At 41.8% G+C, this 144,179-nt stretch overlaps 2 long non-coding RNA genes across 2 annotated transcripts; one reads left to right on the top strand and one right to left on the bottom strand.

The window, feature by feature from the left end:
• Positions 1–34,424: 34,424 nt before the first annotated feature.
• LOC122461492 lies at positions 34,425–43,253 on the top strand. The gene is made up of 4 exons (XR_006283424.1): positions 34,425–34,565; positions 40,499–40,504; positions 42,789–42,797; positions 43,243–43,253. It is a non-coding gene; the product is annotated as an uncharacterized LOC122461492 (long non-coding RNA).
• Positions 35,004–120,124, bottom strand: LOC122461491. The gene is made up of 4 exons (XR_006283423.1): positions 119,641–120,124; positions 73,710–73,773; positions 72,583–72,791; positions 35,004–36,821 (listed from the first exon to the last, which is right to left on the bottom strand). It is a non-coding gene; the product is annotated as an uncharacterized LOC122461491 (long non-coding RNA).
• Between the last annotated feature and the right edge of the window lie 24,055 nt (positions 120,125–144,179).

Here is a 144,179-nt window from a genome sequence, read left to right as displayed (position 1 = left end):
GTGGCTGCGAAACTTTTGCATGCGTAAGGACACTTTCATGGAACTGTGTGACTTGCTTTCCCCTGCCCTGAAGCGCATGAATACCAAGATGAGAGCAGCCCTCACAGTTGAGAAGTGAGTGGCAATAGCCCTGTGGAAGCTTGCAACGCCAGACAGCTACCGGTCAGTCGGGAATCAATTTGGAGTGGGCAAATCTACTGTGGGGGCTGCTGTGATGCAAGTAGCCCACGCAATCAAAGATCTGCTGCTATCAAGGGTAGTGACCCTGGGAAATGTGCAGGTCATAGTGGATGGCTTTGCTGCAGTGGGATTCCCTAACTGTGGTGGGGCCATAGACGGAACCCATATCCCTATCTTGGCACCGGAGCACCAAGCCGGCGAGTACATAAACCGCAAGGGGTACTTTTCAATAGCGCTGCAAGCACTGGTGGATCACAAGGGACGTTTCATCAACATCAACGTGGGATGGCCGGGAAAGGTACATGACGCTCGCATCTTCAGGAACTCTGGTCTGTTTCAAAAGCTGCAGGAAGGGACTTTATTCCCAGACCAGAAAATAACCACTGGGGATGTTGAAATGCCTATAGTTATCCTTGGGGACCCAGCCTACCCCTTAATGCCATGGCTCATGAAGCCATACACAGGCAGCCTGGACAGTAGTCAGGAGCTGTTCAACTACAACCTGAGCAAGAGCAGAATGGTGGTAGAATGTGCATTTGGACGTTTAAAAGCGCACTGGTGCAGTTTACTGACTTGGTTAGACCTCAGCGAAACCAATATTCCCACTTTTATTACTACTTGCTGTGCGCTCCACAATATCTGTGAGAGTAAGTGGGAGACGTTTATGGCGGGGTGGGAGGTTGAGGCAAATCGCCTGGCTGCTGCTTACGCACAGCCAGACACCAGGGTGGTTAGAAGAGCACAGGAGGGTGCAGTGCGCATCAGAGAAGCTTTGAAAAACAGTTTCATGACTGGCCAGGCTATGGTGTGAAAGTTCTGTTTGTTTCTCCTTGATGAAACCCCCCGCCCCTTGGTTCACTCTACTTGCCTGTAAGCTAACCACCCTCCCCTCCTCCCTTCAATCACCGCTTGCAGAGGCAATAAAGTCATTGTTGCTTCACATTCATGCATGCTTTATTCATTCATCACACAAATAGGGGGATAACTGCCAAGGTAGCCCAGGAGGGGTGGTGGAGGAGGGAAGGACAAGGCCACACAGCACTTCAAAAGTTTAAAACTTTAAAACTTATTGAATGCCAGCCTTCTGTTGCTTGGGCAATCCTCTTGGGTGGAGTGGCTGGGTGGCCGGAGGCCCCCCCACCACGTTCTTGGGCGTCTGGGTGAGGAGGCTATGGAACTTGGGGAGGAGGGCGGTTGGTTACACAGGGGCTGTAGCAGCGGTCTGTGCTCCTGTTGCCTTTCCTGCAGCTCAACCATACGCTGGAGCATATTAGTTTGATCCTCCAGCAGCCTCAGCATTGAATCCTGCCTCCTCTCATCACGCTGCCACCACCTTTCAGCTTCAGCCCTCTCTTCAGCCCGCCACCTCTCCTCCTGATCATTTTGTGCTTTCCTGCACTCTGACATTGTCTGCCTCCACACATTTGTCTGTGCTCTGTCAGTGTGGGAGGACAGCATGAGCTCAGAGAACATTTCATCGCGAGTGCGTTTTTTTTCTTATTAATCTCTCCTCATATGGAAGTTGTTCCATCTCCTAATAATTTTTGTTGCCCTTTTGTGAACCTTTTCCAATTCCAATGTTTTCATGAGAACTATCCACAATGACTCCAAGATCTCTCTCTTGAGTGGTAACAGCTAATTTAGACCCCATCATTTTATATGTATAGTGGGGATTATGTTTTCCAATGTGCATTACTTTTCATTTATCAACACTGAATTTCATCTGCTGTTTTGTTGCCCAATCACTCAGTTTTGTGAGATCCCTTTGTAACTCTTCGCAGTCTGTTTGGGACTTAACTATCTTGAGTAGTTTTGTATCATCTGCAAATTTTGTCACCTCACTGTTCACCCTTTTCCCAGATCATTTATGAATATGCTGAACAGTACTGGCCCCAGTACAGACCCCACAGGACATCACTATTTAACTCTCTCCATTCTGAAAACTGACCATTTACTCCTACCCTTTGTTTTCCTATCTTTTAACCACTTACCGATCCCAGAGAGGACACTTATCCCATGACAGCTTGCTTTGCTTAAGAGCCTTTGGTGAGGGACCTTGTCAAAGGCTTTCTGAAAATCTAAGTACACTATATATCCACTGGATCACCCTTGTTCACATGCTTATTGACCCCTTCAAAGTATTCTAGTAGATTGGTGAGGCATGATTTCCCTTTACAAAAACCATGTTGACTCTATGTGTCTGATAATTCTGTTCTTTACTATAGTTTCAACCAGTTTGCCCAGTACTGAAGTTAGGTTTACCAGCCTGTAATTGCTGGTGTTGCCTCTGGAGCCTTTTTTAAAAATTGGTGTCACACTAGCTATCCTCCAGTCATCTGGCACAGAAGCTGATTTAAATGATAGGTTACATACCACAGTTAGTAGTTCTGCAATTTCACATTTGAGTTCCTTCAGAACTCTTGGGTGATCAAAACTCTTGTATTGTGAGTACGAGGGAGAAAGAGAACATTTAATGAGAGTTTGTCACAGCAATATGAAATGTCTTATTAGTTAATTAATTTTCTTCATAAATTTAGACTTACTTGCATTTTAATAGAAATTCAGTTAATAGCACAAACTGATGTATAATGTATTTCACTATATGAATGACTATCTGCTTTTGGAGATCATGCTAAATAATTGCTAACTGAGCTGGAGAATAGTGTTCAATGTTTTTTCTTCATGCAATGTTTGGATCTCATAATATCACTTTCACTCTTTCAGCTGAAGCCCTCTTCAGAATCTGCAGAGGAAACCTGCTAAAGGCATAAGCTACAATGTTAATAAAATATGCATTAATGTTTTATTCTTTAAAGAAGTATTTTTTCAGGATGTTTAAATTGCATCACCTTCCTAGGATTCTTATGTATGGTCCAAGTTAAAACGAGTACGGCAGTAAAAGTCACGCACAATGGTGGCAATTTTGTAGGGGGTTAAAACGGTATCAGAATTTTATCAATAATTCCATGCTTTTCTTTGTTGAAAACAGGACTTGCACAATAACCAAAAATATTACTGTTAGCCAAATTTTATTTTGACATATGTTAATTTACATAAGTAGATACTAATATTGAGACAAGGGGATAATGGTCTAAATTTTTCACTCAAGTTGGAGGAAGAAATTGCATTTCAAGTCCCAGTGCAAGATGGGATGGGACTGAGAGCTAATACTGTGCCATGTAGTCTCTAGAAGGCTGGTTCAAACCCAGCCCAATCACAAAGTAACACAAAGATGATGCCACTTGACGTATCGAACGATTTGGTGCCCCTAATATCGTTGCTAATAACGTCACGTAATAGTCACCACCAGAGCTGGCACTAACTCAACTAACTTTTCTCTCAAGAGCATAACCCAAAGGATTAGAAACTAAACTGTTATAATCCAGTTGGAAAACTACCCTTTAAGCCAATAGGATCAGCACTCAGGCATGTATTTGTGGCTTTAGATCTTCATGATCCAGTTCTGTCAGCTGAGCACCTTTCACAGCTTCTAACTTCACTTTAAAATATAAAACGCACACGGCACACATGTCATAGGAACGTTAGCTCAGAATGGTTTCCATTCAAGAGCCAACATTTGCCTGCAGTCACTATTGTGAGATACAATCATATTTCCTTTATCTTTGGAACAGAAAGGATACCACTGTGACAATTACCAATAGATGCTGACTTTAAAATGAAAAGGAGTACTTGTGGCACCTTAGAGACGAACAGATTTATTTGAGCATAAGCTTTCGTGAGCTACATTTGTTCGTCTCTAAGGTGCCACGAGTACTTCTTTTCTTTTTGCGGATACAGACTAACACGGCTGCTACTCTGAAACCTGACTTTAAAATGTTGATCATTGAACACTGTACACAACTGATGCTAATACGGATGAAAGCTAAGTGGCTAACAACTCATAGAATGGGCAAGATCCCGAAGTCCATACCCTATTTCTGCTCAGGCAAAACTCCCTAGGCTGCAATGGAACATAGCTGAGAGGGTATTGGACATAATGCTGGAAGTCGAGTCTCTTGTTTCTAACTGAAAAACTTCATCAAAAATATGGTGAAATTGTTTTATTAGCAAATTGCTTTCATCTCAGTATTTTCTCAAATGTCAGTTGCTTGATGAGGACAAACTTTACACATTACCAGTTATGCTACCAAATTAGAAAAAACATGAACACAATATACTATATTCCTATATAATGAAAAATTGATTGTAACAAATGAATTGCATACTGTGCTAGTGCAGTAAATTACTTTCTTTGTGACTTTTACAACACTGCCTATGCACATAATTGAATGTCATTCGTTTATGCTTGCAAATATGGTCCCTTTGACATTACACCTGGGAGCATGCACACACAGTAGTCTGTTTATGGCATAGGTGCTAAACATATGGCCTGTTGATTGGGTGTAGCCCCAGGGCTGTTGCAAAGTCCTGCTGTTTTTTTGCCAGTCTATACCATCACAATGATCCTTTCAAAAGCACAGATTCCCAACAATACTTGGGGGAGAGTGATTCCAGAACAGCCAGATCACTAAGAGACCATGACATGACACAAAGCTTACAACATTTAAGAAAGAGCAGAAGAGCAGGACACTTCTTAAAAAAGAAATGTTATGGGTCCAGATCTTGAGGTCCTTGGGTTTAATCTACATCTTACTCAGGCAAGCTGGTAAGATTTTGATATTGTTTTTTTCCTCCTTGAATTTGCCTCATCCAGCAAAGCCTTAAGCAGAAGCTGAACTTTAGAATATTTGAGTAATGTTTACATGCTTAACATTAAGCCTGTGCTTAAGTGTTTTGCTGGAGGAGGGTATTATTTTTGATGGCTCCAACAAGTTGTTAACAGACAAGTTATTTCTGGACATGCTTTTTGTGACTTAGAAATAAAATATACAATATCAATTACACAATCAAAACACTTATTTTCCTCTGATATGTGTCTTTCTAAAAGGTAGTTATAAAGAACATTTGAAAAACAGAAAATTTTATCAGTTTGCATTTGTGAAAATGTGCAAAATGATCAGGAGAATTTAAGTCGCTTGAGATATTAAAACTTTGGATAAATACATTTGAAAAGGACATTTCTCAGTGCTAAGTGTCAGAGTTTTATGTTTATGAAATTGGATACTGCATTTAACAATTGCTACTGCCTGGTACAGAGTTCCTAAGTTTAAAAGTTAAGGTTTAAATGTGCATTTTTGCAAGATATAGTAGTCAGCGTCCAAGCTGAACACCTGTTAGTGATCACAGAATCCATAAGTTAGAGCAATATCAATTGGTATTTCAGTTATTAGATTAGAATTTGAAACCGCAGTTCACAGAATTTACAGTGTTCTGGGTGCTCTCTGTGTGATGTCTTCATAGTGAAGACTGGAATAGGCCAAGTCTACATTACGAGCTGGGAATGTGATTCCCAGCTCATGTACACTTGCTCACATTAGCTCTCATTGAGCTAGTTCAAGTATAAATAGTAGTGTAGCCATGGTAGCATGGGCAGCAGCAGAATAGCAGAGCTGTGCCAAATACGTATCCCACCAGCTTCAGGTGAGTTTGTACTCAGCATGGCTAAGCTATGCCTACGTTGCCACTGCCTGTGTTACCATGGCTAAACAGCTACTTATATTTGCGCTAGCTTAACGAGAGCTAGTCGCCATGTGTGTGCGAGCTGGGAATCACACCCCTAGCTTGTAGTGTAGATGTAGCCTTCGTTAGATCCTGAAACTCTTTCAACTTGATAACTCTAAGTGAATGTGCACTGGCCATGCTGACGCAGTTTTACTTTGTTTAAAACAAAATAGTCAAAAAACTCAGTACTGTGCATGATAGTATGTTGCTAGAACATACTGAAAAGATAAAGCCATTCTTGCTAATGAACCCTTTAGGTGAAACATTCTGGAGGACAAAAATATTCTAGTTACTAGCTGACCTTTAGAATCATATAGGAGAGGATGTGCATAGTGCATTATTCTGCCAGGTATGCATTACTTATTACAAAATAATAGAGGCTTCAGTGCTTCATATGTGACCATTAGAAAGATCAGAACACAACCCAGCCTTCATAATGTAATTGAGTGCTGCAAAATATCTCTAGTGATTAATATACTAGACATTATGCAATGCTCCCGCAAAGTAATTTTGTCCTGACACAGAATAATGATTGTTACAGTACTTCTGTAGCTTACGAGACATTAGGCCTTCAGGCTTCCATATCCAAGCACAATGCTGTATGTGGGTGTAAAGAGCTTCCTCATGAATATCAGAGAGGCTCAAGCATCTGTTTACATTAAGCCATCAAAAATTAAAAAACCTTCATCATTCACTCCATAGGTTTTGCATCACACCTTTTATTCTCCATGGCCCCGCACAGGTGAAGAAAAAGAGTGTGCAAGGAGTCTGCTGCTTCTCTTCACTGTGCTTCAGTGCAGGTATTGGCACAATCCTGTTCTGGAGCATAGGTTTTGTATCCTGCTAGTGCCTTTTCTGGCTTCCCTGGACAATTCCGCCTGCCCCATGCTACCACGGGTAAAGGGCACGGTTGGAGGAAGGATGAGGTGTGGCTGGAGTGCAGTGCAATGGTGTTATTTCACATTTCAGGCTAATGCCCTGCAAAGCTTCATTTACTAAAACAAAATATTTTTACTTACAAACACCAAAGTGAAACAGTGTCTGAAACGGACACCCTTTTTTGCACTCATAGCTTAAAAACCAGGGGAAATATTTTTATTAAACATATTACAATTCACAAAGAATATATAAGAGCAAGCTACAAACCATGAAAATAGAGACTTAAAATCTATAACTCTGACAAAGCCAGGAGGATTGAAAAATTTAAATACCTAACAACAAGTATAAAAGGCATATCCATTCAAATATATGAAAAGGAATCAGATTACCTGGTACATCCTGAAGCATTCAATGTTGGTGGAAACAATGAGGTTCTATGCCTTCAGCCAGTGTAACTCTATGAAAATCAATTGTTAAAATGAAATTCATTAGAAACAACCTAACAGATTCGGTTCCCACCCCCACTGTGATCTTTGAAGGACATGAAAAAGTAATTGTGACATTTCAAGAAGGTGGTCTGGAACTAAAACTGTGGATGTAGTCCATGGGAGCATAGTCATTTGCTAATAGGAGACAGGTTTAATACATTTGTTTTCCTTTCTGTTGAACTATAGGATCACAAAGGTTGTCATGTCAGGAAAGGGTATTACTAAATGCTGATACAATGGAAAGATATTTTCATAATAGAAATTTTGCAGATAGCTTAATTTTGGAAAAGATTACAAGAAAATGAATGGTCAAAAATCAGAATGGCTGCATAGCCCCCACCCCAAGCAAATCTTCATAAGAGCATGAAGAGAGATTGAGTGCTCCCAATAACAGAGGGCTGTACACAAATGTGAATAGGGAAGCCAAAAACTTTGCACAATGACCTCATTACAGCTCTGCCACAACCCTCCATAGCACAAATCCAACGAAGCTGCCCTGCTATACTTGTCTTTAATGTGTGCAATGTCACAGGAATGAATGGCTAATGTCCTTTGGCTACAGGGAAAGAACACCCTCACAAAGCTATGTAGCTGCACAAGCACGTACAAATGTTCCATCATGCATTTCTAGCAGCTGGACAGGATGTTGTCCTCTGCCTTCCTGCTGTGCCAAGATGTGTCCATATATGGCATCCCTGATTTCACTTTCCACTGGGAACCAGAACCACTGTGCACGTGGGTGGGATCCAGCTGCCTGCACATTTTGTTAACTGAACTTGTTCTGAGCCCACTTGGGACAGAAGCAGTCCCCTCCCAAACATCATGGAGTGTCCAGCAGGCAAAGATTATACAAAAGGTGTTTGCCACATTGGCATCTAGATGAGCGCATAGGCAATGCTAACGAGCTTTGAGCCTACTAAATGCACACTCCTCAACCATTCTGCAGCTATTAAACTTCTAATTGAATTCCCTTTGTACAGGGTCATTGAGGTCACAATATGGTTTCATGAGGCAAGTTGGTGGGTATGTAGAGTCTCCCAAAATACCTGTTGGCACAGACACACCATAGAGAACCATATAATTTCTTCCCCCTTCAAGTACAATTCTGATCTCCATAGCATCCTAGCATCAGGAAGCTTTCTAGTGTTTCCCATGTTCGTATTCATGAATCTGCCTCTGTGGTCCACGAAGCTTTGCAGAATGTCTGCTACCAAGTTTGAAAAACCCATTCTGTGAAATCCATCTATTATTTCTGGAACTTTTCTTATGGAAACCCCCCCACCTTGGAAAATCACAATGTTAATTGCCTCACAAACCTGCACAATCATGACCCCGACAGTAGACTTTCCAACCCCCAAAGTGGTTTACAACAGATCTATAGCTGTCTGGTGGTGCCAGCTTCCACAGGGCAATAGCAACTCCCTTCTGAACTGGTATGGCTTTACAGAATCATGTGTTCTGCTGCTGGGGGTTTGATGCAAGCTCCTCACACAGGTCCATGAAGGTCTGTTTCCTCATTCAGAGGAATCACTACTACTCATCCCAAGTTTACAAAATGATGTGATCCCACCTCACCATACTGGTTCTCTTGCACCAGAAGCAGCCAGCCAGACAAAAGGCATTCTGTGGCAATACCGGCATTCACCATATCAGTACCATGTTAATTGAATGAATGATCACTGACCCTCAAAGTCAGCCACCTTCAACATGTCAGATGCCCAAATTCCATCCAGCACCTTGCCAATCACCTATTCCACTGCATCACCGTTTACGCTGAAATAAGGAGCAGGAGCAGAACCAGATCATCATCCCATTGTTCCATGTCTTCCACCCACTTTTGCAGGGAATAACAATGAGGGGAGACATGATCAGAAACTGCCATCGGCAAATGTGTGAAGGCATGGGACAGTACCAATAACACACAGCAAAACAGTTCTTAGAGTGTCTCTCTATGACATACACAACCCTGGGATACTACCCCCAAAATGGTGGTACTAATATCACGTAACAACAATTGTGATCAGGCAGTCAGGATATAGGTACACGTATTCACAGAGTCATACCTGCGTTCAGCACAGCGTAAGTAGATACTCGGAATGGGTAGGGGAAGCACATGCAAGAATGATCCAGTACTTGAATATGCATGCCAATGTAGACATAGCTAATGAATAAGCAGGAAAAGATCACAAAATCCACTTTGAATCTGCTACTATTGCTTTATTTCTTTAGGCATTACACAAAGTGGTAAATCTTCCAACAACTTACCATCACATCAGAATAAACTTATAATGTTTTGCAGTTTGCTATAAGACTGCTGGGAGCATCAGAAAAATACGTTGCTAGCCATCCACATGAAGATAAATAATGATATCACTCAAGACTATGTTTTCTGCTCAGCATTACTAGGAGCCCCTTTAATCTCTTTTCACACTGCAGGCTGCTCAGATCTCCTAGCTCTTCACTGCATCCCATTCATCCCCTTGGATGCTCTATCTTCTTCAAACAACCTGGATCACTTTGATTTTTCTCAGCTGCATTGAACCTCACTCTGAACTTCTCAGATGCTCTGACCACTTAAAACAATTTCAGTATTTCATGAGCCCTGCTACCATATATCATGGAAGAAAACTACGTTGACCCACAGAATTTACAGTGATATACCAAATTATCACAAACATTGGTGATGGTAATAGCTGCCCCCATACATGCTGACAGTGGCTTGGAGAACTCAATAGAGTATTGCAGACATATGTCTGGAGGAGGATATATCTTCATCCTTTTGAGAGTTATAGAAAGTGGGTCAAAAGAGAATTTGTTTAAAACCTTCTGAGATCATAATGTACCACAGCATGGAAGAGGTCTTACCTTGTGTTCAGATTTTAAGAAAAATCCTAACATCAGCAACGAAGATGAGGTCATTTGTTCAGCCCTTTCTGAAGCATCATAGACAGCAATCTAGCAGACTCTATGAGCCAAACCTGGACTTTGTGTAATCTCTTGATATATGTGGGTCCAGCTCCATTGATGTTACCAGTGGAGTGGAGCCAGTGTCCATTCATTTTGAACTTGGCCCTATGCGCTCACCTAGTGAAGGAAGTCGCTTTTTATTTCTTAGAACTCAAAGATACTTTGAGTTTATATTGATTAATAATAAAAGTTACAGTATTTCAGAGGAACAGCATATAAATTAACTATAAACTGAAGCCTGGGCCTGTGGCAATAAGATATAAAGCTTTTCTTCAAGTCAGTTTGCAAAAAGCTTCCAAGCACATTCTAAAGGTACTTCTGTGTAAATATTTGTACTTTATGAATATAAATGATAGTTTATTCCAAGGTGTTTAAAATACCTATGATTTTGTAGGATGAGCCTTGCTAACCCCCAGCTGTCTCCCGGAAAAAACACTGCGTAAATTGCTGCCCGTGGAGTACAAACATAAGCAACTCAAATGACCATCATTTGTAGGAGTTGTATATAATTATAATTTAGGGTTTTTTAAAAAAATGCAATTTACAGTAGAATTCACTTAATTAGCACCCTTATAAATGGCTATTCTGGGTATTTACTAGAATTATTAGAGGGGAAAATTCATAGCAACACTTTCTGAAGAATGGATATATGGCTCACACACAATTAAAAGAGGCTGTCTGCAAGCCTAGTCAAGGAAATGTGCATTAGCTGAAATGTTCTGTGTTGCCACCCTTGATTCCCTTCAGATGGCTTTCCCACTCTGTTGAATATGCTGTTGGATACACATGCAACTAGTGAGAAATAGTTAAAGAACAGCTGAGGTGTTTCATAGCCCACTGAGTGGCTAAGCAGCTGTAGGGAGGATATAGTAACAGGTGTGAACAGAGCATTTTGTATGTTCCTTAGATGGCTTCTAAGCATCTTTCTCTGCAGAAATGTTCAGGCTTTATCAATGTTTGGAAACTACATTACATGCAGAGTGCCTGGGAATGCAATTTGGGGTTGGTGCCTGTACCTGAGCTTTAGGATGAAGTGAGGAGCAGCAAAAGGGCAGCCTCACATAGAAGAGAGAGAAGGAAACAGCAACTCCAATTTTCTCAATAAGCAAACTTGCTTCAAACAGTTGTCATTCCTTTCTCTCCTGACATTTTCTAATTTCCTCACCCTTTATAACCTACCTCTTCAGCAGAGCCAGCCTTGGGCAAGTACTGGCACATATCATACCTTCTCCTTCTATCAAAGGTATTGATAGAATTCCAATGACAGAATGCTTAGCACTGAATGCCAGCTGAAGGATCAGGAAAGAAGTAGCTTTTCCATACATTGCAGGAAGCCCAAGTATTTTGTATTTTCCCTGACTGCTTCTATTTACTTTCAACAGCCCATCTCAATGTGTTCTTTGGGATGCTATGCACACGGCACAGAGGTAAAAATTACAGAACTGCTCTTTGAATGGACAAAAGGTCATTGGATGCAGGCTCTTGGATTCTTAGGACATTCTTTAAGGTTATTCTTCACATTATCGTCTTAAGGGTAGCTTTTCCCACCCCCTCTACATTGTTGTCATCCGGGGCTGAATGGCCAGCCTTCATGCTCATTTTTCAGCCGGTGAATGAAGTCCAGACCTCAGAGAAGAAAGAGTCACATAAAGAAATGAGAAAGAACTGGTAAGGGTAAAAGTGAGGCTGACAGAATCCCTCAGGATCTCAGTCAGCAGTGAAGAGAGTTACCTTGCGGAAAAGACACAGATGGCAGGAAAGATGTCAGCTGCAGGAGGTAAAGCAAAATGCAGGCAGAAGTAGAAACTAGTGAGCCACTCTGTGGACAGGAGTGCCTTGGGAGTAACACACATGGGTAAGATGGCCAAGGACCTATAAATTGTACAGAAATTATCATAACATTCCTGCCAATCGTGACTGGCATTGCTGGACACTAGCTCAACAGAACTTTCAAGTCACTTCTTCACCCAATATCGGGCTCTGTTCAAAAGCAAATGCCTTGTGGTTGCCATCATATACCCAAGTGTGTTAACCAGAAATGTGATCATTACCTCACAGCTTTTCTCTAAGGCTGCCATTTCCCCTAATATGTCCCATTTCGCGTCCCTGTATATTGAGAGCTGCTTCGTAGCAAATCCCCACAGCCAAGCCGGGAGACAAGCTGTAACACTGCACTTAACTAGACAGCAGGGGTGCTCAATAATGAGGCCATCTGTACCTTTTCCCCAATCCTGCCCTGAAAGCACTAGCTCTCTGATACTCCAAGCCCCAGGAAGCTTGAGGAGTGGTATTTTCAGGGTCCCTCTGCCAAACCTAAGTCCCTAAGCAGCATATCAGCAGTCTAAGCATTCAGTTAGTCCATGTAAGCTGCAATAAGATTTTCAGTGTTCATCAAACAAAAAGACACCACTGGATTGTGGAGTGGGAGGCAGGTAATAGTTGAGATCTAGTCTCATTTTTTCAGCCTTCATTTTGTAATGGGTACCATAGTGAACTCTCACCCCCTCTGTCCCCTGTTATAGTGGATGCTCAATAGGCTGCAAAGTACTTTCCATTACAACCCCCACTTTTTAAACATTGATAACTTAAGAAAAAAAGAAAAGAAATCACCTTTGGGGCTGAAATTTTGTATGCTTGGTCTCTGCCTAAAGGTGAATCCTTTCAGTTCTCTGCAAAGGCAGAAAAGGAAAAAGAAGAACAAAAATTCCTCTTTCACTTCCCCTGCATACAGAGGGAATAGTGGGGGCTTAATACAAATGAAATACTTGAGAGTACCTTCTTGTCAACTGTCTGTAATGGGCCACTCTCTTATCACTTCAAAAGTTATTTCTCCTCTCTCGATATCCTGCTGTTAATTGATGTATCAGGTTAAACTGACCTAACACTTGGTAAAGCAACCCACATCCTTTCATGTATTTATACCTGCTCCTGTATCTTTTACTTCATACCTCTGATGAAGTGGGTTCTAACCCACAAAAGTTTATGCCCAAATAAATTTGTTAGTCTCTAAGGTGCCACAAGGACTTCTCGTTTCTTTATACTTGGGAGTGAAATCCATCCCCCAGTTTGGAACCTGGACACAAGACAACCAGTGCTCAAAGTCTCTGGGCTGGACTAACTACACGTCCATTTTTACTTCTGTCTATTTCTGTTGGGGCCAATGGCTGCTGTCAGTCTTCTGGCAGTTATTTTAATTCCAGGTATTTAAAACTTTTTGCAAGTTCCTGTTCTGTGACTTTGTCAGGCAGGAGAAACAGAGATCTCTCAACCTGTCCTACTGTACTACCATGTGGTGGCATTTTTCACATCAAATCCTAGAACATGATGTCTAATTTTGTGACTGAAATTCAGTCGTAGATGGCTGGTAAAAGGTTCAGCCTGAATTGTGCCAGGAATGAATTGTTATTGATTGGTATGAGACCGTGGTATAGAAGGGGGATTTTCATGCCTTACATTTGGATGGGTCAGATGGATGGGTTGTTTCACAGGCGATTGTTAGAAAACCTGGGGTCATTTGGGGCTCTGATTATTACACACCCAAGAATTTTTGCCATTATTGCAAACTCAGCTTTTTACACTATGAAAGATAATCTTAAGTCATTTGCTTTCTAGGACCCATACAGATTCTCATTCATGAATCAATTATAACAATGCTTTTCTGGCACAATTATTTTTCTTCCAATCTTCAGGCCACTTTTATATATCCCCTTCAGGGGGTTAAAACTGAAGCAGCTACGGTTGGTTTCTATATTGTTTTATCTGTTGGCCATATTACCCTTTCAGAGACAGCTCCAGCTCCCATTAAAGCCAATGGAAATACTCCTATTTACTTCAATAGGAGTTTGAGTCCCCTCGGCCATGTCGTGCCTCAGTAGAAGCTCCCATATCTCTGAGGTGATCTCAGATTTCTGACCTTCACATATAACAGCCTTTCATGTACAAACAAACAACAGTTTATTACATCTTTTAGATTCTTAATACTCCTGCCTGTTGGATCAAAAGGTCGTTGTTGATTTTTGAGATATACATCTGTTGCTAATCAGATTAATACCAGAAACCCATATCAAAGGATCAGCGCTTTCAAGAAAGCTCCCTCTCTTGTGGTTGTCATGGTTCAAGAAGTCATCTTGTTTTCAAGACTGAGGCTAATGTGTTTTCCTTTTAATTAAGACTGCTCCTGATTAGTGTTAGCTTTGTTGTTGTTGTCGTTGCTGCAATAGATGGCAGTGAACTGTTACAACAGCAAGTGATCAAGCAGATTCCTAGGGCAAATAGGAGTTCTAATTCAATTCATCACAAAAAGAGTAAGAGTAGGGGGAATGGGTTGGAGGCAGTGGATGCTTAGGGCTTCTCAACACTTACAGTGCTGCAGCTTCTCCCATAGGCATAAGTACTTCACCTCCCCAAGAAATGGTAGATATATCAACGGGAGAAGCCATCCCGTCAACAGAGCACTATCTACACCGGGAGTTTGGTAGGTACCACTATGTCGCTTAGGGGTGTGGATTTTCCACACCCCTGAGAAACATAGTTACACCAACATACATTTGTAGTGTACACCAGAGTTTAGTATCAGATTCCCAGTTTGGATTAACACAGCATGACATCTTGGATGAAGCCAGCTTTATAAACACCCAGAAGGTGCATCAATTCTTATTATGGTAAACTAATTCACAGCATGTCATGTTATGCTATTTTACATATGCAGGGTTTGCATACCTTATAGAAGTATATATTTGAAACAGAGACTAGCCCATACTTTCACTTTGTATTCTGGAGCTCTCAGCAAGCTTATTAAATGAAGCTTTACAAAAGGTTTTTGAAAAATGCAGGATGGGTGGTTATTGTGACCTTGAGACATGAGAAACTGGAGGCCACTGATTCCAGGTTTTTGAGAAAATCTTGAGAAACTATAATACATTGAGAAACTCCCGAGAGAGAAGGAGCATATCAAGGGACTGGGACTGTGTTTTCCTACATGTCAGAGTAGAAACTAGCACATTTTGCATGCTATTGTGATGTAAGCAAATAATAGTAATCATCTGTCAGGGATAAGACCTGAGCCAGGGCATAAGACATCATTACAGGATTTTGCAAACTCAGACACATATGGATAAGAATAAAAAGAGCAACCACATTGGAAGAAGTACAGGGCACAGTAGTATTTACCTGTGATGTTATTGACACAAACTGTGACCGTATAGATCATTGTTGCAACCAAAGTCCTATAGTTGTACCAATTCTTCTACAAAGGAGGTCAAGAAATGTGTCTATGGAAAGGTTGTAATTTGCTGGTTATAATTATGCTGTCTGTATCATTTTTGTATTTGAAGTTATGAATATTGGCTATGTACTTGTATCTCAGTGTGTTTGATTCTAAATAGCATCAGTGAAACATTTGGTCAGCTTCTTGAGAAAGGACTATTCTGAGTAAGTGCCAAATCAAGAAACACTTAACTGACAATGGACTTTGGGAGACACCAATCCACATCTGAGCTTTCCTGGGAATGTTCAAACTAACATGTAAACAATGGCATCGGCCTGCAACAAGCTGAATCATTCATGGACATGAGACTTGCCAAGGTGGCTACAAACTCCATCTTGTTGCTGTGATTTTGCACAGAAGAACAAAGGGGTTTCCACCCACAAGAGAGAGAATATAAAAGGCATTGGAAGCCTCTCCATTTTGTCTTCAGCTGGCTCAAGAGATGGCCTCTCAACCCCAAAGAGATGCCTGAAAGAAACTGAAAAAGAAGTCTGTAACTATGGGGGCGTGAGTGACTGTTGGACCCAGGCCATAAGCCACAACATTGGTCTGAAAAGGACTGGGCCCAGACTAGGAAGGAGTCTAGTCTGTGAAAGAAGCTTACTGGGACATCTCTGAGGGTGAGATTTACCTGTATTCAGTTTCCTACAGTATTAGGCTTAGATTTGCATGTTTTGTTTTATTTTGCTCGGTAACTTACTTTATTCTGTCTGTTATTACTTGGAACCACTTAAATCCTATGTTTTTTACTTAATCAAATCACTTGTGCTTATTAATTAACCCAGAGTAAGTAAGTAATATCTGGGGGAGCAAACAGCTGTGCATATCTTTCTATCAGTGTTACAGAGGGCAGACAATTTATGAGTTTACCCTATATAAGCTTTATACAGAGTAAAATGGATTCATTTGGGGTTTGGATCCCATTGGGAGCTGGGTGTCTGGGTGCTAGAGACAGGAGCACTTGCTAAGCCATTTTCAGTTAAGTCTGCAGCTTTGAGGGCATGGGTCAGACCCTGGGTCTGTGTTGCAGCAGATTAGCTTATCTGGCTCAACAAGGCAGGGTTCTGAAGGCCCAAACTGGCAGAGAAAACGGGCTCAGAGGTAGTCTCAGCACATCAGGTGACAGTCCCAAGGGAGTCTCTGTGACTGAACCCGTCACACTACCTATGCAACAATTTTATCTCTGAGTCTTCAAAGGCAATGCTCATCAATTACCATCTTGATTATAACTGAATATAATGGACCAATAGCTAAACATTAAAAATATTATAGGATAATATGTAAGTAAAAAGATTATTTTAAAGGTGAGTTAAAATGCTCTACTTAGGAAAAATGTTGACAGATCTCAATTTTTTAAGGGTTTGATCATGGCAGGTGCTCAGCACTCTAGCCCAATCCAAAAAACACTTAATTTGCATGCTTAACTTTAAGTGCATTGATGGGCTTAAGTACTTAGCCAGATTATCAGCAGAGTTCTCTCCATTTAGCCGGACTGAGTTCTAGCAGATTATGCTTCATATAGGAACACTAGGTCTGAATTTGGCCTGCAGTAAACAGGACCAATTGCGTTGACTTCCACGGATTTGTATAACAATAGGTTTGCAAGGACATAACTTTGCCTTTTAATATTTGCAAATCATTTCCTCCTTTACATTAATCAGACAAGACTGTGGGTTTAGGGTTCTATGCTTGTTTCGTTACAGCTAGCAGTCACTGAAACATGTAGGGCCAGGAGGGCAGATAGCTCAAGAAACTGAGAATGGAATACAGAGCATTTCACCTTTAGGTCTCTAGCTTAAAACCACCTTCAGACAGTACTGAGGGAAAATCACTAACCTCTATCTAAAATAAATTGGTGCTGTTCCTTCTTGATAAATACTTTAAAAACATATACTTTAAAAACATCACAGCTGGCATCTTTTCTGGCATCTTAGCCAAGAGACCAAGGGTTGAATAAACATTAAGTTGAACTATTTTACTAGTAAGCTTTTCAGAGTGGGGAACTGTCTGGTTCTGCTCTTGTGTGGCAATGCTGAGCACCACTTGAGTTTAGTAGGAGGTGAAGGCCCACAGCACCTGATGAATCAGACCCTTTCATTTTATTTTCATTTATTTATTAGTAAAAATCATCCTCCGACCCTTCACTACTTCGGGTCAGGACAGAGACACTGTGGCAGGGCCATGAACAAAATAAAAAAACAGGGAAGTGCAGATGCTATTCCTGTAAGGTCATTCAGGTCCTGCAGAGTCTGCAGATACCTGCTGGGAACCCCCATTCTAATGCATTGTCCTGCCCAGCAGGAACCTGCAGACTCTGCAGGACTCAAAGGAATGGGCTCTGCACTTTTAAGCAATAATCAGTGTAGTTAAAGCAGCGACTCTGTCAAGATGGTATGAGGCACTGTGTTATATCCTGAAATACTCAGCTGTTTGATGCATGCATTATACCTGTATTCAGTGTGTATATCATCGTTGCTATGAATATACTCTATGATGGGCAGAGCAGTGAAATTACTGTCCAACAGGCCTATTCAGAACTTCTGAACATCAAAAAGAAGTTATCTTTTACTCTAAGTTAAGGATAGTTTACTTTTTTCCCCTACTAATGCAACTTTTTATGTTATATGTAATTAAATTTGAGCCCAATGTGCCCAACTTCCACAACAAATGATATATATTTCTCTTTCTTATCTTTGTGTTGAAAATATATCCTGGCTGCCTGGAATCACTATGGCAAACTGTAAATGATGTATGAAATGAAAAATCCCTGCTCACAGTGCAGAGAGAATATAAACAGGGCTCTACAATTGCTGCTGTGCTATGCTATTTGGTGAAATATGCAGTTCAAATACAATCACAGAAGCTTACCAGTGCTGACATTGGGCAACAAGTTATATACATTAATTTTTCAATATTGTTCCACACCCAAAGACTAGGTGATGAGGATAAATAGGGAAAAAACACTTTTTTTAAAAAAAGCTCCATGTTAAAGCTTTTTCTGTTGTTCTGTTATTCCCTCCTCTCCCCCCAGCCCCCGCGTTCTCTCCTACAACCACCATTAAAACATCCAACTGCCTTAATCTCACTAACACTGAATTCTTGAAAGGCAGAATGCCTGAGAACACCTGGAATGTCTGGCAAAACCATCAGACAAAGAAACAGCTCAGTTCTTATGGAATTATATAACTAATTATTTCCTGTGTCAAACCTATAACACCTTTATTCGTGGAGATCTTGTGTGGCTGCGCCCAGTAATAAAATAAAAAATAAAATAAATATTTTGTGCTTTTCTTCTGTTGGGCTAAAAGTGCTTTACAAAATAAAAATATAATTATCCACATTTTACAGATGGGGAAGCAAGTCATAGAGTGGTGAAGGGTAACATTTTCAAAAGTGCCAATGCAACTGTGACCCTTTGGGGAATCTGTCTGTACAATTTATGAATTCTGGTTGATACTGTGAATTGTTCTTAGGAAAATTCCTATATCATGGAATGCAACTATGTCTATCCACACCTAAGCACATCTCTCCCAGACTAGATACAATGGAGAGTAGTTAACCTTACTGATGATACTCTCACCATTCAATCTGTGCGCTAAGGAGGTTGGCTGGAGCTAGGATAAGCCAGTTCTTCCAGTTTACCTGTAGTGGGCTGAGTTTGGAGAGTGGGAAGATACCAGCAGCAGAACAAAGGAACCAGGTGGTGGGTGGAACATATAAACTTGAAAGACTCACAGAGCCACATAGGAACCTTTGGGCAAAAATGAGAGCAAGAGATGGACATGCTTTCATAGCAGGGAAGGCTCAGTTTAGCTGCAGGACCAATCAGTGTCAAAGCTGGACCAGGAGAGATGGAGAGAAGCGCCAAAACAGAGAAAACAAACCATCAGCTGGAGCAGAAGAAACCTGGATGCCGACAGAGGATTCTGAGTCCAGCACAAAAACTGCTCTGGAATGTGAAGAACTGAGGCAGGGAAATGTGTATGGGGCTTATTATTTTTGTACTGATCTGTGTATTTCTCGTGCACCTAAATAAAGAGCAGTGGTGGTTTAGGATCCTTTGCAAAGTCTGTCTCTGTGTTACGTGTTACACCTATCATATGCCCATGACCAATTTACCTGTTGACTCAGAACACCTACATGGCTGGAGTTGTGGGACAGGCTATGTCGAAGAATCTGAGGAGTCAGCACTTGTGACCGGGCTGAGCACTTGGACTGTGAAGTCTCAGCTCTCAAGAGGGGGTGCTAAACAGAAGATCTGCACCCTCAGAGTACGCTTAGAGACTCCAAAGCAGGGGCATTACCTGGACTCAGTTCAGACTCTGGAGGCCTAAAGCACATGAGGTTCAGTAAGATGATTCCCCTCACAGCAATTTGGTGAGTGGCCAAGAGGGGGTGCTCATCTGGAGCTGTGACAATAACTTTCAAGGATACTTCCACTTTTGAAAATGGGACTGAGACATGTTTGAAATTCGATTGGCCTGTGTTCATACAGCTGGTCAGCCACAGAGCCAGGAAAAGAACCTAGATTCCCAGTCCAGTGCCATAGCCTCTGGAGAATGCTTCTCGCTAAGCCCCGTCCTTACCTTAGGGCTCTGAATCCCATCTCTTACAGAGACCATGAGCCTGACTCACAAAGTGCAGAGCATGGGCATCAATGGGATTCTCTTTAAAGATCTGTATTCATGAGGCCTGTAAAAGATGGTACTGCTGCTGCTAGTCCTGCTGTCCCAGCATTGCCTCCTGTCAATTGGTGAGAAGGAATGTTTCTTCCAGAACTGCAGACAGCAGCATGCCATGGTGGGACAGGCAAAGAATCTGAGAATACAGTGAGAGAGCCTTTAAAAGATTCTAAATTCTAGTTACAAAAATGGAATGACTGATGGAATGCGGGCAGGAAAGGATCTTCTCCTTACACTTGCTATAAAATAGAGAATGATACTATACAAACCACCGCTGAAGTCTTCTTTGCAACCCTCCCTTTTGCTCCTGCACACCAAAAGCTCAAGAGCTCTTCAAACTGGCTTGCTTAGGCAGAGGCAATGATTCTCTATACACCATGGTATGCGCTCATGGAAACACAGTTACATCCTAGCAGAGGCGAAAAAAACTTTGCATCCACACTGGGTTAAAACTGTATATGAAAAGTGTGTGTTAGAACTGTTGAGAAACCATTCTATAGACTGCTATAGAGGGTAGTCTGCAGCATGGACTAGTCCTGTTATTAAGAGTCCATTTCGAGGGTGGACACTGAAACCAACAACCGTGTTGGAACAGGCTTGTCAATCATGGTTCACCAGACATAGCAATTGGTATAAAGGGAACAAAAAATACAATAGCTAAAACTAGGGAATCCCATCCTTACTATAGATCTATGCATTTTACCTGCTATGGTGATTGTGAGCCTGATTGACAAAATGCAGACCATGTAGTCTAGTGCATGGAGTTCTCTTTAAAGGTTTTTATTCAGGAAGCCCTTCAAAGATCACTCAACAAGTTGAAATTTGAGATCTCTTTCTGCCTCTGTGTTCTTCCTCCTGCTCTTTCATTGAGCCAACTGCAAAGGTTAGAAATCTGTCTCACCTCCCCTGCAGGCAACTCGCAAAGGGGAACCTCACAAAAGGCTTTGAAAATCCAAAATCTTTAAAATGTATTAGCTGTTAGACGTGGGTTTGATTCAGGTGTTTTAAACATACACATATTCATGCAATGGGGAACTTTGGAAGCATAACTTTACATATGTAACATTTAACCTTCCAGGCATAGTTTTGACTTATTGCCCTCTATAAGTTGGTGCTAAGTCAAGTGAATTGGGAGTGCTTGAATTTGAACAGCAGATCTCTCTTCCAATGTTATTTTCCCCAGACCTTTCAAAAAAGAGGTTAGATAGATGTATCTGACCCCAACCTGGTGCAAACAGCTCATGGCCCTCAGAGCCCAAGTACAGCATGTTGAGTCCAGAGTTGCTGGACTGGAAAATCAGACAGAAACAAGTATTTCTAGAGACAGCAAATGTGGATATTGTAGAGAAGTCTCAACTGGCTACCTCAATCCTGCAGTTGATCAAGATGATAATAGATGCAAGAGAAGGACACTGTACCTAAAATATACTATAGAGTCGGGGTCAGCAACCTTTCAGAAGTGGTGTGCCGAGTTTTCATTTATTCACTCTAATTTAAGGTTTCGCGTGCCAGTGATACATTTTAACATTTTTAGAAGGTCTCTTTCTATAAGTCTATAATACATAACTAACCTATTGTTGTGTGTAAAGTAAATAAGGTTTTAAAAATGTTTAAGAAGCTTCATTTAAAATTAAATTAAATTGAGTACCAGGACGGTGAAGTTACAGGAATCCACTTTACTAGATGAAATTCTATGGCCTGTGTTATACAGGAAGTCAGACTAAATTATCACAATGATGCCTTATGGCCTTAAAATCTATGGAGCAAATTGTCTAAGTAGCAGAAACTGTATCTGCTAAAAATGCAGCAAAAAATCCCCAAAGCTCAAACAGAATCATTAGAAGTAATTCTAGACTCGGCTATTCATGTCCAAAGCACAGCATAGAAGAAATAAGGTATGCAGGGAACGGAGATACCACAATTGGAAAGACAAATAAAAAGTAAAACCTTCTCTCCAAGAAGAGCAAATAGCAGTAACTGTAAACTGCATGAAGGAGATAAAAGACAGGGTTGTTTGCAATATAGATACCATTAACACAGCAAAAAAGAAAAGATACGTCTTAGACAGGCCTGGCTCTAGGCACGAGCAAAGCAAGCACGTGCTTGGGGCCGCACAAGTCCAGGGACGGCATTCCTGAGCTTGGGGCAGCAAAAAACCTAGAGCTGGCCCTGATCTTAGAACCTTTATTGCATGAAAGTATTCTATCAGCATGCCTGCAATATTCACACGAGCCAAATACCTATGTTGTGCTTACCAGCAATATTCTTTGCTATGCACCAGACATTTAAAGTACCATCTAGAGTATATTTTGCATCAGTCTATGGCATACCAAACATCTGTTTAAAGCACCGTCTCAAACTTAATAAACCAACCCTTAAGACAGAATGATAGCACATCCACATAACAGTAAATGTGGACAAATGGACAAACAGTTGACTACTTTAGTATCTGAGTACATTAGTATCTAGCTATCTCCCTCAGCAATTGACAGTGACTTCTGAAAACAAGCTAAGCTGCTGTTTGCATCTCAGGTTTTAACAAAGATCACATATCAAAGCTTCATGACCAAATTAATGTGTGGTGTATCCCCTTCCCCGAGGCCTTCCCCCTGGTTTTATTATTGCTGATAATATTGTACGAGTGGTGTGAAATGGCCAATTCACACATGTGCCATGTTTTGCACAGTGCCTGAACCTGCTGGAACATGATTTTCGTAAGAATGATGAGAGTAATAAACATCTTCTGGCAGAGGCTTGCAAAATCTGCACCCATTTTAGTCACTCAGTAATGGGCCATAAAACTCTTTGAGAACTGCAGGAGAAAAGCAATGTACATACGCATGCATAAATTAAAAGAAGAAATGCCAACACAATGGAACACCACTTTTTCCTATTGAAAATGCTTGTGGAGCACTAACCCCCCCCCCACACATATATAGACTAGGCATAAGAGAAAATGGCTTTATAGCTTGTGGGAAATGAGGTTTTACAAAATACTTATACAAGATTCTATAGCCTTTAGAGGAAGTCACTCATGTAGTTTGTGAAAACCAATGTAAGTATCAATTACATAATACCACGGATCAGTCTTCTCACTAACACTGAAAACCATCAGATGTGTTGAAGATCACGACATCTTTCTTTCTGTTGTAGAGTGCTGAATGCTTTAAATACCAGCTGTGACAATGACATCAGAATCCCCCCCACAGTACAGCACTCACCCTTATCACCCTCCTGCTGGTAAGTAGCTAAGGGACTGAGAGACTTTTTCCATTGAACCGTATGAACTGAAACCATAAACTCACTGAATGTTAAATCCCACCAAATGAGGGTAAATCCATGCTCATCATCGTATCCACTCATTATACTCCACACCTGAACATAGCCATTATATGAACAACATACCCCCATATCTCAATGTCTGTACTTTGACCCGCTAAACTTTTACCCCCAATCGAGGAGATTGCAGATTATGTATTCCTTACGCCACCCATTCCTAAACCGAAGTTTGCACCCCTTGATAATCTGTACCTTATTCCCTGATAACCAGAAACTTCTATGCTTAAACTCTGTACCATTTTCTTTTTACTTCAACATCATCTTAATAAAATTATTAAGTACTGTACAATTGCTCCTCTCTTAGCATATCTACACTGCAAGTGAAGGTGTGATAGTAGCACAGGAAGGCATACCTGAGTTAGATTTAATTTAGCTAGCGTAGGGAACAATAGTAGTGAAGGTATGATGACCTGGGCTTTGGAATGAGCTAGTAACCGGAGTAGAAGCCTGCTGGGAGTACCTGGGTATGTACTTCATTTGCTAGCAAATGCTGAAACCCATGCCGCATGTTTTCACGGATATTGTTAACTGCACTAGCTAAATGAAAGCTAGCATGAGTAGGTATACCCATGCTACAATTCCACCTTCACTTGAAAAGCAGCTATACCCTAAACCAGGGAGTGGCAACCTTTGGCATGCGGCCCACCAGGGAAATCCATGCCAGGCCAATGGGGGATGTGCTGGCCGCTACTTCCCACAGCCCCCATTGGCCTGGCATGGCGAACCGCGGCCAGGGGGAGCTGCGTTTGGCTGAACGTGAGGATGCTGCAGGTAAACAAACTGTCCCGGCCCACCAGCAGCTTTCCCTGGCGGGTCGCGGGCCAAAGGTTGCCGATCCCTGCCCTAAACCAATGTTCAGATCAGAGGAATAACAAATTGTTGCTGTTTCAAAAACTGATAGACTCGATCTACCTACTATCATAACATTGCCAGTTTGGCTGGGGGAAGCCTACTTAGCTGAGAGTAAAACATGATCAAGATGGGGGTGGGAGGGAGAAAAACACCTAACAAAACTGGTTTTAAAAACGAAAACTCTGGTCAGCTATGACAACAACTGCTATGAAATTAAACTGTGTTCCCTCCAGCACATACTTAGAACACATTTTCAGTGCAGCTGGGCACATTTTTGCTGACCAAACAGTGAGTCTGAAGCCTGAAAATGTAGACACTGACATTCTGAATGGTGAACACTAAGAACTTTCATCCAGAAGATGCTGTTGCTGCTTCAGAGGCCAGGACACTGTAGCTTCTGATGCTGCCGGTAGCAGATGGAATGTATTTTCAGTGTTAGACAAGAGGCTACAAATTCAAAAAGGATGCTCTGAACATGAAATCTCAAGTCATCATAATAATCCTTAAAAGCCCAGACTTACTGGACTGGGAGTGAGTAAAAAGACCTAAGTTTTGCCATTAATTTGTTGACAAAACTGATCCAAGAAATACAGCAACATAACACAGAGTTCTTAGTTTATTTTGCTTCCTCAGTGGGTGAAGTTCATTTGGATCAAAGGAATAATAGTATAGCTGAATGAAGGAGTGGAGCAGGGATCAAAAACAGCATTGGGCAAGGGGGGAGAAAGGGAGAAAGCAAAATTTTTAGCACTGAAATTAGCCATGTCAACAGGGTGCAACTAAACAGCAGCATACTCCACATTCATCTGTTTTGTGTTGATACGATACTGTCTCCTTTCACTTCCCCTATGATCAATTTCTCAGCCCATCTCTCTAGTGGAAGTTCCCATTGGAATTTTTTTATTTGGCTCCTCCTGGCAACAGGTCTCGTAAACTATGGGTTCCTGGTGTATAAACAAACTGTAGCTGAACTGTAGAAGCCAATACCAATCAGTTGAGAAGTGCAGTTTTTGTTTCAGTCCTCCAGAGATCCTAATATAAGTTCTCCAGGGCCACAGACCATCTGCAGCTGAGGAGATCCATGGCACTGGAGACAAGCTTCTGCAGAGCTTCATTGCTCCACAAGAATGCAGCCCAACTGCAGGGGAGCAAAACTGCACAACAGGAGCTTCACCAGAATGGAGATGCTGCAGCATCACAAACCTCAGGCATTTGTACAATCAGAGCTTACTGATCAGAAAAAATAATCACTCTTGAGATAGAAATAAAAGGACTGGTTTTGGGTCAAGCATAATAGTTCATCTAGACAATAAATACCAAATATAAAGAAAAAACAGACTTGCAATAAGAGTCTTTTTTTCAGGACATTTTCCATTAATTTTCTAAATATACTTTACATTTGGAAATACACATGCACAGGCACACAGACACACACAGACACGCACACATTATATATGGAAAGAGAGAGGCGATGCTAAACCTTCTGGAAATATGTCTTTATTGGTCCACATATTCCTTACTTTTTAACCTCATTGTCTTCCTATTCTGAAACAATCTGTGTGTCTCACATTCATACCCCATTTCTTTATCACCACAACAAAGTTGTATGTCGTGGAATTTCCAAAAGAAAGGCACATATTATTTACATCTGTGATTACCGCAAGAAAATGTTTTCTCGCAGTATCTCTTTCTTCAGTGTTTTCAGTGAGTAGTTCCATGAATACAGCACATGGTAGAAGAAAGACCCCTCTGGTGCAAATACCACAAAAAAAGAAGTTTCTTTTCATGTTAACTAACTGTTAAGCATGTTCAGTAAACAACAAATGCCACAGGAATGCTTTTTGTTGTGGTATTTCAGTAAGAACAAAGGCATAAGCCAGTCTCTGGAACACCCCAGTGCGACAGATTTGAAACCCATGCAAAAGTTACATTAACCCTGACTCTCCTGAATTTACACATGCCCAGAAACAAATAGTGTGGTTAAAAGACTTCCCACCACAGTGATGATATGTTTAAAAGAGGACGACAATTCCCTTAGATTACAAGGTTGCTTTATCTTGGAAAACATGCTAACGTCTAAAACAAAGTACTGTGGTGCATTTATTCTAAAGTGCTTTTAAATATACACTTTAATGGCCAGAGACTATTTTGCACTTCATCTAATCACTGTCTGAATTACTGAAGCTCAACTCATTTGGTAAAATAGGTGAACCTTGTGGTAATGAACTCAGATAATGTCTTATCTAGTGTCAGAAAACTTGTCAGAGGGGCAATGTAATTAACCATCAATATGAACTGTGCAGTTAAAATATTTTCATTTTTCAAAGGTAACTTGTCTAAAACTAACAAAATGCAGTAACAAATGTTTAAGAATTTGGGGGGTTGTGACTTTAACTGCCTAATAAAAGTACTCATTAAATATCATAAAGGTAATTGAAACATTAAAGCTTTGAATCTATTGCATACTGGTGTCTGTCTGAAACAGGTGGACTTATTATTATTATTATTTATTAAAAAGCTACTCAAAGTTAGAATACACCTGAGACTGCAAATTCCATACATAGACCGAAAGCACAAAAGATTCTCTCTGATTTCAGTTATTAATCATCTTGTTGCTTTTTTCTATAGTAGACATGCTGAACTGAGGACCTTCTGTGGGAGCTGAGAAGGATTTGGCCCTAAACACTGTAAAAAGAAGACTTCCTCTTACAAGAAAAAGAATATTATCTTCTCAGAATACCTGCAATAGTCAGAGATACAAGGGCTATTGCTCTGTATAGTGTATATACGACATCTACTGTATTGCATCACTCTCCCTTGGGTTATGCTCTGCATCTGCAAGTTGGAAACATTTTCTAAGCTTATTTGACACTAATGGATAACATGTATAAGAAAGTGCTTTCCACGTGTTTGGGGGTTTGTTTGTTTTTTATTATTTATTTATTTATTTTAATTTCTTGTCCAGAAGTAAGAATTGAAAGCTAGGGCATCTACTCATGATGGTTGGAGCTTGGGAAAGTATTGGCACAGATTTAGGAACAGGGCCCTCATAAAGAGATATATTAGATCTAAAATAAAAAATGACTTACTTCTATCACTGTGTGGCTCACACCTCTTTCCTACCATGTGAGATAAACAAAATTATAGTCAGGCACAAAAACATCTCATCAATATTCATGCATAAAATATTTAATTCTTTAACGTATGTTAAGTGTTTTCTTGACTTGCAAACCTTATAAATTTCAGAATACACTTGGGGAAGTTACCACACATCATTTCTAATTTTTCATAGTAAATTTGTACACCCAGAATTTTACAACATGAGATTTTTTTCAGGAGAAGACTTGGCTGAACTGTATGCTTGTATATTCAAAATCTGACACATTCAGGAGAGGTTAGGAAGAAAAGAAAGTATAGCTGGTGGAATTATTTACTGTGAATAATGATGACAAACTTGGCCGATTTTTTCTGTCTGCAAATCATTAGCAAACTGATCCTGATTCCTACAAGCATACAAGTTATTCACAAGTATTTCCTAACAGTTTATACAAGCAAATTTCAGTCTATGAGGCATTGATGAACTATTTGCTTCAACTATTCAATACTTGGCTTTTGTTTTTTGGTGTGTGATTGGTTACTTAAATCACATGGTATATATTCTAACTGGGTGGCCGAAACATGTTAAACAGGAGAACAACAAATGATGAGCAGAGAACAACAAACAGAGAATGTTTGGTTTTATGCATTAATGCCCTCGTTCACACGTGATTATTGAGATACTTGAGGTAAAATTTAGCCCATGCAGATACCACCAATGTGTCCCAATTTAGCCATTAAAAGTAGGAGTTTAGCAAGATTTAAGTGCTGCATGGGCTTGAGCAGCCCTCTGCACAGAGGTGAATTTCGCTAATGAAGATGTGGTTTTGTTCACACAAAAAACCAATTGCCACAAACATTTGCATATAGAGAATAACCAGGGGTGCAAATATGATTCAGCCTGACAGTCTTTCAGCAGTCTAACGAACGTACTAGTATTTGGCCAGATCCCACCAGCTGCCTTCTCACCAAAAAGTAGTATCAGCTGCCAGCTTTCCATCAGCAAACCACTTGGCCTGGGGCCACGGAAAGGAGCCTTCAACGGCTCTATATACTTGAGCCATCAAGCTAGCCAACCAGGAAAATAGTAGATTTGCTTATTATGAATAATACCTACAAATTTACAGCCTCAAATGCATTCTCTTTAAAAGAGAATAAAATCCCCTCAAATCCTTTCATTTTTTTAAAAAAAGGTCACAAGTCTGTGCTGTAGCTGTTGAAATTTCCATGATTGTGTTTGCTTTGCCTATCGTGTCTGCATGGCTTTTCCTAAATAAGTCGGCTTCATTTTATTTTAAAAAAAATTACTCTCTTGATACTATATATTTCAAAATGTAGGGCTGAGCTGCTTCGTGCATGACTAGTCATGGAGCATTAGCAGGTGATTGATTCTTACTATTGCAGGACTCACTATAAATACACGTAGTATTTAAACAGGAACTAGCCATTGACTTTGTAATCCCTTGTGTAACACTTGTCCTGTGAAAGGATAAGAAAAAAAGTCAAGTGCAGTATTTTTCAGGATGCCTCCACCATCTCCAATATCCCCATAGGCAGAGACTGTCAATGTCTGTGACTTCAGGCTAGTTCATGTTCTGATATTATTGTGCACATTCCCAGAAGGAGTTCTTTAGAAGGACTTTTGCATTCATGTGAAGACAGAGATTTTCAGCTGCTTTCCACAGGCACAGATTGCCCAAGACAAAGTGACTGACTGCTACATGGGCAGAAGCTGAAGGACATAAACACACTGTAATACGTTTTGTCACAAACAATTACAGATTAAGGCCCTTTTCACAGGCGATTGAACAAAATGAATAACAGAACTGGGATTTATATGCTGATGCTTTGTTGCTCATGTAAACTCAGCATTTTTGCATGTCAATGCATATGCCTTTCATTTTTCTATTAGCATGAAAACATCTTAACAAATAAATTCCTTTAGCTATGAAATTTCTCTATGTGTATTTATACACTACTAATTTTGATGCTGATGGAGCTTTCAGTAATAAACAAGTTGTTTTATATAGGAGGCAAGTTGTAACATACATAGATAGCTGCATACATACAATATGCATGCTGCACATAAATCTGATCTTTGTGTTGTTCCTTTCAGGTTCTAGTATTTTGACTTTAGGAACATTTAGAAATACAGATTTTTTGTGCCAAATAAATTACTGTTTAGTATCATGGTTTAATTTAACAAATAACATTTTAATTTAAAAATAAAATGTTAACGGAATAAGGCACGTGGTGTGTTTTGTTGCAGCCCTACTCATAGTTCAGAGCTACCATGCTGGGCTCTGATCCTGCAAACACATGGGTGCTTAACTTTTGAGTGTGCCAGCTTGCTGGGTCCAAGTTATTATAGATGCAGGCATATAGAGCTGGTAATGATTTTCTTGTTCAGATTATATTTGTATGTTATTAGGAAGTGTAGCGATGTCTGCCTTGAATTAAGGACTCTGTATATAGAAAGATTCCATTTTACTTTCCTACATGACAGTAATTCTGATGAGGAATTACTTAAAATGGGAACGTGTTAGTCTGTATCAGCAAAAAGAACAAGGAATACTTGTGGCACCTTAGAGACTAACAAATTTATTTGAGCATAAGCTTTCGTGGGCTAAAACCCACTTCATCGGATGTATGCAGTGGAAAATACAGTAGGAAGATATATATATATATATATGCACACAGAGAACATGAAAAAATGGGTGTTGCCTTACCCACTGAGTGATCAGTTAAGGTGAGCTATTAACGGCTCATTATCATCCTGATTATCACTACAAAAGGTTTTTTTTCTCCTGCTGATAATAGCTCACTTTAACTGATCACTCTTGTTATAGTGGGTATGGCAACACCCATTTTTTCATGTTCTCTGTGTGTGTATATATATATATATATCTTCCTACTGTATTTTCCACTGCATACTCCTTGTTCTTTAAAATGGGATGACCATCTCCTCCAGTAAGCAATTCCGGACATTTAATGAGATTTCGACTAGGAATGCAAGGGACAAACTATAAAAAAGAGAAAATTCACTTAGGCCCTGTCCTCAAAAACATAACTGATTCCCTCTTCATGGCACTGTTGGAGGTTTGGAATATGGAAAAGTTGTGGGATTAATGGGAATCAGACATTCCTGCCACAAAAATGAAAACAGCATAGAGTGTATTGAGTGAGGAGAAGGAAAAAAAAACATGGAACGTTTTGAAAAATACCAATCTGTCATTTAAATCTGCCTGGTATAGGTCTAACTTGAGTTATGGCCATTTTCAAGGAACATTATCATGGGTATTTACCATGAGCACATCTGAATAACATTATACAGAGAGAGAACATCTTTCTTAAAGAATGTTACTTGTGATCCTTTACACATATTTTTGTATCATATTATAGCAACAAGAAATGGAACAATACACTTGTGAAAGCCAGTAAGTACACACAATTCTGATCCAAAACAAAACCTTACATTTTATGAATACAGTAACAAAAGTCAATGGAAGAAAATATTGTTTTAACAACTTGTTTTATGAAGGATATTCAGCAAGTCATTAGCCTTAAACATATCAGCCAGAAACCATTATTAACACTATGTACAGCAAAATGCTGTGTGGCATAAATGACACTACAGAGAATGCAGAGTAGATACAGTGGCAAACATTTACCAATTAGTCACTCTACATAAAAGCATAGGCTGTGATATGGCAATTACAGAGATGTACAACAAGATATGTAAGGTAGATAAAACCAAAATGAAAAGGTAGAGATAGAAAGCATGTGTGAGAAGCATTTTACTATACATATGCAGACAGAAGGCAAAATATACAATCCCAAATGTGCAATCTCATATTGTACACTTGAATCAACAAACTGAAGAGACTAGAGAAAAAAGTAAACCAAGCCTGATACATTGTATTCTCTCTACTGCAGTGGTTCTCAAACTGTGGGTCGGGACCCCAAAGTGGGTCACGACCCATGGGTTCGCCAGGGCTGTCTTAGTCTTACTGGGCTGTAGGGCTGAAGACCAAGCTCCACTGCCCGGGGCCAAAGCTGAAGGCTTCAGCCCTTGGTGGTGGGGCTCAGATTATAGGCCCTCTGCCTGGGGCTGAAGACCTTTGCATTTGGTTTTGGCCTCCCAGGCTGGGGTAGTGGGGCTTGAGCTTTGGCCCCCCTCCTGGGATCATGCAGTAATTTTTGTTGTCAGAAGGGGGTCGCGGTGCACTCAAGTTTGTGAACTCCTGCTCTACTGTATTCTTATTACATAACAGGCATAATAATGTATTTGTTAGTTGCTGGTATTTGCTAGTGTATTTGTTAGTTGCTGTCATTCATCTCCATTTTGCTAATGGAGAAAGGTTGAGTATATCTTCTCCACAATGTTTGTGTGGTGCTACTTAGGAAATATTTTTCCCAACATCTCTGACTGACCAGCTCTTTTACATATTTCTTGCTCGTTCCTCTTAAAGGAAGGATTTTAATGAGCATTGCATAGATATGATGCCATTCCCCACAACTTTGGGCTGACCATGGGTTGGGGGACGGGTAGATTATTAAAGGGGATATCTGGGAGAGCTGTTTCAGAGTAGCAGTCGTGTTAGTCTGTATCCGCAAAACGAAAAGGAGTACTTGTGGCACCTTAGAAACTAACGAATTTATTTGAGCTGGTAGCTGGTAGCTCACGAAAGCTTATGCTCAAATAAATTTGTGTCTCTAAGGTGCCACAAGTACTCCTTTTCTTTTTGGGAGAGCTGTTTCTTCAGTCCAAGCTGTTTATCACCAAAAATATCTGGGTCACAGATATATTCCTCTGGAGAGCAAAAAAGGGTGTTTTAAAAAATTAGTCTTTAAAATGTTTAAAGTATATGCAGATAACTAACTGGAACCATGTTTTAGCGATGGCGTTCAGCAAGCTATGCCTTTTCGAATTCTGCAGGCTTGACATGTCATTGCAAAGACACATCACATTTGATTATGTTGTCGTGTTGCATCCTGTGGCCTTTCATTGACAGACTGCAGGCTCTTGATCCAGTGTTTGTGCTTCCTTGCAAGTTTCTCTTTGAAGGCTCCAGGCCCACAAAACCATTGCAGAAATGGATAGTATTTGAAAAAGCCCTTCATTATTTTTCTGAACTAACAGGCCTTTGGATCTTGGTTTATGGAAGACAATAGAACATGAATACCCAGCCTGTCAATACCACCACAAGACTCACATTGCTCAATGCAGCCAGCATCTGGTAAAATATCGAGTGAGGACACAGAAAGCCTGATGCTGAGCAGTGCTCAGTGGCCTCAGCTGTGATTGAAGTCAATGGGACAGGACAGAATTCTGCACTTTGTAGACTCAGGACTTTAAACTCATGTTCCAGTAAGCACCAGTTAAAAGTGAATGGTAAATCAAGTCTGTTGCTCTGTGTGTGTGAAGCTTCTTTAACATAGATTTGAAGTTGCAGTCCATTAGTCAGTCCACTTTCATTTTAATGCATACATTTTAAAGCCAGAAGGGACCATTGTGACCACCTAGGCGGACCTCCTGCATGGCACAGGCCACTTGTATTATGATGCCAGTACCCATTATGGGTCCTTCTTTTGCTCTTACTGTTTAAGTTACACAACAATGAAATTAACATTGTCAGTGTTCTAGAAGGAGGTGAACCATGGTTAGGTGACACAGTTAAAATGTATGCAGGGCTCATTCATATTACTAGGCAGAACAATATTTTAAACATGTCTGGAGACAAGCATGTTTTAATTTTAATTTTAAGCTGTGTTGCACATTGATCTATTGTCTCAGAGTGTTGCTAGACACAAGTGAAGGACTGATGCCTTCCACATGTTACTATGTTTCTTGGGGTACAGCATTAATCACACTTCTGATAAACCACATCCAGATTATTTCTTTCAACCTCATTTTCAAAGGAAAATGTTTTATATACCTCCAAATGCTCTTTCCCCCACAATATACACCAGCAAAGAGGTCAAAGTCCTGTGATTTTTCCTCTGATTCTGTAACCATTAAGTAAGTCTGAGATGCTCATTTTACCTTCCTCTATTGTTCAGCAACAGTTCATGTGAAGGTTTTGCTTGAAAGGGATATTCAGTTATTCCACTGTGCCTGAGTTTTAATCACAGTCTGAACTATGTTTTCAAGAGAGAGCTGTGTTAGGTTTTTGAATTGTACAGTACTTGAATTACACTACTAGTAAGTAACATTGTCACCACTAAAGAAAACTACTGAACAATTATAAAAGGATGGCGTTGTATGGTAGTTATTCAAACTGATCACATTTTTTTGAATTTAGCAATTTTGACAAAAAAATTTAAAAATGAAAAAAAAATCAGAAAACACACCTAATTTTATTTGTGAGAAAATTTCCCTATTTTTCTACTAGCAATTTATCAAGTCTTTTTTCTTTTAATTTTTTTGGGGGTATTCTGGAGATGGAATTACTTGCTCTCATTACATATTATGCCAATTTGAGGGTCTCTCTGAAACCCCAACATTTTCTGTTTAGAGCTTTCTAGGACCGGGATATGACTGGTATCTTCCTGGTTTAAAAAAAAAAAAAAAAGGGTTGATGACAAGCTAAGTTTAAACTTTGAAAATCTAGAGCCCCTATAAAATTATTTTAACTCCTTTCTTTCTTTTTGGTATTTTCAGAGTACCTAAACTTTTCCATCATGATCAATTCTCCCTCTCAAAGTTCTCATATTCTACAGATTTTAGTGATGGAGCTGGGTTTGGGTTATTCACTCTTTCCCTCAACTGGACTATGCAATACAAGTGACAAGGCACATTGCTCCTCAAACTAGTGGCAAAACTGGTGAGCATTGCCAAGCCTGCAAATAGATTCAGAGCTTTACCAAGGTTTATCTAGGTATTAGTTTCATCCTTACTAAACAATCATAGAAGGATCTCAACAGGTCATCTAGTCAGTTCCCTGCACTCAAGGCAGGCCTAAGTAACAACTAGACAATCCTTGACATGTGTTTGTCTACCTGTTCTTAGAAACCTCCAATGAGGGAGATTCCACAACCTCCCTAGGCAATTTGTTCCAGTGCTTAACTACCCTGACAGAAAGTTTTTCCTAATGTCCAACCTAAACTTCCCTTGCTGCAATTTAAGCCCATTGCTTTTTGTCCTATCCTCAGATGTTAAGGAAAACAACTTTTCACTCTCCTCCTTGAATTGTACTATGTCCAGCCTCCCAGTCTTCTCTTCTCCAGACTAAACAAACCTAATTTTTTTCAATCTTTCCTCATAGGTTGTATTCTAGAGCTTTAATCATTTTTGCTGCTTTCCTCTGGACTTCCTCCAATTTGTCCACATCTTTCCTGAAATGTGGCACCCAGAACTGAACGCAATACTCCAGTTGAGACCTTATCAGCAGGTAGTAGAGTGGAAGAATTACTTAACATGTCTTGTTCACAACACTCCTGCTGATACATCCCAGAATGATGTTTTCTTTTTTTGCAATATTATTACACTGTTGACTCATATAGGACCTTCCCATAAAAAAGGTTCAGAAGAGACTCCAACGGATAGTTTCCTGACATATTAGAGATTCTCTTTTAATTGTGCACTGGAGAATGAAAATAATGTAAAAAAGATTCTGCGCTACTACTGTATTTCAAACTGAACTAAGCTCGATCCTTTATTCTGCAGCACTCTCTACTTGATTTACAGTACTACAGATTTATATTTCCACAGAGAGTCCATGAGTTGTCATATAACTAGACAAAAATTCTATCCAATAAATCTGATTAAAACACAAACAAACTGAACATAGGCACTTGCAGCTAACAGAAATATATTTACCCCAAATTTACCAATAAGCTGCTCAACTTTAGAGCAAGTATGGCATATGCCTTTGGGCATGTTGGAGTTTGACCTATGTTGTGCCAAAGAACAATTTTACAGATTTGGGTTAGAAGTAGGTGAAGTCTGTAAGAAATCAGGTGAATTAGAACCAAATCATTCTTTGCAAGCTTATCTTATATTACCTCCAGCTGAGGGTGAATGAAAAAGCCTCTATATAAAACAAGCATTTTTAGGGACTGTTTTAAGTCCCCATCCATTTACACCCCCAGTGCTGCTCCATCCCCTGGGTGCTACATTCTGGCTTGATTATGTAATAGTGGTGGGATACAAATGTTATACCATGATCTGCCACCTGTCTGATTCTACTTTTGCAGTGCTGGCGGAGTCATTCCTTCTCCCTTCCTGACTTCTGTGTAGCTTTTTGGCTTCTTTATCAGCAGCCTCAATACAGTTGATTGATGGACTGATTAAACCCAATGGCAATAGTTGACAACATAACTCATGTGCTGTTTAGCAAACAGAAACAATAGGAGATTAGGAATGATATTACAAGGACATATCCTAAGATGCAGCCATTTTTATGAAAACGACTAGGACCAGTAGAATACTAAGGAAATGAAGGAAGTGAAGAGGAGAATTAGCAGAATGAATTATTACACAAAAAGGCAAAAGCTGCTCATGAAATATGAACAAATGTTGAAAGAGTCTCAGGTCTGTAAAAACCCCCAGTAGGAAACAACAGTCCAAATACAGCTCTGGTTCAAATAGGTTCAACTCTCACAGACCTTAATGACAACTGCAGTTGCTTACGCCAGAGCTGAATTTTGTCCGATGTGTACTGTCTCTGTTGTTGTAGCTGTGTTCTTGGATATGAGACAGACAAGGCGGGTGAGGTGATGTCTTTTACTAGCCCAACCTCAGCTGGTGCAAGAGACAAGCTTTCAAGCTACCCAGAGCAGAAGAGCTCAGTGTAGCTTGAAACCTTGTCTCTTTCACCAACAGAAGTTGGTCCAAGAAAAGATATTACCTCACCCACCTTGTCTCTCTCATGCCTTATCTCCACTTTTCAACAGTGAAGTCGCAGTGATGATGAGAGTTCATTTCAATAATATCATGATAGTGAACAGAATTAATAGATCTAAACTGCTTGAGCTATAGCCAGTATTTCCATGACTCACTGTGCTAGAGACTATTGCAAAATGTTATGTCTGGTGCTCAGTTTAATGAAGCCACAACTTCACTTGGGGCTTGTTTAACTGGGGTCTGTTGTCATTTCTGGTAAATCTGGGAAGTAAATCTGGTGCCCTTTATAAGGGGTGTATGTTGATTTTGAGAGATGATGTGGATTAGGTTGTTTTTTTTTGCTTTTTGCCACCTCTCTTCTCATTCTCCTACCCCTTCAAGTCTCTCCAAAGCAGAATGTGAATCCAGTAACATTCAGGTGGGACCTTTGAGCCCATGCTGTTTGAAATCAGACAAAGTATATTTGCACATCCTAACTGTGAGTTAGTCTGTGAGAGTCATTAATGACCTTGAGATGTGCTAGCCAGTTCTTCCGTCACTGAGTGTTTATCCTGCACCCAGCATAATGGACTTCTGATCCAGGTTGATGTTTCCAGGTGTTACTGCAATACAAATAAATAAATAATAATCTGGAGTTCTTATGGGTGATACCATGGCACCAAGCACAAGTCTTAAGGGTGAAAATCTGTGAAATCCAACACTGGGAATTAAATCAACCTGTGAAATCGCTGGATATATACTGCCAAGCCAGTTGGTCGTAAGCCTCCAATCCCCTGTACTTTATACAATGTTATAATAGTATCTAAAATTCTTAGCATTTTGTGAGTCTTGAGAAATAACAAGAAAGCATGTTTTCTTCCTGCTTCATTAGATACACCAGTAGTTAATGTTTATAAAATATCAATAATGCATTTGTAGTTCTGCATAATTAAAGACATCCCAATATTAATAAAGTAACTTGAAAGGAGAGTGCAGAACACATGGCATAAATACACTGATGAGTCTCTGGCCTTATTTCAGACTGGTTTAATTACAATGAGATGGCTGTACCCTATCCTACAAAAATATTTTTCTGTCACTTAGAGCTATCAAACCATACAACCATTTATGACATTTGTGAAGAAGAACAAATAATATCCTAATGGCCCACAAGTGAATACTTGCAGTTTATGGATTTCTAGACTACACATTTCCAAACAGAACTTCGTCTAAATGGAGTAAGCTTTCCAACACAAAGAGTTACAATTATTTTAAGGGCTTTCTGCAAAACGAACGAAGCCAGGAAATTCAGAGGTGTGAGTGAAATCCCATCGTTTTTCTGCCTTGGTTTCTGCTGCTCATATTGGAATATATCCTGTTATCAGTTTTTACACAGAATGTACCTTTGGTTTGAATAAGAAGATCTGAGTGCAGTAGATCAGTGATAGAACATGACCCACAGAACTGTATGTAAGACAACCCCAGTTTCTGAGGACCCAAATAAATGACTATTAGCAAAATACCTGGGCATGATGGGGTGTATTCAGAACTCAACTTCAGCCTCAGCACTGAATGCTCTGCCATTTCTCAGTTACATTTATATATATGACAGGCACTGTTTCAATATAGCTTTATATTGTCCATGAACTTCATTTTTTAATGTTAATTTATATATTTTCTTTTTCTGCCTTTCTTTGAAGGAAAAAACCCTCAAATAGCGTGACTTAGTAAGTACTAATGAGCTCTGTTTTTGTCTCTGCCTCAATTCACTTTGTTGTCTGGATAAGCCACTTTAAAATCATGAAGGGTTATTGAGAAAGTATCCCAGCTCAAACCACGGCATACAGGGCAATATATATATGAAAATACTATGAAAACATAATATCCTTCCCACACCGATAATACTCAAACAGATAAATGCTAGCAAAGGGTCAATGGAAAAGGAGAAGTGAGGTGGAGCCAAGTTAATAAACAGGGAGCCAAAATGGTACTGCTTAACCAAAAACTCATGCAGGAAGAATATGAATGACCTGTTCCATTTCAGTCATGAGTATCTGATGCAGACTTGGTAAAGAAGTCAAAAGCAAACTGCTAGCATACTTCTGTAACCATCAAATTGTGCAATGGGTACTCTGTAAAACCTCATGTTCCTATCATTGATACTCACATCTTTCCTTTCCCCATTCCCTCCTATTGTTTACTTTGTTATACACATTTTTGCATCTTGTCTTAAATTAGGTCCTAATCCTTCATCTGAATCCATATGGGCATAGAGGTCAGTGCCAGGTGCAGCATCCAGACACAACACTGTAAGATTTTTGTGTTAGGGCCATGGCTCAACACCGTGTCTCTCCTATATGTTTGTGTAATGTCTCGTGTAATGAGGCTTTGATCCTAATTGGGCTTTCTGGGCATTACCATAGTACAAATAATAAACAACAACAATTCCCAAGGGTAGCTTTCCTTTTGAGGGATTGGGCATCTTAAACCTAGTATTAGATCATCTACCTGGTGTTAAACAGCATCATGTCGACAAGCAGTAAGGAACATTGAGTGCACGCCAAAAGGCTCTTCACAGGCCAGTTAGTAAGAAACAAGTGGGTGCACTTCATCATTCACACCCATCTAGCACACACTGCTCTGTCATGTAGACAAACCCTACGACTTAATCACCCTCCATCAAACCTACATCATAGCAGTGTCCATTTGTGCAGCAAGAAAATACCAAAGATGACTCTAAGCATCTTGAACAGATTACTGGAGAAAACCGCATTGTGCAAACCTTCTGGGCTGCTTATAGGAAAATGAGACTTATGTAACGGAATTAAGTTCTCAAACAGATGATAATGAGCAACAGAAAGTCAAGGTTTTTTTGTTTGGGAAAAAGAGAATAATGTACCGAGTAAATCTCTCTCATTAACATGCCTTTATATTGCAAAACTTGGTTATTTTATATCCTTGTAGAAAGCACATATGTTTACAATACAGCATTCCAGAATTTATCAGTAAATATACTTTTAAAATAGGCTTTTTGTACTGTTCCTGTACTTACCTTTGCTGAAACTGAGATAACTAATAACTCTGAGCTAATGAGCCCAAAGAAAAAATATTTGCCCACAGACCTGCACTTATGATGATTAAAAAAAAAAAAAAGTATTCCACTGATACAGGGGTTTGAATGTATGTCACAGAATGAGCTCTCAGAGGAAAATGGTACTAACCTAGAGACTGACAACCCTTCAGGGCATGCTGCAAGACCCTTCTCTTTGACAAAGGTTTTCCACCATAACCAGCACAATGATTTCAACACATACATTTCTTTAGCAGAGTCTCCTTTAACCATAGAGGGCACAACAACAAAACTTTCATGAAGCCCTCCAGAGACCACATCATGAATGTTAACTATGTTCCCCTTCACTGGGAAACTCTTAGGTGCTATGATGATTGGCACTATAAAAACTTGATTGATATAAGGAAGAGAGAGGTCTAGTGCATAGGGCATCAAATTGGGACTCAGAAGAGATGGGCTCTATTCCTCACTCTGCCACTGACTTGTGTAACCTTGGGCAAGTCACTTAACCTTTGTCAGTCTCCCATGAATACAATGGAGATAATAATGCTTACTTAGCTTTATTGAGTACTTGGATATCTATAGGGTCCAATATATAGACTATATGATAAACAGTGCTCTATAATAATACAGCAAAATATAACATCTAAAATATATTTTATTAAATATAGAATATTAAATGTAACATAATATTGAACATCATGATATTTATATTTCTCTGGTGTGGCAGATTGTACTGTACATATTTTTCAGTCTATGAAATAAGAAATTCTGGGTATCTGAGATGGAGCCTTTACTGTACTGCAGAGAGAGATGAGAGGGACAGGTTGATAGCTGCAGGAGCTGATTCATTGGAGGAAGACATATCAGAGTATCAGAAGAAAACAGTGCACAGTGAAGTTTCGTCTAGCAGCCTGCACAGTATGGAGTTGTTATATGGGTCAAAGATAACCTAAAAAAAATGTAAGGTAACCATCTAATAAGGTATGTCAGCCAGTCAGACTTCAGTACTGTACTAAGTAATTCTGGTTCAGACATGGAACAGCTTATTTACCAATGGATGGACTAGCAATCTTACTACTTCTGCTCATTTCTCTTTTCTGTACTTCCCTTCTTTTTTGCTTCTCTTCTTTTCATCTCTCATTTTAGTCCTTCAAGCATGTTTCATGCCTAGGACTACGATTATGTCACAGAGGTCACGAAAGTCCATGGATTCCATGACTTCCAGAGACCTCCGTGACATTTACTGCCCCAGGGCTGGACTGCTGTCAGCAGGCAACCCTGCAGCTATCAGCTGCTGCAGGCAGAGGCCCCCAGTAGCTTCTAGCCAGTGGGCAGCCGGGGGACCCCAGAGCTCCTTGGTTGCAGCAGGGGGAGGGAAGGGGGCCCCATGGCAGCCCAGATATGGCGGGCAGTGCGGGAAGGGAAAGGGGCCCCGCAGCAGCCCAGCCATGGCAGGGGGGCACCCGTGGCAGTCCAGCTGTGGCAGGTGGCAGGAGCCCCACCCCAGCAGCCCAGCCCATGGGGGCAGCGGGAGCTCCCCGCATCTGCTCGGCTGCCAGGGCGGGGATTGGACCCTGCAACAGCCCAGCCACTGTGCTGGACCCTCCTCCCTCCCCATTTTGTCAGGGATATTTTTAGTGAAAATCACAGACAAGTCATGGGCTTCACTGAATTTTTGTTTATTGCCCATGACCTGTCCATGATTTTTACTAAAACTATCCGTGACAAAATCTGGGCCTTACTCATGCACCTTTCAAGTGTATGTTTCTTACATAAAATGTATGTGACATATACTAAGCATTACAGAATGCTTTAAAGCCATAGATTTCAAAGTGATTTACAAAGGTGAGCAAGCATAATTATTCAGACCATGCAGATGGGGAAACTGAAGCAGACAGAGGTTAATTCACTTGGCCAAGGTCACACAGGAAGTCAATTGCATTGTCAGAAATAGAGTTCCAGTCTTCTGTCTCCCAAGTTGGGGAAATCCATTGGACTGTGCTGAATTGCTTATATAGCCTCATTTCTGCATTGTATATAACTAAGATGGGTCCACACCAAAAAGACCCAAACACTCCTGACCTTTAGGAAAGTTCATACCCAATCTTGGTACATAAGCAGGATTGTTGCTGCTTGTCAAACTATTTCCATCTCTGCATATGTGATACGTAAAAACTAGGGGTGTCGATTAATCACAGTTAACTCACGCAATTAACTAAAAAAAATTAATCGCAATTAATTGCGGTTTTAATTCTACTGTTTAATAAATTTCAATTGGTATTCTATTGTCAATTGGTATTCTCGTTTAATATTTTGGATTTTTTTCTACATTTTCAAATATATTGATTTCAATTACAACACAGAATACAAAGTGTACAGTGCTGAATTTATATTACTTTTGATTACAAATATTTGCACTGTAAAAATGACAAAAGAACTAGTATTTTTCAATTCACCTCATACTAGTACAGTAGTGCAACTGCTTTATTGTGAAAGTGTAACTTACAAATGTAGATTTTTTTGTTACATAACTGCACTCCATAACAAAACAATGTAAAACTGTAGAGCCTACAAGTCCACTTAGTCCTACTTCTTGTTCAGCCAATTGCTAAGAGAAATCAATTTGTTTACATTTATGGGATATAATGCTGCCCACTTCGTATTTACAATGTCACCTGAAAGTGAGAACAGGCATTCACATGGCACTTTTGTAGCTGGCATTGCAAGGTATTTACGTTCCAAATATGCTAAATGTTTGTATGTCCTTTCATGCTTCAACCACCATTCCAGAGGACATGCTTCCATGCTGATAATGCTTGTTAAAAAAAAAAAAGCGTTAATTAAATTTGTGACTGAAATCCTTGTAGGAGAATTGTATGTCTCCTGCTACATGGTTTTACCCACATTCCGCCATATATTTTGTGTTATGGTAGTCTCGGATGATGACCCAGCACATTGTTTGATTTAAGAACACTTTCACTGCAGATCTGACAAAATACAAAGAAGGTTCCAATATCAGATTTCTAAAGATAGCTACAGCACTCAACCCAAGGTTTAAGAATCTGAAGTGCCTTCCAAAATCTGAAAGGGACGAGGTTTGGAGCATGCTTTCAGAAGTCTTAAAAAAGCAACACTCTGATGCAGAAATTACAGAACCCAAACAACCAAAAAAGAAAATCAACCTTCTGCTGGTGGCATCTGACCCAGGAAAATGACCATGCGTCAGTCCATACTGCTTTGGATTGTTACTGAGGAGAACCCATCATCAGCATGGATGCATGTCCTATGGAATGTTGTTTGAGGCACCAAGGGACATATGAATTTTTAGCGCATCTAGCACGTAAATATCTTGCGACGCCGGCTACAACAGTGCCATGCAAATGCCTGTTCTCACTTTTAGGTGACACTGTAAACAAGAAGTGGGCAGCATTATCTCCTCCAAATGTAAAAAGACTTGGGTTGTCTCAAGAATTGGCTGAACAAGAAGTAGGACTGAGTGGACTTGAAGACTCTAAAGTTTTACATTGTTTTATTTTTGAATGCAGGTTTTTTTGTACATAATTCTACATTTGTAAGTTCAACTTTCATGAGAAAGAGATTGCACTGCAGTACTTGTATTAGGTGAATTGAAAAATGCTATTTCTTTTTCTTTTTTACACTGCAAATATTTTTAATCAAAAATAAATATTAAGTGAGCACTGTACACTTTGTATTCTGTGTTGTAATTGAAATCAATATATTTTAAAATATATAAAAATCCAAAAATATTTAAATAAATGGTATTATATCATTGTTTAACAGCATGATTAATCACAATTAATTTTTGTAATCGCTTGACAGCCCTAGTAAAAGCCAACCAACCAAACTAAAATATTCCTAAAATCAGTCTGACTGAAAACAAGTCAGCTAAACAATAATTATTTTGTTTATTTAAAAATGAGTGCATTGGTGTCAGTTTGTGGAAATAAGAGCTTGAAAACTACATCTCCATCTGAAAATGTTGTATCTACCACTATTACAAGGAACTCCTGACATTACTACATCAGGTTGACTACAGGAAATAGATTTTTCTCTGTTTTTTCATTCTGTGCCTTGGACAGCTCTTTTTGTAGAGTCAGTGTCACCCTTTTGTAGTCAGTTGCTCCATTTGGCTCTGAGGAGCTCACCTGCACACTGTCCCTCAGGCTCTGGAAGAGAGCGTTTATCTCCAGCAGCAGCAGCAAAACTAAAACTGGCCAGTCCTTGCTTACAGACAGCCCCCGCAACCTGAAGCAAACTCACCAGCAACCACACACCACACAACAAAAACACTAACCCAGGAACCTATCCTTGCAACAAAGCCCATTGCCGACTCTGTCCACATATCTATTCAGGGGACACCATCATAGGACCTAATCACATCAGCCACACTATCAGAGGCTCGTTCACCTGCACAACTACCAATGTGATATACGCCATCATGTGCCAGCAATGCCCCTCTGCCATGTACATTGGCCAAACCGGACAGTCTCCATGTAAAAGAATAAATGGACACAAATCAGACATCAAGAATTATAACACTCAAAAACCAATCGGAGAACACTTCAATCTCCCTGGTCACTTGATTACAGACCTAAAAGTCGCAATACTACAACAAAAAAACTTCAAAAAACAGACTCTAATGAGAAACTGCTGAATTGGAATTAATTTTCAAACTGGACACCATTAAATTAGGCTTGAATAAAGAGTGGGGTGGATGGGTCATTACACAAAGTAAAACTATTTCCCCATGCTTATTTCTTCCCCTACTGTTACTCACACCTTCTTATCAACTGTTGGAAATGGGCCATCCTGATTATCACTACAAAAGGTTTTTTTTTCTCCTGCTAATAACAGCTCACCCTAACTGATCACTCTCATTATAGTGGGTATGGCAACACCCATTTTTTCATGTTCTCTGTGTGTGTGTGTATGTATTTTCCTACTGTATTCTCCACTGCATGCATCCGATGAAGTGGGTTTTAGCCCACGAAAGCTTATGCTCAAATAAATTTGTTAGTCTCTAAGGTGCCACAAGTACTCCTCATTCTTTTTGAAACTAAAGAGGCAGCAGATAGCAGTGTGCACAGAAAGGAAGAGAAGTAAGTCCTTGCATTCTTGGGTCATCTTGCTCTTATGCCCATTGAAAAGGCCCTTATAAATACAGCAGGGGAGAAAGAAAACCCTTATTGATTAAAATAAATTAAAACCAGAAAATACTATTTAAAAGCTTCTCTACTAGAAAATTGTTTTCTCTGCAGGGAAGGGAAATTTCTGCTTTTTCTACTGGGTCCCTGAATGTGTAGAGAGTTACCTCAGCTGAACTGGGTGCATTAAGATTTTTGCACTGAAGAGATTATTGTGCATAACTTAATGAGTCTTTAACACATAGAGCCTGATGAAAAGTCCACTGAAGTCAATGGAAGTCTTTCCATTTTCTTCAATGGTCTTTGAATCAGGCACCTAAAGTCTTATGCAACTGATACTCTAAATTGTGAGAATGAGAAATCAGACTTAAAATTTTGTTCTTGGGTACTGTTACCAATTTACCTAAAGACCACAGTGTCTGAAAGCTTCAGGTTTCCTGTTTAAAGCTCAGAGCGGTTGCATTGTATTACATTTGGTCACAGATTTGTAAGATTCTTTGCCAACTCTTGTTTTCTTCCATGCACGCCACGTCAGGCATATGAAGGAAGCGTTGTATACTAGGGAAAGGATTTTAATTAATTGCAAGATTAAAGTATTGTCATGGAACAGATGAACAGTCCTCATGAGTCCCTGCTGGGATTCCAAAGCAGTAATGTCAGACAGAAGCTTTCCTTTCTTCAGTGTTCCTATAAAACTTCTTAATAAAATAAATAAATAAATAAAACACACTGTGTTAATAGCACATTATGCTTGTACTGTTACAATTCAAAATTCAGGAAAAGCCTAGTGCAGACTGCAAGTGCAACCTTAACTCTGCTCCTCTGTGTGCATACATTATGATTCATTCTTTTATTCTATGACCATGTCATATTTCTCACATAGTGATATAGTAAGGTCATACTGTTTTCCTACAATTTTAAATACATATATAACATCTGGACATATTCTTTTATAGGAAATGTACTCTAATTTCATTATAATTCTGATCATATCTTTCTTGACTTTTATATGATACATACCTTAAAGGGGAGAAAATGTATCTTTACTAATTTTGTCCACATCTGTGAATTACACATTTTCTCTATTAGTGGCAGCCGAGTTCAGCTGGACCAGAGGATCAGGGACAAAAAAAAAATTCTTCAAAAAGGAAAGGAAAGAAAAGGTATCACTGTGTGATAGAAACTGCTGATGAGAAGTGAGCAGTCTGACAAGAGACAGTTGGGGCCTTCTATACCAGGGAAGGCATTAGAGTCATTTTGTTCTTTTTTCAACATGGAGACATTTGAGGGTATTGTGCAATGGGGAAGGGATGCTCCTTCTTTTTCCTTCCATGTTCTGCAATAGTAGAGGTTACTTTAAATTTGGCGGCGAGGGAATGAAATTCTTCATTTCCCACACTAGCAAACCATAACAGCATTTCCCACACTAACTACCCCTCTGTAACCTCTCTAATTGTCTCTCCTGACACCCAGGAGTGACAGAGAGTACATTAACTTTCTGCTAAAATTATCAGCAGTGAAGTAGTTAACAATATTAACTGTTACATTATCCTCATTAGGTTTCAGAATCAACAACTTATTGATGTAAATGAGTCAGTTCATAGTATATTTCTCTCTGAGCTACTGTTTCAAGCTGGCTGCAGATGAAGAAAGACATCATTGCATCTGGTTACATTAATTTGACATTCTAAAGGTTGTCTTTGTAACCATAAGGTCTAGAGGCTTAATTACTTTTGCAAAGAAAGCTTAGGCTCTGGAGCATTACATGGCAAATTCAAAAGAACTACAATTATATAGCAATTTACATGGCTATATAATCACATTATACACAGGGCTCTATACAAGATGCTACATGTATATCTATGGTTGAAGCAAAAAACCTGTATGATACATTTTTTATTAAGTAGCATGTGGCCACATAATTAAAGATTACATTGTTGTAATGCATACAGAAGGGAGTGGAGTTAAAGTTGCAGTTCAGGAATCTCCTGTGTGCTTTAATGTGAAATCTAAATATTCTATTATTGTTGCATATCCTAAGGAATTTAACAGAACTGCTTTTGTGTGATATTAATTCTTTGGAAACCCGGTAAGGACTCAAGAGGACTGTTCAGCTGTTTCATGACAATACTGTAATTGTGCAATTAATTAAAATCTTCTTCTCAATATAAAACTTCCCGGGACGTTTCCCAGCTGCTGAGTTTCTAAGGTGCATCAAAAGGCTTTGCCAGTGCTCTCTCTTAGGTACCCAGCAACGCTCTCAGGGAATGTGTCTTGAGCCCTTCTTATGTTAGAAGATCTAAAGCAATAGTTTAGTTCCAATCAGATATAAAGGAATGTAATCCATGCTTAAATTATCTGTGCATGCATTCCCTGTCAGCCTTCCCTAGTATAACTACTGCAGATCTTCTGAAGTGTTCAGGAGGAAGCCCCTCTCCGAGGCTCCTTAACTGCTCCACAGGTGATTGCAGGAGCCCTTTGTCCACCTCTGTTCACTGTACAGGTTCTGCAGTGGCTAAGGAAAAAGTCTCTGCTGTTCTGTATTTTTCACCCTCATGGGTGCCCTTATGAAGTCCAGCCAAAATTTCCCCAGCCACAGATGTCCCCATCAAGTCACATCACTATATTGAGAGATGATTTCAGTATGCAGCCAGCTAGCTTTGCATGCAAGTGCACTGCTGCCTTCCTTAGATGTGTACTCTACAACCTTAGTGAAAACAGTCTGCACTCCACATGTTGCATGTGTGATATTTCAAGGCTCATAAATGGAAGAGATCAAACCCAGTTTCCTGCAGAAGAAGGAAAAGCACTACTCTCCAACCAATGAGGGCCAGTTCCATTACAAATTTCAAAACTACCAACTTGTGGTCATTTGTGCTACAAGTCTGTTCAATAAAAGGTCATACAGTAATAATTGTTAGATTTATTTGTCATAGTTGGAAAAGTCTTTTTGGCCATTCTCCTCATGATCAAAAACATCTGAATCATCTTTACTCAAACTTTCAAATAAAGATTCACTTTTCATGATGATCTCTGCCCAAAGGTGAAAGCATCTACATCACACGTACAAGTGAAGACAGGCATAGAATGGAAATTTATGCAACCTTAGCCTTAATAGTCACTAACACTCCAAGTGGAAAGAAATTTCAGGCAAATAGAGACATAAACTTGCAAGTCTGCAGAGACACCACTTGGCACTATCTTAGCCTCAGCCTACATGTTCCATAAGGGACTAATGTTAGCACTGACCCACCCTATGGTAAGATGCATAAACTGCTATGTGAGTTTAAAAGATTAATAGGATCATTCATACTATTTTGATGAATATTTCATTATCTTTTACACTTCTTATATAATTATGTGCATAAGCTAAAACAGTTACAACAATAATTGCTAGTTATTTTACTTTATTACACCCCTTATTTTGTTATATACAAATCAGCACAAATAAGTTTCAGTTCCACTTTTTAATCAACAGGTAGTAATAAAATCACTACATTCATTTACAGTATTTTACTATCAAGTGAATTCCAGTCCATTTTTTAAATCAGCTTAATGAAAAATGTCATAAATCTACATGCTACTTTCATGGATTGGATAATTTGCTTTTTTACACTGACGGTATTTTTTATTTTACCTTCAACTTTTTAGTTAATCGTAAAAGTACTACATGTCAAACAAAGAATCATAGAATATATATGGAGTAGCACAGATAACAAACCAAGTTCTTATTACAGAACAAGTGTAATGCTCTGATCCTACCAAGACTTAACACATGCTTAACATGACACATGTGAGTAGTCCCAAAAAACTTAAATTTATATACATAAAATTAAGCACATAGATAAATCTTTGCAGGATCAGACCCTACACTTTTCTTCTCAGGCTGAATTTTCATTGGTACCCTCATTATGCTACTATATTAGCAAAACAATTTCAAGAGCACATAAAAACCATGTAAAAGGTTGAGGGGAAGAAGATCAAAGGGGGCTCATATGCAAGATAAGATAGAAAGCTGGGTTTTGGGATTCTAAGCTTTTGTGTGCTTTGATCATCCACTAGCTTTCATAAATCTTTAACACTTTTATCAACTCTTTTTGATTTTATGTACTCAATTAATTTTAACACAATATGTTTTAAATGCTTCAATAGCCATGTAAGGAGCACCAAGCCTGTAGCATTTTCAGGAAGAGAAGCATACTGGGGGAGGAAAGCATACTGTGTGGAAAACGTGGGTCATGTTGGTAAAGCCAGAGTAATATCATGGTCATTAGCTTTGTTACAGGTTTATTAGGATGAAAAAAAATAATTTAAAACACTTTTATAGTTTTTTCAATTTTCTGATGTGGTCAAAGGCAGTTTTTCCTACAGGTCAAAACAGACTGAAAATATTTTCATTCATGTCAAAACTCCTTATTTGGTCACTTCAGCTTTCTGTATTAAATTTCCAAGTGTGAAATGGCACTTTTCAAAGCTTTGCTCTGTGATTTAGTTTTCAGTGCACACACTCTGTTCTCTCCTCCAATCTTTAATTTTCTGGTGGCTCTGGGGCTCAAATTTCCATTAACTTTGTTCAGTCCTACTATAACAGATCTCCCCATCAAAGTTCCCAAGTATCAATTTCTTTGCCTGCACACTTCAACCCAGAGCAGAGTTTGCTTCAAATGCCTTGTCTGGGTCAGAAAAGATCACTCTATCAATTTCAGGCTAGTACTCCAGTAGGTTAAGGTGCATCTACAATATCTCTAATATTGATCTATGGAATTCCTATGTAATGATAACCAGGTCCTGCAAGAGACCCCTGTCAACTGCTAGAAATGAAAGGTATGATTTTGTGAGACATTGAGTGCTGCCTGCAAGGCCTAGTAACTGGAGTTACTGCAAGGCCCTAGGTGTCCACAACTTCTACTGAAGCAAGAAGGAGCTCTCAACCACTTATGGGATCTGGCCCCAATACTTTTTTGTGCATCTTTAATAAATCCTAAAGGCACTTGGCATTAACATCCCTCCCTCCTCCCCCCCCCCTTTTTTATGAAGACTTCCACAAAAGGGAGGTTCTTTGACATGACCTTGGTCACTTTGGGGAGAATACTGCCCTTCCATAGAAGAAACACCATGGGAGGGTGTCCCTTGTAGAGAAAAATTCCAGTAGGTTTCCCCAGATACTTATCCCAGATCATTCCACCAGTGGAGCTGGGTTTGCCTCCCCATGGAATGGAAACTGGTTTGGCTTCAATTCCCATGGATCTCAGAGGTTCCTCTACAGCTCTGTTTCTCTGCCTTGGTTCAAAGGCCTACCTCCCCCGACCCCCACTTTGGCAACACAGCTTCCATGGCACAGGAATCCGTCTTCAATGTGGTTCCTCAGTGTAGGAGGAGGCTGTGGAAAATATAGCTCAGTCTTAGATTGCATTAACTTCTTAGCTTGTCTACATAGGAAAATTTACCAGCAGAACTATATCAGTATAATTATACTGATAAAGTTATGATGGTATAACTCCTTGTGTGCACAGACTTATTGGGGTTAAAAAGTGCCTTTTCCCAGTTTAGCTTATCTTGCCTTTAAAGTGGTATAAGTTACACAGGAAAAAGGCACTCTTCTACCAGAAAAAGCTAGTCACCTTTACAGGAACTAGAGTTCTTCAAGAAGTCTTAGCCATATACATTCCATTCTGTGGACATGTGCCCCAGGCACTTGAGATTGGAGTGTTTTGGCCAGTAGTATATGTTAGAGCCACACATGTGCCCTGAGGACATTTATGTTCCCTTACACAGGGCATAAAGGGTAGAGTGGGCCTAAATGCCACTCAGTTCTTTCACTACCATAGAATCTTGAGTAACAAGATCCGCAGTAGCAGGCAAGGAAGGTGGGCTCTGGAATATATATGAACAATACACCTTGAGGAACTCCAGCTACTGTAAAGGTAAGTAACTGTTAAGAACATAAAAATGGCCCTACTGGGTCAGACCAAAGGTCCATCTAACCCAGTATCCTGTCTTCCGACAGTGGCCAGTGCCAGGTGCCCCAGAGGGAATGAACAGAACAGGTAATCATCAAGTGATCCACTCCCCTGTCGCTCATTCCCAGCTTCTGTTCTCTCTTCGCTAAGTGCTGGTCCATATATACACCACTCTTGATGACCCCCAAAGCAGTGATGTGATGAGGCAGGTACTCTGAGTCTAATTAAAGATTGTAGTTCAGCTGTGTCAAAAGCAGCATCAGCCCTTGATGCATCTATTATGAAATATTTCTTGGTAAAAGTATGGCCTGAACCTCAACTGGCTGCCTTACCGATGTCTGAAATGGGAATGCAGAGACTGCCTGGGCCCTAGCAGAGCGCTGTGCACTCGAATATTAGCTGCGGGGGGTGTGAGGGGGGTCTACACTAGCTATCTTATAAAAAACTTTAATACACCCCAACATCCACTTAGATAATATCTAGGCTGATATTCTTCATTCTCACAGAAAATGCCATAAACAGTTTCAGAGTAGCCCTGAAAGGTCTGGTTCTTTGCAAATAAAAAGGTTGAGGCCTTGTAAAAATCTAGCAGATACGTCTTAAACTCTCTCTGATTAGAATGTGATTAGGAAAAAAATGCTAGCACATGGACCATTTGATATAAATGGAAGTCTGAAATTATCTTCGGTAGGAACTTGGGGTGGAGCCAAAGAGATACCTTATTTGCATGGAAAGCCTGCTGTGAGTGCCTGTATCTCCTCAGTTCTTTTAACTAATATGATTTCTAACAAAAAGTCATTTTCATAGATAAAGTGTAATAGAAAAGATTGCTAAGGGTTCAAAAGGCGAACCCATTAGACCTGCAAGAACAAATTATGGTCCCAGGGGTGTGGGTGTTCTTTCACTTTCAGAAAAACCCTAGTAAGGCTTCTGGGGAATTTCGCCATTGTGTGGTGGGAAAAGACTATGCAGACTTTGACAGGATAGTGAGGTGCACTGATCATTGCCTGGTGTACCCATCCAGATCTATTTGAGAGTCCTGAGATTGTTAGAGAGCAAATAGTCCAGATTTGTAGGGATCTGTGCATTAACAGAATGCAATTGATGTTGTATGCACCATGTTGTAAATCTTTTCCACTTAGCAGTGTAGGTTTGTGTGATTGAATCCTTCCAAGTATGCATCAAAATGTTTTGGACATATGAAGAATATGGTGGTAAGGGAACACCAGACACTCCCCTGGGTAAAGGAAGGGGAATGTCTTTACATGCAGAAGGGCTGCTCCATATGTGAACCCTGGAGGAGCAAACCCTGCCATTGATGTTTAGTTTATTAGATTGACATTTACAAGTTTGGGCATGGACTACCTCCCCCCCAAGAGGCATCATTTTAAAATAGATAAGCCAGGAAAAAGCTGAAGTGTTAAAGAGATATGCCTATGTGTAAATAAAATGAAACCAAAACCCGATTTATTTAAGATGGCAGCAGTTACATTTCTCTTCTTTTCCCAGGATAGCAACAGGTTGCATCTATCTGTGACACACTGTACCTCAAAATAACACCCTGTGACCCTCATATTCATCACTTGTGTATGGTTATGATATGTTTTGTGCAAAGTATGCCTTGTGAGGTATAAGTGGAAAAGTCATAATCCGTTGAGCATCACTGTCCTTTTTAACTGTGTGTATCATCATTGTATTTGAAGTTATGAAATTTTGCTATGGTTGTTACTGAAACATGTTGGAAGTCTGGAGAATGCCCACAGACTCTCTCTTTAGAAATGACAAAAGAACTATAAACAAACGACTTGCATGTCATCCCCAGAGACAACTCAAGCCTCATGTACACAAAAGGTGTGAGCAAGAAATTTACAATTCACCTGAGAGACATTTCAAATCTCACATTCACCACACACTCATTGTCCGTGCTCCAGCCGGGGGGGAGAGGGTGATATTCCTGGATGTGAGGAGGAGAGTATAAAATAAGAAACAGTGACATCACTTGGCCCTCCTTCCCCCTCTTTTCACAAAAGAGACGATCTCTTGGAAGACAAAGACCAACAGTGAACTGTGCGGGAGGGGGATGGTCCTAAGTGAAAGGCTTTCCAGTTAGCATGAACAGCTGAAAGTTTTAGCTGAGAGAAATCCTTGTGCTTTCAAATCTTATTTAGCATGGAAAAGTTTAGGAATTAGCTTGTGATTTTATCTTTTATTTCTTTTGTCACCAATTCTGACTCTTATGCCTAAACCACTTACAGACACTTAGACGCTTTCTATAGTTAAACTTGTTTTAATGTTTTATCTAAAACAGTAATGTTAATTGAAGTGTTTGGGAAATCTCTACTCAGGTTAACAAAGGCTGGTGCATATCCATTACCCACTGATGGAATGGTGAATTAGTTAATGAGCTTGCATTGTTCAAGAGGGTCTGGAGCTGTGTAAGACCCACATTTCAGGCTGGGGCAGGAGGGATTTGCAGGTGTCTTCCTGTATACAATTCATGAGTGACTAGGAGAGCATTCATGTAAGTTTGTTGGGTGTGTCTTCACATGCTAATGGCTGTGTGGGAGCAAAGTCTGGAAAGACTGCTTTTCACTAGCAGAGCAGGGTGAGAGGGAGCCTGAGCTAGAGAGTTAAGGGGGCACAACAATTCCACAGTCCAGATGGTACTTTGGGGGATGTCACAATGGCATCTAGCAGAACACAGTAACTATAAGGAAAGGCATAGACCTACTACCTGAAGAATCCAGTCCTTGAAAAAACATTTGGTTTCTAGGACATCTGATTTCTGAAAGTGATAGATAGTCACCTGGTTCATTGCCAATGTTCTCTAAGAAAGTTGGTTTATAGCTTGGCTATGCATTATCAGCCCATGTCGTTAAAATGCACTTTTTCACTAATGCTAATAAGTAATAAAATTTATCATCATATCCTCTGTACAATCATTTTTGCAGAAGGGGAACAATGAATTTTTTCAAATGGTTTCTGAAAAGCCTTTTTTACTATATACTTCCATAGGTTGTATTGAGTACACTTGCTGTGGTTTTTTTTTTGTTTGTTTGCTTGTTTGGGTTTTGTTTTTGTTTTGTTTTTTTAAACCTAATTATATCAAACCATTTTGGGAAATAAAGCTTTTCTGTATCACCCAGAATAGTGTTTCTATCACATTCTAGTGTCTTGAAAAAGTTACATAATTTTCAGCATTACTCTTTGGCTTTCTTTTTGTGTTGATTAAAAGGTCAGCAAATCGACAGGGTACAGAGTTTCAGGGACACTGAGCTACAGAACACAAACATACCTATGCTTTCTCTATGATACAGAAGCAAGTTCTAAGGTGTCTCATTTATTGGTGTTCAGTGTACCAGAAACAATGGTTTGTTAACTGATTGATGCTGACTGTTTTGCAAATGCCCATGATGATGTGGTTTGGTAAGAGCCAACATTTACACTGCCTTCCTGACTTGCAGTGGCATGCTCCAAAGCAACCCTTTGTCTTTCCTTCTGATCCCCTCTGTGAACTGTAAATCATATCATTAAACAATTGCTTGCAAAACACAGCAATCTGTCATGATCCATTGGAGATACCAGTTATAATATGCACACTTAATCTGTCAAAACTTGTGGTGATGCATTTCATAGCTATGATCACCCCATTTTGCTGCCTGTACGTATTAAATGACAGAAGTTAAATAATAATGTGCATTAACTCCTTGGCTCATGTGGATGCCTACATGTGACCACTGTAGGGATTACAGTGCAGGAATAAAGACCCCACTTAAACTAGTTTTCCCTGACATTAAAGCAATTGTGGCTTCTACTTAAAATACTGAATTTCTGCTCCGACAGTTCCAACACTGTGTCACCCAATTTATTAGAATAATTGCATTAAATCACTGGAAATACAATAGATTTCCTATAAAAAAAAAGAATCAAAGAGTCCTGTGGCACCTTATAGACTAAGAGACATATTGCAGCATAAGCTTTCGTGGGTGAATGCATCCGACGAAGTGTGTATTCACCCACGAAAGCTTATGTTCCAATACGTCTGTTAGTCTATAAGGTGCCACAAAACTCTTTGCCGCTTTTACAGATTCAGAATAACACGGCTACCCTTCAGATATTAAAAAAAGATAATTTACTTATTCTGTAATGAGCATAGGAACAGTACACACTTGCAAATACTGTGGCCAGAACACTCAGCCATGCTACAGGAACTCTGATCCTGTAAACTCGGTGGATCAGGGCAGTGGAGGATTCCCCCAGAATAGGAGAATCCTATAGCGGTATAGGGACCCCATATCATTTCTTAAACCTCCCCTAGCTCCTGCTCTCACACTCTCCCAGATCATGGTGCAGGCAGAATGGCTAGGAGAAAGGGTGCTTGACCAAGGCCTCCCATCCTCCCAGCTATATCAAACAGCCGACAGAGTGCAGCAGCTCAGATGCAGCTCTAATTTACCTCCCATCCCACTAACCCAAGCTCTATCAGGGCCAGAATCTGGTCCTTTGCGTTTAAAGCTCATTGGAATAAGCACAAATGAACCAGTATTTTAAACATACCACAACTATTCCTCATTGTGTACTACTATTCTAGTGTATTAGAATAGTATAAAATGATATTCTGGTAGAAAGTATCAAACAATATCAATAATTTGTATTAACAACCCACTAGAATACTCTGCTCTAAACACACATGCAAAGCTGTTTAAACATGAATCTTGTTGAAAGATGAAATCATATATACCTTGCAATATTTGGGTCACACACACTTTGAAATGAAGAGACTAAAGAAAAATAGTTTCCATTTAAATTATACCTGCTTTAATGCTTAACTATGCCAAGGCACTATAGTGTAAAAAAGCAATATGTATAATAGGACATAAGAATAATGGGAGTTCCAAGCACTATTTAATTAGATGAAATGAATTTGTTTTTTGGAAACTTGAACCTATAAAATGTTTTGCACTGCAGCAATAAATTACAGATTTTATATAATGGCTATGAACTAAGGGAACTTGTAGGATTAATCAATGTACAATATTTCTTCCAAATCATATTGCTAAGAAAATATCTAGTCAAAATCATTGTAAAAATATTTAAATAATGGTAGGTCCAGAAAAACTAAAAGGAAAATAGTCTTTTCAGGTAGATGTTTTATTGTACATCCATTCCTATTGGGTGTTACTTCAGACTAGATCATGCAAAGTTATTTTGCTCTGTGTCACAAAGTTTTAAAAATACAATCATAGATGCTATTTAGAAATAGATTAAATGGATTTAGAAATGGATTAAAATAGTTCTGTGGAGCTACCTCTACACATGGGAGACAATCATTTCAGCCAGCTCGCCGGCGAAAGATAAAAAAATAATATACTTCTGAATTAAGTACGTTAGGGGGATGGATGTGACCAGCCTATAAGACTTGGACTTAGAAGACCTGGGCTCTATTCCTAGCTCCATCACTGTGAGACTTTCAACCTGTCACCTACACTTTTAAGTTCCTTCATTTTCCCCTTCTAAAAAGAACAGTAGTTGTCTACAACACAGTGATGTTGTGAAGCTTAATTATTATTTCTAAACTGTTTTGGGAGTCTCACATGGAAGTTTCTTGATGCAAGTTCTAAGGCCTAAGTGAGTCCAAAAGCAGGTGCAAATTATTGCACTTGCAATTTTGCAACTGCAACACAGGAAGTTATTTTTATACTTGCAAGCAATAAAGAGATGTTATAGCTGGGACAATTAGGGTGAAACCCTGACTCAATTGAAATTCATGTAAGTTTTGCCATTGACTTAGTGGCCACCAGGATTTCATCCATACTGTATAAAAATGGCAACTTCTTACTCAATAGACCTGCTCTGTGTGCATTCAGAGTTATATATGCCAACTTTATTGACAAAAGAAAGGATTTTTGTAATATGTTTTACTCCTGTTAGCACAGTCAGAACAAATATAGTGGTAAGTTATGCTCGCTCGGTGTGGTACTCTGTCTCCCTCTAGTGGTGGATAGGCCAACCAAACATTGATGACGCTGCTACAGCCAAGGCTTTTAGCTCAGGCAGTAAAGGCTCATGTATTATGATTCAGAGGTCCCATATTCAACCCCCACTGCTGATGACCCACCCAGGTGTGCTGGTGTTACAGGGGAGAATTAACTGATGTCTGTTTTGGCTTGTGTATTATCAACACAATTGTTAAATGCATTCCAATGTAGAATTTTTTCTTCAGTTGTGCACATCTAGACACCCCAGTTGCACCTTACTAGACCTTTGATAAATCTCTGTTGAGACAGGTTACGGTAATGATGCATGAGACACTAAGCACACAGCTCAATATTCAGAGCCACATTGAGATTGCTAGGGTGATAGTTTAGAAAAAAAACTTGCTAGAAGTCACTGAGAAGTAAAAAAAATGTGGAAATTCAGGATTTCATCTTTTCAGAGTAAAAACAATTTTAGTGAAACAAGATTTTTTTTAAAAAATAGCGAACAAAGATTGTGTATTGTTCTCACTGACTTTATTTAAATAGTTTTGAATCTGTCTAGATATGTTGACATTAGTCTGGTGGTTCAAGCATGCAACTGGCTGCAGGACTCCTATGGACAAATTCTATTCTCAGTTACACTAGTGCAACCACACTGAAGTCAATGAGGTTGCATTAGTGGAAAGGAGAGCAAAATTTCTTAAATTCTAATTCATATTTGCTCTGTGCCCTTGGGTAATCCAAGTAATCTTCCCCCCCACACCCCCACCTTCAGTCAAATCATTTGTATAGCATCTGGTTCAGATCTCATTTATATGAGAGTAGATCAGGAATAACTCCATTAGCGTAAGTGAAGTTATACCAGTGTAAAATTTGGGTGATAACAGATGCCCTCAGTGTGGGGAAAACAGTTGGGGGGAGGGGTCACGTCCACCCCACCCCCGATTTCTCTGGATGTCCAGAAGTGAGGCGGCACTACGCTCTTTGGAAGAGGCACTCTTAGCGTGTGTGAGCAGCACGGGGTGAGAGGAAGCAGCAGGGCAGCTGGCTGAGCTCCTCCTCCTCCCCCCGCTACATGGGGCTCCTTCACCTTCCCTGCTGCGGGAGTCCCATGCATGGCCTCTTCTTCCACCCCGACTCACCTTGGTGCATGGTTGTAAAACAGGCAGAAGTACTGGTACTCCAGAAGCAGGGAAGGTGAAGCAGCCACATGGGGGGTGGGGAAGGGTTTGAGGAGAGGAATCATAGAATCCTAGAATATCAGGGTTGGAAGGGACCTCAGGAGGTCATCTAGTCCAACCCCCTGCTCAAAGCAGGACCGATCCCCGACTAAATCATCTCAGCCAGGGCTTTGTCAAGCCTGACCTTAAAAACCTCAAAGGAAGGAGATTCCACCACCTCCCTAGGGAACCCATTCCAGTGCTTCACCACCGTCCTAGTGAAAAAGTTTTTCCTAACATCCAACCTAAACCTCCCCCACTGCAACCTGAGACCATTACTCCTTGTTCTGTCCTCTGCTACCACTGAGAACAGGAGCTCAGCCAGCCGCCCTGCTCCTTCCCCGCACTGCACGAACACTCGCAGAGAACCGCTGCCAGGCAGAGTGCTGCCTCCTCGTTTCTGGGCATACCCTCCAGAGGCGTCCGGAGAAATGGGGGGGCACGTGACCCTGCATGCCCTGCCCACACGTCACCTCTGCCCCTGCGGTCCACTGAAAAGTGTCTGGCAGTCCGGATTTGGACCTCAGTCCACCCATTGACTATCCATGCTCTATATACTACAAATACAAGTACTTAACCACTGAATGCATCCGATGAAGTGAGCTGTAGCTCACGAAAGCTTATGCTCAGATAAATTTGTTAGTCTCTAAGGTGCCACAAGTCCTCCTCTTCTTTTAATCATTACTATTACTGATTTCATGCTCATTGCATAAATGTCACAGATCTTGAAAAATAACACAAATCCATAAAGTTATAGCTTTCACTGCTCCCATTTGTTGCAAAATTCTGGTCTGTCTAGTGATATTGTGCATCAGTTTCATTCACTGCCCAACACTGAAGGCAAAACTCACTCATACATTACACAGTACATTCCACAAGAACGTGGTTTTGTAAACTGGGGAATCCTTCCAACGTTTTAGGTTTACAGAACTTTGCAAATATATTTTAAATTATTTGTAACCAATCGTTTCCTATAAATGTTATACACAAGCATTACACATCTTTCACATGACCTAGCCCAGATGTGTAAGCTATGTGCAAATTCTGAAATTTCCTGTATTTAGCAGTTTGAGAAACCATAAACATATTTCAAAATCTATTCTTCAGTGGAGTCAATTATGAAACAAAATGTGATACTGTACACCTATGGACTGAACCAAAGTCCACCGAAGAAGTCAATAGAAGTATTTCCTTTGGATTTCAAAGGGCTTTGAATCAGGGTGTTACAGCCAGTGCCTGCAACCCTTACTCACCTGGGCCATATACAGAGATACTCCGAGCACCTTCTGAGTACCTTCAACCTGTCACTGAAGCCCACGGAAGATGAAGGTGCTCAGTACCTCTCCGGATTTGGCCCACTGATTTCAATACTTACATATGGTTTGCAGGATCATGCCCTTATTTTCAGTCTACTGCCAGGGCTCTCACCCAATTACTATGTGGGAAGGAGACTGGGGAAGTCAAGTGAAACACACAGGAAAGTTTTCCCTAACTTAGTATCACATTTTTGCTACCATTTCTCACCCTGCCCATCCACACCTCAATATTTTGTATACACATTTTAAAGCAATCTTTATAAACATTTCCATGGCTGAATAGTTTTAATTATACAGACTTAAAGAGACACTAACATTAGAACAGTTTAGTTATGTTATAATTGCCATGGCCATAGATTTTTATTCAACCCAAAAGGCCTTTGCCTTATTTGAATCATTGGTACAGTGTGGCTGAAATCTTCCACAAGCACCCACACATGCTGCAGATTTAGATTAAAGAACATCCAGAAACCCACTGGCATAGTTTGGATGATTGCTGAGCAATATGCACCTAACATGAGGCCAATTAAGAGAAAAGAGAGCTATACACTATACACCCACCCACAGAGTATGTATCATAAAATTAGAGACAGACCTCCACTGGAACACTAGATCAGAACTACAATTCACACTCAATACCCAAAACTTGGGGAAACTCAGACTCTGGATCCAAACTTTAATACTCAGGTCTCATCTCTACATAAATCAGATCTAACCATCCATCCTCAGTCACCTGGGAACCGCAGCAGTAAATTCCAGGGCTTAGAGCCTGAGTAAGAACCACAGGTTGTGTGCCCTCAAGGGTGGTGAACAAGATAGCTAATGGAATACTCAGCAGATCAGGGTTTATGATTTTCCCAGTTGGCAATCTGACCAGCACTAGTATGGTTATTTTTGTGGTATTTCTGACTTAATCAGAACCAGGATATACAGGATTCCCATGAGACAGTTGATTTTTGTGAGGTTTCAATTTTGAACTGTACATATTCAGAAACCATGGAAGTGGTAGGTGTTTTGGATAAGTTCAGAAGAACAATGTGAATTTCTGGATGCTTATCCAAATCAAACTGCTGAACCTTTTGAGATCTGTCCCTCGCAGCTTCTCATGTTTTCTGTACAAATACTCCTTTACTGAATTCTGCTAAGAATGTTTGGTTCCATCCAGACAAATTAGAACCCTGCTGAATGATCTACAGACTGTCATTTTAGTTAGGCTAGAGATATTGACACTTGGCAGGCAGGATAGACAAACTAATGTCATAACACAGATAATACAAATAGATGATAAATTAAAAGTTGTGAGTATATTCTGTGTTCACAATAAACTACAAGACTTCTTTGTCATCAACTGAAAAAAAAAAAAAAAGGACATACTTGGCTTTTCTGTTCATTGCATTATGTTTCCATCTGTCCACAAAGGGTGAACAGACAAAATAACCACTATGAGGGATGCAGGAAAAACATTCATTAATGATCACTGTCAGGCCTGGGGGTGCTCATAAGTAAAGTAAGATCTCATGAAATCAAAGTGTCCATAAGGAAAACTTTTGCACATGATAAATCCATCTAATTAACAAAAGAAGGAAGTTCTTGTTTTGTTACTTAAAACAGTTTTAAAACATAAAAGTGAAATTAGGAAGGATACTGTTCGAGTTTTTGTTCTGTTTGAACATTATTTTCAAAGTGAAGTTGTAGGAGCGGGAAATATGTCTTTCATTTCTTCCAGATGCATCGGTTTGCTCCTCAGGCTGCTACTGTCAGTTTCTCCAGCCTCTTTCAGCTGCCCAGCATAGGTCTCCCAACTCCTTAATCCATGTCTCTTAGACAGTCTTACTCCAACTCTCAGCTTCTCCAGCTATACCTGTCAGCCATTCAGCCTATTGTATGATTCTCCACCTCCTTGGCAGTTGTCTTTCTGTTCCTAAAGATTGAGTCTTAAATCAGTTTCCCATTCCCTAGTACCTCAGGCCGCTGCCTCAGTTTCTCTTACTGCTGTTTCTAGGCTTCCCTAGGCACATTTTGCAATTACTTTGGCTACATCTCTGAGATTCTCTGACCATTTTCTTTGATTTCTTGCAGTCTCTCTTACCTCTCCTACTATGATATCTTTCAGCTCCCCCAGTGTATGTGTATATGTGTGCCTGCCTCACTATCTCCCTTCCCTTCTGACATTAAATTAGGTCCACTTCATCTGTGCTTCTTTTATTCTGCTCAACAGATTCATAGATACTAAGGTCAGAAGGGACCATTATGATCATCTAGACCGACCTCCTGCACAACGCAGGCCACAGAATCTCACCCACCCAGTCCTGCGAAAAACCTCTCACCTAGGTCTGAGCTATTGAAGTCCTCAAATCATGGTTTAAAGACTTCAAGGAGCAGAGAATCCTCCAGCAAGTGACCCGTGCTCATGCTACAGAGAAAGGTGAAAAACCTCCAGGGCCTCTTCCAATCTGCCCTGGAGGAAAATTCCTTTCCGACCCCAAATATGGCGATCAGCTAAACCCTTAGCATGTGGGCAAGATTCACCAGCCAGATACCCAGGAAAGAATTTTCTGTAGTAACTCAGATCCCACCCCATCTAACATCCCATCACAGGCCATTGGGCCTATTTAGCGTGAATATTTAAAGATCAATTAATTACCAAAATCATGTTATCCCATCATACCATCTCCTCCATAAACTTATCAAGTTTAATCTTAAAGCCAGATAGGTCTTTTGTCCCCACTGCTTCCCTTGGAAGGCTATTCCAAAACTTCACTCCTCTGATGGTTAGAAACCTTCATCTAATTTCAAGTCTAAACTTCCCAATGACCAGTTTATATCCATTTGTTCTTGTGTCCACATTGGTACTGAGCTTAAATAATTCCTCTCCCTCTCCAGTATTTATCCCTCTGATATATTTATATGGAGCAATCATATCTCCCCTCAACCTTCTTTTAGTTAGGCTAAACAAGCCAAGCTCCTTGAGTCTCCTTTCATAACATAGGTTTTCCATTCCTCGGATCATCCTAGTAGCCCTTCTCTGTACCTGTTCCAGTTTGAATTCATCCTTCTTAAACATGGAAGAACAGAACTGCACACAGTATTCCAGGTGAGGTCTCACCAGTGCCTTGTATAACGGTACTAAAACCTCCTTATCGCTACTGGAAATACCTCGCCTGATGCATCCAAGACCGCATTAGCTTTTTTCACGGCCATATCACATTGGCGGCTCATAGTCATCCTATGATCAACCAGTACTCCGAGGTCCTTCTCCTCCGTTACTTCTAATTGATGCATCCCCAGCTTATAACTAAAATTCTTGTTATTAATCCCTAAATGCATAACCTTACACTTTTCACTATTAAATTTCATCCTATTACTATTACTCCAGTTTACCAGGTCATCCAAATCTTCCTGTATGATTTCCCGGTCCTTCTCTAAATTGGCAATAACTCCCAGCTTTGTATCATCCGCAAACTTTATTAGCGCAATCCCACTTTTTATGCCGAGGTCAGTAATAAAAAGATTAAATAAGATTGGTCCCAAAACTGATCCCTGAGGAACTCCACTGGAAACCTCCCTCCAGCCTGACAGTTCACCTTTTAGTAGGACCCACTGTAGTCTCCCTGTTAACCAATTCCTTATCCACCTTTCAATTTTCATATTGATCCCCATCTTTTCCAATTTAACTAATAATTCCCCATGTGGCACGGTATCAAACGCCTTACTGAAATCTAGGTAAATCAGATCCACTGCGTTTCCTTTGTCTAAAAAAATCTGTTACTTTCTCAAAGAAGGCACGATCTATCTTTTGTAAAACCATGTTGTATTTTGTCCCATTTATCATTGACCTCAACGTCCTTAACTACTTTCTCCTTCAAAATTTTTTCCAAGACCTTGCATACTACAGATGTCAAACTCACAGGCCTGTAGTTACCTGGATCACTTTTTTTTCCTTTCTTAAAAATAGGAACTATGTTAGCAATTCTCTAATCATACAGTACAACCCCTGAGTTTACAGATTCATTAAAAAAATCTTGCTAATGAGCTTGCAATTTTGTGTGCCAATTCCTTTAATATTCTTGGATGAAGATTATCTGGGCCCCCCGATTTAGTCCCATTAAGCTGTTCAAGTTTCGCTTCTACCTCAGATATGGTAATATCTACCTCCATATCCCCATTCCCATTTGTCATGCTACCATTATCCCTAAGATCCTCTTTAGCCTTATTAAAGACTGAGGCAAAGTATTTGTTTAGATATTGGGCCATGCCTAGATTATCCTTGACCTCCACTCCATCCTCAGTATTTCGCGGTCCTACTTCTTCTTTCTTTGTTTTCTTCTTATTTATATGGCTATAGAACCTTTTACTATTGGTTTTAATTCCCTTTGCAAGGTCCAACTCTACTTGACTTTTAGCCTATCTCACTTTATCCCTACATGTTCTGACTTCAATAAGGTAGCTTTCCTTGCTGATCCCTTCCATCTTCCACTCCCTGTATGCTTTCTGCTTTTTCTTAATCACCTCTCTGAGATGTTTGCTCATCCAGCTTGGTCTACAACTCTTGCCTATGAATTTTTTCCCCTTTCTTGGGATGCAGGCTTCTGATAGCTTCTGCAGCTTTGATTTAAAGTAATCCCAGGCCTCCTCTGCCTTTAGATTCATAAGTTCTTCAGTCCAATCCACTTCCCTAATTAATTTCCTTAATTTTTGAAAGTTGGCCCTTTTGAAATCAAAAACCCTAGTTGCAGATTTATTTTTGTTAATCCTTCCATTCAGTTTGAACTGAATTAGCTCATGATCACTTGAACCAAGACTGTCGCCTACAATCATTTCTTTTATGAGGTCCTCACTACTCACCAAAACCAAATCTAAAATGGCATCCCCTCTAGTCGGTTCAGCAACTACTTGATGAAGGAATCCATCAGCTATCGCATCTAGGAAAATCTGAGCCGTATTATTATTACTAGCACTCATCTTCCAGTCTATATCTGGGAAGTTAAAGTCTCCCATGACCATGCAGTTTCCATTAGTATTTACTTCATTAAAAACATTAAAGAGGGCTCTATCCATATCCAAATTAGATCCCGGTGGTCTATAGCACATCCCAAGCACTATCCCAGGGGAGGCTCTAGTAGTTTTCTTCCCCAATGTAATTTTTGCCCAGACGGACTCTGTCTTATCCATTCCATCGCTTCTTATTTCTTTACATTCTACCTCATCATTGATATACAGTGCTACTCCACCACCTTTACCTTTATTTCTATCTTTCCTAAACAGCACATACCCTTCAATACCTGTAGTCCAGTCATAACTACTATTCCACCATGTTTCTGTTATCCCTAGAATATCTGGTTTCACTTCCTGCACCAGTAGCTCTCGTTCCTCCATTTTGTTACCTAGGCTCCTCGCATTGGTGTACAAACATCTTAATTTTTGCTGTTTGGCCTCGCTCACATTCTGTACCCTATTAGGCACGGTCATTCTACAGCCAGTATAACCTATTAGACTGGTATCCACACTGCGCTTCCTCCTTATATACACATTCTCCTACCCACAGCTGTATCCTTTCTTACTTCGTTTTCTTCCCTCTCAATGCTAAAATCCGGCATGGGGAGATTACCTGGACATCTCCCCAAAATTCCTAGTTTAAAGCTCTCTGAATCAATTGTGCCAGCCACCATCCTAGAAGTCTATTTCCTTCCCTACTCAGATGAAGTCCATCCTGAGAGAACTGTCCTCTGTCCATGAATGCCTCCCAGTGGCCATATATCCCAAAGCCCTCCTTATAGCACCACTGCCTAAGCCATCTGTTGATAGTCATAATCTTGTCACACCTTTGTTGCCCTTCCCTAGGAACAGGCAAAATCCCACTAAAGATCACCTGAGCCTCAATTTCCTTAAGCGTCTTCCCCAGCCTAGCATAGTCTCCCTAAATACTTTCCAGCAAGAATCTAGCCGTATCATTTGTTCCCACATGAAAGATAATTAGGGGATTCTTTCCTGCTCCCTTTAGGATCCTTTTCAACCTCAGGTCTACATCCCGTATCTTAGCACCTGGAAGACAGCACACCCTTCTATTCTCTGGAACAGCTCTGGTTACAGTCCTGTCTATTCTTCTCAGTAAAGAGTCCCCGATCACATAGACCTGCCTTTTCCTGGTGACGGTGCTATTCTCCAGTCTATCCCCTGTTCCCTCTGGCTGCATGTTCTTTCCATTCCTATTCGCCCTTGTAATCCTCTTCAACCCATCCTGTATCCTCCTGGGGTTCATATTTGGTGTAGTCTCCATTGACTCTTCCCCTTTTCCTATAGGACTAGCCGCTCTTCTCTTCTTCCTTGCCCTTCCACCTTCAGTGACTACCTGCTGAGCCCCTTCTTCATTTTCCAACTCTGCAAACCTGTTCTTGAGCTCTATTTCTCCTTCACTAGCCCGTCATTTCCTCTGCCTGGTTCTTTTAGTCACATGCTTCCACTGACCACTTTCCTCACCCAGTCTCCCCTCAGAATTCCTCAGTCCTGCTTCCATCTGCAAGTCTGAGCTTTTCCCTTCAGATACCTCATGTCTTTGCTCCATAATCTGCTCACACCCCTTTCTAAACTCAACCAGACTTTCCACCTGCATCTCCAAACCTCGGATCTTTTCCTCCATCAGCTCTATCAGACGGCATTTCATGCAGACAAAACTCTTACCAGGTGCCCCGTCCAGGATCATGGACCGCAGCTGCCACATCCAGTCATCTTCATTGTGTCTTCCGCTACATGGATCACTCCCACTGCTACCTCTGTATCTGTCATAGCCTTCCCACCTAAATCCTGTTAATCTGGGAAACACAAACCACACCAAAACACCACCCCCCACAGCAAAAACAAACCCCAAACAAGCACCACAATACAGAACTCCCACTGAAACTCCCCTGTTTACAGCTCTGTTTGCTGGCTCCTGTGCCACTGCAGCTGTCTGTGCCACTGCCTGACTGGCTGGCTACCTTTAAGGACCCCTAGTCAGAGAAGCCCCGCCCCCTAATCAGGGCTCAGCTTCTCTCCCAGCACAAAGCCCCTACAAGCCTCTACACATACAAATAATACAAATACAAAACCAAATACAAATACCTTCTCCTCCAACAGAACTCCCACTGAAACTCACCTGTTTACAGCTCTGTTTGCTAGCTCCTTGGGCCCTTTCTTTTCCTCTCTTCCACACTAACATTCTTAGAGTCTGACTAGGTCTCCGTCTGTCACTCCTGTTTGATTCTTTTACCCCACAAGGTCTCTTTTGTAACTTCCAGCTTTTTCCTCTAGCCTTGTTCTGTCACTTCTCTTTCAAGAGTATTTTAGCCTCATGGGACTTTTTCCATTTCCCTCTCTGCTCCTGTCTTTAGCTTTTCTGGGGCTCTTTCACCTCAACTCCCTATACCACTTCCTTCCTAATTAGTTTATACACTACAAAACACAAGCAACATCTGAAATTCCCAACTACACTGTTCTTAACCTTAATGCAACATGGCAGACTGACCATGGGGAAAAACCATGTACAGTTTTCCTAAAATCTATGCTCACATGGCTTCATTTTCCAACTTAAGGGTTGCACAATGTTGGCACCTAAGCTGAGTTTTGTGAAACAAAGTTTTCACTTAAGAAGTGTGAAATGGCATAAATGTTGGGAGAGAGGATAGTGTTCCTATTTGAAATACAGACTGTAAAAATATTTAGGTACAAACTAGGAAAAGGTTGTGATAATCATCCAATACACACCTGCGGGTAGTAATCTTTCTCCCAGCTCTGTGTGTTCATCAATTAGTATACTTTTTCCTTCACAAGTATATAAACAGATTTATGCTGTACTTTTCTGTGTGGTACAACATTTGATTTGTGGATTTGTATGGCACACAAAGAGCCGTTAGAAACTCATTCACATAAACATAACCCATGTGTAGTTTTTGTTTTGTACACCCTATTTTAGTCTTTTTAACTGCTTGTAGTTGAGCTGAAAAATTCCTGCTCATAATTTTTGTGAAGACAACAGTCAAAGCCAGGGTCAGGATTTATAGCTCTTTCTTTTCAGCAATACCACTGATGACAGCAAGACCTGTGTACTCAGTGTGCTTCTTGCCAAGATAAAACCCATTAATTACCACTTAGTGTTCATTTTCGTCAGATGTCAACCAGCCCAAAATTATTTGCTATAGTATATTTCTTTAAAACTGTATTCCTTCGAAAGTGTTGACATAGTCTCACTCTCTTTAAATTTAGAAGCGATTGTCAAAGGAGAAGGTAAATTCTAGTGCCATTTCAGTGACTCACAGACCAAGGCTTCGGAAGTTCATTTACCTCCAATTATAAGCTACACAACATGACCTTGGAAACATTTTTGTCAAGACAGTCATGAAGGTTAGTTTATGAATCCTCAAGATCTAAATGATTCTGATAAGCTTCTTTAACATTTATTGCTATTTCAGATCGCTGCTATATATAAGACATCCTAGTTTGTTATTCTGTCTTTTTATCTCTTACATGAATAAATTACAGAGTTCTGTTTCTTATCACAGAAAACATTCTACTGATCATCTGGGGAACACAAAATATTTTATAAGTCCATAAATTATTACGAAAACACCTCTTTGAACTGGTGAGACAATGGGTTTTATTTGTTTTGTTTTGCCTGTCTGATGGTATGTGTCTAAAATGATCATGTATGGTCTATCAAATTTTAGTTTGGTCATCACAGCTCTCAGGATTTTATAAAACACTAGTTGTAAAGACACTGGTACACACACCTTTTCAGCTTATTGACCAATGCGTGTGAATGACGAAATTATCTGGCTGTTCTCCTATGGTGTTTTCTTACTGTTTATTTGCAGAGAAGTGATTTCATGGTAGAAGGTTGGAAAATGACCTCTTGTAATGATGGAATTTGCATAAATAAATGCTGATAGCACAAAACGGATAATGTGCTGTGGGAATCATCACAATAAGTTGTCTCCTACTGACACAGAGTCTAACTTGGAAGTGCACAATTATGCAAATCAGACTAATGCCAGTTCCTCATTACTGTCATGGTGGTGGAGGCAAAAATATATCCTCCATAGACAGCTTGATGTTGGGCCACAAGCCAAAATGTTTGGTTTTGCTGACATAGTAACTGAGTCAACAAAAATAGGAAATAATAGTAATACATCAGAGGAATCCATATCAGGGCAGGCCTGAAACTTAATGGACCGTGAATCTTACGTCTGCACAGAGGCCTTTCACTGCTATTGACCCATAATATGTCTGCTTCCACTTCTGTTGAATCTTTCGAAACAGATTACGGAAGCAATTTTCTGGAGCTGAAATGGCTGCAAAAACAGTCTATTAGCTTTTCTTATAACAGATGAGATGACATTTATAAATACTTAAATAATGTCATATATCCCACGTTTAAAAACTTCCCAGAATAATTCACAGACTGCTTGTGGTTGTTTGATCTAATGTTTATGTGCAGACTCATTATGATACCATTGAGGTTTTCAAACAATGGCACTTCCCTTTTGCCATCTAAAAAAAAAAAAAAATCATTCAGATAAGATGGTTTGTTTTTTGTTTTTTTAAAAACAAAATTGCCATTAATAGGAAAGACAGAATATAGGAAAGCTGTTGATGGCTTTACTTGCAGCACTGCTAAGCTTTGGAACAAGACAGACATTGATGCATTGAAGAATACTTGTGTGTACTATCATATGAATTTCTCACTCTACTAATATTTACCGCCTCCTATTGTCTCAGTTGTGTCCTCCGATATGCTGAAGCCCATTTCCAGGTGTACTGTAAAAAACAGCTTCAGCATATGCTGAAGCTAGCTGATTTAAGTGAAATTTAGTAGTTTGGGGTTAGGATTGAACCCTTAGTTTGAAATTAATGAATGCCAACTTTCAAGGCTATAAGATGCATGTGTAGTGCCAGTGCCAGAATTTGGCCCTCAGACTTACATTTTCTGCACCAGAGCTCACTTCAGAATACTTGTTTTCAGAGGGACAGGCTATATGGGAGGGCCTTGAATTTGCAACAATGACTGGAAATGTTCAAACATAACAATATCAGTACCAAACAGTGCCTCGACCGCTGAAAATGCCCCATTTTACCAGCGCAGGTTGCAGGAGCTAAGAAAGTGTCCTGGAAAAGTCTCAGCAAATTGAGCTGAATGCAATAAAATGGGGGTAGTTTAATTAAAAACTAACCAGAAAACTTTTCAGGACAATTTTTTCTCTTGAATTTCAGGCCACAGAAAGATCTACCAGAGTAGAACTGCTTCGTAACAGTCTTCTTCTCTCTTTCTCCTTATTTCACCTTCTCCAACTTTCTTCACTCCCTACATCACTGGCATAGACCATCCTCTTGTAATTTATCTACTGGGTCATCTAATCCATTTTAGCGCAGGTCTAGAGGACACTGCCGTTAAAACATACTGCTTGAAACTTGTCTACACTAGCACTCCCACCACTGTTACCACTATTGGAGTTGAACGGGTGGTAGTAATACTGGGAAATTTTAGGGGAAAAGGCAAGTACAGGCAAGGCTTAAGTCTTCACACCCATGATTCCATGACCTCTCTGCTTCCAGTGCACTGATCAGAAAAGCAATAAATCACTAAAAACAAACACGTAGGTCTCTAAGACCCCGTACTGAAGGGAAGAATGGGGCAATTTCTCTGCCTATGATGGAATTTGGTATCTCTCTGGAAGCTGCTTCATCTTCCCTCCTAAATATGACAACTCACCCCTGTGACTTTTAAAAATACCTCATAAGAGCCAAATTGCTTTGCCTTGGGATTGCACTTGATAGTGGGTATATGTAAAACCATTTGTATGAAAGGAGGTCACTTTAGAACACCTAACAACATCTACATCTCCCCTGTAGGATAGGGTCCAGAGTGACCTAGACAAATTGAAGGATTGGGCCAAAATGAATCTGATGAGGTTCAACAAGGACAAGTGCAGAGTCCTGCACTCAGGACAGAAGAATCCCATGAACTGCTACAGGCTGGGGACCGACTAGCGAAGCGGCAGTTCTGCAGAAAAGGACCTGGAGATTACAGTGGATGAGAAGCTCGATATGAGTCAACACTGTGCCCTTGTTGCCAAGATGGCTAAAGGCATATTGGGCTGCATTAGTAGGAGCATTGCTAGCAGATTGAGGGATGTGATTATTCCCCTCTATTCAGCACTGGTGAGGCCACATCTGGAGTATTGCATCCAGTTTTGGGCCCCCCCACTACAGAAAGGATGTGGACAAATTGAAGAGAGTCCAGCGGTGGGCAACGGAAATGATTAGGGGTCAGGGGCACATGACTTAAGAGGAGAGGCTTAGGGAACTGGGCTTATTTAGTCTGTAGAAGAAAAGAGTGAGGGGGGATTTGATAGCAGCCTTCAACTACCTGAAGGGGAGTTCCCAAAGAGGCTGGAGCTAGGCTGTTCTCAGTGGTGGCAGATGACAGAACAAGGACCAATGGTCTCAAGTTGAAGTGGGAGAGGTCTAGGTTGGATATTCGGAAAAAAACTATTTCACTAGGAGGGTGGTGAAGCACTGGAATGGGTTACCTAGGGAGGTGGTGGAATCTCCTTCCTTAGAGGCTTTTAAGGTCAGGCTTGACAAAGCCCTGGCTGGGATAATTTAGTTGGGAATTAAGTCCCGCTTTGAGCAGGGGATTGGACTAGATGATCTCCTAAGGTCTAGTCAAATCCTAACCTACCCCATTCTTCAAATCAGATAAGTTCTATAGTATCTAGCAATAAACTCAGTATAGTTTTTCCACATTAAAGTATCAATACTTCCAGAAATTATTTCAGCATATGTATGTTTGTCCAGTGCTCTTGCCTCTTTTCTCATAACCATAAACAAAAACATTTTTATCTAAAAGAGAAAACAAATGAATAGATTCTCCAGACCCTCATCCCCTGCTCTGCTGCAGGTTCACATATGAAACATGGGATTCATCATAGACTAAGGAGGAACACTATGGGGAAATATTGGCAGAAAATCCATGCATAATTGGAGGCTATTTTTAAAGATCAGGATCAATATTCTGTTTATTAGTCCAACAGTTTCATTAACGTTTGTCCTCTTTTCTATTAAGACTAGGATATGTCTCTATGAGTGCATCTGCACTACAGCTGGGGAGGTACTTCCCAGTGAGAGTGGACAGACAAGCGCTAGTTCTGCTTGAGCTAGCATGCTAAAAATAGCCATGTAGCTGCAGCTAGAACAGGCAGCAGCTTCAGTTAACCTCCTAAGTACATACCCGGGGGTGCAGGTGGATTAGTTTTAAAGCAACATTGTACTATACCCAGCTACACTGCTATTTTTAGGGTTCTAGCTTTGTCACAGCTACATTGTCCATCTACTTGCCCTGGGAAGCATCCTCCCAGGTTCAGTGTACATGTAACCCCTATGTTATTTAATCTTTAAGCTTGGGAACCACTTTGTCTGGTTATAAGGTTGGATTTGGACCAGGCAACAGCTAAAGGCATTCATATTACAGAAATTTACTACCTATCTTCAAGCAGCTGGTGTTTACAAGCAGATTGGAGTTCTTGAGTTTTTCATTCAACCCAAGCCTAGCTCTTTATTTCAACACCACCTGCTTAAATGTTGCAAAAATGTCATGCTGACTTTGAACCTCCATTTATTTTATAGCATATTGCACTTGCTTCTGGTTAGGAAACATAGCATGTCAGCACACTTCTTTACTATTTCCATCTAATAGCCAATGTGTTCTCGTCTCTTCTTTCAGAATTGGAGACTATTTTCAAATCTCTTGTCCCCTGGGGAAAATATTCATTCCAAATTTGTGGAAAGACCAGGAGGATCTCAAAATTAAGAAAGATGTTCAGACACATCACTGGTTCAGAACAAAGCTAGAAGAAAACTCTCAGGACATATAACAGATCAGTAGTGTGTGCAGTTTCTGTCAGAAGGTACATCCTTTTTGTCTTGAGAAATGCTTTCTGAGGCTTCAGACTTATGGACATGTAGCGCTAACTGACTTTTATCTTACTTCTGTCATATTGATCTATCAGTGAATCTATAGAAGATGGAAGTCTGAAACAGTAAAAAGTAATAACCATTGAGATGGGCAGCCAGAGCAAAATGTAGTTTCATCGGAACACTTAGTGCAAAAACCTGTAGATTCATGTCAGGAGGGCATAAGTATCCCCTTCAAAGCTGACTTTACAAACACCTAGTGCACAGATGACCTGCCTTCAGAATATGATATGTTTCTATATTGATTTTTAGAGTTTCAAAACAACAGGAAATAGCCAAGTGAAAGTTTCTTTGCAGAGCACTAAAGTAATTTACCTTCTTTTTATTTCAGCTCTGTATTTTATGTTATGGTTCAAAGTACAAGTGCTTATTTAAAAAATTCATTTCTGACTTAGGAAGAAAGCAGAGAGCTGAAGATCTTAGGAGTGCAGAGCAAGAAATGAGCCACAAAATGAAACAAAACACAAAAACTGAATTAGGGTTTAGTGGTATGTCATTACACAGTGAAGTTTGTCTTTTAAACACAGGATCATTGATGCTCTGGAAGTTTAAATTATAAATCCAATGGCAACACAGTAAAGAAAATGAACGCATTGGGAAGTTCCAGTGCTTCTAAAGTTGATGATGTTTGTGTTCCCTTAGTTACCGTGAAACCTCTAAAACTTACCTAAAATAGCTCTTCTATTCATAACAATGTCATCATTTTAAGGTCAGCCATCTCAGGAATTTCCAGGGCTATGATGAAGTGCTGGACCAGATGGGAAGTTAGGATTATCCTCTTTCCAATGGAGTGCTATAAAATAGGCCCTCTTGGAAATGTAGAGATGCAGCATTTCCTGTATAATCTTCATGCAGTCTTTGGGTTTCTACCTGCTGCTGCAGAAACAAAGATGACAAGCACAGGCAGTTGCAAGCTACAGCTTCACACAGTAGTAGGAAGTTAGTTACCTCATTTATGTACATAGTTGCTGTTCATAATAAAGATACTACATGATACCAGGAGAGGAAGGCACAGCATGCTAGAAGAACCAGTGAGTGTAACATTGAAACAGCTACTACAGAGCCTGTGCAACTGCATGTAATTCTCCCACCAGCCCTTAGAATCAGAAGAAATGCTGAATATGCCTGGAAAAGGTTCAAACAGCAATTTGAGCTGTATATGAAAGCCACAGGGACAAATAAAATGGAGGATGAGCGGAAGATTGCTCCGCTCTTAACAGCGGCGGACAATGAAGTATACAATACATTTTATACAGACTGGGGTGGGGGAAGAGGAAAGCTTTGCAGACATAATGAAAAATGTTTGAGATATATATGGTCAAGATGAGAACACAAAATGAAGGGGAAACAATAGAGGAGCTTCTCACAGACTTAAAATTAAAAGTCAGTCCTGTGAACATACAATATGAAAAGATTTGCTCATCAAAGACCAGATTGACTGGAGTGTAACAATAAATAAATCCATGAATGGTTACTGAGGGAGATGGATCTGACACTGAGAAAGGGTGATATGCACATGCCAAACAGCAGAACAAACAGAAGCACAAACCAAAATCCAACAGAAAGGCTCAGATCACATGACTTTGCATACTACAGCTAAACCAACAAGGGAAAAGTTCACAGAACTTAAACTGGCCAAGGACAAAAACATGGAAAGCAGAAAACAATGCCAGAGATATGGCAAAGAGCATGAGTATAGGAAATGCCCAGAATTCAAACAAATACTAAATAAAAAGTAAAAATACACCCACCATTATGTTAAGATGCTCAGGCAAAGCAGGAAAATACATGTACCTGGTGCAGCAATGGATTCCTCAAGTGAAGTGGAAGAGCTGTTCTCAAGCACAGCTGGAGGATGCTGGAAATTTGAAAAATGGGCTAATTAAAAATGTGCACAAATGTGACCCACAAGATGAACACTAGGGTACAATGTAATTACAGAAACGGAAATGGAGATGTGAGAAGCATAGGAAAGTGGAAGAGTCAAAAGCATCTTCAAAAGATTATACTAGAGGAACAATTTCAGGGCTGGGAGAGTCAATGGATTAGCAGACTGTGGAGTACATAAAGTGAAGAACTTGCTCAGAAAAGCAATGCATATAAGGGAAGATTCACGGTTAGCACTACTGTACTATAGAGCTACATCACTGCAATGGAAAAAGTCACCCGCTGCATTCCGCTACAACAGATGTATAAATACTTGATCATCAGACATGAGTCAAAAAACAGTGGATGACCAAACAGCCTGTGAGAGTTAGGAAAAGATTGGGAAAGTACAATCAGATAAATCTTTACAATAAAGGAGCAAGACCTCTTCTGCAGTTAGAAAACAAAGACTTGGCAAGATGCATTGGCCAGTCAAAGCTACAGAGATCAAAGAGGAGTCACCTCATTCATACTCCATGATCACAGATGAAAGCAAAATCTTATGAGGGAATTGTAAGCATCTGCTCAAGATACCTGACAATTTCGCCAATTGAAATGAGAACAGACATACAGGTTGAAAACAATTCACAAAATAACCATCATTGGCCACGAGACTGAATAGTCTGTAATAGACAAGGATTTGACTAAAGAGGGTTTGCAACACAGATTGAGAAAATTGCTGAAATGCCCTAAGAGAGAGTGATCGAGTACCTTAGGGCTGTGTTTCGGCAACCTGAAGAGTTAAATTAGTTATTGTATGTGTAATAGTTTCATACTTTAACTTAATAGTGTTTTAGTTCAGTCAGTAATTTAGAAAGGGATCTAAAAAAGGGAAGATATGCTACAGAGTAAGTCCTCCAGGAAGTGTATCATAGAATCATAGAATATTAGGGTTGGAAGGGACCTCAGGAGATCTAGTCCAACCCCCTGCTCAAAGCGGGACCTAATTCCCGACTAAATTATCCCAGCCAGGGCTTTGTCAAGCCTGACCTTAAAAGCCTCTAAGGAAGGAGATTCCACCACCTCCCTAGGTAACTCATTCCAGTGTTTCACCACCCTCCCAGTGAAAAAGTTTTCCTAATATCCAACCTAAACCTCCCCCACTGCAACCTGAGACCATTATTCCTTGTTCTATCATCTGGTACCACTGAGAACAGTCTAGATCCATCCTCTTTGGAACCCCCTTTCAGGTAGTTGAAAGCAGTTATCAAATCCCCCCTCATTCTTCTCTTCTGCAGACTAAATAATCCCAGTTCCCTCAGCCTCTCCTCATACGTCATGTGCTCCAGCCCCCTAATAATTTTTGTTGCCCTCCACTGGATGCTTTCCAATTTTTCCACATCTTTCTTGTAGTGTGGGGCCCAAAACTGGACACAGTACTCCAGATGAGGCCTTACCAATGCCAAATAGAGAGGAATGATCACGTCCCTCGATCTGCTGGCAATGCTCCTACTTATACAGCCCGAAAAGGCCGTTAGCCTTCTTGGCAACAAGGGCACACTGTTGACTCATACCCAGCTTCTCATCCACCATAACGCCTTGGGCCTTTTCTGAAGAACTGCTGCCTAGCCACTCGGTCCCTAGTCTGAGGCAGTGCATGGAATTCTTCCATCCTAAGTGCAGGACTCTGCGCTTGTCCTTGTTGAACCTCATCAGATTTCTTTTGGTCCCTTTTCTTTTGACCCTTGGGGCTCTCCACTTGATACCGGCTGCCAACTAGACATGGAGCCATTGATCACTACCCGTTGAGCCAGACAATCTAGCCAGCTTTCTATCCACCTTATAGTCCATTCATCCAGCCCATACTTCTTTAACTTGCTGGCAAGAGTACTGTGGGAGACCATATCAAAACCTTTGCTGAAGTCAAGGAATAACACATCCACTGCTTTCCCCTCATCCACAGAGCCAGTTATCTCATCTTAGAAGGCAATTAGGTTAGTCAGGCATGACTTGCCCTTGGTGAATCCATGCTGACTGTTCCTGATCACTTTCCTCTCCTCTAAGTGCTTCAGAATTGATTCCTTGAGGACCTGCTCCATGATTTTTCTAGGGACTGAGGTGAGGCTGACTGGCCTGTAGTTCCCTGGATCCTCCTCCTTCCCTTTTTTAAAAGATGGGCACTACATTAGCCTTTTTCCAGTCATCCAGGACCTTGCCCGATTGCCATGAGTTTTCAAAGATAATAGCCAATGGCCCTGAAATCACATCCGCCAACTCCTTTAGCACCCTCGGATGCAACACATCCGGTCTCATGGACTTGTGCTCGTCCAGCTTTTCTAAATAGTCCCGAACCACTTCTTTCTCCACAGGGGGCTGGTCACCTCCTCCCCATTCTGTGCTGCCCAGTGCAGTAGTCTGGGAGCTGACCTTGTTCATGAAGTCAGAGGCGAAAAAAAGCATTGAGCACATTGGCTTTTTCCACATCCTCTGTCACTAGGTTGCCTCCCCCATTCAATACGGGGCCCACACTTTCCCTGACCTTCTTCTTGTTGCTAATGTACCTGTAGAAACTCTTCTTGTTATTCTTAACATCCCTTGCTAGCTGCAATTCCAGGTGTGATTTGGCCTTCCTGATTTCACTCCTGCATGCCTGAGCAATATTTTTATACTCCTCCCTGATCATTTGTCCAATCTTCCACTTCTTGTAAGCTTCTGTTTTGTGTTTAAAAATCAGCAAAGATTTCACTGTTAAGCCAAGCTGGTTACCTACCATATTTACTATTCTTTCTACACATCGGGATGGTTTGTTCCTGCAACCTCAATAAGGATTCTTTAAAATACAGCCAGCTCTCCTGGACTCCTTTCCGCCTCATGTTATTCTCCCATGAAGAGATGGCAGCACTTTGTGTACACCCTAGATGCAGTCTTTGCTTTCTTGGGACACATTTCTTAGAGAGGCAGAAACAAAGAAACCCAAGACAGGGTAGTCATAGGCTGCACAGAGTAGTAGAAAGAGAGTTACCTCGTTTCTGTTCATAATAAAAGGTTTATCTTGACACCACTCTGCTTGTCAGTAAGATACTACAAATGGTATGAAGCTCTGAGTCTCAGGGCCAGATTATGCCAACCAGAAGCCATAGGAACACAATGAAGACTGGGTCCCCCATGACTCTGTGCTCATGATCCCACCCCTAAACCATGGCCCTGTCCCCCATTTAGAGTCACAGAGTTTAAGGCCAGAAGGGATCACCAGATCATTTAGTCTGACCTCCTGCGATCACATGCCACAACACTATCTAGCCAGCCCCATACCAAGCACAACAACCAGAGTTCTTCTCTTCCTCTTCAACGCTTAGCCAGACAGTTGGCCGTAGTGATCATTCGCCATTTGGTCCACTCCTGCACAACCGTGAAGCCTTGACGGCCTGAGAGTCCAACATGGGAACAGACTTGATGAACCCATGTAATAAGGGGTCTGCCTCTGGGCTGCCTCCACCCTTCGGTTGGTGGAATTTTATGCCGGATGTTACAAGCCACCTGGAGAGAATGGCGCTTGCTGGATTGTCTTGTGGCATCCCTGTGACATGTCCAAAAAGCATAAGGAGTTGCCTCCAGATAATGACCCCAGTTGTCTGTAGAGCCGAATGACCACAGACATCTGCATTACAGATGAAGTCATTCCACTTTATGCCCAATAAAAGACTTTGACATTTTGTGTGGAAAGCCTTCAGCTTTGTCTAGTCTACGCGGCGTAGTGTCCCTGTTTCACAGCCATACAATAGTATGGGAAGGATACAGCCCGAATAAATCCTGAACTTGGTTGTCATACTAAGATTATGTTGATTCCATATCCATTGTAAACAGCCCCTGGCAAATGTTGCAATGCCAATTTGATGGAGAACCTCCATGTGAGAATTGGAGGAGCTGGTAAGTATAGAACCCAGATAGCAAATGCTGGAAACTGATTCAGCGGTTTCGTTGTTTAAAGAGATTGGAGTCATAGGTGAACCTGGTCCTAGATTTTGCAGTTTGTTTCATGGTGAAAGACATGGAGACCAAACCTAGCTGACACCAAGCACAGCAACGAGAATTAGCTCACAGAATTACAGCCCTCAGGAAACTCCACTAGCATGTGCCACAGGCAAAGAACAGGAGGGACAGAGCTATGTCAACGTCCAAGGCCCCTGCAATGGCAAGAAACTGATTTAGTGAAATATACCCAAGTGATCCTGGCAAGTGATCCATGCCCCACACGGCAGAAGAATGTGAAAATTACAAGGTCCCTGCCAATCTCATCTGGGAGAAAATTTCTTTCCAACCTCAAATATGGCAATCAATTAAACCCTGAGCATGTCAGTAACAGACACCAACCAATTATCAACCCCTGAGAAAGAATTCTCAGTACTGTCTCAGAGCACCAGCCCACCCTGTCCAATGTTCTGTCTCCAGCTGTGGCCCTCTCTAATGCTTCACAGGAAGCAGACAGAAATTTACTTTTGGGGGAAAATTCCTTCTGAACCCTACAGCTGAAGCCCTGAAGCATGAGATTTTAGGAACATAATACATGAATCAGAAGGGACCCCCAGCGCTGCCAATCCCACCAGCTTGCCTTCTCTGCCTCTTCCTCCCTGGGCAATCGCATTTTACAATCCCACTCAAGCTCTATTTTTAAGCTAATTAGATTGTTTGCCCCAACAACTCCAATTGGAAGACTGTTCCAGAACCTCACCCCCTTGATGGTTAGAGACCTTCTACTAAATTTCCAATGTAAATTAATTTGTGGACAGCTTATACCCATTTGCTCTTGTGCCAGCATTTTCCTTTAGCTTACATAGCTCTTCTCCCTCCTGGGTGGTAACCCCCAGACATATTTACAGAGCAATCATATTCTCCCTCAGACATCTTTTTGCTAGTCTAAACAAGCCAAGCTCTTTTAGTATCCTCTCATGGGGAAGGCTCTTTTCTCCCCAATCATCCTGTAGCCCTTTTATGCACCTGTTCCAATTTGAATTTATTTTTCTTGAACATGGGTAGGCTTGGCACAATTAGACTTATTTTTGATAACTGACAGATAATATTGATGTTTATTTTTAAGCACTTTTTCAATTTAAATTTTCACAGTTGCGGGAAACGATGAGGGATCAGACAAAAATTATTTAATGACAGTAGATGTTGAGATTCAAAAAGTTTAAGCTTTATGATCATTAAAACACAAATTGTCAAATCACACATCAAACCATACAAAGTAAGTAGCCTTAAACTCTATAAGATCTCAGGCATAATTTTTCTTATTTTGCCTATTTGCAAATTTGAATGATTATCAACATTTTTTGTCAGGGGGGCAGGGAGCTTAAAATCTTTACAACATTTGCCAACAAAAATCCTTCCAAACCTAAACATGGCTCACCACAATTGTACACAGTATTCCAAATGAGGTCTTACCAGTGCTTTGTACAATAGCATTAACATTTCTCTATCTCTATCTCATGTAACACATCCTAGCATCACATTTGCCTTTTTCACAGCCGCATCACAATGGTGGCTCAATCATTCGGTGATTGACCAGCACACCTAGGTCTCTTTCCTCCTCTGTCACTTTCCACTGATTTATAGCAGAAATTCTTGTTATTAGTCCCTACGTGCATGACCTTGCATTTCATATTATTAAACTTCATCCTATTTCTATTATTAGAGGCCTCGAGACCATTCAATCTTTCTGTTTATTATTCCAGTGGCAGGTGCATGCGGGCTCCTTCTCCCCAGAAGTGCCGGGGTCCCTCCTTCCCTTGGGAACAATAGAGCCCCCCCCCTTTGGAAACAGGTGGGGGGGAGGGTGCAGAAGGGGGTAGTATATTCCCTAGTTGCCAGGGTGTCCCTGCTTGGGTGAGTATGTATGCTGCACTTTTGCCTTGCACAGAGTATTCTGCTATGATGATAGCCCCACAGAGCAGGAGGTCATGGAATTAACATCCTGATGAAACTCAGTGTAATTTACACTACTCAGAACTATTGAGGCAGACTGAGACAACACTTTGCTGGTTACACTTGGTTCACGTTTTTAAGCTTTGCTTCACAATCATGAGGGTTTTTTTTTTTTTTAATTGAAAGCTAAAATTCAGATATCATACCCTCCAAGAGCTGGGGCTCTAGGAATGGCCTCTCTGGCCCTGCTCTGGCTACAGGATATTAGACCCCACTTGGGCAGGGCTGATCACCACCCATTCCATCTGACTAGTTTTAGAGTAGAAATGTCACACTTTGGGGGAAAGAAGGGAAAAAATCTGTCACGTTGATTTTTCTATTTAAATGGCAGCTGGTTGAAGGTGCTCAGAGGTTTGGAATGTTAGGATTAGTTCTGAAGGAGATTAATATGTGGGAGCATCGGTGAGATATTCAAAGATACACAATATATTTTGAAGGGTTGTATCCACTTGCATAGAAAAAACTACCACATATATACCATGCAGATAACAATTTATAAAGATCCATACCTATTTTGGAAACTGTTGCAAAAAAAAAAAAAATTACTGGAGACTTATGTCCGATCTTGAAAGATCTGAAAGTAGCGTTGATGGTAATTTTCAGTACTGCTTTTCCCAGCTCTAGAAAAAGATCTTTTAATTAAAAAGCAGAAATGTGCATAGGCCAGAGTATAGTGATTTCTCCAGGGTTGCATGGGTGTACCTGAGGGCAGACTTGCTCCCACTCACCCCTGATCCTGCAAATTCACACATGTGAATAGTCCCATTGATTTCCCATGTGCTTTGACTGAAAGATTTACATAGAGTAAAACTGTTGGAAATCCAGGATGCATTAATGTGAGTGACAAAATGTTGCTAACATCCCTACCTCTCCCCCAGCACTCTTCTCCTCTGCAGAGGAAGCAGAGGACATAGGGGGTTTTCTTAACAAGAAAAACATATTTTGCATGTGAAGATACCAAGGACAAAGCTTTCTATCCCCTCTCTGAAACCATGTCAGAGATCATATGCAAGCTCTACCTGAAGCGATTTCAAAGGAGAATTCAGAGCTGTCCCTTGAACCTGGGAGTATGACAAGTGCATTGCCTTGTGCCAATTAGAAGAGATTTGTAATATTTTACAATGTATTTTTATTATGCGTATTAGCGTTAACAGAGCTCCAGGGCTGGAATTGCTGCCCCTCCAATTAAATATTTCTTCACAGTTGAGGAATCCCTCAAGAAGCATCCAAGCTTATCTATCAACATTTACATCCACTTTCTATCAGCACATTGCTGCTGGGAGTGCTGGCTTCTAGACAGCAGTGCTGAGCAGAGCAACAGCAGAACTTTGTAAGATAATATATTACACCTCTCATCATCATCATCATCACTGCTGGGATTGCTCTGTGATGATGTATCAGGGTAATGAGGCTAGGTATCCAGGCAGAGTCATGTTTTTGAGCAACTTAGTTACATTATTTAAAAATGAAAAAAATTTAGTATGTTGGAGAATAAAACAGACTAAGAACTACAGCATCTGCTCAAAGCATTGAAGCCGCATATTTTTATGCGGTGTACTGCATCATTACCACAACAGTATCCTTGCGAGCCAACCCTTGGGAGCATTCGAATGAGGTGTTGTTGTAATGGAGGATAAAATGGACAGTTGGTGCTGAAAACAGTTCTCAGGTACAAAGCCCAAATTAGAAGCCTAAGAAAGTGGGCGAAAGAGTGATCAAAAAGGAAAGTGCAATACCTAATATACATCAATTCCTTAACTTCACTTCAAATTTCACAATTGATTTGGGACCATCTAAACGTAAATTTTCTCCCCATAACTGCTCAGCCTACCGTGTATGTTGCTGAGTAGTGGTGATATTGTAGATTAGCAGCGAGAAGTGCCTGAACCTCCACTGACCAATCCTTTTTGTGTCTTCCATTCTCAGCTCTGAGCTAGCTTCAATTCAGCCACCTGAATTCTCTTCCCTGAAACATCCTATCATGCTTCAGCAATTTTTTTCCAACAAACTCGCTTTTTCCTTCATCAACAAGGACAATTACCCCAAAGTGATGATGTGTGTGAGGGAGAGATAATAAAAAAACCAAACAAACAAATAGAAATACAGGCTACATTAGCATCACCACTGGCTCAGTCACTTACTCTTCTTGCATTCTAGTCCCTAATTGTTGCCTGGGTTATGATGCCTCAGGGTACTACTCCTCAGATATTATGCTGCTTGCCACTACAAGTTAGCACCTAGTAGTCCTTAGTCTCTCATTTCCACTACTGTAAATCACGTATAAGTGGAGTCACACAGGTGTAGATTAGCCCAGAACCAACCCCAAGTGTTTGGCCTTTGACTTTTCAGTGGTATGCCTATCATTAAATCCTATGTGAATTCCACTCATATTTAGAAAACGGTCTGTGCTTCTGGATTAGATTGTGTTAGACATATAGGGGGGGAAATCCTGTCCCTACTGAATTCAATGCTATTGACTTCACTGGGGCCAGGATTTCACCCAAGACATTTGAAAAGCTATGGATGGGAAAAGATTTTAAAAGGATAAGACAAGTTTTGGATACTGTGGGTCTAATTCTAACTTCACTCCCACTAGTTTCACTGCAGGGTAGTTCCATTGATTTCAGTATAGTTACTCCTGATTTACACCAGTATAACTGAGATCAGGATAACACACTGTAAATATCCAGACTTTTGGCGGGGGGGGGGATACTGACAGGGCCTGAAACTTTTTGAGGCCTGCTCATCATTAACTCTGATTCCATCACAAGGTCTTTGGACAATTGTTAAATTAACTCTACTTACCCATACATATTTCTTTGAAAATGAACTGTCAGGTGGCAAAGACAATCTTTATAATTAAACATCCCACCTGACAGTGAATACAGGTACTGCTGGTCAGCTGCACATGTGAAGAGTGGACACTAATGCCCGGTATAAGAAACAGGTGCTTCAAATTCATCAGCTGAAGACCAGAATATCATACCTTATTGTATTATCAGGTTGTAAATAATGGTCAGTATTACTAGCCAGCTCTGCCAGGCTTCTAGAAAATTTCATTAGCCACATTTTGGCAGGGTTCTTTGTCTAATTTCTACAACTAAGGTGGCAAGAAGGTTATTACAAGTAATAGCAAATTTAAAGTTTTATTAGCAGTAAACTGCAAACGCTAATGGTGATGCTAACACTAGATAAAATCATTGTCACAGTTAATTCTGAACTCCTTATTTCAAGCTTAATAATAGGAAACTCAATGGAAAGGATATTACACGGCCCATATCACTCATGAGTGCCGCAGGCCTGAGTAACTTGTTATTTTGCTCCTGAGTGAAATAAAATGCAGATTATATTGCCTGCTATCAGGGGCATTGTTTTAATTGAGGGTGTATATGTGTTGATGAGGGGGCTCCAAGCAGGTTTCATTTTCTCAAATGTTATGGGAATGATCTTTGTGGTTATAACTGTGACTTGTCAAATCACCTATTATTGTTGGGCTTTTAAAATTCTCGCTCTTCCTTCTTAGTTAGAATCATAGAATATCATGGTTGGAAGGGACCTCAGGAGGTCATCTAGTCCAACCCCCTGCTCAAAGCAGGACCAATCCCCAATCAAATCATCCCAGCCAGGGCTTTGTCAAGCATGACCTTAAAAACTTCTAAGGAAGGAGATTCTACCACCTCCCTAGGTAACGCATTCCAGTGTTTCACCACCCTCCTAGTGAAAAAGTTTTTCCTAATATCCAACCTAAACCTCCCCCACTGCAACTTGAGACCATTACTCCTTGTCATGTCCTCTTCTACCACTGAGAATAGTCTAGAACCATCCTCTCTGGAACCACCTCTCAGGTATTTGAAAGCAGCTATCAAATCCCCCCTCAGTCTTCTCTTCTGCAGACTAAACAATCCCAGTTCCCTCAGCCTCTCCTCCTAAGTCATGCGTTCCAGCCCCCTAATCATTTTTGTTGCCCTTCGCTGGACCCTCTCCAATTTATCCAAATCCTTCTTGTAGTGTGGGGCCCAAAACTGGACACAGTACTCCAGATGAGGCCTCACCAATGTTGAATAGAGGCGAACAATCACGTCCCTCGATCTGCTCACTATGCCCCTACTTATACATCCCAAAATGCCATTGGCCTTCTTGGCAACAAGGGCACACTGCTGACTCATATCCAGCTTCTCGTCCACTGTAACCCCTAGGTCCTTTTCTGCAGAACTGCTGCCTAGCCATTCAGTCCGTAGTCTGTAGCTGTGCATTGGGTTCTTCCATCCTAAGTGCAGGACGCTGCACTTATCCTTATTGAACCTCATCAGATTTCTTTTGGCCCAATCCTCCAATTTGTCTAGGTCCCTCTGTATCCTATCCCTGCCCTCCAGCGTATCTACCACTCCTCCCAGTTTAGTATCATCCGCAAATTTGCTGAGAGTGCAATCCACACAATCCTCCAGATCATTTATGAAGATATTGAACAAAACCGGCCCCAGGACCGACCCCTGGGGCACTCCACTTGACACCGGCTGCCAACTAGACATGGAGCCATTGATCACTACCCAGTTCCCAGGAAGACACTGGTTACTTTTGTCCCTCAAGCCAGGATGTCTATGAAACTGCTTCTCCAGCATTCTAATGCTTTTGTCCATTCAGTCACAGGAAGCAAACAATGGAATTATCCATACTCCTCTCTTTGTCTCACTCCAGTCACATATGCCAGTCAACACAAAATACTTCTCCAACCTGAGATATATTCATACTCCCGGCCAGGAATAAATAATAAAAGACACACTCCTCCAACCTTTACATGCATTGAGAAAGATGTTTTCAAGAAGTGAGAGCATATGGGACTTTCTGTTCTTGTTCTAAAGAAGATTGCTCTTTTTCTTCTCCTTTGATGCAGTGCATGCCGCAAATTATCTGGTCTCCTTGTAAACATTTATATGCCCCCATTTCAATGGTGCTCTCCACACTGACTTGGCAAAGCCCTCCCATTCTTTGTTTTTCACCCTGCAGTGGAGGCTAGAAATGGCTGTTCTCTAATCAGAGTATACAGTTTGATTTTAAATTGAGTGCTAAATCTTGAAATTATTTTTCTTCAGTCAAGACCATTTGTGATCTACTTGAGAATGGCCATGGTCCATCTAGCCCAGTATCCTGTCTTCTGACAGTAGCCACTGCCAGGTGTTTCAGAGGGAATTAATAGAACAGGCAAGCATCGAGTCATCCATCCCATCATCCACTCCCAGCTTCTGGCAGACAGAGGCTAGGGACACCCAGAGCATGAGATTTCATCCCTGACCATCTTGGCTATGGCCACTGAGGGACCATTAGAATAAATATATGTAGTGATAAAGTATGGTCAGCACCACTATTATTGAGTCTCTGTGCTATTATTTCTTTATATGTTAAAGCATTAACAACTAATTTAGGATGAACTAATTACTTATTACAAAGGTCTGCCTCCAGCATGGGATTCTACAGGAAATAAGCAGCATTGTCTGACCCAAAACTTTACACAACTGAAATTCATCACAACAGATAAGAATTTGTTCCATAGTCAGTGTGCTGAAAGTTAAAAGTAACTCTACTGGCCTCAATGGAGTTAGGGTCTGATCCCTGTAGACTCCCATCAATTTCAATGGGTTTTGGATCAGGATCTTTCTCCACTAGTACTGAGAGCCGAATTTAGCCATCAAATCTCATATGTCACAGAAAACTACACCAGGATTGAAATATGTGAAACACCAGGATTCTACATTCAGTTCCTACGCAAATAAGTACAATCAATTATTTCTGGCTAAATTAGCCACAAAATTACAATTCAGATTTGTCCAGCTAAAATAGTATCTGTGTTAAGGTGGCTTTCTAGAGCTACTATTTTAAAATAGACAGCTAGAGACCTTTTTCGTAACTCAGCACATGCACAATTTACCCAAATGAAGCATCTTCCTTATAAATAAAATCTTAACATAATTAATGAGTAAGTTTGTTATCTCTAGCTCTGGCATCATGAATTTGAGACGCACTGATAATATGGGAATATATTCATTTAGGATCTTGCATTCCCTACCAAGGAATATTCTTCTACTTTTCTTTTCTAATCATGTAGGTCCTATATTTGACAATGAAGACAGGACCTTGGCACTTGAAGTCTTCCCTGCCGCTTATTTAGAAATGCAAGGGGACATGGTTTGAGACAGCATTATAGTTTTACCTTTTATTCTGAGGCCACTGAAATTTCAGGGGATGACCTTTATTCACACACACAAAAATTGTTTAGTTAATTTCATGTTGCTCCCATGACATGCTGATACAGGGTCCTTCAGTACTTTGTTTCCTTTGAATCTGCTGAAGACTCGAGGATAAAATAAAACCCGTTGTTCAGCGAGCCATTAACAACCTATAATGATACTGTGCTGTGTTTCTATGACAGGTTGACCTCAAGAGAGGTTTCTATTAATTTCTTTCCATTTTCTTTGGTGCATTTACTGTGGCTCTGTTGAATTAGTCGAGGGCATTCATTTTGTGGCAATAGTTTAGATTAGAATCAAAAGATTACAAAGATGACTTTTTTGTTATACATTTCTTACTAATCAGTTACATCAGAGCATAAGCACTGCTACCTTAAGATTTACATTTGCTTCCAGCTTTGAGGTCTAAAACATCTTGGATCTTTAAACCTTTTCTCTTTTGTCCCCCCCCCCCCCCCCCCCCCAATCTCATCTAAACATCTCTTCAAGCAGGGACAGCAGATCATTCCCTTTCATTCCTGGCTCCATTCAAAGCACTTACCATATGCATTTATTCAGTGTGGAACACAAAGGCCTCCAGCTTACGTTTATTAGGGACCTTTGCTCAGAATTCTTCATTTTCACAGTTTCTCCCTGTACATTAAATAGGGCATCTACCAAATCCAAGATACTTAAGATGGTTTCTATGAAAAACGGGAAGAATTGGCCATTATCCAGTGAGGAGTTGTAACTGCACAGAAGTCTTTGTTAAATAATTTAGATTCAAGGGATACTAATATCTCCTTTAGGTTTAACATACTGATGGATAAACATCATGTCATTCAGAGGTTTGGATCATTCAAATATAGCCAAACCTCTTTGGCCTTCTAAAAGTCAAACAAACCCAGGATTTTCCATGAAATTCCTTGATAAAGAATGTTCAAAAATACAACCTGAGTAATTTCTGTAACAGTATTTTGGTATTCCTTCTTCTTGTCCCAGCAGGGAACAGAAAGTGAAGAGGCAGGGAGAAAAAAATATTTTTATAGTTTTTCTCAGACCCACTGACTTTGCAAATTTCAAACTTCAAAATCACGGATTTGGTTTAGTCAAGAAGTTTTCCTGAGACTCTAAATATTCCATAATTTTAGTATCAATTTTTTTCTCCCTTTTCATAACCACCACCACACTGGGTCAGAGCAATGGTGCACCTAGTCCAGTATCCTGTCTTCTGACAGCGGCCTATGCCAGGTGCTTCAGAGGGAATTAACAGACCAGGCAATCGTTGAGTGATCCATCCCGTTGTCCAGTCCCAGCTTCTGGCAATCAGAGACGAGGGATACCAAGAGCATGAGGTTGCATCCCTGACCATCTTGGCTAATAGCCACTGATGGTCCTATTCTCCAAGAACTTATCTAATCTTTTTTTGAACCCCGTTATAGTTTTGGCCTTCACAACATCCCCGGCAACAAGGTCCATAGGTTATGTGTGCATTGTGTGAAGAACTACTTCCTTTTGTTTTAATTTCATTGGGTGACCCTTGAGTCTTGTGTTATGTGAAGGAGTAAATAGCACTTCTTTATTCACTATCGCCACATCATTCACCATTTTATAGACTTCTATCATATCCCCTCTTAGTGGTCTTTTTCCAAGATGAAAAGTCCCAGTCTTTTTAATCTCTCCTCATACAGAAGCTGTTCCATACCCTCAATCATTTTTGTTGCCCTTCTCTATATCTTTTCCAATTCTGATTCTGGTCACCTCATCTTTTTTGAGATGAGGTGACCAGAACTGCATGCAGTATTCAAAGTGTGAGTGTACCATGGATTTATATTGTGGCACTATGATATTTGTCTTATTATCTATCACTTTCCTAATTATTCCTAACATTCTATAAGCTTTTTTGACTGCCACTGCACATTGAGTGGATGTTTTCAGAGAACTATCCACAATGACTCCAAGATCTCTTTCTTGAGTAGCAATATCTAATTTCGATCCCATCAATTGGTATGTATAATTGGGATGATGTTTTTCTATGTGCATTAGTTTGCATTTGTTAACATTTAATTTCATCTGCCATTTTGTTGCCCAATCACCCAGTTTAGTGAGATCCCTTTGTAATTCTTCACAGTCAGCTTTGGACTTAATGAATCTGGAGTAATTTTGTGTTGTCTGAAAACTTTGCCACCTCACTGTTTACCCCTTTTCCCAGATCATTTATGATTATTTTGAACAGCACTGATCCCAGTACCGATCCCTAGGAGACCCCACTGTTTACCTATCTCAGCTGTGAAAACTGACCAGTTGTTCCCTGTCTTTTAAGCAGTTACTGATCCATGAGAGGACCTTCCCTCTTATCCCATGACTGCTTATTTTGCTTAATAGCCTTTGGTGTGAGACCTTGTCAAAGGCTTTTTGAAAGTCCAAATACCCTATATGCGCTATATTATTTTTGTCCACATTTGATGACATCCTCAAAGAATTCTAACAGATTGGTGAGGCATGATATCCCTTTAGGAAAGCTGGGTTGACTCTTCCCCAACATATTGTGTTCATCTAGGTGTTTGATAATGCTGTTCTTTACTATTGTTTCAATCAATTTGCCTGGTACTGAAGTTAGGCTTACCAGCCTGTAACTGCCAGGATTGCCTCTGGAATCTTTTTAAAAAATTGGTGTCATATTAGCTATCCACCAGTCATCTGGTACAGAAGTGGATTTAAATGACAGGTTACATACCACAGTTAGTAGTTCTACAATTTCATATTTGGGTTCCTTCAGAATTCTTGGGTGAATACCATCTGGTCCTGGTGACTTACAGTTTAAATTTATCAATTTGTTCCAAAACTTCCTCTATCGACACCTCAATCTGGAATACTTCCTCAGATTTGTCACCTAAAAGACTGGCTCAGGTTGCCCTCACTTCCTCTGCACTGAAAAAAGGCAAAGAATTAATTTGGCTCCTCTGCAATGGCCTCATCGCCCTTGAATGCTCCTTTAGCACCTCAATTGTCCAGTGGCCCCACTGATTGTTTGGCACTCTTCCTATTTCTGATGTACTTAAACATATTTTGCTGTCAGTTTTTGAGTCTTTGGCAAGTTGCTCTTCAAATTCTTTTTTGGCCTGCTTAATTATACTTTTACACTTGACTTAACCAGAGTTTATGCTCTTTTCTATTTTCCTCAGTAGAATTTAAACTTCCAATTTTTGAAGGATGCCTCTTTTGCCTCTAACTACTCTTTTCCCCTTTGTTGTGTAGCTATGATGGCACTTTTGTGGTCCTCTTACTATGGTTTTTTATTTGGGGGTATACATTTAACCTGAGCCTCTATTATGGTGTTTTTAAACTTTCCATGTAGCTTGTAGGCTTTTCATTTTTGTGACTGTACCTTTTAATTTGCATTTAACTAGCTTCCTCATTTTTTTGTAGTTGCCCTTTCTGAAGCTAAATGCTACTGTGGTGGGCTTCTTTGGTGTGCTCCCTCCCCCCCACCAAGGCTGTTAAATTTATTATTGTCACTATTACCAAGCAGTTCATCCTTTGCTCTACTTTGGACTAAACCAAGAATCCCCTCTCTCTTTATGGGTTGCAGGACCAGCTGCTCCAAGCAGCAGTCATTTATGGTACCAAAAAACTCTCTCGCTGCATCCCATCCTTAGGTGACATGTACCTAGTCAATATGGGTATAGTTGAAATCCTGCGTTCTTACATCACAGGTTCTCTAATCTCCCAGAGCATTTTGCAATCACAGTCAGGTGGCTGGTAGTATATTCCTACTGCTTCTTATTATACAAGAATGGAATTTCTATCCATAGAGATTCTATGGTACAGTTTGATTCATTTAAGATTTTTACTCTATGCTTTTTTTCATACGTAGTGCCACTCCCCTCCACCTGCACGACCTACTCTGTCATTCCTATATTTTTTGTACTCTGGTATTACCATGTCCCATTGTTTATCATCATTCCACTAAGTTTCTGCGATGCCGATTATATCAATATCCTCACTTAAGTATCAGGCACTCAAGTTTACCCATCTCAGTGTTTAGACTTCTCGCATTTGTCACTTTTTAAGCTGTCTGCTATTATGTGATATAATTGAATGGGACTCCTTTTCATTTGACTGTTTCTCTTCAGTTCCTACCTGTACTTTATAACCTTCCATCCTTGCCTTCTTACTAGGATACAGAGAATCCCCATTAATAAAGCCTACCCAAGGGATGTCTCTCTCCGAACAGCATGCTCTTCTGTGCCTGTTGGCTTTCCCCAGCCCTTAGTTTAAAAACTTCTATGACATTTTTAATTTTACATGCCAATAATCTGGTTACATTTTGGGTCAGGTGAAACCCATGCTTCCTCTACAGATTCTCCTTTCCCAAAAGGTTCCCCAGTTCCTAATAACCTAAATTCCTCCCCACCGTAAGATCCTGCAGTTCTCCCTGTTTATCGGGCTCTGCACGTAGAACCGGAAGCATTTCAGAGAATGTTTTGTTTCACAGAAACAAATGTTAATTTTTACATGTTAACTGCATTCTTTGGAAAAAGAAAATTAAATGTTGGAATGATTCATGTGTGAGGATTTGTTGTTGGGTTGGAATTTTGATATTTTAACTCCAGGAAAAACTGTTCACGGATAGAAATGCTGAAGTTTGCTCTGGATCAAATCTGCATATTCCTCACAAAAACTAATAGAAATAGATGTCTCAGTTTGTGCATGTAAACTACCATCCTAAAATGACAACCATAAACAAACTAGCATCAAAAATTCCTGAATGTTGGCTGTGGGGGGGGAAAGGAAAAAAGACCAAAAAAAAAAAAATCCCATTTTTGCCAATGCTAATAGTTGCCTTCAAATTTAAAAAGAGAGACAGATTATTCTGAGTAAATAATGTCTAACCCAAGCAGTTAGAACTGATTTATTGAATAGACAAATGAAAAGACTGAAAAAAAATTGCCTTTTTTCCTGCGTACTCATGAATTTCATGTTCAGAAACGTCAAACCAGAAAGCTGCTTATGAATGTTACATAGGAGGATAATTTGTTGAAGCTATGTATTGACAGATTCCACACAAATGCTTTTCTAAAATGACATTTATGAAATACACACTTTCTAAAATAAACCTAGTAAAAATAATTAATAGCATATAATAGACAAAGCTTGATTGCTGTGCTTATGAAGAAATACAGTATTTTATGGCCTACTACTTCTGAACTCATTGCCCAGTTCTACCTACTAAGGTGAATATTTTCCTCCATTAAGAGACCGGGAATATACTTAATGGTTTAGATGTATATTTTAGTTCAGTTCACAGTGTATCAGTTTCTTATCTGAGGTACTTCCAATACACAGGAAAAGAAAGTTTATTTTTCACTGTAGCTCCACTCCAGTTTTTTTACATTAATATTTAACATATCCGCCCCAGTTTCTACTCAGAAATTCTATACTTGCCAAACTAATAAAAAAAATTAAAAAGATATCCAGGCTAATTCCCTAAATAACTCAGGATTCTGGAAACCACTAGAGGGCTGTGTGAGCATTCTAGTGAATTTTAAAATGTTAATCGTATGAATCAGGTGATGAAAATAGATAACCTCATATTAAACTCTTGTGATAGTGCGGAAACACAAAGAAAAGAGAAGTCTTAGAAAAATCTGCAGTTTCAAGTTCACGCAAGCTTTTCAGTTTTGGTTCAGTGTGTGTTTTATTTGAGTTAAATCAACAGATAAATAAAAAAAAAAAGCATGGAGGAAAGGAAGTGTTATCTCCATTCTAAAAATGGGGGGGGGAAAAATATGAGAGATTTTAGTCACACAGGAAGTCTGCATCCAAACCAGGAATTAAACCCCAAGTCCCAGAGCAATGACATGACCCCCAAAATCCATCTTTCCCCTCAAACTTGGCCCAGACTTGTATTAAACTCAGCACAAATTGGCCAAAACAACTGTAAACATTTGTGTATTGTGTATGTGTAAACATTTGTGAGCTCATAATGAAATCGCAGAGGATTGGGACAAGACTGAGTTGGTTTCATCTTTAATTGTAATCAATGAAACAGGTGGAAGTTAGTTAGGATCAAGATGTGTATGGATTCTGGAAGCTCCTGGGATTCACACACTACAGCCTCCTATTCCACTGGGTCTGTAATGCTTGGTGAAACAGCAGCATACAATGCTGAAGTTTGCCTGTGCTCTTCTCACTAATAGCCTTCTGCTTTGGATTCATTTGTTGCAGTAATCCCCAGTATTAGAGATTTAAGTTGTTTGTAGTCATTTATAATACCCTCTGCATTACAGAAGATCACCATGATTTTGTTTGCAGATGGCTGAGCAAACAGCAAGTTGGGTTTTGATGACTTTTTGCCTTCACAACACTAGCTGCTGCTTAATTCCAACATCTCTCAGTCATTAATGTATATTTTTATTTGTAAGTATCAGAGATGACATAACATTTTCTGGCCTGGAATCATAACAAGTCAGAAGCTGATGGTTGCTATCCAATCTGGTCATCATCATGTCCTTTATCAAGAACCAGAGAATTACTGAGAAGAGACATTTTTCAGGCTCTGATTTTCAGGCAGGATGGGTTCTACTCAGACACCACTGATGTCCAATTCTGTGGCAGTTCAGTCATGGGTGTTTATTTAATATCCAGCAAAAAAAACCCAAACATTCAGCTTCACTACTAACAGAGTCTTTAAGTGGTGCTCTCCACAAGTAGTAATCCTGGACTCATCTTCAAGTGACTCATTTGTACTCAGAGATACTTCACTGCCAAGAGGTCAGTGGCTATCAGAGAGAGAGAGAGAGTCAGCATAAATAATACTCAGACGCTCACTTAGTGAAAACTGAAATCATTTGTCATGATGGGCCAAGTTTCTGCATATGGCTCTGAGTACCCACAGATTCAGGGTGAAGCACCTTCTCATATCCTCCATTACCACAGTGCAGAATAACTCTCCTCTGGACTTTTAGCTAGCACTTTCAGTGGTTTAAATATTAGGCATCTCCTTTTCACAAAAGTTTGCTTCTTTAAAAGATCTATTGACAACACCCTAGCATGGTTTATTTCTTATAAATATTTCTATTTACAAATGGTGCCTATCCTCAGCTCCACAATATATGCACGTAAAATAATAATAAAAAACCCCACATTTAATAAGTCTATGTCAATTATGATTCTACCTCATGCTAGCCTATAAAGACTAACAATTTCCAGCATCACTCCTCAAGCCACAGTAGGTTGAGGGCATTCCAGAGTTAAGGGCTCTGTGATGGGGCAGAGTCGCCCCACACTGGTATCGTGGGGGTTAACCCTTCCTGCCTGGCAGAGGAAGCCCCGCCCCAGAAGCCCTGCTGGCCATGCTCCAACTGGGGAGTAAGTATAAAACTTTGCAAAGGTGCTCAGTCTGGGCTGACCACCGGAGAAGGAGGCACACCGCCAGCTCTGAAGGAGGGACAGCCAAAGCTCCTAGATCCAGGGGCCAGCCAAGCCGGGATGCACCCGACGTCCAAGACGGAGGTTTCAGCCGGAGGGGACGGACTGGAGGACCCCCCCGGCCCCAGGAGTGGAGAAGGCGACACTGAGGGTAGGAAGTGACCCAGGGGCACCTTAGAGACAGGTAGCGTCAAAGCTGCACTGACGCTCAGCGTGTTGCGGGCGGATCCCTGCTGAGCTAAGCGCAAGGGGAAACCCCGCCAATAGCAAAGCCCTGGGTTGGGACCCACTGGGATACACTTCGCCGCCTGAGAGGGAGTTATATAGACTCCAGCCACTAGGCCGCACTACCCCACTTGCAAGGGGGATTGTATGGACTCCGGCTGCTAAGCTGCACTACCCCAATGTGGGGAGCAATTTATGTGGACCCGGCCGTCGGGCCACACTGTCCGATACTCGGGGTGACACATGGACTCAAGCTGGTAGATCCCACTACCCTGATTAAGGGGAGAGCACAGGGAGACTGGCCATTGGGCCACATTGGAACGTCCTTACAGGACGGGCGTGGGAGCATAGGAGTGGTGAGACCCCGACAACCCATCCACCTCTGCCACAAAGGGGCGCTGCAGTGCTGGACCCGTCACAACTGGTGGAGAATGCGGGCAGTGATCAGGGCCTGACGTAAGGACCCAGACGCTCAAGATGGAACTAGAAAAGCTAATGAAGTGGCTGCTGCACAATCAGCAGCAACAGGCTGCGCATCAAAGCCCTGGCTGGGATGATTTAATTGGGGATCGGTCCTGCTTTGAGCAGGGGGTTGGACTAGATGACCTCCTGAGGTCCCTTCCATCCCTGATATTCTATGATTCTATGAGTAGCAACAAACACAGTTCCTCCAACAACTAGCAGCCCAACAGCAACTGCAGGGGGTGTGGCAGCAGGAGCAACAGCAGCAGCTGATTAGGGAGCTGACCACGCAAAAAACAAGCCAGCCAGGAGCAATTATTCCAACAGATGACTGAGCTGTTAGGACACGCACCAAGTCCTTCCTCTGGCATGGCCGGGGGTTGGGCCAGGGAGGGCCTCGGAGGGCTACCGGTGTGCTTGACCAAGATGGGGCCCGCGGATGACCCCGAGGCCTTTCTCGTGACGTTCAAGAGGGTTGCCACTGCCGTCCAGTGGCCCCACGCACATTGGGCCACTATACTAGCCCCCTACCTGACGGGCCCGCGCAGGCCTCTTACCGTAACCTCGACCCGCAGGAGGCGCTGGACTATTCCAAGGTCAAGGCGGCCATCTTAGACCAGATCGGCATCTGCCCCAAGACCTACCGCCAGCGACTCTGCCGAGAACGATACGCGCCGGGGGCTAGACCACGAGTTGTGGCCCAATGAATCTGTGACCTCTGCTGGGAGGTGGCTCAACCCAGAATGTTAGACAAGTCTTCAGATTGCCGAGATGGTGACTCTGGAGCAGTTCCTGCAGACTCTCCCTACTGGGGGGGGAAGGGAGGGGGCACAGCAGCACCGCCCGAAGACCCTCGCAGAGGCAACCTCGCTAATGGAGGATTACCTGGCCGCCGACGGAGAACAGAAGGCTGGCTCGAAAGGGGGTGGGGGTGGGGATGGGGAAGAGAATCTTAGGTGACCAGAACCCAGCCCCGGGAAGAGGGGCCTGCAGGGGAGGAGGGGAGCCCCCATTCATACGCCCAACCCTCAGGGACTCCACCAACCCACGCTGCAAGGGATATCCCAGGGGCGAACCCCTCATGGAGCCAAGACAATTCTCTGAGAAGACAGAATATCCCCCAGGACACCTCACCTGGAGAAGAAAAACGGGAGCGGTGTTATGAGTGCAGACAGACAGGGAATTTCGGAGAGAATGCCCGTATATGGATTGTAATTATGGACAGGTTTGGGCCGCTGGTCAATGAGCCCGGAGATGGGAACTGGATAATATCATCGTACCAGTGAGAGTGAATGGGAAGCAGACCATGGCCTTGGTGGATTCCGCATGTAGCGAGTCAGTCATCTGGGTGGGGCTTGTAGAACCCTCTGGCCCCATGGGGACCCCCGTATGCCTGCAGTGTATCCATGGGGATGTGAAGCCCTACCCCACCATCTGGGTGCAGCTCGAGATGGTGCAACAGGAAGGTTGATGCCTAGTGGGGGGGCTCCAAAGCTAGCTTACCCTGTGATTCTGGGCCGCGACTCGCCGGGCTTTGCTGAACTCCTGAAAGAATGGGGTAACCGATCGGTGCGGCCAAAGGGGGGGCGGGCCAAAAGGCCGGGGTTACTAGGCCAAGCCACACCAGACGCCCCCCTGGAGGGGCCCTTGGAGAATCCCGGGCTCGGCGAAGGAGGACGGGCTCTGCCTGAGAACCAGGTGAAGGAGAGCCAGGGATGGTTGGATATAGATGCTGATTTCCTGGAAGCACAAAGGGGGGACACCACCTTCAGCTGGGTCTGGGAGCAAGCGACAGATGCCCCGGGGGAGGAAGACCTGCCCAGACGCTGCCAGCAAGGCCCCCGCTTTGAGATCCATAACGACCTACATTATCGGGTGGTGCAGGAACCCCAGAAGAAGGAAGAACTGTGCCAATTGTTGGTCCCAACGCGGTTCCAGCGGAACTTGCTCCACTTGGCTCACTCCGTATCTTGGGCCAGACATCTGGGCAGGGAGAAAACGCTCCAACGGGTAGTCCAGAGGTTCTTCTGGCCGGACATCCATCAGGAAGTGCCGGAGTACTGCGCCTCTTGTCCTGAGCGCCAGAAGGCCAGCCTGAAGGGGGTACCGAAAGCCTCCTTTGTGATGGGAACATCTTTTGAGCTGATTGGCCTGGACTTGGTGGGACCCTTGGAAAAGAGCAGCTCAGGCCACAAGTACATCCTGGTCGTGGTTGACTATGCTACCTGGTACCCAAAGGCAGTACCATTACGGTCCACCATGGTCCCAATCATCTCCAATGAGCTCCTACAGATTTTTGCTTGGGTCAGCCTGCCACGGGAGATACTGACAGACCAAGGGACTAGTGTGACCTCTAGATTGATGGCAGAATTATGCCATCTGCTGAATATCCATGCACTGAAGACCTCCGTCTATCACCCTCAGACGGATGGGTTGGTAGAGAGGTTTAATAGCACTCTGAAAGCCATGCTGAGAAAGTCTGTGGACGATGGTCCCCGGCACTGGAATAAGCTCCTCTTTGCCATGAGAGAGGTACCACAGGCGTCCACAGGGTTCTACCCTTTTGAACTTCTCTACGGGAGGAGACCCCGGGGAATTCTAGATCTCCTGAAAGAAACATGGGCAAAGCAGGAGACCCGGGTCAGAGGATCCATTCAATATATCCTCCAGCTACGGGAACAGCTACACACGTTGGGAGCCTTGGCACGAGAGAACCTGGTGAAAGCTCAACTTAACCAGGAGGCTCATTATAATAAAGGTGCCAAGATGAGAAGTTTTGAGCCGGGGGACCACATTCTCTTGTTCCTGCCTTCCTCGGAATCCAAGCTGTTGGCAAAGTGGCAAGGCCCCTTCGAGGTGACCCGATGAATAGATCCTGTCGACTACGAAGTTCAGCTGTCGGGATGAAGGAGGGATATCGGCCCCAGTCGCGGTTTTAAGTGGGGGGAGGGGGAAAAATGTGTGACAGGGCAGAGGGGCCCCGCACTGGTATCGCAGGGGTTAATGCTTCCTGCCTGGCACAGGGAGCCCCGCCCCGGAAGCCCTGCTGGGCATGCTCCAACTGGGGAATAAGTATAAAACCTTGCAAAGGTGCTCAGTCTGGGCTGACCACCGGAGAAGGAGGCACACCGCCAGCTCTGGAGGAGGGACAGCGAAAGCTCCTGGATCAAGGGCCAGCCAAGCCGGGATGCACCTGACGTCCAAGACGGAGGTTTCGGCCGGAGGGAACAGACTGGAGGACACACACACCCCCCGGCCCCAGGAGTGGAGAAGGCGACATTGAGGGTAGGAAGTGACCCAGGGGCATCTTAGAGCAGGCAGCAGCAAAGCAGAACTGATGCTCGGCATGGTGCGGGCGGATCCCCGCCGAGCTAAGTGCGAGGGGAAACCCCACTGATAGGCGAGCCCTGGGTCGGGACCCGGTGGAGAGGGCGGGCCCGGGTCCCCCAACCCCCCCACCATTGGGATACACTTCCCCGCCTGAGAGGGAGTTATATGGACTCAGGTCATTGGGCTACACTACCCCGCTTGCGATGGGGACTGTATGGACTTGGGCTGCTAGGCTGCACTGCCCTAATGTGGGGAGCGATTTATGTGGACCCGGCCATCAGGCCACACTGCCCGATACTCGGGGTGACACATGGAGTCAAGCCGGTAGGTCCCACTACCCTGACTAAGGGGCGAGCACAGGGAGACTGGCCAAGGGGCCACATTGGAACGCCCTTACAGGATGGGCATGGGAGTGTAGGAGTGGTGAGGCCCAGACCATCCCATCCATCCCTGCCACAAAGGGGCGCTGTGGTGCCAGACCTGTCACAGGCTCCCACTAAAAATATCCTGCCTTTAGCTCCCTCTCGTTTAAACCAGAAGACAGTTAGCATGAGCACTTCAGTTTAACCACACGATGGTATCACATGAGAAGGATAGGTAGAACACAAACCATTTAGAATTTTATAGATCAAAACCAAACACCTGGTACTGCACTCCAAACAAACTAGAAGCCAGTAAAGATCATAGGGTACAGATGTCATGTCTGCCTCCAAGAAACACCACTAAACAAGCAAGCCATCACACTATGTGCTAGCTGAAGTTTCCAAGTGGTCTTTAGATGTAGCCTTATGTAAAGCACTTGCAGGGGTCCAACCCTAAGGTGACCAGGGCATGGATAATAACTAGTGAGGTCCATTCCAAATGAAAAATGTTGCAAACTTCTTGCTAAGTGGGGACTGGAAAAAGTACTATTGGCCACTGCTGCTACTTGGACACCCAGAAGCCACTGGGGAGCCATCAAAATCCGCTGATTACAAATATAAGGAATATTCAGCAACTGTATTTCCCCACTCAAGGGAGTCAACTCCCTTCCATTTCTTCCAGTTGCCTCACATGGCCTACTTACATTATCTCAGTCTTATTTGGCCTGAACCTCAATCTCAGGCAAACCTCAGTTTTGGACAGACATTGGGGAGTTGAACAACCGCACTATCACCACACTAGATATAGTCTTTTTAAGTGTGGGTTGCAGTACCTCCATGCCTCTCTCAACAGCCTCACATACACATTGAAGAGGAGGGGAAGGGTTAGAGTATAAAGCTTTGCAGAATCCCCCAAAAGTAAGGTCCTACCAAATTCATGGTCCATTTTGGTCAATTTCAGAGCCATAGGATTTTAAAAATTGTAAATTTCATTTGTTATTTAAATCTGGAATTTAACAGTGTTGTAATTTTAGAGGTCCTGACCCCCCCCCCCCCAAAAAGGAGTGGGAGGGGGGCACAAGATTATTGTAGGGAGGGGACTGCGGTACTGCTACCTTTACTACTGTGCTGCTGCTGGTGGTGGTGCTGCCTTCAGAGCTGTGCAGAGCAGCAGCAGCTGCTGGCTGGGATCCCAGCTCTGAAGGCAGTGTCGCCACCAGCAGCAGCACAGAAGTCAGGATGGCATGGTATGGTATTGCCACCCTTACGTCTGCACTGCTGCCTGCAGAGCTGGGGCCTCAGTCAGCAGCTGCCACTCTCTCTCCACCCAGCTCTGAAGGCAGCAGCGCAGACATAAGTGTGGCAATACCGCAATCCCCCTAAAATAACCTTGTGAACTCCCTGCAACTCCCTTTTGGGTCAGGACCCTCAATTTGAGAAACGCTGGTCTTTCCCTCGAAATCTGTATAGTGTAGGGTAAAAGCAAACAAGAGACCAGATTTCAGTCTGTGACACGTTTTTCATGGCTGTGAATTTGGTAGGGTCCTACCCAAAAGGGAATCCTTAAGGCAGATGAGCCATTGTAACGTCGTCAGACTCCGGTTGTCGGCAGGTGGGATCGAACCTGGGGCCTTTGGAGTTTAGTGCATGAGCCTCTACTGCATGAGCTAAAAGCCATATGGCTCTTTGCATAAACTGTAGAGCAAACTCATTAACCTTTCTCTAACTGGTCTTGGTGCCACTAGAGGGGACAGAACACCACACCTAGGAAGTGTGGGGGTTACACCATCACATGCAACTACCCTGTGGGATGCCCCAAAAAGGGAGGATAGAAGCTATTCATGAGTGCTGCTGTTCACTCCTGCTAGGGTACACAGCACATCAACAGGTTTCAGAGTAGCAGCCGTGTTAGTCTGTATTCGCAAAAAAGAAAAGGAGTGCTTGTGGCACCTTAGAGACTGAGCCCTGGTCTACACTAGGACTTTAGGTCGAATTTAGCAGCGTTAAATCGATGTAAACCTGCACCCGTCCACACGATGAAGCCCTTTATTTCGACTTAAAGGGCTCTTAAAATCGATTTCTGTACTCCACCCCTGACAAGGGGATTAGCGCTTAAATTGGCCTTGCCGGCTCGAATTTGGGGTACTGTGGACACAATTCGACAGTATTGGCCTCCAGAAGGTATCCCAGAGTGCTCCATTGTGACCGCTCTGGACAGCACTCTCAACTCAGATGCACTGGCCAGGTAGACAGGAAAAGAACTGCAAACTTTTGAATCTCATTTCCTGTTTGGACAGCGTGGCAAGCTACAGGTGACCATGCAGAGCTCATCAGCAGAGGTGACCATGATGGAGTCCCAGAATCGCAAAAGAGCTCCAGCATGGACCGAACGGGAGGTATGGGATCTGATCGCTGTATGGGGAGAGGAATCCGTGCTATCAGAACTCCGTTCCAGTTTTCAAAATGCCAAAACCTTTATCAAAATCTCCCAGGGCATGAAGGAGAGAGGCCATAACAGGGACCTGAAGCAGTGCCGCGTGAAACTTAAGGAGCTGAGGCAAGCCTACCAGAAAACCAGAGGGGCGAACGGCCGCTCCGGGTCAGAGCCCCAAATATGCCGCTTCTATGAAGAGCTGCATGCCATTTTAGAGGGGTTCAGCCACCACTACCATAGCTGTGTTGTTTGACTCCTTCAATGGTGATGGAGACAACACGGAAGCAGGTTTTGGGGATGAAGAAGAAGAAGATGATGATGAGGTTGTAGATAGCTCACAGCAAGCAAGCGGAGAAACTGGTTTTGCCGACAGCCAGGAACAGTTTCTCACCCTGGACCTGGAGCCAGTACCCCCCGAACCCACCCAAGGCTGCCTCCTGGACCCGGCAGGCGGAGAAGGGACCTCCGGTGAGTGTACCTTTTAAAATACTATACATGGTTTAAAAGCAAGCATGTGAAAGGATTACTTTGCCCTGGCATTCGCGGCTCTCCTGGATGTACTCCCAAAGCCTTTGCAAAAGGTTTCTGGGGAGGGCAGCCTTATTGCGTCCTTCATGGTAGGACACTTTACCACTCCAGGCCAGTAACACGTACTCGGGAATCATTGTACAACAAAGCATTGCAGTGTATGTTTGCTGGCATTCAAACAACATCCGTTCTTTATCTCTGTGTTATCCTCAGGAGAGTGAGATATCATTCATGGTCACCTGGTTGAAATAGAGTGCTTTTCTTCAGGGGACACTCAGAGGAGCCCATTCCTGCTGGGCTGTTTACCTCAAATGTGGTGGCAGCGTGATGAGAGGAGGCAGGATTCAATGCTGAGGCTGCTGGAGGACCAAACCAGTATGCTCCAGTGTATGGTTGAGCTGCAGCAAAGGCAGCTGGAGCACAGACTGCCACTACAACCCCTGTGTAACCAACCGCCCTCCTCCCCAAGTTCCATAGCCTCCACACCCAGACGCCCAAGAACGCGGTGGGGGGGGGCACCGGCCAGCCAGCCACTCCGCCACAAAGGATTGCCCCAAAAAAAGAAGGCTGGCATTCAATAAATTTTAAAGTTGTAAACTGTTAAAGTGCTGTGCTTAAAGGGCTGTGTGGCATTTTCCTTCCCTCCTCCACCACCCCTCCTGGGCTACCTTGGTAGTCATCCCCCTATTTGTGTGATGAATGAATAAAGAATGCATGAATGTGAAGCAACAATGATTTTATTGCCTCTGCAAGCGGTGATCAAAGGGAGGAGGGGAGGGTGGTTAGCTTACAAGGAAGTAGAGTGAACCAAGGGGCGGGGGGTTTCATCAAGGAGAAACAAAGAGAACTTTCACACCGTAGCCTGGCCAGTCATGAAACTGGTTTTCAAAGCTTCTCTGATGCGTACCGCGCCCTCCTGTGCTCTTCTAACCGCCCTGGTGTCTGGCTGCGCGTAACCAGCAGCCAGGCGATTTGCCTCAACCTCCCACCCCGCCATAAACGTCTCCCCCTTACTCTCACAGATATTGTGGAGTGCACAGCAAGCAGTAATAACAGTGGGAATATTGGTTTCGCTGAGCTCTAAGCGAGTCAGTCAACTGCACCAGCGCGCCTTTAAACGTCCAAATGCACATTCTACCACCATTCTGCACTTGCTCAGCCTGTAGTTGAACAGCTCCTGACTACTGTCCAGGCTGCCTGTGTATGGCTTCAGGAGCCATGGCATTAAGGGGTAGGCTGCGTCCCCAAGGATACATATAGGCATTTCAATGTCCCCAACAGTTATTTTCTGGTCTGGGAATAGAGTCCCTTCCTGCAGCTTTTGAAACAGACCAGTGTTCCTGAAGATGCGAGCGTCATGTACCTTTCCCGGCCATCCCACGTTGATGTTGGTGAAACGTCCCTTGTGATCCACCGGAGCTTGCAGCACTATTGAAAATTACCCCTTGTGGTTTATGTACTCGCCGGCTTGGTGCTTCGGTGCCAAGATAGGGATATGGGTTCCGTCTATGGCCCCACCACAGTTAGGGAATCCCATTGCAGCAAAGCCATCCACTATGACCTGCACATTTCCCAGGGTCACTACCCTTGATATCAGCAGATCTTTGATTGCGTGGGCTACTTGCATCACAGCAGCCCCCACAGTAGATTTGCCCACTCCAAATTGATTCCCAACTGACCGGTAGCTGTCTGGCGTTGCAAGCTTTCACAGGGCTATCGCCACTCGCTTCTCAACTGTGAGGGCTGCTCTCATCTTGGTATTCATGTGCTTCAGGGCAGGGGAAAGCAAGTCACAAAGTTCCATGAGAGTGCCCTTACGCATGCGAAAGTTTCGCAGCCACTGGGAATCGTCCCAGACCTGCAACACTATGCAGTCCCACCAGTCTGTGCTTGTTTCCCGAGCCCAGAATCAGTACTCCACAGCATGAACCTGCCCCATTAGCACCATGATGCATGCATTGGCAGGGTCCATGCTTTCAGAGAAATCTGTGTCCATGTCCTGATCACTCACACGACCGCGCTGACGTCGCCTACTCGCCCGGTATTGCTTTGCCAGGTTCTGGTGCTGCATATGCTGCTGGATAATGTGTGTGGTTTTTAATGTGCTCTTAATTGCCAAAGTGAGCTGAGCGGCCTCCATGCTTGCCTTGGTATGGCGTCCGCACAGAAAAAAGGAGCGGAACGATTGTCTGCCGTTGCTCTGACGGAGGGAGGGGTGACTTACGACACGGCTTACAGGGTTGGCTTCAGGGAGCTAAAATCAACAAAGGGGGTGGCTTTACATCAAGGAGTATTTCAGGCAGGACTTCACGGAGGGTTCCAATAAGAAATGGCGCACCTAAGTTACTGTTCTTATTGGAACAAGGAGGTTAGCCTGGCCTCTGATTGATACGTGGCTAGATTTACCTCGCTGCACCTTCCCTGTGAGTGACTGCAGTGTGACCTAGAGGAATGAGTCCCCTAGACAGGGGAGAGGGGGAAGCAAATGAGTACAAAACAAATCTGGTCTATTTCTTGTTTTGATCCACTCCCTCTATCTTTTACATCTTTGGTTGGCAGCAGACGGTGCAGAAGGACTGCATGCCATCCACATCTCATGGCTGCTCGGCAGAAGATGGTACAGTACGACTGCTAGCAATCCGTATCGCCTGCCTGCTCACCATAAGATGGTTCAATAGGACTGACTGCAGGACGAAAGAGAATGACCTGGTCAAGTCACTCCAAATTTAGTCCGTGCGCCCATGTCTGTCCAGGCGCTCCCAGCCAACGTGGCCAGGAGCACCTTGGACACGACGATGACGGCTACCAGTCGTATTGCACCGTCTGCTGCCACAAGGCAATGGGTTGCTGCTACTGTGTAGCAATGCCGTACCACGTCTCCCAGCACCCAGGAGACATACGGTGACGGTCACCTGAGTGGGCTCCATGCTTGCCGTGGTATGGCGTCTGCACAGGTAACTCAGGAAAAAAGGCGCAAAACGATTGTCTGCCCTTGCTTTCACGGAGGGAGGGAGGGAAGGGGGGCCTGATGATATGTACCCAGAACCACCTGCGACAATGTTTTAGCCCCATCAGGCATTGGGATCTCAACCCAGAATTCCAATGGGCAGCGGAGACTGCAGGAACTGTGGGATAGCTACCCACTGTGCAACACTCCGGAAGTCGACTCTAGCCTCGGTACTGTGGAAGCACTCCGCCGAGTTAATGCACTTAGCATTTTCTGTGGGGACACACACACGCGAATATATAAAACCGATTTCTAAAAAAACGATTTCTATAAATTCGACCTTATTCCGTAGTGTAGACATACCCTAACCAATTTGAGCATAAGCTTTCGTGAGCTACATCATCCGATGAAATGAGCTGTAGCTCATGAAAGCTTATGCTCAAATAAATTGGTTAGTCTAAGGTGCCACAAGTACTCCTTTTCTTTTTAGCACATCAATATATCATGGTCAATAGTGTCCAAGTTGCTGATTGATCCAAGGGATTCAGCAAGGACAGTTTGTCTTTGTCCATCACTAGAAGTATTTTTGATAACACTTCCAGAGATATCTAGATTGTGAACAATTTACCCTTGTAACAGTAGTCACTGTAATCAGTGCATACTAACCTCTGTCATCTTACCTTTGCAAATCTGACTAAGGCTGGTCACAGAGCCAGGAAATAAAGCCCAGTCTCTTGTCAGCACCCCTGTATAATGTAATTAACGACATGATTTTATATTGTGTGTAAATATACATTACAATAATCCCAAAGTGTTTTTACCAGCTATTTACACAAAAATAGCTTTAGCCACTACTGAAATGCAGCCAATTCTGGGTGCAACAAAGCCGCACCTTAACAGCACACAGCAATGCTACCTAACAATCTTACTCTTCATGCTCAGCCTATTACCACAGTGCTTATTGTGGTATGTGCTTTGTACTTCTGAAATGTACAAGCAAGAACTGGGCCAAAACCTTGAATCCAAACTTCACTGAATTTTGAGGGAGTTGGATTGGAATCCTTAAATCTGAACTGAGCCTAGCATGAGAACAGAGGTAGCAGGGATAGAACTCAGATCCTTCTGTTTCAAAAGCACAGCCCCTTGCAACTTAACAGCTGATTCTTTAAAAGTCTTTCATTCTTTTCCTTTTTAACTGACAGAGATACCAAAACTGCAACAAAGGCAGGCTAGAAGCAAATCCAAGCGTAGAAAAACAACAAGGTTTTATTTTCTAAAAATCATCCTTCATTTATTTTCCTTAGACTCATAAGACCCAACTTGTTTCCAAAAGCATAATTTTGCTGTCTGTCTCTCTCTTTAACTTGTTCTCTCTAATGCCTGTGTCATTCCAAATGGACTTTAATTACCTTAACAGACACTTCACGGATTTGCAGTAACTCTTCCACAGCCCCTTCTGTTAGGCACTAACTATAGTGAAGCCAGTGGAGTAACACCAGGGATATATCTGGCCTGTTGTGATGATTTTTTGCAAGATTCAGCTCAAAAATATATTATTTTAACATATAAAAGAAAGGCTCTCCCTTTGTACATGGCAGCAAAACAACAAGTCACACAACAAAGAAATGGAGTAAACTCCTGTGAACTATGAGAATAGACACTTTTGACGAGTTCTTTCCTAAACTCTCTGGATTGAGAGTTACTGTCATTTTTCCCCCCTCAAAATTATTTTCCATCTTATGGACACATCATAAGAGCTGCTGCATGTTGCTTGCTACATATTTCTTTTTCCAGATGCACAAGATATTTGTCCAATAAGGGCTTTGGGAGTTGAGAGATGGAGGACCCTTTGTCTTCCTTTCCCTAAATATTTCTTATTAACACCTAGGATTCCTGTAGATAAACTGTTCTCTTTTATGCTAAAAGCTCCTGTAGATTTGTCTTTATTTATAAATATTTAATCTTCCCTTAAAAAGTTTGTGCGCTACACACACTATTAGACGATTCATCTGGGGTACCAGGACTTTGTTATTTTATCTCCAGAAGTACAGTCCTCTGTTACTGGAGCTAAATGAGATTTTTCTATAGTTTTATCCACTGCACTAGAAATCTCCTGTAGTCAGTAACAGCAGTGAGTCCTTGTCCTCTCGGAGAGTCTGTCACTAAAGGATAATTACACCCTGCAGATGTCCAGGACTCAGTTTCTTATTATTATTGTTGAGTAATGACAGTGCACACAGATTTGCACAGACCTTAGAAGACACCACAGACCATCTCCATAGGAGCTTATATTGTATATTAGACAAAAACGGTTGAAGGACATACCCTGTGAGAAATCAGTTTTAGTTAGGTTTTTGTTTATTTTATTAATAATTATGAATAGGGCCAGTGGGATGTTGGGCTATTGTCTTAGAGTTTTACAGCAGAAATATGTTTTGAGGAGGATGGAAATGGTTATTGGAAGTGGAAAAAGCTGTTTGCAATTATGGATATTGCTTTGTGTTCCTCAAGAAACTGGGGATGAAACTGCCAAAAATTTACAATCCAAAGTGGAACTGTTGAAAAGCAGCAACTGGTGAACCTCAAAAGACACTTATTTGGACATCTGAGACCCCTAGGATGACAAAATTGGGCTGGAAATCTCATGGGAGCAGACTCTCGTGAGATTCCTGTTACTTTCTTGCTTCCAGTCAGACTTGGAATGGAAATGCATTCTTGTTGCTTTTCATTTTCTGGCAAATCCTTGATTACAATAAGATAAAACAGATATTTTACAAATAGTGAAGTCATGCAAATAAATTTTCTCCTCAAGGAATTCTAATATGTGGGTACTTGAACAAAAAAGTGAAAACATGCACCAAAGTACATTTAAAAAAAGTTTCCAAACATTTTCAGCCCTCAAATTACACAGATCTGATTTGGAATAAAAACTTCTGTTGATTCATGTTTACTCTAAACTATTTTGCTCATTCCTAAATGACACTGTTTTCAAACTCTATGCATCTAGTTTCCTCTCCTCATTAATCATTGCACCCATAAATCACAATAGCCATGATTCTGTGGAGTTATATATTTCAAAATTGAAATATGAACACAGATGACTGTAGTCAATACAATGAGCTAAAGCTATATTATATATGCTGATGTGCCCCAAAGATTAAACAGTAACCACAAAGCAATTGTCATTCCCACTACATTTGAAGTGTAAGTGAAAAATGTTTTCAACATCTTTCTTAAGGACTGCTCCCCTGTAATTTTACTATCAGCATAGATGAACATAATTCACATAAAAACCACCCAAGACTGATTGTAAATCAAATGTTTTCCCAGAGAACTATGATGAATACACATTCAAATAAAATAAAATAAAAAAAAAAAAAGGTAGAGCAATATAGTTCCTGGAATTTAACACCCTGTGGTCAGAAGGTCACATATGCTAAGTTGCTTATTTATATCCTTATTAAAGTTCTGATCTGTGGGAAGCAGAATTGAAGCAGTGTGACTTGCTTTACAAATAAAGAACGTATTGTTGTTAGACCATACATGTTGGGTTTCTGAATACTTAAAGTTAACAATGTCTGAGCAACAGGTGAGTATAACAATCAGGAAAAAAGAAAAGATCCTCACCATTAGAAATGCATTCTTGATATCCTTTTCCTGGTAAATACTTGATTAAAAAATAAGTGTTACAAATGAATGAAATATACAAATGAATATTCTTCATCAAAAATTCTAACATAATTCTATATCAAGAAATAGAATATATGTACTGGTTGACTAGGTGTTTGGCATGCAGGAAATACAGGATGAGGATTATCTGTACATTGAACACTTCATATCAAGATAGCTGGTTATTCTGAATTTACAGCTGAAACAAGATTTTTCAAGAGAAGTTTCAGCATCAGGATCTCATCCTTCAAAGGTTTACTCACTTTAGTAGCCCTTACACAAGTGCCATGGTATCAAAGGGCTACCAATGTACACGTATGGGCAGTTAAGTGACATGATGGCGGCTCAGCAATACATACATCTCTAGGTGTATGTGTGTTTCTTGATATATGTTCTTTTAGAAAAAATTGAGTAAGCATTCCTAATGAGACAGAGTTTAACAAGGGACAATAGGAGGCATAATTAGGTTGGTTACTGACAACTCACTGCATTTAAATATACATTACAGGATCTCAGTATGAGGACTGGAAGATTAGAAAAAGAATACAGCGCCCCAAATATAGGAGTTTAGTCTTAGTGCAAAGATACAAGAGCACTATTATATCCACCCTGGGCATCTGAATATCTCCAGGACCTGTGGTAACTAAAATTCCTTACATTGCAGTTTTCCCCACCATGGTATGGAAAGTTAATAGGTGCTGTAGGAGTGCATTCTCCTTTCCCAATCTTACATGCTAAAGTTTGAGAGTGTGCGTGGCATGAATTTGCAGGACAGTATTACTTTGATTATAGCTTATTTCTGGCATAAATATATTCCCTTTGTGCATATTCTTTTTAGCTTCAGTACATAAAAAAAAAAGCAGTTTCTGGTTGGTTTGTTTTTCTTTAGGAGAAGCATCTGTGAAGTCATAATTATGTTCATTTCCCACTGGCAAGGCTTGCATTTTGTGTATTTGGAATTCCTGGAGGGGTGACTGTTCCACCTAGGATTTTACAGTTTCCAGCCCCTAAAACATACATTGTTATAAGAAGTTGTTGGGCTTTTGGTTTTATATTCTTTTTGATTATATTGAATACAGTTGATCAATCATTTAATATTCTAATCTGATTTAAGTGAGCATAAATTGAAAGAAAAAGCATAGTATTTACTAGTTTAACTATTTTTGTATAGATACATATTTAAAAACAATCAGTAGCATCTATGTTCTTCCCTCAGATACTGGGGGTACTATAACTCAGGTGGTATCTGCCCCATCATGTGGCTTTGAGGAAAAACTATAGAGAGGAACCATCCAGAGAACTCCAGCCTCGTAGGTAGCAGCAGCTATAGAAGCTGCCAAAGAAGGGACTCCTGCACTGGGGAAGGGAAGGGAGTAAAATGGGGCCCGCATGGTACCAACCCTCCCTCCCAGCACTAGACTTGTACAAGGAAATTCCTCCTCTCACTTCAGGGGCATGAGGACCCACATGGTATCTCCTTCCCTCAGAAGGAGGCCGTGGGGAGAAAACTGCAAGGAGGAACAAGCCAGAGATTCCAGCCAGTAGGAGCTGGAGCTTTTCTTTCCAGTTAGCCCATCAACACTTAACTAAACCCACCCCAAATACTTGCTAACCTATCTTATGGCATCAACATGGCATTTATTGCCATCACATTGTACTCTCCTTGAGTACTACACAGAGGACCCCACTCACTACCAGTCTTGTCTAGTTATGTTGTAAGCTCTTCAGGGTAGGGACTGTCTACTACTCTATCTAAAGAGGTACTGCATTAACAAACATGATAATAATGCTCTCTCTCCTTTGACCTGAGCATTTAGCCAAAATTCTCTGTTCTAGCCCTTGGGCTGGAAATAATAGGAGACTCAACGCATATATATTTATATTTGGGTTCCCAGTCACTGGATCTATACAAATATCATCCAGTTGGCTCTCCCCTAGACCATCACCAATCCTACCCTCCATATTTGCATATAGAACATCTGGTACCATGCCTTCCTCTCAGTCAGGGTTACCAGAGTGATTTTGTGGCAAAGACGGCTTGCCTGGGCCTTCAGGCAAACTTCATCCATAATGGTTTCTGATACTCTAAATTTAGAAAATCAGAAACATGAAGCAATAGTTCACAGTAGGAGTCCATGGATTTTGCAACGAGAAATTGTCAGTCATCTTGTTTATAAATAAGGAAACTTCTTTTGGACCATGTGTGGCAGTTAGCCAAAAACATTATTAATGAACATTCTTTAGCTTCATGGGGCCGTTCAGAAAGGTTAAAAGAGGCCTACATTATTTATGTTTTATGAGAAGATGTATTTAATGTTTGTAATCCATTTGGATAGAAACATTGATTTTAATGAGTTGATAGATATATGTGTCTTTTAACGTGTATTACAATAACGATCGCCTAGAGCCTATGAAAAATTTAACAGTATTTACTTGTTGGTTAGTCTTATTCTTCAGTACAACAACTTCTACTTAACCAAAGTTTTCAAAAGGGCACTAAACGCTCCAGAAAATGAAACCATTTTCATTACATGTGTTAACTGTTCACCAGCGAGAGAAAGTGGCTATTTGCTCATTCATTGGGAATGACATGGGTATTGTGGTTAATGGTATTCTCTGATAGCTTAGAGAAGAGAATCCCTTCTCTAGCCTTTTGTAGTCTAAGGAGCAGCATTGTGCAGTAGAGTATTTCTGGAGAGTTCTATTACAAATAGGATTGTCTGTACTAATGAGGTGATGTGATGCGACGCAAGTATGAGACTGATGATGCTAATACCTGGGTTAAGCTTCTGAGCCTGTCCACTGTGAAGTTGAATCATATGTTTTCCAGAAACATAAGAATCCTCAATCTGAGCTGGCAGTTCATGCGGTTAAGAATATTTTTCTGTTGTGATGGCTGCCATCTTGGGTGACACAGCAAGATGGTCTCTTGAATCAGAGACCTCCAGAGCTAACATAGCAGCCTCTACAGCTTGATCTAAAGCCAGCCTCTGCTGCTGGGGATTGTAAAAGACTCACATCCTCTGCAGATCAGGCACAGAGTGGAACACATAATGCATACCTACCCTGGCCAGTGGGCTACACTGTCTCTCCAAACAACCTGCCCCCTGGGTGCTTACTAATCACCACAGTAGATATAGGGGAAAGAGAAACAATTGAAGTCAACATATCATCATTACAAGGGAAGCCAAGAACCCACTATTTAGACTGGAGGAATTCTGATGAGTTAAAAGGTCAACAGATAGCCTTTGGGACAGATATTTGGACTATGCGGATATGAAAGAAATAATAAAAATGAGGATAAAAAACCCTTATCTTTAAAATAAGAAAGTAACACAAGTTGATTTGAAATTCTTCACTGTTTAGACACATTCTACATACAGCCCTACCATGGAACAAACCGTAATACGTAAAACAAAACAAAAATTACAAACAGGAAAAAAAATAGCACAATGGATAACTACCAGAGCTGCATTTTTGTTTGAATGGTTTTTAAATGGAAAAAAAAGAAACCTAAATCCTACAAAATTAATGGTGAAGGGATTTACTATAAGACAAAGATACAATATCAAAACTGAAACCTAGACAGAGAACTTGGTCAGAGGATGTATAATCCCTGCTGTCATAACGCAAGAAACTAATGGTGACAAGCAATCTTCACTTGAAAAGAAGTGCACTGAAATATGCTGTAAATACATGTCAAGCAGGGTATAAACAAGTCACAATTCTAAAAGGCGGACTAGAGCTGTGCAAAACAGTCCAAACTGTTTGAGCTAGAAGTGACCCTTTCCAATTGTGCTTGTAGACCGGATAGCTCCAGTTGCTAGGATAACATATCTGGAATAAAGAGTTTTTGAAATTACAATAATCTCTTCACAATTATCAAACACCCACAGAATCCACTTTGACACCTATACAGACTTATCTACGGGAAACAGGATTTACTTAAAAACCAAAATGGTAGCATCCATAGACAGGAAAAATACAATAGTATATTAACACCATATCATAGTATGCTAGAGCATATTAGGGGTACATAATTAAATATGCAAAAGTAAGGAAATGTCAAAGTTGTTCTGTTATAAGATGAATCTTGGACGTGCATCCAAAATTTACTTTCTGGAAACATTCGTGTGAACATAATTTCCCTAAAAGCAAATCAAATGCGACTGAATCAAAATATGATTCAGAACTGCTCAGTGAATACTGTTTCTTGGTGTTCACCCACCTCTCATTAGGACAATCTTGAATGACACAATCATTTACTGTTTCTCAAATACTACAATATCAAACCATTATTTCTCCAACATATGTTGTGTTTTGTAATACTTTTTCACTCCCACATGCTTGCACTATTTCATTATCATATCTTCATTGTCATAAAATATCTTTGTGGACTAAAAGCCAACTCCTAAGAGCTGCTGTGCATTTGTTGTACATCTGCAGCTCCCAGGTGCTCAGTACTTCTCAGGATTTAGTCCAACCAGCTTTTTATATGTTAAGTTTTCTTCTCTCTAAGCTTTGCATTTTATCTCAGCTCATATGTATTATCCATTTAATCGGATTTCTCTTTTACAGATACACCTCTGAACAATAATATAGTGTTGCAGTCTATCACAAGCTGTTTTATGAAGAGATTCATGCACAGAGTCATTATACATATGAGTCAAATCCACCTAACCCTTCTCAGGCAAGCTGTTAACAGTACTCAGCAGGATTTATTTGGCCCTGTATTTTCTGAATAGCTCTCTTATGCAGAGGTGTAGCTGTTTTCAAGTGACCTATTCCTAAAATTAATTAATTTAAAATATTACTTTGAATAATGTATGTGATTTTTCTTCAAAATATTGTTACACTGTTTCTTTAACAATTAATACTTTATGTACAGAATTTAAGCAGTCACATTGTAAAGTCATCAATGTATTCCTACTTAGACTAATACAAGTGAATACTTTGACACAAAAATTGACAAAAATGCAAATGTGTTTCCAGGGGCAAAATATTTAATTGTACTAAGAATGATACTAACTACATATTTACAATAAGATGTAGCTTAACGAAGCACACTGATAGCACTGTAGTCACAGAAAGAATTAATGTTGTAATCAGTGGTCAATTGACATAGTAGGTGGTGCTCTTACTATACCAGCACAGGATGAGGAGAGATATGCTCCCCACCCCTTTCTTTTAGCCCCCTGGTTGAAGTGGGATTCCAACCCATGTAAACCATGATGTTGTAATACATGCTGGCACACTTTACATCATTGTTGTTTTATCTTTAGTATGCTGCCCAAACATGATTGTGACACTATGGGTTCAAAGCAGAACAGTAAGGGGTTCGTAAAAAGAAAAGGAGGACTTGTGGCACCTTAGAGACTAACCAGTTTATCTGAGCATGAGCTTTCGTGAGCTACAGCTCACTTCTATGAGTGAATATGCTATGCATCCGATGAAGTGAGCTGTAGCTCACGAAAGCTCATGCTCAAATAAACTGGTTAGTCTCTAAGGTGCCACAAGTACTCCTTTTCTTTTTACGAATACAGACTAACACGGCTGTTACTCTGAAACCAGTAAGGGGTTGTGTCACCACCTGGCCCGTAACCCGGAGTGCCTCTGTGCTGTGCAGTTTTGGCTCAGAGCCCTGATACCAGCAGCATGTTCACAGCACAGTAGCCTCACTCTGGCTTCCACCCACCTGGCTATCCCCTGCAGAGTGATACCAACAGCCTTTCAAGCCTCAAGTTTCCCCCAAAACCGACACACCCTGGCAGGTGGGATCGAACCTGGGACCTCTACAGCTAAATGCATGAGCCTCTACTTCATGAGCTAAAAGCCCTATAAAAGCCAAAACATCTCCCTTGTAGCGTTCAGTCCTTCTCACAGGGATACTCACAAGTCTGCTACTCCTTTATAGAAACAGTACACAGCACCAGCCTGTCAGTTTCAAACTCTGCATTGAGATGGTTGTGTAAACAGACAGATATTTAAGTGAAACCAAGGAGAAGGAATTGGAATAGAAACGTTTAGAAATAAGCAAAAGTAAAAATATATTAACCTAACCTAACAAACTGCAGTCCTTTGTTCAAAGTAATTTTCTCACCACAGTCAATCTTCCAGCCTGGCTGGAGAGTCCTTAGCCAGGATTCAAAACAGAGCCTAAAATGCTGGGTTTCTTTGTCTCATTAGGTGAAGGATGTTAAAATGGCTTATTTGCTAGCTCTCTGCTTCTGTCTTCTAAAGTTCAATGACCCTGCTTCTGGAGGTAGGAAGGTTTCCTGGAGCTGCAGCTGCAGCTCCCACCCCCCACTGAGAGCGTTAATGGCCATCCCCCACACTGGTTTGCCTGATGGTTTGGTCTGCCTTGCACATAATGTAATTTTATTGTCTCTCCTTACTCAATTTGACTGTATCTCCAATGTAATCAGGTGGAACCACACTCCTTTGTCTAGGACAGGGTGACTGAAGCCCTGCCTGCCGAACACCTTTTAAGAACATATTTCCAGCACATATTTATCATAGATCACCTTTACTCACACCATACAATATTAATGACCTGTGTGTTGCCAGTATGCATAGGATCTCTTACAGGAGACCTTTTAGATTCAGATTACGACAGAGAGTTGGAGTCAGGCCAACTGAGACTCACCACTCTGTACTGGGGAGCCCCTTTCCTTCTGGCATTGGGGTGCTCTTCAGTCACAATGGTGTAATGTGTACTTTTAGCAATGAGGTATTTGGCCTTCTGGTATGCCCAGAGTTGTAGACATTAGTACAAGATGTTTGGTACAAGCCTTTATACCCAAGGTTGCAGAAAGACTAAGTATGAGATATGTACTAGTTCTCAAATAATAAAGACAGACTCGTAATATGAACATATATGGACATGCAAAGTTTGTGTGTAACTTTAAGGTTAGCATTCCCTGACACACGTAGAAACAAAGTAGGAGACAGCCCAGTTCTAAAGAATGTACATTTAAAATAAAAAGACACAAATGGTGGGAGGGGAAACAAATGCACAAAGAGGTGAAGTGATTTACCTAAGGTTAAACAGCAGGTAACAATCTGAGCAAGGAACAGTGCCCCAAGTGGGTATGAATTGTCAGAGGAAAAGGAAAGGGAGCAGATTCTCAGCAGGAGTAAATTGTCATAGCTCCAAAGTCTAACTCCTAGTGTTACGCTCTATCCACTAGACCACACTGCCTCTTGTAACTTACCCACACATGCATCCCCACCATCACAGTCTGGGCATAGCTGGTGGTTCTGCTAAAAGAGGAAGAGGCAGTGTGCATCTTACAAGGTTGGTCGGACCCTTGACTCAGTTTTGGCGCATTTTATATAGCATTCTACATAAGAATATTAGCTTCTGTACTCCCTAGACTTGCCACTGTGTCCAGAAAGCAAAGAGGTATGTGTTTTTCAAGAAGGTTTGTATATGGGAGTCTGAAAAACCCTTTGGGCCCTTTACTTTCATAGAAATCAGGAAACACATTATATTGACCTCTAAAATCTGTGTCTAGTAATACAAGCCTCAGGGTATGGTACACAATGCACATTCTTCACCATTTAGCACATTTTTACACTGCATGCTTTCACAGCATTCTCAAAGTTTATACCAGGAATTCAGGGTGTTTTCCCTAAAAGCTCCGTGTGCTGCCCAAGCCCGCAAGCACTGCCCCCGCAGCAGTCAATGGGAGCTGCAGGGATAGTGCTAGTGGCAAGGGCAGCATGTGGAGCCAACGTCCCCCCTTCCCTGCCCCAGCTAGGGGCCGCAGAGATGTGCCAGCAGTCGGCTGCTTCCAGGAGCAGCGTGGGGCCACAGCATGCAGGCAGCCTTTCTGAGCCCTGCTGTGCCGGGGGCCTCCTTAGCCCGAGGCTGCAGCCCCTAAAGCCCCTGCATTAATCTGGCCCTGAATCAACACGTGCCCCAGACAACATCCACACACTTTCTGGGTGGCACTAACCCTTTGCTCTGGAATGAGGCATTGGTAAATCTGGGTCATAATTTTTAATCTGGCAGTACCTTTTTAATGATTATTCTAATATGGACTGTCTATAACAATGGAAATACTACTGTAGGGAACAATGTTGCACAGGCATGGGGATGGACTAATTGATCTAAAATATTGAGCTCGTTCCTTCAAGATGTTTAGTGCCCTCAACTTACACTGTCCATACTGGGATTAGAAGGTGCTCACCACCACGAAGAATCAAATCCATAAACAGCAACTTCTATGACAACTGCTTATCAGTGTATGTAACACCGACAGACCCTGGTCATTGGCAGGCGGGATCAAACCTGGGACTCTAGAGCTAAATGCATGAGCCTTTACTTCATGAGCTAAGTCATATGGCTGTTAGCTAAGGCTGTTGAGCAGACTCATTAATTTCTCTCTTGCCCAAAGCGGTCTTGGTGCCACTAGATGGGACAGAACACCACACCCAGGAGATGTATGGGTTACATTTACTTGCTATACAAAGTCCTTTCCTCCCCATTCTCAAAACGAAATACAGTGGACTATGCCCTCAGCGTGGCCAAAGAGTGGTTGGAACAAGTGTGGAGTCAGGATTCCTTATGGGTTCCCTTTGATCCTAGGAGCAAAGAGTCATTCCTTTAACAGAGGCTAAGGAATCTTGAAAGCTGCTCTAACCTATGCCAGCTGGGGGAAATGGCCTTTGAGCAAATTAAAAACGAGTTTAGGCTAGGTATTTACTACGAGCTAGGCTCTGATTCCTCTACTCACGTACACAAACTCAAGCTAGAACTATTGTAAACAGAACCGTAGCCACAGCACCACCGATAGTGGCAGCAGAGACATCGCTGAGCTATGCCAAATACAAACCCATCTGAAACTGGTGGGTACTACCGAAGCACAGCTCAGATATGCCTCCCGTTGCTGCTACCCTTGCTATTGCAGCTATGCTGCTATTTGTACTTGGACTAGCTCTTACCAAAGTAGCACAAGTATGTGTACACCATCAGGGAATCATACCCTTAGCTCGTAGTGTAGGCATAGCCTATATGTACACAATAGACCATAGTGAAAATGGAGTGATTTTCGCTACTTTGAATGACATATGATAAATTTCTTTCACAGCTTTGTTTAGGCCCCAAAACACACTTGAGAGTTGGGATATCATCCTTTTAGTAAAGAGGATCTTTTCACAAGGCTGTTGCAAGAGATTTAAACAAAACCATATTCTCAAATTGGTAACATCTTCCAGAATCCAATGAGAGTAAGGAGGTCAGGGCAAGGAGGACTGCATTGCACACTGTATCATGCAGACATTGAATATGGAATCCACCTGGGATTCACAATGCATCCTTAAAAAGGTACTGATAAGAAGAGATGAAGGGGAGGGATAGTTGTCATACAACTGAAGTGGGAGACTGAGCTAGGCTGGATGTGTAAGAATGGGTCATGGGACTCTAGTGGATGGTTGGGTGGTGGATACATTATTAAAAAAAAAAGAGAGAGAGAGTGTCAAAGGTTCTATTGAAGTTACAGTAAATATTTGAATGTTGGGAATTTTATTTGGACCAAACGGTCTGTATGTACAATGTCTCTTACAAAGAGATGCTAAAAACATCACATCTAAACAAGAATAAACCCTGAAGAGATAAGTGAAGGACCAAAAAAAAAAAAAAAAACCACTAAACAAGAAGTGTGACTATTTGACAGCAGCTGGATAACTCCAAAATAGCCAATGAAGTACTAATGATGTGCACCAAAAAGCAGGAAATTACTGTTAAGAAAGGATATTCCAAGGCACAAATGTTTCTGATCATCCTTCAAGTGTACAGGTGCTGACCCCACTACTAAAACAAACAGCTTAAAAATAATAAAGATATGAATGCTCAAATAATTTAAAGTGCTTCCACTTAGAAAGTGAAATAAAAAGTAAACATTCACTGAGAAGACACTTGATATATTGATTTGCAGATCACAGAAACATTCTTAGTAAGCTACACTCGGGGTGCAGTTCACAAAGCACAGATTATGGAGACTGGGACACTAGATTTAAGCTAAATGTTTACTGTGATTCAAACCTATTCATTATTCAGTCAACATTTTAGTGCAGACAAATATTCTCTCACTTAAATCCTTGTGGGCTTCCATAATCCTATCTAGATTTATTTTCTCTACATTTCTAAGCAATCAAAAGTTATAGGTTGGATTTGTCTCAAGTGAAGGACACACATGGTATTACTGCTTCTCCCCACTCCCCTTATTTCAAAAGAAATGTTCCAACCAAAGCAAAGATTTAAAAACAAACAAACGGGGTTAGTTTGTTCAGGAGTCATCAGCTTTATTATTTTATTTCTCTCTCATATAGCTAAGCAGATACTTGTTTGCATTGTGATTCATCTGCTTTGCTGTTCAACAAGAGCATCTGGAAATCCAACTGTTACAGCACTTCTCTGATATTTAGCTAGTATGAACCTTCAGGGCCACAGCAGTGAACTGGCAGACAAGAGTTCTTAACTCATCTTACCTTCAGATAAGAGGGGTTATGCAAAGACAATAAATTTCACCTGAGTTATGCACTGAGCAGGAGTATAAGCATAAGAGACTGACAAAGGATGAAGAAATATGAGTCAGAGCCACTGATAAATCTAACAATCAAGGAAAACATTGGCCAGAAGCAGTTAAAAAACATGGCAATACAGATGGAGTAACTCTGAATTTACACTACTATGAAGAACAGAATCAGGACCTTAGAGTTTGTGTTTAATTGCTGAAAAGTTAATAATGTTCAGATGTTTTTCCAAATTACCTGAAGTTCTTCAATGGGAAGGATTGGTCTGGAAATCTTGCAAAACACAGGCTTCCTTGCGAAATTTCCATTATTTCCACCTCTGGTTGCAGCTGGAAATACCATGAGAACTGTTTCTCTCACAGTATTTTGGTATTTCTGCTTCCAGAGTTCAAGCTGGACTTGGAAGACCAAAGGAATTTAACAGAATGGGGAAAATGTCATCTAAATATTTCAGAATGTTTATAAAAAAAAAGTTTTAGCTTGCTCTGCTCATTTTAAAAACGAACAAGAATCCTGATTCAGGGTGCCAAAAATATAAGTTTGTCCTATCCAAGTGACAGAAAAACACCTGGCAAAGCATTTAAGGAATTTCTCTCTCTCTAAATATTTGAGTGGAATTTACATTAGTACGAGAAAAAATAAATAGTGCCTTTAAACCACAGCTGGTCAGGGGCTATGTAGATGTAAACTACCCCAATAGAAGCTATTGCAAGCCCAGAAAGGCAAAATGCCTCTTGAAGTTTAAAGGGTTAAAAGGTTAGAAAACATACCTTACACTGGTTGACTCAAGGAGCTCAATCTATTTAGCTTAACAAAGAGAATGTTAAGAGGTGTCCTGATTATAGTCTATAAGTACCAACATGGGGAACACATTTAATAAGTCTCCTAATCTAGCAGAGAATGGCATAACACGATCCAACGGCTGGAAGTTGAAGCTAAATAAACTCAAACTGGCCATAAAGCATACATTTTTAACAGTAACAGTTATTAACCATTGGAACAACTTACCAAGGGCCATGATAGATTTTCCATCACTGACCATTGTTAAATCAAGGTTAAATGTTTTTCTAAAAGATATGCTCTGAAATTATTGTGGGGGAAATTCTAGATGATCACAACAGTCCCGTCTGGCCTTAGAATCCATAAAAGCTTAGCTACTACATCACCCTTTGGCAGCACGCAACTCTGCTGAGTCGATAAGCACTGACTCTGTGGGTGCTCCAACTGGTGCTTAGCACACAACGGCAGCCAAGCTCCCCCATCCAGCTCTTCCCAGCCGCTGTGATCAGCTGGTCCACGGCATGCAGGAGGCGCTGGGGGGGAGCAGGAGGAGCAGGGACAGGGCCTGCAGGCAGAAAGAGACAGGGCGGGGATTGGGGAAAGCGGTGTGATGAGGGCAGGGCCTGAGCAGGGGTTGAACACCCCCAGAGACAACTGAAAGCCGGCCCCTATGGCTGAGTAAAAGGTGTGAGAGATCAGGTCAAAATTCAACCCCATTCTCCACCCTTTTCGGGGAGTCTAGCATCACTGGTGGCTATGGGAATTCAAGTGATGAAGAATCCACTATGTTGTTAGGTAATTGAAATTACCCAGGCATATCAAGGGGAAAACACATGTTTTCTTTTTGATACATCTTCACTTGGAAAAAAAAAAAGTGTGTTTTTAACTTCTTGAGTTAGTTAACTTGAATTAACACACACAAGGAGCGACAGGATACTCTACTTACCGCTGGACGGCGCTGCCTCCCAGCAATTCTGGGGATTAGCTCTGCTAGGCCAAAGCCTTTTCCTGCGGTTGCACTCCATCTCTTTCTCCCGCTGCAGCCCCTTTTTCTGTAGCCTCCTCTTCGTGACTCACCCTCCAGCCAGGTCACTACTTGATTTCACCTTCTGGGGCTAGGTCTTTCAAAATTTCTCTTCATGAGTCATGTCACGCAGTTCTCACACCCACTGCCCTGAACACATCCAGCAGTGACTCCAGCAGTCTTCATACTAACTGCTCTTAATACCACCAGTCTGCAGGCCAGGCCCACTCTCTGCTCTAGGTTCCAATCCAGTGTACTACAGTGAACAGTTAAGATCTGCATATACCCCAACTTTACTGTTCTCACCCTGGACTCCTTCCTACCATACTACTTCTCCCTTACCTCCAGGAGACAGACTACGGGCTTCCTCCCTGCTACCCTTCACACTGGTGCCAGCCTCCTGCCTTTGTAGAAGTCCCACTGTTCCCTCACAGGTGAGCTTCCTTCTAATTAGCTTCCTCTAGCATAAGACTCCCCCGTTTGCAGGCTAATTGGGCCCACCTGGACTAGTTTGGGGAGCATACCATATGAGGTAAAAATCCTAGTGAAAACAAGGCAGGTTGTAGTTTTCCCATGAGTTAGCAGGTTGAGTTAAAAATGATGGGGGAGCTTAGGTTTACCTTGACCTACTAACTTGTGTGAAAACTACAAACTGCACTGCCTTCACTAAGTTTTTACCTCATGTTAGTTAATTCAAGCTAGCTCAAGTTAAGAACACATTTTTTTCCTTGGGAAGACAAGTCCTTTAAGTTTCAGGTGGCACTTATTTTTTTGTGTGTGTGTGCGCGTGTGTGTGTGGGGGGGGTTGTCTAGGACAAAAATACACATGGAAAAGGCATGGAACTTGCAGACAGATGTGAGGGGAAATGAGTGGTGGCCAAGCTATTCAGTGCAAGGAAATGTATGATTGTGTCAACATATGGCAACGTGTGAAGAATATATGTTTATGTGTATTGAAGTATATATGTGCTTTGCCGTTCATGGTATGGCTATCATAATAATTGTCTAATCCAAAGTGAAATTCTTGCTTGCTGCAAAGTTTTGTTAAATTAAAAATTCAGATTCATGTATAAAGATGATCCTTATTCTAGTTACCATTTTGTCTGCTAAAAGGAGGCTTTGTAGAACAGAGCATTGTTGTTTTCAGAATTCTGTCCTGTAAGATCAAAATTCAGGTACTGCAACATTGCATCAATGATTCAACAACATTTCAACACAACATGATGCAGCAAATGCAGGGGAAAGGAGTATTCCATAATCAAGGTAAGATCAGTATATTCCAGTGTCATACCTATGACTTGTCAAAATTGGAATTGTTAAGTGAGATTAGGTAAGTGGCAGAGGTAGCTTCAAAACTTCCATTAACTTGTCTTTGGATAAACATCAAATTCTTGAATATTATTGCTTATCTGACCCAAAACTGGACTTTCTCATTAACCCATGCTGCTTCATCCCTCTGCTCCCCATCCCAAAGAGAATGTATTTTAAATGTTTTATAGCTTCCCTATGGCAGTCTGATGAGTCCGCATCCCATTCAAATTGCAGAGTTGGGAGCACAGATATATTGCTGCCTGGGATTTGAGTTCCTTTATGATATTAGGCAAGGAAGATTTGGGGACTGCTCTTGAGGGTTGGTTTTGTTTCATTAATTTGTTTTTTCCTTTGTTATTTTTTGAAACCCTAACAGACTGACTACTTGCCAGAGTTACATGGTTCTGGGCACTTGGTTTGCCTTATTACTCCTGGGGGGGAACTTTCTTCCCTTATTGCTTCACTAACATTGAAATATTCATTTCTCTTTTAAGACGAAAAATACAACTGAAACCATGCAGAAACTATGCCTTGTACATTAACAAAAACATCATCATTCAGGTAAGTGCTAGAATAAAAAAATTGGAGTAATTCCGTGTCTAAGTTATTTTCTTTCTTTCTTTTTTTCTTTTTCTATTTCAGGCTTAACTTGAGCTATTTAAGATTTTGTACTACATTAAAAAAAAACCTCCCTCTGATCTAAACTTTGAGATCATTTTACAAATAGATTCTGTATTAGTACAGCAAAAAATTTTTATACTGCATTGTTAGTTTAAAAAAAGACCAGAGGCTCAGATGGTGTAAACTGGTGCAGCTCTACTGACCAATGTAGCTATTCCAATTTGCACCAGCTGAGAATCTGGCCCCCAAATATATTTATAAAATTATTTAGGACTAAGTTTTAAATTCCACTAAATGGTATAATTTCAAAAGGAAACAAAAAGATAGCCCATGTGAATAATTCTAAAGACATGTGGTAAAATATAATTGAAAGTAACTGCAACTGTATTTCTTGTAGTGCATCTGTCTCAGATGTGAAAATTTACATTGCAGATGGACATTTTATTAAAAATTAAATTAGGATAAATAATTCACAAGTAACAAATTTAATTGTGTTTTCTCAGTTTGGGAAGATTTTTGAGGAGATGAATGATATGATTAATTTCTTCTTCTCATTCCCACAACGGATTGAAAAACCTACTCTGTTCTGAAACACACACTGTTGTTTTCCTTTCACATCCCCGTCCATATGGTAGTAAGAGCTTGGATCCAACAACACTTTCTCACTAGTGAGGGTAAATGCTTAATCATTACTTCAAACATATGGTAACAAATTCTATTATGCTTCTATTTATAAATACTTTTATCATTTATTAAATGATATAGCACATTATCCAGCAGCTTAGTTCATAAAAACACTATATAGCAAGTAGGCATTCTGTATATGCTGCTTCAGCAAAATGAACAGGTATAACAATCATTTTGGGAGCTTGCTGTTAGGGCATCTGTGAATTATTAAAAATAAACCATGTTATAAAAATCTTAATTCTTTATTAAATTTTACAACAAGCAAGAAGAAGTGAAGTGTAATTATTTCCATTCCTTACAATCCAATATAGCATATATACAGCAGATAGGTTTCAGAGTAGCAGCCGTGTTAGTCTGTATTCGCAAAAAGAAAAGGAGTACTTGTGGCACCTTAGAGACTAACCAATTTATTTGAGTATAAGCTTTTGTGAGCTACAGCTCACTTCATCGGAGTGAGCTGTAGCTCATGAAAGCTTATGCTCAAATAAATTGGTTAGTCTCTAAGGTGCCACAAGTACTCCTTTTCTTCATACAGCAGATACAATACCTATCCTGAATTCATGATACTTATGTGACAAAGAGACTCATTGGTGGTTTAGCACTCTGTGTCAGCAACTCTTGTCAGGCCTGACACTTTCACAACACCTAACATACTGTTGTCATAATCTGTACCTGAAAGGTGTCATGTAAAGTAGCACATACGAACTGGTAACTTGCTGGGCCCAAAAATCATTGTGCACTGTATGAACATGATGTGTACAAAGAGTTATAAATATGTGCTAGAATTATGTTCTTAAAATGTATCTGGTAAGCCATCCGTAAGCTGTGCCAGTTCCAGACAAAGTAATGTGGTTCCACCTGCTTCAACGCATCTCAGATGTAAATTAGTCAAGGTGTGACCAAAGACAAGCAAGGTAAACAAAGCTATCAAACTAACAAGCCGGGGAGAAGACAGCATGGCGTCTACCCACAGCAGGAGAGAGAAGCTTACTCTCGGCTTACTTTTCAGAGAATACATTTCAAAGGTTTACTGGGTTATAAACCCAGGGGGTCTGAACTGTAAATGATAAGTAATTGAATCAACCGATTATATACAATATTACTGTATTATAAAAGTGTATCAAGTAAGGTCTTTTATGAAAGCCTATGACACGCTAGTGTTGAGTATCATTGTGATATGTATGCATTAACACTTTATGAGGAATTATGGATACTCACTGTTATATTTTTGAAGTCTGTGACCAAACATAAGGAGAAACATGTTTGTTAGGGGGCTTATTCCTTCACCCACTCACTTCCCTGGTCCTTCTCGCATGAACAGAGAGCAACAATACCCGAAGTCCAAAGGTGCAAACAATTCGATGTTTATTGGGGTGAACTTCCAGCAAGCATGATTCCAGTTTCCTTCCTTAGTATCCTCCTTCCCAGCTCTGACACCACAGAGCCTTACACCTGTGTCCCTGTTCCCATTCCTGCCCTTAGCCAAACATGATTCCAATTTCCTTACTCCCATTCCCTGTTCCCATTTCCCCCTTTAGCAAAACATGATTCCAATTTCTCCACCCCCATTCCCTGTTCCCATCTCTCCCACGGCCACCCCCTCCCACCCACGCCCACTCACTTCCTCATTGACTACAGATTATATAGTAAAACTTGAGTTCTGCTTAGCTATACCTTAACCAATCATTTTCCTGAAATTTAACTAACCAATCCTAACATATTGTAACATGATTATGTAACCAATTATATCCCACCACCTTAATTAGTTTACACCCAGCAAAATTAATTATACAGCAGACAGGAACAATCACAGAACCAGACAGAGATTATACAGACAAACAATAACAAAGTGGGAACTATAATGACAAAACAATACAGAAGTGAGGATTTCACATCCCAGTATTGATAAGTGAGTTCGTGCCAGACAGGATGCTGTTTCCTTTTACATTTTCTAGGCACTTCCCTTTCTCTGGAGGTGATAGGCATTATCAGGACAGGATTGTATTCCTAACAGCCCAATAGCACCTTCTTTCAATGTGACTAGTTTGGAATGTGAGGATGTCGCTTCCTAGCTTATGGCTGCCTCTGCTGCTTAGCCAAAGGCCTTAGCCTAAGAACAGGGCCTCAAACTGTCACAGTAAGAGAAGGCCCTTACACCAGCAGACAGTGATTTTGATTCTCTTTTGTACCTCTATAACTAGTCAAGTGATAAAAATACACCTAAATTCTTAGAGTATAGGCCTTTACAGACAGGCCTGAATATCTATATCCTAACAATGTTTTCTTCCAGACAGGAGGACAGGCAGTTATCTACCTGCCTCCAATGTAAATTAAACAGTGTGGAATCAAAACAATGGAAGCCCCCATTTACATACAAATAAGCAGGGGGATAGGACTTTTACAGGAAGAAAAGAACAGCAGGAAGCCTTCATGGCTCTTGAAACAGAGATAATGAACTTTGGAGTAACATAAGGGGACAAAAGGACATTTGAGTGGTCCATCATTTTGAGGAATTCAAGGGGCCAGGGAGTCACAGAACATTGGCTCCTTCAACCAAAGGGGTTGAAGTGTCTGAAAGCTAAGTTTAGATAATAAATCTGCTTAGGCAAAGACTGTAACTTGCTGAAATTAACTTTTAGTCTGAGAAGCATATTTTTACTTTGCTTGTAGCCCTTTCTATTCCTTATACTTGGTATCCCTTAATCCCATCTCTTTTTGATTAAATAACTTAATTTTACTTTTTTATCTAAACCAACCCAGTTCTGTGATTGATTTAAGACTGCTTGTCAAACATCAGTTAAGTTAATGAGTTGCAGTGTTGCACTGACTCTTTTAAAGGAGCAACAAACTTAATAACTTTTGTGATTGTTCCACGAAGGGGCTGGACACCACAGTGGCAAATGGTTTGGGGGAAATTTGGGACTGGGAGGGTACTGAAGTCACTCTGCAAAAAGTAATTGGGCAGTAGAACCCATGGTGTGACCTGTCTGATTGTAAGACAGGCTTGTTGGTGCCAGGGCTATGAGCCACTGTAGCATAGCACTGAAGACACCCAGAGCTGCAGGGCAGCTGGTGACACAACCCCTTACTGATCCGGATTGAACCACAAAACATCACAACTTATACAAATTCTCAAGAAGCTGTATCTTGCAGGTAATTTTCCTTTCCAGCAAGCACTGAAGATGCTCCACACCTATCAGGAGGCATTCATGACAGGGTCAGGCCAGGCCCAAAAATAATGCAGCATAAGATCTATTCTACACTTACCAAATATAGCAATGATATTAGAGGAAAACACCACCAGATAAACATGGCTAAAAGGACAACACACTGGGGTAAAGAAAGTTGTGTCACCCTTTGCAAGCCATCAGTGCAAAGAAGTCTTGTGTCATAAAAAAAAGAGTGGGGTGGGGAGACCTTCTGGGAAGTTTCATTATAGCGCACTGTAAAGAACTTCCTAAAAGGGTTGAGATTAATTTGAGGAACTTGTGGTGATGCGCTGGAGGACAATGAATTAAGCTGAACAGGTTCACCCATCCACCACACAGAAATATTCATAGAATCATAGAATCTCAGGGTTGGAAGGGACCTCAGGAGGTCATCTAGTCCATCCCCCTGCTCAAAGCAGGACCAATCCCCAACTAAATCATCCCAGCCAGGGTTTTGTCAAGCCTGACCTTAAAAACTTCTGAGAAAGGAGATTCCACCACCTCCCTAGGTAATGCATTCCAGTGCTTCACCACCCTCCTAGTGAAAAAGATTTTCCGAATATCCAACCTAAACCTCCCCCACTGCAACTTGAACCATTACTCCTTGTTCTGTCATCTGCTACCACTGAGGCCTGGTCTACACTAGGACTTTAGGTCGAATTTAGCAGCGTTAAATCGATGTAAACCTGCACCCGTACACACGATGAAGCCCTTTATTTCGACCTAAAGGGCTCTTAAAATCGATTTCCGTACTCCACCCCTGACAAGGGGATTAGCGCTTAAATCAGCCTTGCTGGGTCGAATTTGGGGTACTGTGGACACAATTCGAAGGTATTGGCCTCCGGGAGCTATCCCAGAGTCCTCCATTTTGACCGCTCTGGACAGCACTCTCAACTCAGATGCACTGGCCAGGTAGACAGGAAAAGAACTGCGAACTTTTGAATCTCATTTCCTGTTTGGCCAGCGTGGCAAGCTGCAGGTGACCATGCAGAGCTCATCAGCAGAGGTGACCATGATGGAGTCCCAGAATCGCAAAAGAGCTCCAGCATGGACTGAACGGGAGGTACGGGATCTGATCGCTGTATGGGGAGAGGAATCCGTGCTATCAGAACTCCGTTCCAGTTTTCAAAATGCCAAAACCTTTGTCAAAATCTCCCAGGGCATGAAGGACAGAGGCCATAACAGGGATCCGAAGCAGTGCCGCGTGAAACTTAAGGAGCTGAGGCAAGCCTACCAGAAAACCAGAGGGGCGAACGGCCACTCCGGGTCAGCGCCCCAAACATGCCGCTTCTATGATGAGCTGCATGCCATTTTAGGGGGTTCAGCCACCACTACCCCAGCCGTGTTGTTTGACTCCTTCAATGGAGATGGAGGCAACACGGAAGCAGGTTTTGGGGACGAAGAAGAAGATGATGATGAGGTTGTAGATAGCTCACAGCGAGCAAGCGGAGAAACCGGTTTTCCCGACAGCCAGGAACAGTTTCTCACCCTGGACCTGGAGCCAGTACCCCCCGAACCCACCAGAGGTCCTGGACCCGGCAGGCGGAGAAGGGACCTCTGGTGAGTGTACCTTTTAAAATACTATACATGGTTTAAAAGCAAGCATGTGAAAGGATTAATTTGCTCTGGCATTCGCGGCTCTCCTGGATGTACTCCCAAAGCCTTTGCAAAAGGTTTCTGGGGAGGGCAGCCTTATTGCGTCCTTCATGGTAGGACACTTTACCACTCCAGGCCAGTAACACGTACTTGGGAATCATTATACAACAAAGCATTGGAGTGTATGTTTGCTGGCATTCAAACAACATCCATTCTTTATCTCTCTGTGTTATCCTCAGGAGAGTGAGATATCATTCATGGTCACCTGGTTGAAATAGGGTGCTTTTCTTCAGGGGACACCCAGAGGAGCCTGTTCCTGCTGGGCTGTTTGCCTGCGGCTGAACAGAAATGTTCCCCGCTGTTAGCCACGGGGAGGGGGAGGGTTGAGGGGGTAGCCACGCGGTGGGGGGAGGCAAAATGTGACTTTGTAACAAAAGCACATGTGCTATGTATGTAATGTTAACAGCAAGGTTTACCCTGAAAGACTGTAGGCACTGTTTTATAAAATGTGTCTTTTAAAATACCGCTGTCCCTTTTTTTTTCCCTCCACCAGCTGCATGTGTTTCAATGATCACAGGATCTTCTCCTTCCCAGAGGCTAGTGAAGATTAGAAAGAAAAAAAAACGCACTCGTGATGAAATGTTCTCTGAGCTCATGCTGTCCTCCCACGCTGACAGAGCACAGACGAATGAGTGGAGGCAAATAATGTCAGAGTGCAGGAAAGCACAAAATGACCGGGAAGAGAGGTGGCGGGCTGAAGAGAGTAAGTGGTGGGCTGAAGACAGGGCTGAAGCTCAAATGTGGCAGCAGCGTGATGAGAGGAAGCAGGATTCAACGCTGAGGCTGCTGGAGGATCAAACCAGTATGCTCCAGTGTATGGTTGAGCTGCAGCAAAGGCAGCTGGAGCACAGACTGCCACTACAGCCCCTGTGTAACCAACCGCCCTCCTCCCCAAGTTCCATGCCTCCTCACCCAGACGCCGAAGAACGCGGTGGGAGGGCCACCGGCCAACCAGCCACTCCACCACAGAGGATTGCCCAAAAAAAAGAAGGCTGGCATTCAATAAATTTTAAAGTTGTAAACTGTTAAAGTGCTGTGCTTAAAGTGCTGTGTGGCATTTTCCTTCCCTCCTCCACCACCCCTCCTGGGCTACCTTGGTAGTCATCCCCCTATTTGTGTGATGAATCAATAAAGAATGCATGAATGTGAAGCAACAATGACTTTATTGCCTCTGCAAGTGGTGATCGAAGGGAGGAGGGGAGGGTGGTTAGCTTACAGGGAAGTAGAGTGAACCAAGGGGCGGGGGGTTTCATCAAGGAGAAACAAAGAGAACTTTCACACCGTAGCCTGGCCAGTCATGAAACTGGTTTTCAAAGCTTCTCTGATGTGTACCACGCCCTCCTGTACTCTTCTAACCGCCCTGGTGTCTGGCTGTGTGTAACCAGCAGCCAGGCGATTTGCCTCAACCTCCCACCCCGCCATAAACGTCCCCCCCTTACTCTCACAAATATTGTGGAGCGCACAGCAAGCAGTAATAACAGTGGGAATATTGGTTTCGCTGAGGTCTAACCGAGTCAGTAAACTGCACCAGCGCGCCTTTAAACGTCCAAATGCACATTCTACCACCATTCTGCACTTGCTCAGCCTGTAGTTGAACAGCTCCTGACTACTGTCCAGGCTGCCTGTGTACGGCTTCATGAGCCATGGCATTAAGGGGTAGGCTGGGTCCCCAAGGATACATATAGGCATTTCAACATCCCCAACAGTTATTTTCTGGTCTGGGAATAAAGTCCCTTCCTGCAGCTTTTGAAACAGACCAGAGTTCCTGAAGATGCGAGCGTCATGTACCTTTCCCGGCCATCCCACGTTGATGTTGGTGAAACGACCCTTGTGATCCACCAGAGCTTGCAGCACTATTGAAAATTACCCCTTGCGGTTTATGTACTCGCCGGCTTGGTGCTCCGGTGCCAAGATAGAGATATGGGTTCCGTCTATGGCCCCACCACAGTTAGGGAATCCCATTGCAGCAAAGCCATCCACTATGACCTGCACATTTCCCAGGGTCACTACCCTTGATATCAGCAGATCTTTGATTGCGTGGGCTACTTGCATCACAGCAGCCCCCACAGTAGATTTGCCCACTCCAAATTGATTCCCAACTGACCGGTAGCTGCCTGGCATTGCAAGCTTCCACAGGGCTATCGCCACTCGCTTCTCAACTGTGAGGCAACTGCTCTCATCTTGGTATTCATGCGCTTCAGGGCAGGGGAAAGCAAGTCACAAGGTTCCATGAAAGTGCCCTTACGCATGCGAAAGTTTCGCAGCCACTAGGAATCGTCCCAGACCTGCAACACTATGCGGTCCCACCAGTCTGTGCTTGTTTCCCGAGCCCAGAATCGGCGTTCCACAGCATGAACCTGCCCCATTAGCACCATGATGCATGCATTGGCAGGGCCCATGCTTTCAGAGAAATCTGTGTCCATGTCCTGATCACTCACGCGACCGCGCTGACGTCGCCTACTCGCCCGGTATCGCTCTGCCAGGTTCTGGTGCTGCATATACTGCTGGATAATGCATGTGGTGTTTAATGTGCTCCTAATTGCCAAAGTAAGCTGAGCGGCCTCCATGCTTGCCTTGGTATGGCATCCGCTCAGAAAAAAGGCGCGGAACGATTGTCTGCCGTTGCTCTGACGGAGGGAGGGGCGACTGACGACACAGCTTACAGGGTTGGCTTCAGGGAGCTAAAATCAACAAAGGGGTGGCTTTACATCAAGGAGTATTTCAGGCAGAACTTCACAGAGGGTTCCAATAAGAAATGGTGCACCTAAGTTATTGTTCTTATTGGAACAAGGAGGTTAGTCTGGCCTCTGATTGATACGTGGCTAGATTTACCTCGCTGCACCTTCCCTGTGAGTGACTGCAGTGTGACCTAGAGGAATGAGTCCCCTAGACGGGGAGGGGGGGAAGCAAATGAGTACAAAACAAATCTGGTCTATTTCTTGTTTTGATCCACTCCATCTATCTTTTACATCTTTGGCTGGCAGCAGATGGTGCAGAAGGACTGCATGCCATCCACATCTCAGGGCTGCTCGGCAGAAGATGGTACAATACGACTGCAAGCAATCCATATCGCCTGCCTGCTCACCATAAGATGGTTCAATAGGACTGACTGCAGGACTAAAGAGAATGACTTGATCAAGTCACTCCAAATTTAGTCCCTGCGCCCATGTCTGTCCAGGCGCTCCCGGCCGACGCGGCCAGGAGCACCTCGGACATGACGATGATGGCTACCAGTCCTATTGCACCGTCTGCTGCCACAAGGCAATGGGTTGCTGCTACCGTGTAGCAATGCAGTACCGCGTCTGCCAGCACCCAGGAGACATACGGTGACGGTTACCTGAGCGGGCTCCATGCTTGCCGTGGTATTGCGTCTGTACAGGTAACTCAGGAAAAAAGGCGCGAAACGATTGTCTGCCCTTGCTTTCACGGAGGGAGGGAGGGAACGGGGGCCTGACGATAAGTACCCAGAACCACCCACGACAATGTTTTAGCCCCATCAGGCATTGGGATCTCAACCCAGAATTCCAATGGGCAGCAGAGACTGCGGGAACTGTGGGATAGCTACCCACAGTGCAACACTCCGGAAGTCGACTCTAGCCTCGGTACTGTGGAAGCGCTCCGCCAAGTTAATTCACTTAATGCACTTAGAGCATTTTCTGTGGGGACACACACACTCGAATATATAAAACCGATTTCTAAAAAACTGACTTCTATAAATTCGACCTAATTTCGTAGTGTAGACATACCCTGAGAACAGTCTGGATCCATCCTCTTTGGAACCCCCTTTCAGGTAGTTAAAAGCAGCTATCAAATCCCCCCTCATTCTTCTCTTCTGCAGACTAAACAATCGCAGTTCCCTCAGCCTCTCCTCATAAGTCTTGTGTTCCAGTCCCCTAATCATTTTTGTTGCCCTCCGCTGGACGCTGTCCAATTTTTCCACATCCTTCTTGTAGTGTGGGGCCCAAAACTGGACACAGTACTCCAGATGAGGCCTCACCAATGTCGAATAGAGGGGAACAATCACTACCCTTGATCTGCTGGCAAAGTCCCTACTTATACAGCCCAAAATGCCGTCAGTCTTCTTGGCAACAAGGGCACACTGTTGACTCATATCCAGCTTTTCATCCACTGTAACCCCTAGGTTCTTTTCTGCAGAACTGCTGCCTAGCCATTTGGTCCCTAGTCTGTAGCTGTGCATGGGATTCTTCCATCCGAAGTGCAGGACTCTGCATTTGTCCTTGTTGAACCTCATCAGATTTCTTTTGGTCCAATCCTCTAATTTGTCTAGGTCCCTCCGTATCCTAGCCCTACCCTCCAGCATATCTACCACTGCTCTCAGTTTAGTGTCATCTGCAAACTTGCTGAGGGTGCAATCCATGCCATCCTCCAGATCATTAATGAAGATATTGAAAAAAACCAGCCCCAGGACCGACCCTTGGGGCACTCCGCTTGATACCAGCTGCCAACTAGACATGGAGCAATTGATCACTACCCATTGAGCCCAATGATCTAGCCAGCTTTCTATCCACCTTATAGTCCATTCATCCAGCCCATACTTCTTTAACTTGCTGGCAAGAATACTGTGGGAGACCGTATCAAAAGCTTTTCTAAAGTCAAGAAATAACATGTCCACTGCTTTCCCCTCATCCACAGAGCCAGTTATCTCGTCATAGAAGGCAATTAGATTAGTCAGGCATGACTTGCCCTTGGTGAATCCATGCTGACTGTTCCTGATCACTTTCCTCTCCTCTAAGTGCTTCAGAATTGATTCCTTGAGGACCTGCTCCATGATTTTCCAGGGACTGAGGTGAGGCTGACTGGCCTGTAATTCCCCAGATCCTCCTCCTTCCCTTTTTTAAAGATGGGCACTACATTAGCCTTTTTCCAGTCATCCGGGACCTTGCCCAATCGCCATGAGTTTTCAAAGATAATGGCCAATGGCTCTGCAATCACATCCGCCAATTCCTTTAGCACTCTCGGATGCAGCGCATCCGGCCCTATGGACTTGTGCTCGTCCAGCTTTTCTAAATAGTCCTGAACCACTTCTTTCTCCACAGAGGGCTGGTCACCTCCTCCCCATGCTGTGCTGCCCAGTGCAGTAGTCTGGAAGCTGACCTTGTTCGTGAAGACAGAGGCAAAAAAAGCACTGAGTACATTAGCTTTTTCCACATCCTGTCACTAGGTTGCCTCCCTCATTCAGTAAGGGGCCCACACTTTCCTTGACTTTCTTCTTGTTGCTAACGTACTTGAAGAAACCCATCTTGTTACTCTTAACATCTCTTGCTAGCTGCAACTCCAGGTGTGATTTGGCCTTCCTGATTTCACTCCTGCATACCTGAGCAATATTTTTATACTCTTCCCTGGTCATTTGTCCAATCTTCCACTTCTTGTAAGCTTCTTTTTTGTGTTTAAGATCAGCAAGGATTTCACTGTTAAGCCAAGCTCGTCGCCTGCCATATTTACTATTCTTTCTACACATTACGATGGTTTGTTCCTGTAACCTCAATAAGGATTCTTTAAAATACAGCCAGCTCTCCTGGACTCCTTTCCCCCTCATGTTATTCTCCCGCGGGATCCTGCCCATCAGTTCCCTGAGGGAGTCAAAGTCTGCTTTTCTGAAGTCCAGGGTCCGTATTCTGCTGCTCTACTTTCTTCATTGTGTCTTGACCATCTCATGGTCACTGCCTCCCAGGTTCCCATCCACTTTTGCTTCCCCTACTAATTCTTCCCGGTTTGTGAGCAGCAGGTCAAGAGGAGCTCTGCCCCTAGTTGGTTCCTCCAGCACTTGGACCAGGAAGTTGTCCCCTACACTTTCCAAAAACTTCTTGGATTGTCTGTGCACCGCTGTATTGCTCTCCCCGCAGATATCAGGGTAATTGAAGTCTCCCATGAGAACCAGGGCCTGCGATCTAGTAACTTCCGTTAGTTGCCGGAAAAAAGCCTCGTCCACCTTGTCATAAATATAAAGGGAAGGGTAAACCCCTTTGAAATCCCTCCTGGCCAGGGGAAAGCTCCTCTCACCTGTAAAGGGTTAAGAAGCTAAAGGTAACCTCGCTGGCACCTGACCAAAATGACCAATGAGGAGACAAGATACTTTCAAAAGCTGGGAGGAGGGAGAGAAACAAAGGGTCTGTGTGTCTGTCTATATTCTGTCTTTGCCGGGGATAGACCAGGAATGGAGTCTTAGAACTTTTAGTAAGTAATCTAGCTAGGTACGTGTTAGATTATGATTTCTTTAAATGGCTGAGAAAAGAACTGTGCTGAATAGAATAACTATTTCTGTCTGTGTATCTTTTTTGTAACTTAAGGTTTTGCCTAGAGGGGTTCTCTATGTTTTGAATCTAATTACCCTGTAAGGTATCTACCATCCTGATTTTACAGGGGGGATTTCTTTATTTCTATTTTTATTAAAAGTCTTCTTGTAAGAAAACTGAATGCTTTTTCATTGTTCTCAGATCCAAGGGTTTGGGTCTGTGGTCACCTATGCAAATTGGTGAGGCTTTTTATCCAACATTTCCCAGGAAAGGGTGGGTGCAAGTGTTGGGAAGATTGTTCATTGTTCTTAAGATCCAAGGGTCTGGGTCTGTAGTCACCTAGGCAAATTGGTGAGGCTTTTTACCAAACCTTGTCGAGGAAGTGGGGTGCAAGGTTTTGGGAAGTATTTTGGGGGGAAAGACATGTCCAAACAGCTCTTCCCCAGTAACCAGTATTAGTTTGGTGGTGGTAGCGGCCAATCCAAGGACAAAGGGTGGAATATTTTGTACCTTGGGGAAGTTTTGACCTAAGCTGGTAAAGATAAGCTTAGGAGGTTTTTCATGCAGGTCCCCACATCTGTACCCTAGAGTTCAGAGTGGGGGAGGAACCTTGACACACCTCATCCCCCTGGTCTGGTGGTCTACAGCAGACTCCCACCACAACATCGCCCTTGTTGCTCACACTTCTAAACTTAATCCAGAGACTCTAAGTTTTTTCTGCAGTTTCATACCGGAGCTCTGAGCAGTCATACTGCTCTCTTACATACAATGCAACTCCGCCACCTTTTCTGCCCCGCCTATCCTTCCTGAACAGTTTATATCCATCCATGACAGTACTCCAGTCATGTGAGTTATCCCACCAAGTCTCTGTTATTCCAATCACATCATAATTCCTTGACTGTGCCAGGACTTCCAGTTCTCCCTGCTTGTTTCCCAGGCTTCTTGCATTTGTGTATAGGCACTTAAGATAACTCGCTGATCATCCCGATTTCTCAGTCTGAGGCAGGGGCCCTCCCCTCTTGTGCTCTCCTGCTCGTGCTTCCTCCCTGAATCCCATTTCCCCACTTACCTTAGGGCTTTGGTCTCCTTCCCCTGCTGAACCTAGTTTAAAGCCCTCCTCACTAGGTTAGCCAGCCTGCTTGCGAAGATGCTCTTCCCTCTCTTCGTTAGGTAGAGCCCATCTCTGCCTAGCACTCCTCCTTCTTGGAGCACCATCCAATGTTCAAAGAATCCAAAGTCTTCTCTCCGACACCACTTGCGTTGCCATTCGTTGACTTCCACGATTCGACGGTCTCTACCCGGGCCTTTTCCTTCCACAGGGAGGACGGACGAGAACACCACTTGTGCCTCAAACTCCTTTATCCTTCTTCCCAGAGCCACGTAGTCTGCGGTGATCCGCTCAAGGTCATTCTTGGCAGTATCATTGGTGCCCACATAGAGAAGCAGGAAGAGGTAGCGATCCAAGGGCTTGATGAGTCTGAGCAGTCTCTCCGTCACATCGTGAATCCTAGCTCCTGGCAAGCAGCAGACTTCTCGGTTTTCCCGGTCGGGGTGGCAGATAGATGACTCAGTCCCCCTGAAGAGGGAGTCCTCAACCACCACCACCGGCCTCCTTCTCTTGGGAGCGGTGGTCGTGGAACCCCCATCCCTAGGACAGTGCATCTCATGCCTTCCAGTCGGCGGAGTCTCCTTCTGCTCCCTTCCCTCAGATGTATCATCTAGTCCAGTGGTTCTCAAAGCCGGTCCGCTGCTTGTTCAGGGAAACCCCCTGGCGGGCCAGACTGGTTTGTTTACCTGCCGCGTCCGGAGGTTCGGCCGATCGTGGCTCCCACTGGCCATGGTTCGCCACTCCAGGCCAACGGGAGCTGCGGGAAGGGCAGCCAGCACGTCCCTTGGCCCGCGTTGCTTCCCGCAGCCCCCATGGGCCCGGAGCGGCGAACCGCAGCCAGTGCGAGCCGTGATTGGCCAAACCTGCGGACGCGGCAGGTAAACAAACCGGTCTGGCCCTCCAGGGGCTTTCCCTGAACAAGCAGCGGACCGGCTTTGAGAACCACTGATCTAGTCCACTCTCCGCATTAGTACCTGGGGAGAGAACATGAAAACAGTTGCTTACCTGTATCTGCATTGCTGGTACATGGACTCTCCCCTTTATTCTTCTGGAGGTCACATGCTGCCAAATTTCTTCACCATCCTTCTGTCCCCGCTGTGCAGCCTGCTCTGAATCTTCAGAATGTTGTGTCCGTAGAAGCATATCCTGATGTCTGTCCAGGAAATCTTCAATTTCTCTTATGCAACGCAGGGTCGATACTTGTTTCTCCAGACCTTGAACCTTCTCTTCCAATATGGAGACCAGCTTACACTTTGTACAGACAAAGTTGCTTCTGTCCTGTGGAAGAAAGACAAACGTGGCACATCCTGTGCAGATAACAACACCTGTACTCTTACCATCCATATTCCCTTCCTTCTAAGAGCTTCCTCGGTTGTTGTAGTAACTACTCAGAGAAGCCTGCAAGATGAAAGCCTCAGTGGGCTCTCCCTAGGCAAACTCCCTCTGTTCGCCGCTCAGCTAGTTCACAGCTGACTGGCTTTTTATAACAGTCAGGCCCACTCAAGGCTCACCTGGAACAAAGCACTCCCAATTCACACATTTCAAACAATCAAGCACACTGTCAAACTGACAAACTGTCCCAACAACAGACATTCAGATACTCACCAACACATCCCCCCTGTTATTACAACAAGATGATGGAAAGGACAGTCTCTCTCTCAAGCATTAACAAGGCCACACCTAGAATAATACATTAAGATCTGTGTACTTTGATACTAGAAAGATAAAGACAAACTGGAAGCAATTCAGAGAAGCTCAAGTAAAACTGTTATTGGTAGTGACTTAAGAAGAAAAGTTTTTAAAACTACACGTAAGATTTTCAGCTAGTGTCAATTAGCATAGCTCCCCTGGCTTCAATGGACCTCTACCAATTTCCACTAGGTAAGTATCTGGCCCTATATGTATAGGTAGGATAAATGATGAGGTGATACAGTAGGATAGCTACCACTAGTAGTTGAAGGGAGTAAATATCAAGAAGGGAAAAAAAGCAGAGTGGTCCTAAAAGCACCAAAAAGATTGTTAGAAAAAGTTACCAACAATGCGGCAGATTGTACCTCATAGATCCTCCATGGCAGGGTTCTCTCTGATAGTCTCTATGCTCCATGCTGTAGATAGTAAGGTAGAATATATCCATCCTTTAACCCCACAGAAATTAGTCCAAACGAAAATACAACTCTGGGCTGTATCACCTTTTCTACAGAGTCCTTGGGGTGAAACCCCATAGGAGCCAGAGCTGTGAGCAGATACAGGGCCTCTGCATGACTGGGCCAGGCCTTCATGGTCACCACAGGAGATTTCTTTCCTCCATGACCCCTCCTGTAGGTTTTACAACAGGAAAGAAGGATCTGAGGCAGTAAAATCTATTAAACAGGAAGTGGTGGTAGCCTCATCACTTGACCCATTTAAAACTGAACTTTGCAAAACGCTGACAGAATAATATAAAAGAATACACTATAGGGAACAATTCTGTATTGGAAGAGGATTGGATTAAATAACCGAAATAGGTATTATCCATCTCTAATTTCTAGGTTGTTTTTTTTTGTTAAATTAATGCTTTTTTGAAGTACATTTCCATCCCTAATGAAAAATAATTTATGGAGGCAAGTTAGAGCTAAGTAACAAAAAGTTAACAATCATCTCTAATGAGAAAGAAAATGAGTTAGCTGTTTGAAACACTATTTAAAACAAAATAATACAGGCCATTTCTCTAATGCAGTTTCAGGGTAGCTGTTTTCAAGGGGATAGGCAAACGGTCAAAAAGTAAATGCACCTTCTGGCTGGTTCCAAAGCTGTGTTTCCAAAATTATTTAAATCCGGAGGGGGGGCGGAAATCTTAGTTTTTACATTTTTCCTATTTGGTTAGAACAGCAATGTGTCATCAGAGCATCAAGATAAATGTCCTTAGAAAGTACATGTTATGTTGTACTGTGTGGCATGCAGAACTCAGAAGCAAAAAGCTCCAGACTTCAAGGCCACTTTTACAGCTTGGATTTCTCATGAGTTTAGTTCATTGCTTTGATATCTGCAAGTCAGAGTCATTTTAGGTTTATACTCCATGCCTATCATGTTAAAAGTTTTATTGTGCTCAAAACCCAGCCGAGCACATACTGAGGGGAAAGTGTGTAATGCAGCAAAACAGAGAGAGTGCTGTAAGGTTCTTAATTCATTCAACATTGTGTCTGTCACAGTTCAGGGCAACTGCACCTGTATTTCCCTGCAGGGGTCCAGAAAGGACACCCACTCTCAGGCTTCCAACTCCCCACCGATTGCCTTTCTTGGGTGGAGACCCATGTCTCACTCCCTTCTGATCGGGGTATTTGGAGGCTGCACAGTTACCTGCCTTCACTGCATTACTCCCAGCAGAGACAGGCTGCCCAAGCATACCTGCTTGCTGTCTCTTCAGAGACAGTTAACTGTGACTGCCCACGGTTCTGAGTTACCACACAGTTCTTTCTCAGCAAGCCTATTTTATTCTTAAGGTAAAAAGTATCACAGAGAAAACATATTAAAAACAATAAAAGGACCTGCCTGCATGAGGAGAAGCTTATCAGAGATCACCCCAACCGCAACATGGGCTCTGGCAGGAGCAGTCCTTCAACACCCACCAAAGAAGTTTCTTTTGGTTTCAAGTTCATCACAGCTTCAGCTCAGAACAAGCATCCAGTCTCATGGTGCCTCAGTAGGCCCAGTCTTCCCAGCCCTTCCCTAAGGATTGGGGCCCTCCATGGACAAGGGGTCCTGTCCACTTCCTGGTTCAGGAAGAAGTCTCTGAACGTGTTTAGAACAAGGCTATTTATCCAAAAACTGTTTTCTTTCTCTGTTGGTGCTTGGAGAATCCGGTTTGAACTAATATATGCACACCTATCCAGGGGGGGTGGCGTCAAAGGGCTCAGACTGCAGGAATTAAATTACTATCCCTCTCCTACAAGAGAAGATACATACAATTCCACAAAAACACATACACAATTGTATTTGTAACATAATGGACCCCAAAGGTATTAACCTTAATTCAATAAAGTTCATTCAGGATATTGCAGGAAATTGTCAGTCTGTCTCACTGCTCACAGGGCATTTAGGTTTCAACTGTGCATTCAGGACTATACTAAACTGAAAAAGTCAGAGGATTAGTGATGGACCAAATGCAAAAGGTTTGGGAAAACAATCAAAAAGTGTGGAATTTGCTCTCCCTTGACATCTGTGTCAGACCCCACAAAAAAAAAAAAAATCCTCAAAAAACTTTTCTTATACATTTTTTCAGTAGGATCACGATTTATCATTTCTATCCTCTCTTTCTGTTTTGTTTTAAACCCTCTTTTTCTAACACAGGTCTGAATTTTCTGTTGTTATATTTATAATAGTAATGGACAGTAGAGCGTGGCATGAGAAAGGAGGGGCAAAAGTTATTGCTAGACTATTTATGAAATAATCATTGATTACTATTATTACTTAAATATTATCCAAGCTTCTTTACTTTGCAAAACTGGCCTGGAAATCTCACAAAGACATATTCCCTCAAGAGTTTTGTGGGAAAGTCTTTCTTCTGGTAGGGCTAATATATACCACAAAACATCCCCTCTCTGGGTACACATTTTGGCACTTCCTGATCACATCCCAGCCAGAACCTGGAATTTCAAAGGAGCATGAAAATGTGAAGTAATGGGGGTGGAGAGGAAGGAAACATTCCAATCTTGTCAAACCTCAAGAAATATTAAGTTTGGCTCCAGTTCATGTTTTCGGTGAAGACTTAGCTCATTTCTTAATTTTTTTCAAAGTGACAAGTCCACAATTACAGAGTATTTTATTCCCAGGGAGTTCTCAGAAAAAACATATTATACCTTTTCACTGATAAAAGCATCAACAAATAAACCCATATGTAAGTTAGTAAGTTAAAAATGAAACCTGTCAGTGTGAGAGTCTTATTTGCATGTTTGGATTTTAGGAGATAACAGAAAACTTGTGCATTCAATATTTCTTTGCATTCCCAAATAAACAAACAAAACAAAACAAAACCACAGATAGCTGTGTGTTCTACTGAATACAAGGAAGCAGAAGTTATACTTTTATGTATTAATTTCAGGGTTCTTTCTTTGAAACATATTTTCTCAAGACACAGATAGAAATGTACTGCTGATCCAAAACTTCAAGAAAAAGAAGAGAGGAAGAGGGAGGTTCTCTGAATAATTAAGGCATCCCCCGCATTCAAAAGCGATTCTTCTTCATCTCATTTCTCAAAGGTAATGGCCAGAGACCTTTAGCCAGTCTCTGGCAGAAAGCCAGGAAACAATACTCTGTAGCATTAGAAAGGAGGGTGAAAACCAACAAAATAATGTACAAGAGACTCTATTACAAATGCTATTTTTTTCCAGAAAGATTGTTTTGAGGAGATTTCCCTGCATCCCCAATTATACACTAGTGTTAAGGAAGAAGGATTTGAGTTGAGATGGAACCACTTCCCATCCACATAGCATAGACACATGCGTGCAAACACACACAATTTAAATAAGCAGTATAATTTCTTCTAAGGCCAAGTTGTGTTTGATTAACTGTTGAGGTTAATTTTATTTTTGTTAAGGAACTCAGAGCAAACACATAATTACAACGATTATTTATGACAAACTAAGACACAAAATTAAACAGTTGAACCAGGATGAAACTTCTCTATTCTGGCTTCTGTAGAAACAAACCTCGCTCTAGCAAGCCCTCCTGCGTCCCTTTATTGCCACTCTCCATTTCTTTTAAGATCAGACAGGCCCCTTTTACAAGTTCACTTCATTTATTCAATAAGATACCGGACAGCCTTGAACAGCTAGCTGCTTTCACGAAGAACCAGATAACCTGGAGAAACAGGCTACCACCTATCACCTCGTCAGGAGTTTTACTCTCATGACCCTGGAAAACTCATCCAAGATTAGGAGGACTCAGAAATACTCATTTTATTATTCCCTGGGACCAACAAAGGCTTTGAGGTCAGCCACCTGTGAACTATGTATCCTAACATGGTATTCTAAAATTCTCTCATAATGTGAGCCACATTCTACAGCGAAATCATTGTGTATATCCCTCCTCCTGTTCACAATAGCACAATCCACCTCCTATCTGACTGTTGATTGCATAGCTTCCCTCATGCAATTACTGACAAGGTAAAGCAGCATTAGGAAAATAACACATTTTTAACTCCTTTTATGTGATTTAGCCTCTGAAACAAAGAGAAATGTTAGCACCACGTCACCATCAAGCTCTCTGTAGACCACCAGCAATTGTTCCATGGACTCCAGCTGGGGAACTGCTAACATATTTGACAAGTTAGAGAGAGAGAAAGAGAGAGAAGTATTAAGGAGATTTGCTCTGGTCCAGAAGGTGGTGGGGAGCATCTCTGGCCAAAGAGAGAATTTCTTCATGGAGGAGTCTATGCACTCATTTGGAAAGACCTCACAAAAGGAAAAGTCTATGAACACAGCTCTAAGAACTCCACACCTATGCAGCCTGATTTTTAAAGTGATCTCAACCCAACCTCCCATTTTGTGACTACAAATAACTTTTGGGCACATATGATAGTAGTTAAATGGCTAAATAGCTGCTCTGAGGGCAGGACCCAATACTTAGACATCTAACTGCTATCATTTGTGCCCCCAATTAACTGCAATTAAAGGCACAATATTATGACTATAAATTGGAGCACTGGGTTTAAAAAGCAAGCCCAGAGTCTTTGAGTTCTATATAGCTTTCAGGTTTGATTGCACCATAAACAGTTAACAATCTGTAACAGATATGTAAATGTCAGGACCATATGAAGAGGAAAGAAACAATACTTGTACATGAAGAAAGAAATGTAAATAAAAATGACTTCACATACATATGTCTGGTTTTGCTAAGTAAATGTCCTGGAGCTAAGCTCTGTATTAAAAGGGACCACCAAGGAAGAGTAAATCTTGCAACCTTCAAGGCTTCCTTACAGAAAGAACTGCATTCAGATTGTGTTATAATGAAATGCTAACATTAGCTGTATTGCTCCCCCCATGTCCTAATATTCCACCCACTCCACATGTATCTTTTTAAACATGAGATTTTCTGAATTAAATCTTCTCTGAAGCACAAGCGTAGGCAAATGCATTTCAGCCATTTACCAGATAGTGACAATATTGGTTCTAAATTACTTGCAGAGATGATGGTTGGTGCATGTGTATCAGAACACCGAGGAGAGAGAGACTTGGGGTTATTTTCCTCAGTTGAATGGGGTTGCAATACCGAATGTAACCAGTTTGAGTGGCGTAAAGGCATGGAAGTAGCTAACATGATGGTAAGGAGATGTATTGATGTTCTGTGCCTACAGGAAACATGATGGATGGGGAATGCAGCAAAGGAATTGGGCTTAGAGTGTAGGGGTGTACTGGTGTCAAGGTGGTAGTGAGAAGAGAGCTGAGGAAGATGGTGATTGAAGTTATTAGAGAAAGAGACAAACTGATGGCTGTAGGAGTCAAAGTTACAGAACACAACACATGCTGCTTGCGATATCAGTATGCACCTCAACAAGCATGCAATGAAGCAAAGGAGTGTTTCTGCCAAGATTTGCAGGCACTGGCAGACCAAGCAGCACCAGAGGAGCTGCTGTTTGTGCTGTGTGATATGAATGCGCACACACACACACACAGAGGCAAAAACTGAACGAGGTGTGCTTAGGAAATGTGCTCAGGAAGTTCCAGCCTAGACACTGTGAATGAGGAAGAGAAAGTGTTATTAGAGATGGGCATTGCCAATCAATGGATGACAGCCAATACATGATTCCAAAGGAGGGTGAGTCATTTGATCACACACATCGGTGGTAGAAAAGCCAGACTGATATGATGTTGGTAAGGAAATCTCAGTGGAGTCGAGTTATGGATTACAAAGTGATAGCTAGTGAGATAGAAGCACTGCAGCATTAGGCCCTTGTGGTGGAGCATTGGACAAGGAAGTAACTAAACTGAAAATAAACAAGATTAAAGTACAGGAAGTTAAGGGGAAGAGTGACAGAGTAAAGATAAATATCTGGAAACAGATTTATCATCCTCTGAAGAGAAGTGGCACCACTTCAAAAGAACATGAATTGCACCAGCAGAAGATGATGACACATATGGAGACAACTGAGGGAAAAAGAGAGGAATGGTGGTGAACTGATGAAGTGCAGATAGCAATCCGAAACAAGAAAATGGTGGGTAAAAAAAAGGAATTAATTTATCAAGTGCAAATGCAAGTGAATACAAAGAAGCAAAGTGAGCTGCCAAGTGGGCAGTGAAGAACGCCGAAGAGAATGGCCTAGATGACCTGTATGCTGATTTTGTAAACAACCCAGAGCGGGCTGGCAAAAAGGTCTATATCACTGCAAAAAATGAGATGCAAAGGGAAAGTGGATGGTATTGCAACACAATTTCTAAAGGATGACCAGGGAAGACTGTCAGTAACTCCTGAACAAAGTGAAGGAAAGATGCAAACAATACTTTGAGAGTCTCTTAAATGAGGCAAACCCCTTTTTGGAGGAGTTGCCAACACATGCGCCTAATGTGGGGCTTAAGTCTGACATAATGGAGAAAAAAGTGAGAAATACAGTCCAGGTAATGAAAAACAGTAAGGCTGCAGGACCTGATTAAGAGATGGAAGACCTGGTAAAAGTCCTGAGGGAGAGAGGCATAAAAGAAGGGAAGCATCCATGAATGCAGAAACTATAGAGGGATAAAGTTACTGTTGCATGGGATGAAGATAGTGGGACACATTTTGAATGCTAGGATTAGGAGAATGATGGAATCCCGCCTTGAAAAAGAACAGTTCATCTTTAGGAAAGGAGGAGGAACCACAGACACCATGTTCATAATTCAACACATGATAAAGAAGTGGCTAGAGTATCAACACGGTAGTTTCTGGGCATTTCTAGACCTAGAAAAGGGATATGATAAAGTGGACCGAAGTATGCTCACAGCAGGGCTGAGGAAATATGGAGTGTCTGACATGTTTCAGAACAATAATTCCCTTTGATGTGAAAGTCAGACTGCACTGGGAGTTGGCCCTAAGTCCATTGCTGCTTATTATATTGCTGGACTATATCAGCAGGAAGAACCCAATGGGAACAGGCAAGGAGCTGCTATATGTAGATAACACAGCAATAAGGGCATCCTCAAAAGAAGACCTGGAGGAAACAGTAAAGAGGCCGTCTGACCAAATAAGCAGGCCTGGGATGAAAATGAACATGACTAAGACTGAGGTCACATGGGTCAGCAAAGATGCCAAGAGAAACTGGACATAGAGATTAATGACATGAGACTAAACCAGACCAACCAGTTCAAGTACCTGGGCGGCTAGGTCATGGAAGATGATGAGCTTGAATGTGAGACAGTCCAGACTGGGGAGTGCTAGAAGAATGCAGAATAGCCTCTCAGGTGTTATGTATGACAAGCGCATGCCGCTGAGACTGAAAGCCTAACTAGATAGAACAATGGTGCATCCCACAGTTCTGTATGGGGTAGCAGCAGGGATGATAAAAGACATGGCAGGTTCAACCCACAGATGTGAACAATCTGATGTCTTTGCACAATAAAAAGTGTTTCACGAAGGGAGAGATTGTGAAATGAAAGCACTAGGATGTAA

The sequence above is a fragment of the Chelonia mydas genome, chromosome 8 (assembly GCF_015237465.2).
Source record: "Chelonia mydas isolate rCheMyd1 chromosome 8, rCheMyd1.pri.v2, whole genome shotgun sequence".
Classification (NCBI taxonomy): domain Eukaryota; kingdom Metazoa; phylum Chordata; order Testudines; family Cheloniidae; genus Chelonia; species Chelonia mydas.
The sequence above is the reverse complement of the archived record's forward strand: the minus strand, read 5'-3'. Positions and strand labels throughout refer to the sequence as shown.